Here is a 144179-nt window from a genome sequence, read left to right as displayed (position 1 = left end):
GTGAATACAACCCTGTGCGGAGATTAAATGCCGAGTGAAATTTTTTTCATCAACATGAAAGCCATCTCAGCACTTCATGTGAATTATTCAAAAAGTGCAAAAAAATTCAGAACAATTAATAGGTTACAGTATTTGAAACAAATGGAAAGTCATTTGAGTTTATAATGCATTTATAGACTTTTTTTAGCCCTGAAAGGAGTTTAACGCCCAAAATGAGGGAATTAGTTGTGATAAAAAGTAAAAAAGTCATAACTTTTATTTAAAACTGAGCAATATCTCGAGTCTCCATTTATAAACACTAAAATATATACTTAGGTAGAGTTTCAATATCTAATTATAAACTTTGAGAAATCAACATCGAATAATACATGACATATAATTAGCCCTAGCTTTATGCACATACATTGCGAAGTAACGAGGATCAATAAATATTTTAACTAAGCCTAAAGGCACCTTTTTTTGGACAGGTTTCAAGAGATTATTAGCAGATTCTGGCATAAAATTAAATTGTATTGTACATTGTGGAGAGAACACTAATTACTTAACTTCCAGCGTTAACAATACTGTATTTACGCCATGATTTTAGTATTTCTGGTGGGTTGTTTAAGTACATGAACAGAATTTTTCCTACCTTCTTCCATTTTTATCCTCTCATTTTTAGCTCAAGAAAAATTATGTGAACAGCTGAGCTGTGGAAATCCTCATTTGCCGTACTAAGAGAAGAAAATTTTCATTTCTGCTCAAAATGATTTGCACCGTGTTCGCACAATGTCCTCAGTCATGACTGTGGGAATTAATTTTGGCGTCTAAGGATCAAGTTCTCTTCTCTGAAATCGTACGCCTGCTTTCCCTCGCTGTTATTCACACCCTGTTTACGATTTGGGGCCACGGAGCAGACTTTCGTAGTTAAAATATCATAGTGGTCGTGAGGCGTATTTGTTTTAATTAAACGCGCTAAAATGTTCCCACTCAAATAAAAATCTAACGAATAGGCCTCACAATTTCAAAATTATTTGGATCAATCATCGCTTGTCACGAATAGAAACAATTAGCTGCCATAATTTGATGCGGTGTGGCGAATTTGAGCTTTTATAAGAAGTTTCAAAAATTAAGAATTTTACGATTCCGAGTAAGACGAAATCATAAGTCTAACCCATTTGTCATCTAGGAACTCAATTCATATTGTAAAAAAAATGAGAAAATAATTTTCATCAGGGTATCGAAAATGTAAAGTTCATTATAGTGGTTATTGCAACTGCATATTTCTCGAGTCAGAAAACGTTAGCATCAAATAAGCTTTCACAAAAACCTCCCAATGACTTCCTGTTTCTTGTATACGAGTCTATTTTCTTGAGGAGAGTCCAGAAATTAAGGAGACAATTACGTTTTGGGAGACTCATAATATACGGGGAATATTTTACTCATTTTCAAGCAACGAAGTGTTGTTGCCTTGCTAGACCTTCATTATTAAGTTATAATCATGAAATAATACCGAAAGGCAATATATATTTCAACCCTGAATAAAAACGTCATTACGTCTAATGACACTCTTTCATACATGCCATCTTCTCTTCGGTGCATCAAAGAATTATAAAACGGTTTAATATCGCAACAGAGCAAATACTTTGGCAAAGCCATCCATAAAAAACCGACAAAAACTGCTCACAATATTACCTTGCATAAGTATTGCATGTCAAATTTGGGAAAATATAGTTTCTTCAGTGAAATTGGAACTCTGTCTTCACGAATAAAATTTCCATCCATATTGCAAGGACGAAGAGAATAATTTTTTCAGCACTGAAAACTAAACTAAAAGAAGAGAAGTTATATTTTACCGAAAACTTATTTTGAACCATTCATTAATTCGCTCATAAACTCCTATTAGGGATATTTGAAATGTTTGGTTTGATCCATCGACGGGATGTTTTTAACACGGATGCATTGGTAAAGAAATTCATGAAATTAAACTACATTATTTTTTCCGAAGTTTGTTTGCTATATTTCTTATGGATCATTGTTTACAATAGTATTAACTGGTGCTATTACTTCCAGTATCAGTGAGGGTTGACAGGATGGGGTGAAAACGTAAGTTTATTCATGAGAATCAAATAATTAGTTAATAATATCAATCAAATAATTAATTGGCCTTTAATATTAAATTCTAAATATTCCTTGAAAATATGAGAAATTCGAAACTTAAAAAAATTAATTTCATTAATTAAATTGTAAGTTAGTAAATTGCTTACGTATTAATATTAAATTAATAGATCCTTTAGCTTCCCGGTTAATGAGGTTTTTGCCCGAGAGGAATTTCTGAGGTGGCGATGCCCCGCGGCAAATCTGCTGCAGTCTCGTTTGAGCAATTATAATCTTTACTTTTCTCAGAAAGTATTCTCTTGAGTATATACCTCAAGCAAAAGGATTTATCTTCTCTCGTTCAATTTCTATTTACGATTGCTCATACTCAAAGAATGGTTTTCCATGTTCGTACTTCATTTTTTTCCAGCTTTCCGTAATGACAGATTTCTTTTAAGGGCACATTTCTTCCACTGAGAGGAATATTTTCAGGGGGATATTTTTTCAAAATTGGCCTCATGATGATTATATGTGAAATCATTACTCAATTGTATTTTACTGATCGGAACAATTAGTCGTGCCAATAATGGGTAACGTTAAGTATGGCTATTATCAATGCAGTTTTTACTCACTTAAGTTTCCATTGGTTGAAAAATTGGAAGTCTCATATTTGACCGCAGTTAATTATTTCCCGGTGCAAAGGCGTGGGGATTTTTACATGTGCCAAACTGATTCATCTCCGACTTTTCGCCCACAAGAGACACCTGGCACGAATCCGAAGATTTTTCACGCGGCATTGAATACTCGTCGAGTGGATTTGTCTCAGTGGATTCAAATGAATGGCGGATGATATTTATAACCAGACCGGAGCTCATTCTCTATTCGTACGTTTTTTTCCAGTCTCTTTTTTGGTAATCATGATTGTGGATAGTCTTTACAAACAGAATCAAACCTAATTTATCATAACAGTGGATGGAAAATCTTTGCTGTGTTTCCAAATGTATCTCGGATGGTTAAAGGCTTAAATTTAGATGACAGCGATCAAGAAAACAAAATGAAAATATATTAGGAAAATTATGTTTCTCAAAGGCTGCTCGTATTTTGCTTTAGGTAAGGGCTTTTTATACACTCGTGAGAAAAGTTCCGAAAATTCTTTTGAAGCCACTAATTGTGGGTTTGCCATCGATTCTGTTTCACCGGCCGTTGTAGAAAAAAATAATAGTGAAGTTGAATCGAAATTTTCTATCGCTAAATTCCTACTGTAATTCTTCCATAGTCAAATAAGAGTTCAACAATAGAAATGTTCAAGCAGATTTAAATTCATTTTGAACAGTGAAGATATAGCTTTGAGGGTAAACTCGTAGTTGCGACGTCCACACAGAGTCTGCGGAGCTGTTTCTCACCACAATGAATGGAACACAAATTGTAATTCTGACTCAGGATACTCACGTTTGGCCCATGTACGAGCCCATTTCGGAAACAATATACACCAAGTGGTGTATTAGGGGTGGATTTAAGATGACAGAAAGGTTTGGCGGAGTGATTTTTAATAAGAACTTTACAATTATAAATTTTAGAATTATAATAATATGAAATTAAATATGAAGAAAGACAGCTCCAATGATTGAACAGGTAGGACTTCGTTGGCAGGATACAGGTCCGTAGGAAACGTCGGCAGCGAAGGAGATCGAGGAGATTACCCGGATGAAATCCTGAGAAGAATTTACAGCTTAAGATATCCCTTCACATGGTCTCCTCTATACATATATTCTATCCAGTTCGACAATATAGTCAGAAGTTTTTAGTTTTTCCGATATTAGATTGTAACCCGTTGCATTTTTAAGGTATTTTTATTTGAAAACCGCATTTTCATCACTTACAAGATAGACAGCACATGAAAACTATCACAGAGGCTATAAAAGGCGACAGGGGATCCATGAAGGATATTTTAACAAAATTTTATTTTACAGAAAATTACGAATTAAACGACAATAACAATATTACCAGGGATACTAACATGCCCGATGCAACAAGGGAGACTAAAAAATGAAGTTTCATGAAAAATTGCCTCAGGTAAAACAAAATTGGCTCTGGTGAAAATAAAACAATTTAATTTATCGTTTAAATACTATCCATTAAACGGATTTTATTGTCGCTAATTTGTTTATTCGAGAACTTTGTGAAAACTCACAGGCATTTCATAATTATTCATAATACTCACCTGGTTTTACCAATATTGGATTATAGAATTTTCAGTGGAATATTTTTTTAAAGGAAAGTGGAAAAGAAAACGGCTTTTTGCGTTCACATACCGACAAAGTGAATGAAATAAAAGCAATAATACCAGTACATTGTAATATAGTACCCCCATCATTAAGTTCAACTTTTTACAGTTCATATTTTTTATTCATATTCATATTTTTCTTTGCCCACTCTCACACCAGTTTCACCTATAATTTTCTTCGTTTCACTTCCCTACTTTCCATCCCTCTCAACCTATCCTGTTTAAGAAAACATTAAAGGAATTACACTCCCACCAGCCTAAATTTTTATTTCCTCCTCAAAAAAGTACGAAAAAAAGGTGAACGCGGAGCCATATTCATTTTTCCCGTGATGATGGCAAAAAACAGGGACCAAATTCGTATCTAACGAGAACATTTCTTTCCAGCCAAGTCCATGTGGAGGAAGCTGGCGCGCTCTCTGCTGCCGTTTCCTCTTTGGTATCGGGGAAAAAAATGTACCACCGCCATCAAAATAGCCCATTCTTCCCGTTCCACCACTTAGGTGGCATCTATTTATATTGAGTTTTCGCTTTTGGACGCAATCCTCACACCCTTCACACGTTTCATGCGCGAGACGAATTGGTCTGCCTTCCACTATCTGATTCAAGAATACGACTGGAGGTGACCCACAAAAAAGGCATTCTAATCAGATACCCATCTGGTTAAAAGTTCTAATAATATTTAGACGGGATAAAATTGTTTCCAGCTATTATTTATTGAAATAAGGGAGAGTGCCCCTCTAGTTTTAACCCGAGGAAAGTTAATTACACAAAAAAAGGATTGGTTCCGAGCTATAATAGAGTTCTTGTATTTTGAATTTTATGAATCATAAATTATTTCACTAAAATTAATATATCTTTTAGAGTAAATAATGAACAGCTATTGAAATTGCCAGCCACAGTAAAACGATGTTGAAAGGAAATGAGGTGAGGAATTCCGCTTATGGAATGCACGATTTTGGAATTATGGAATGGACAATTTTAAAGCAATTAAAACTTTCTCGGTCAATTAGGAAAAAACACGTCAGAGTAAAGAGTGTATTTGGCAGCGGAAATAAAACTCTGAATGACAGTAGTGGGCTGTAGAATGGCCAAAATTGTCTAAGATAACCAAAAGTCGGAAGAGTAGGTAGAATAGCATAGAACGAAAAAATAAGGATTTTTGCCATGCCATTTTATCCATTGAAGCTTTTTTACATACTTGTAAAATAAAACAGAAAGGTTAATGAAACCAATCAATGTATTTATTATTAACGCTGTTCCCAATGCATTTCCTAGTGGAGCTTAAATTTTTTCAATTATTTAACGTCTATATTATCAGATACATAGTTTTCTTCGTGCGGTACTGAATTTATAACTCTATCAACACTTGTAGGAATCGAATAAAATACAAACAAAAATAATTTTTGGAAAACCTTAAAAATGAAGACATACTTCGCAAAGTTTGTGTGTGACGAGTTTTTAAATCTTCAGTTTTTAATACATTGCCAAATCGTGAATAACATGGGATTTTCTGATTTACACTTTTCCATCATCACAAAAAAGTGGATAATAACATCTTATTCATTAACGTCTGAAGTAATGGTTCCGCTACAAAACTTAAGTTCCCTATCATATTTTTAGGCACGGAATAACTTAAAAGAAAAAGTAAACTCAATTTGCACTTTTGCATACTTCATTCCCGAATACGGCATTTCCTGTATATGAGACTCATTCGGCAGAAATATAAACCCTTGTAAAAAAGCACATTTGATAATATCTTCTCGATGCGCAACTGGTGGCCATACTTTTCCTCTTTGATGGAAAATTTTCTCACTCAATCCTACCAATCGAAGCTTAACAGGCTTCGTGTGCTCATTAGCATAGACCTTCTCGTGAATGATCACGACCGAAGAAATGAAGGAGCGAGATCAAACGGCTCGAGGAAAACTAATGATCGAGAAAATAAGAAAACACTGTCGTATTTACTCTTAGAAACTCCATTTGGGTGTAAAATCATGAGTAGGGATAGTCATTAAGAGGAATTCAATATTAAGGATGTACAATATTAAGGATGGTACTTTTAAAACGTTGAACTTTTAATAACATTCAATATTAAGGAGGTACTCGAGAATGACGCCTCAGCGTCGAAACGTGTCGTACCAATAAATAATTTTCCAGTGAAAAGTTACTAAGGTTGTGTATTTTCATTTCAACATGGATTTTCACAAAGTAAAAGCCGAATCAATTGAATTCAAGGATGTACAATATTAGACAATAAAGAGTAGTAATAAGTTTAGTAACGTTTTGATGCAATAACTCATTCTAATGTGAGTCAATGGAGTGGAGGATGTGAGTTTTTAGAGTCTTTTTCCCCAGCCATTTATCTTCATAGACATTCTGGATGATTAATGAGCACAAGAGAAGATACGGAAAACTAGGCTCCTCCGAAGATACCTTTGTTTCGCGATTAGAAAAAATCGATTCCAATGCACACGAAGGTGTTAGAAAAACTGCTCCTTACTTATTAGGTCAATCAGCTGAGAGAAATCATGATACATTTGTGTGTATAAATACTGAAACACAGATATAGTATTAATGATAACTGCTCACACTTTAATAAGTGTACTTCTATAGAAAGGGTCGATTGTATTGAATATCTGGGAATCTACATCGATCAAAGATTTATCTGGAAACAGCATATTGGTAAAATAAGAGCAGAAGTGGCATCTATAATTAGGAAATTTTACTTATTGAGATATAATTGCCCAGTGTCTGTTCTCAGAAAGGTGTACTATGCATTAGTAAATTCAAGATTACAATACGGAATTGTATGTTGGGGTGGAGCATACTTGACTAATTTGCAACCACTCCTGGTATCTCAGAAAAAGGTGAAAAGGGTAATGCTGAGGGCATTAAACTTAACTCATTACCTTCCCCTATTCAAAAAAATAAACATCTTACCTTTGAGGTATTTATTTGTTTATAAGGTCCTTAGAGTATTTTACATTAGAGGTGGTGAAAAGAACTTACCAATATCACATAATCTCCGTCATTATAATACTTTTCACATACCCAGATCAAGAACAGAATTATTTAAACAAAATTACCTATTCTTGGGACCGAAAATTTACTGTGAGTTACCAAAATACATAACTGACGAAATGAATGTAAACAGATATTGCAAAAGGGTTAAGATGTGGTTGTTTGCTCATAATGATGTTTCACATTTGCTTAGGTGAATGAGGTATTGTTATGAATAAAATGAGATGCTATGATTGTTTTATGTTAGTTAGTGGTTTCATATTCTATATGTTTATTTATATATATTATGTCTACATATTAAATATGTTTCATATGCTAGGGAGGTTATTATTTCTCAATACGAATGATCCAGCTAGGTAACATTTTTTTTGTATTATGTACAAAAGCACTCTGACTGAAGAACGAGTCTGTAACCCCAAAGCGGAGTATTAACTCCAAAGTGGTACCTATGTTCCTGTAGCCATGTAATTTTTAAAATTTATATTTGTGTGGAACAATAAACATTATTTTTATTATTATATTATACATAATTCCCAGAAAAAGGCTTCTAAAATTGATGGATTGAAATTAATTATCAGAAAAAAAACAGCGGGGATCATTTCAAACCATGCAACATAAATTTCATCAGGAGGTAGCCTTCTTCCAACAATTGAAAAGTTTTGGCAATTTTCACGCCAACCATATATATGAACGCATAGCAAAAGGATAAGAGTTCAAAGCTACCATTCCGTTCTCATCCCTTTGTTCTGATTTTTGCTGTAGTATTTAAAGCTAACTTTTCATTAACTAACCATTCATGAGAGACACAATGCCTTATTAAAAAACCTATAAAAACAGGAAAAATCTCCATTCAAAGAAAAATACTTCATTTACAATTTGCCATTCAGAGAAAAAAATCCCACCGCCACTCAGTCTGGGAGTGAATGAGACCGGAATAAAAACGACGCCAAAGAGTCTTGAACTGCGCGGGCAAAAGAGTAATATGCGCCACGATCGGCTTTCCGATGCTCTTACAGCATGATTCCAGGGCCTTTACGATGCACGCACTCCGAAATGAGTGATTCTCGGATTTGATATCCGTGGGTGATCGAGTTATGAGCCAAATAATGGTGTGACGGGTGTGTGAGGATATAATGATACTAGAATGATATCAAGTCCAGATAGGATCAGTCTTAGGAAATAGAGTAAGGAAACATTTAATGTTAAAGCAAGCAAACCATTGATCAAATAAATTAAAATTGAACAGAATTTTTTTAAATAAATAAATATCACTTAATTTTATTATTTAATATATCTCGTAGCACTGGAGAAAAAGTTAAAAATTAAATACTTATTTGGGGGATTATATTGCTATGAAACCATTTAACCAATCACGACCCCACCTGTAAGGCTGAGGACCAATTATAAATTAGTTAACGATAATAGTTTTATTTCTAGGAATTGGACTTATTCTAACATAATATCTGTATACCAGGAAAAATAATCGGGTATTCTTATAAGTATATGTAGAAGAATGAATTAAATAGCCTGAAGGAAAGAGAAAAGAGCCTCTGCACAATGCAAGATAAATAAGAGGAGAATTTTGCACAAACTTCACCGTCAATTTTAATACCCACTTCAGTGCTCCGAGAATAGGAAATTATGAACAGAATTATTAAGTTGAATACAAATATGAATGTCGGAGTTATTGATGCTTTAGCTATGAATGTTGGAGTTATATTTCGTTCATCTGAGAAAAAGGCTTTAGTGCATACCGACCTCTTTTACATTTATGTTGAATTCTTGAAAATAACTCCTACACATTTATTTCCTGTGATCTCCTAAGGAATGCTACTTTCAGCCAAAGAGATATTCAATATTACAGCTTTTATACAGGGAATGAAAATATTTTTCCCACAAGGCCAAATATAAAACCTTTTCCCTCATCTATTTTGCAGATGGAATCTCAGAAAGATATCATTCCATTGAAACGAATCTTAATGCAGAAAGCTATGAAAGGATTTCTAAAGACCGGAGGAGCAGACGGAGGGAATGAAAAACGCTCATTTGTGCATGGCTGAGTAAATGCTGCATTGGAATGTAAGAATTGGGGTAGGTTCTTCAAAGAAAAGATGCTTGGGCCAATAGTGAATTTTTTACTTGAAGAAAATGGTGTATTCATGCAGTTCTTATATGAATGATAATTCGAAAATGTTCATTAATGAATATTATATTTCCTTAAAAGTGCATATCGTAAGTTTCGTATTTGATGATTTTCTGCTGCTTTTTCATTCTGAATTTTACATTTCTGTGTACCTTCATTTTGGGAAAAATATTTTGAAACTGCAACTCCAACGAATAAAATATAAATTATGTTCGTTTGAAGACTATTTATGTAATGCTCAGACAAATATAACAAACGTTCTAAATAAGATGGTCGTAGGCATAGGGCTATATCACACTACTTCAACCAATTACGCATACTTCTAATCATTTCATTATTTAATCTGATGAAATTGCCTCATGGCTTGCGTCGTCTTCGATGCCATTTGAAAAAAAATGTACCATTGGTGTAATATTAAGAGCATTGGAATGAAAATTAATGAAATAAAACCCAATAAATGCAACAATTAGATTATAAAGTAATCAACACTCTTGAGATAGCCCTCAACATGAAGTAAAGCATTGATTAGCTCAGGGAGGTGGCCGGTATAGAAGAAAACTTAAGGGCATAGAGGAAAAAGAGGCAATCCCTCTATTATTCTGCAAATTTAAACGTGAGTTTTTTCTCATAAATGAAAGATATTTTTAAGCTTTGCTGGTTAGGCCATCAATTTTCGCATTACAATTTAGGTTAAATATTGATGCATTAATTTCGTTGCTATATCTCTAAGGACTCCGCTCTTTTCTTTTTAATACAGGTATTCACTCTAAAGCATGTTTTTATTTTAGGTTTTCATCCTCGAATCTACTGCAGTTTTAAAGTTAAGCAAGTGCCCAGCATGCGAGGAAAAAATACAGTTAGTAAAAGGGACACACGAAAGATTTCCCAAAAACTGGATCAATTATTCAATATGTTGCACAAAGTCTGAAAAATATTACTTTATTGATTTTGATTTCACAGAGACTTAGTGCAGATACTAAAAGGCATAATTTAATGAAAAATGCCAGCAATGTAATCGTCACCAACATAAATGAAAGTTTAAAAATAATCAGGAGCAGTAAAAGAGTTACTTTCTACTTATATCAAATAAAAAATAAAAATATTTCTCGCAATGACACATGCACTATTATTAGAACCCATGCATGTTAATTCAAAATATGAATAAATTAAACAGCTGATCATGTGCCTAAATGAATTTGTGAAAAAAAAAAAGTAAAGTGATTGCTAACTTCTCATAAGCACACTGTACTGAATAATCTTTAACGAATTAGAGAAAATTTGTATTTTTGAGGGTTTGCCCTCTATATCCTCGTATGATAGAATATCATTTTATGAAACAGCAAATGGAGGTAAAAAAAAAGTTTCACGACCTTAAACAGGGAAGGTTTTATCACCAGCTTTTTGCTATTTGACAAGTAAAACTGAACCCCATGAAAAGGTGGAAAATAATGCTCTTTTTCATTATCTACGAAAAAGAAACAGAATATACATTTTATCCCCTAATTTTCTGCATCACAAATGATGGATCTATGATGAAAGGACCTCGTTTAGTGTCAAACAAAATCAAAGCGACCGGGGAATCCTTGCCTACCCCCGTGGGGGAGAGACAAAGGCGGTAATCTCTCACGAGACATTAATTCCTGCGGTACACTACTCTTTTGAGTGCAGCGCGCCGCCAATGGACTGGAGCAGAATCAATAAACACGTCAGCCAACTCCTTTGCCGGCTGACCAAAGGCAATTTCTGAGCAGACCGCCGCCGCCGCCTCCGCCTGCTATAACTCGCGAGAGGGGCCTCATAAAACGTGTTCGCAAACCGTTGTGAGCGGGCAGTTGCAAATTGAACAATCTCTCAAAGCACAAGACGCGAAGTGGAGGCGACCCACTCGGGCTGGAGTTGAGATAGGACCCAAGGTCTCGTCACAAGTTCTCAAAGGCACTCGCTTCTTTTCACAAAGTCTGAGTACCCCTTCATTCCAGCGGCGAGGGCAGTCATTATCGTGTTTCAAGTGTGTTCTGCACGAAGCCCTGCTAAACTGACGTCGTAGTCTGCCAAAATCGGTCGGCCTTATGTGAGCCATTACCTATGCCGAGTTTTGAGGAGAATGCTTGCACTATGTTGGAGTAATCAGGGATCGAGAACTTGAGAGTAACCATAAACAGGAGCGATATTCGGCTTCAATGCATGTGACCTAGGTTGAAATAGGCAAATACGAGTAATCATGTATTATGATAAGTCTGATAGCCTAATATCGGCGATAGTGTTTGTATACGTGTTGTCCATTTCGAGTTCGAATTTTATTTTCATTAACTTATCTCTCACAAAGAAGAACATGCACAACGAATTTAATGAAATCTACAGGTTAGTTTATTCTGCCTGCTTTTCCCTATACAAGTGTGCCTGAAAATAACTGCGACCTGCGCTATTTTTTCGGCGGCATTCATTTATAGATTCCTTCAGTTTTGCTATATTTCACTGTACATGATGCAATTGCCCCTGAGCATGTATGCATTAAAATCAGAATAAAATGTCCAGTTTAAAAAACGGCATTTAAAGTCGGTCTCCAAATTACAGAGGTGGTTTTTTATGTGTTTTTGAATAAATCCGCGCGCCAAATGAAAATGGATGTTTTTCTTCTTGATCTAACGAATTCTCTTTTGCCTTTGAATGAATTGTTTTCATATTTATCTTTCATCGTGAATGAACTCTCTTTATATTCCGCGCGACCGATCGGTCTGTCATCGGACAACTCTCGCTTCCTCGACTGAGGAGCATTTCAGCCCAATAATCTGTCACCATCCCGTCACTCGACCCTCGTGTCTTGTAGTTCTAGAGACCAAATGAGACACGAGTGAGGAGAGAACCTGTCCGCCTTGTTCATGTCACGACCGCTGATCCGCGCGGATTCAACGACAATTTGCATTCATATCGCGGATCCCCAAAGACGGGAGGACGAGGTAGACCACTCCTGAGCAAATGGAGCAGCGGATGCGCAGCTGATTTTTTATTATTTCTTTTCTAAACCACTAACGAAGCAATTAAGAGCCAGGGCAAGTGGATGGCTCACTACCAGTAAGATCACCGAAGTGCGCGTGCGTTTTTTTTGTGAGAAAATAATGCAGAAGATGATTAAAAAGATCGCAAAAATTGAAGAAAATGACAATGTGAGTAATGATTGGGCAACAGAAATGTCTATGAAGGTTTATTTACACTCAAGGTATGATAAATGCAAGTGTATCAATTTGGATCAAATGGGTTGTAAAATTTAAATTATTTAAAGCTTTAGGTGATATTACAGCCACCTTTTTTATGTTGTTTTTTAAAATAAATGATGAGTAATCAAATCCATAAAATTCTGATTGTATTCAAGATATCTATAAAACCCTTACAGAAAAGCACCAAGTAGTGAGCTATAAGAAAAAGGATGCCAAGAAAATGCCGCAGGAATAAATTTGGAATGATTCTTCTTTTTGAAACAGAACTCGAAAGTGCGATGGAGATGAGCTGAGTGGATAATTTAAATAATATAATAGTGAATAAAAATAAATGAAATTTTCGCCACAACTTTAAAAACTGTCCCTATTTATTTAACAGCGATTTTTACCCTCTTTTTAAATGCACCTAACTTAACTGAAAGAATAACTTAAAAATGAGTGGTTTATTCAAAATAGGAATTATGATGGATCAAGTGAATATAATCTCATTTAATGAAGATATCTAAAAATATCCCAACGGAAAAGGATCAATTTGTGAGGAATATTTTCACTCCCGCTGAAAGGAATAATGGTTAATTTTATATTCATGTCATGTATCCAATATGAAGTTAGCTCTTACCTAAAACTTATCAACTTAATTAGCGTTTCGTTGATTATAGTGTCGCCAAGAAATCTGAATAAAAAATTTAAATGTAAAATTACACATATAATTCGTAGAGATAAGTTACGGGAATAATGTATTAATTTCCCGATAAAGGGAAGGAGTAACCTGGTAATATTATATACATACGCTTGAATTTTTTTAAATGAGCTGAAGTGTAAATATTTTACTGGCATCGACTTCTATATTGGCATAGGCACTGGATTCCGATGAAATGACTACGGAGATACCCACGTTCTCTCTGTTTTTAAGGACCATAGAATCCTGTTTCCACTAAATACAGTTATTTTAGGATTAACAAATACTCTCGTACATTACCAACGTAATTGTTCGGATGATCCGAATGCCAATAAGGGGTAACTATAACAAGTACAATTCGAGAGAAACAATACCGCCGCTTCCTATCAAAGAGATAGGTCACATAACGCTGCTATGCATCCAAATTAGAGCCACCATTCTCGTTCCATTCACGATATTCCAGCCACATTTCCTTGCAATTAAAATCGAGAAAACAAAACACGTTCCATGTGCGGTTTAATCATCGGATTTTCAGTCCACATCTCCGACCGCCTTTTGATGAACACTTTTTGGATTCAATTTGGGATTCCACCCTCTCACCACTCACCTCATTGTTGACCTTTCGAAACATATTATTGTCTGTGGGGATGTAACCAATACTCCATCATCATTTATTCATCCACCACGCTTAAATTCTCGTTTTTATCTCCTTTTGGAAACCAGACACCACACCGCGTCAATTTTAATTTCAACCAATTTAACACCGAGGGATTGTTCGCACAAAAATGTTCTACATGCATGTTTTACGTCAGACAACAGCTGTTTATCGGCGCGTTAAATGAGCACTATATGGTTGGAAATGAGAATGGCGGTTCTACCTGAATGCATTTAGAAAATCCATCATTTTACACGAGTGGTTTATTCAAAATAGGGAAAATGAAAAAAACTCTACTCCAGCCACGCATAATCCTTGTTGAAAAGAGATGAATAAATAATATAATTTAATGAAAAGTTATGTCAGGATATAAAATAACTGTGCGTGTCTTACTAAGTATTTATAATTTAAACCGCATTTTGAATAACAAATGGCGGAATTCAGAAGTTAAAAATGAAATTTAAATGTGTTAGGAATGAAAATATTTAATTAACCTAAAAACAATTTATTTCAGTTATTAAACTTCCCAAGATCAAAATAAAACTTTATCAATGCATTATTTATTCAATTAATTTCAAATGGAAAGTTTTAAATCCTCAAGTAAATAATTTTTATTAGAATCATTAATGTCCTAGTTATAACTTGTCATGCTAATCCAGGCAAAACACCGTGTCGACAGCTATGCCGCCTAACGCAGTAGAGAGCCCAGATGCAGTGCAATAACAGCAGTATTACGATGGAGGTTGAGATGAGAGTGAATCTAAAGGAACAAATTTCTATGGAAATTCTGATTTTCTATTTGGCGATGATGCAAAGTAGGAACTTGCTGGAACGATGAGGATGGCAAATGGCAGGCCGACCCATGGTTTTATTTATGCATTTTATATGCTGCTCGTTATAAGGCATATTTTAACGAATAATTGGAATGTAACAAGTTGAAAACAGTGATGTGATATCAATTTAACCGTTATTTAATAGCAAGGGATGAAAAATGATACTATTAATGCAAAAAAGGAAAAATAATCACATACTACTGCTACAAGTTTATATTAATTGGTGGCATTAGAACGCTTAACTTAAGATGCCATATGTAATCAAAATATTTGTGCCTCTGTGACGCTAACATTGATATGACATGACTATTTAAAAAAAAATGAACAGATCATTAAAGAGAAGTCGAGCCAATTGAATCAATACCGAGCATACTGGAAAATACTTTTCCACTTAATCATTTTGTTGAAAGGTGGCTAATTGTAAAAAAAAAAATTGCATGGTAGTGCCAGGTCCCATCCATGATTTAAGAAGTGATATAATATTCAGAAAAAATCTCTGCCAGAATTTCTTTTTGGGAGAGTTCAAATTCTCCCTAAAGATTTAAACCCGGTTCCAGGAGTCAAATGTATCAAAGAGTTCGGTAAGACGGCTATAAAGTCTTTGTGGGTTAATTCCATTCCGTAAATATCTATGCTTCTCACAAGATAATAACTCTGGCGTGACAGGCAGATGGAACCAACTCCTTTCACCGAAATGTACTGACTTAAAAAAAATGATTGCCTAAACTGATCGTAAAAAATTGCCACATCGTTACCTCTCACTCAGTGATTTAATCCGAGGGTTGGTGTGAATTTATGAGGGTAGAGCTCACCCCAGACTCAGCCACAGACATGAATTTCGCACTTTTAGGGTCAATTTATTTCCATAGGCCACCTCGAACTTCGACGATTTCTTTTTGGGTGTTTTGAAGGCTTCACCCGGATATGTACCAAGGACCACGAGTCCAACGATCCCACCCACGGGGCTACAACGCTCCATATTTTTATTCTTACTTACTTACTCCCGACATCATTTATACACTAAGAATTTCTCTCGCCAATTGTCTACCTCCGATTTTTCCGATCCTCTGCATCCTCCTCGCTGACTCTTATTCTCCTCATGTTATCACCAAATCCTTCCATCTCTTTTTTTGGCCGTCCAGGAGGTCTTTTTCTATCAGATTTTTCTGCCCAGACTTGTTTTGATATGGCCTCTTTTTCTCGTCTGATAATGTGCCTTGGCCATCGAAATCTCTGGCTCCTGACTTCAGCTACAACCTCTGGTGAGATAAAATGGCCCCTGATTTCCCTAATATGTTTTATTCTCCAAGTTCCCTTTTCTCTTGTGAGTCCAAAAACTTTCCTTGACACTGTTACGATGGAAATTTAAATAATAACCTATTTTTGATCTCTAAGGCTATCGTATGTTAAAGAATAAAAAAAATTGTGGAGCAACCATGTTGAAACTCTTGGTACGAATTGAGTGAGTAAGAATATGACCGGGTATTAATGAACTTAAAAAATGGTCAAGTAAGAATCTGGTACACTTGGTATAAATTTGTCCTTCATATGAATTGACTTGAGTGAAAGTTGGGGTTTGGTCAATTTCCGGGAGTGAAGAGTAGACCCGGGGTAATTGAAGGAAAGAAACAATCTTGCGAAGGTTAAGGGTACTCCGAGCACACTCAAGCGTGGAGGGGCCGGGGTGTAGAGGGTTTCGAAGGGAAAATGTAATGGCAGGGAGCCAATGGTGAAGGGCTTGGACGTGAAAGGTTTAAGGCATGGAGTGTCTGATGGTGTAGGAAGTGGGGCTCTGAGATTAATTTGGGCGATGAAGCGGGAGAAAGGTCCGTTTAACTCCTCATAACGGTCGAGCGCTTCGTATCCGCTCGACTGCCGTCGATGGTGATGAAAATTATTCGGAAAATGCTCGCAGAAAATGTCGAGCATATTAAAGATGAGAAAGGCGTCCATTTAGAACTAATGGGGCCGGAATGGGTTGGTGTTCACACCCAATGTAGATTCGTCCATAAATATTGCATGGCTGAAAATGATTGCAGTACTTCAACCTTCTGGGAAGAACATTTGAAAATGTAATCGTGCGGAGTAAGAGACCAAACCATACGGCTGGTGAAAATTATATATTGGTGGAAGGGTAAAAAAAGTACTGCCGCTATTTTATCTGTATTTTTTTCAAAGGCACTCTGAATTACAGGGCTGAGTGGTTGTGCCCAAGTACAAGGAATTTGAGTATCGATGTCACAGATAAAGGATGTCGTTTATGGTATAAAATATCGTAACGAATAGATCGAAGTAAATTCTAATCAACTCGTCTCTATGCTGAGGAAATATATAAAGGCCAAAACGGAAGAGAAGAGGAACATGTCACGTACGGGGCCTCATATCTGGAGAGGAATAAACAGTATCGCGCAGTGTATTTAGCAACATCTTCAAATTGAAAAGGCATTGACTCTCATGAATCCGCAAACGAGAAATGCGACAGCTGGCTATGAAAGCAGAATACCGCTCTAATGAACATGAAAGCTCTCCCGCCAAGCTGGAAAAATGTGAACTCCACACGTAGCTCCCATCGCGGTAATTAAACAAAAGAGCGCGTATCGTCGTCTCCTTCGGAGGCCCCACCTGCGATTCCACAAGCGTCGGTTCTGGAAACGCAGTCAAACAACTCGACTGTGACTCAACAGGAAAGGAAACGGAAAGCCTTAAGGGAAGGAGATCAGAAAGAAAGTATAGGAAGACGAAGCAGAAGAAGGGAAGAAACGGAGGAGAAGAAGGAAGAAAGCGAAGAAGGAAATTGGGGCAGTGGTGTACAACAAATTCCATGCAGTTTCACTTCATGTTAGTGGCCATTAAAGCATAATTTCTCAAAATAATAATTAAAAAAACTGGTCCAAGTCTGGCAGATTTCTGAGAAAAGTGCATGTAATATTCAAACGCAAAGCAATTAAAAATAATTAATTTGAACATGCTTTTGCCTTTTTGCTTGTTCCATGTCAAGGGCATTGTCATTTCTTATTTACAATGTCATTTCTAATTGACAGTGTTTTTCGACAGGTTTGTTGTATATTTGGTGTGCTCAAAATGATGCCCTTACTTAGAAGAATCTGGTGGCTCGTTTTTCATCCTTTTTATTTTCAATATTCAATTTTCAAGCGATGAATTACTTGGCATTAAAACTACGATACCGATTTTTATAGGTTCGTGTGGAATCAGGATTCCGATAATTGTGATTCCACATTTCTGTTTCATTCACATACCACTCATCTCCTGCCACCCCTCCCATATTCCACCACTAGGTAACTACCACACCTGCACACTATTATTTCATCCCCCTATAATTTATGAAATAGATGAGTTGCTTGAATATTCCAGGCGATAGCGATATATGAAAACTTGTAAGTGGAGTGTAAGCAGCTTAGTAGGAGCTTATACGAAAGGAAGCATTGATGAGTACTGTCGAAGTGATAGCTTAATTAATGATGCACAAGAAATAAAAAGCCGGTATAGTACCGTGATTCTAAACAGGATGATTTATGAGCTGACCGAGTGGAATACACCGGACTAGAGACATTCCTTAAAGAAATCGATGTCGACGTTGTTCTATAATATTTGCACGATAAGGTCTTGAAGCTCTGATGATGTGTTGGCTACTTTAATATAACGGAGTAGTCTGGGCAAACAATCTGGCCTAGTTATCGACCATAGGCATAGCTGAAGCGTGGCTTGAGGGTTTCACGCTGGGTACTGAGGAGGCGGATAATGCGATAAAATTATAAGGGTACAAATCGGTTTAACAGATTCATCTTCCGTTGAAAAAATACTCGGTGTTTGCATAAAAGGATTTTTTTGCAAAAATCAGGATGAATGAGTTTTTATCGAATTATTACTATATAATTAAGTCGTTTAAATTACTTGAGATTGATAGTGTGACTTTGCGTCAATGTTTTAAAGACCAGAGACCATATAGTGATGAATGATTGGTAAATATACAAAATATTCGTCCAATATTCATAACTCAATGGGCTTGACGCCAAGAGAGTCCTTTTTAAACGATTGCAACTGCAGCGGACAGCACTGAAAGCAAAAGTGCATAATCTCTCCGTATCTACGCCTAACTGCATATGTATACTGATAACTCAGAGATTGTAATACAAAGAAATTAACGATATAGTCTTCGTAATATCCTTAAATATAACCATTAACAGAACCAAACGGAGAATTTTTAAATCTACAATCTAGACGATAAGATCATTCAAGATTTGCAATTTAAAATATCTTGGAAAAAACCAAAGGTTAAATTGTTATAATTTGCACGACACATATCGAAAGAGCTTGTATAACATAAGGTGAAGACTTTCGGCGATAATTGTCTTAATTATCCGCAGTGATTATTCAGGTCTTCAATGAAGTAAGGTCCTATAGCGGTCCAGAATTTTTATCATAATTTAATGCATATGACTATGGTGTGACGTGAAAAATTTCAATTGTACGAAGAAAATATTCCACTTTGCCGTTAATAAAACATAATATGAGCGTCGGAATGGATTTGAAGTACCAGATAATTATCAGCCGTGAATATAGAATCTGTTAGATGAAGATAGAAGGCGTGAGTTGCAAAGCGGCATAGACCTACTTGATTAAGTGTTGAGACTGACAGCTAATTCTGTACTCCTCCAAAACTACAAAAGCCATTTCTCAATGTTTTTACTTTGTTACTGTATGCAATTTCAACTAAATGAAAAAAATACCAAAGAAGCAACTACATTTGCCCCGAAGATACTCAGAAAGCTGGTCATTATTTGACCCCAAAAAGTTGACTTGGTTATAGAAGATGCTGTTTTTCCAGGTCTCCCTCCACCTCCATTCATATCTCTATTCTATGATACGATGGACAGACACGGAGGAGTACCAGGAAATTGTCTCTTTTATTACGATATTGCATGGAAGCCTTCCCCTATGAAAAAATTGTATAAACCTGTTTCAAAATTTTATACAATCTTATACATTGCCATGGCAATTGTATAAATTGTATAAAATTTTGAAACAGGTTTATACAAATTTTTCATAGGGGTTCATTCGAGCTTGAGATTGGTTGTTTTAAATTATCTACTTCAATTGTGGTGTACTCGATTGGTAAATAAACATTTCATCGCAATTTTCCATGGATACTTTATACTGCACGATCGGTTTCCATATATTATATATTATATTCAGGTAGATCTTTGCCCTTAAAATAAAGCAATTTTTATTTTATTCAGGAAAACCTTCGACCTGAAAATTATACATTTTTATTACCTACATACAGGTAGATATTTGACCTGAAAATAACAAAATGTATTGAAAGCAGTCATCCGGTCATGCTATGCAAGTATGCGTGGAAATTTGCCATAAACTTTTAATTTGTTAACATCTTGAAATTCCAGGAGATAATGAGACTAAAACAACTCAATACACTCCATCGGCCCCAAAAGTAACCCTAGTATTCCCTCCAAGAGCGAAGCATTCTCCCTCGACTGTAATACGTGATCCACTCTATTCTTCAATTCGTAAAAAGGTTTCTGGAAAGGTGATCGGGGGTTCTTGCTCCTAGAGCATGTATTTCCGAGGCAGAGCACAGACCGAGAGGGCAATAGGCAGTCATGGCGTGCGGGAGCCGACTCGTCGTCATCATCATCATCGTAGTCTCGCAAACATGAAGAGCCCCACACCAAAGCTTTTCACGCCACGCACATCCGAGAGCGAGGGATGGAAAAAAACATCTTTTCTACCTCTCCTTTCATCCCTGTCCTCCCATGTATGTACTCCTTCTTTTTCATTCCGTCCCCTTCGCTCACCTCCACTTTTCTTCTATACATTTCTCGCCATCAGCCGTTGGAACCCTTTTTTATCCTCCTCGCAGAAAAAAGCAGGTCGCTTTCCCACCATGCGACTCTTCCCGTGGGTGGAGATAACAATATACACATGTTCCGAACATGCAGCCGAATTATTCATCGAATGTAGAATGGTGGATGTTTTATCCCAAGCGAGGAGAAAGGGATTACCTCTCTGAAAAAAATGAACCTTGGAAAAACTGAATATTTCATGCTGTACTAACAAATATATAACCCTCAGCTATATGGATATGAAAATGAAAAAAGTGTAACTGCTGTAAATAAACGGTAAGTTTGGTAGAATTAGTTCACTTTTACTGCCATATTACCTCACGTTTTTTTGCAAGAGAACGTACAGAAATTATTTAAATCCATCTTTACATATTCTAGCAAATAGAACCTTCAATCTAATTAAAATTAATGGCAATCGCAGAAATCATTTGAAATTGATAAATACTGAATATCGGTAGCCTTATTTCATGATAATGCTAAGTACAATAAGTAACGATACATGATTATTCATTGAAAGCATAGGAATTTTAAAATTGCGATGCTAAATACATTATGGCTATCGATTGCCCTCAAATATGTATGGAAATCATTAAGTGCAAATTTTATTAATAAACGATGATATAACTATCTCATATTACTGCCACTGGTTTGCATATAAATTCACCGAAAGCTTCGAATAATCAACTTTTATGAAAAGATATATCGAACCATCAATTATAAACCAATGATTAGGAGGAAAAATAACAAAAATATTATTCACAAAGAGTGGATGTTAACAGTAAGATTTCATACTGCACTTACATTTACAATATGTTTTTAATGATTGCAATAGTTATTGATTATATGCATCGCGTCAATAATTATTGTTTAATTGGAATGGTGGAGAGTAAACGGTAACAAGACGTCGCGATCCTCTCTCCTAAAACTGATGACTGGGTCCATGCTTTTTTATCTTCTCTTTCATTTACTCACACACCACCGCGATTTTGGCCTTTACATAAGGGCTTTTCACAAAATTAAACAATCAAATGTGCACGAGCATCCATTCCCTGGATAGGGGCAACCAACCCGCAAGTCGAACCCGTGACCTTCGGATTGGCAGGCGCGGAATTAACCCCGCCGCCACCGAGACAGTCTCTTGCTCTCTCTCTCTCTCTCTCTCTTAGGAAATAAAAACGATGGAAGCTGGAGCTGGAATCGGAAGCGATAAGAAAATATCGATGAGAGTGTGGTAGGGAGGGGAAATGAAAAAGAGGGAGATGTTCGCCCTGAATTCTTCGCGTTACCCCTGTCCACCCGCAGGGCTGCGAAATTCCACGGTGTTGAGATTCTACGAGCGCTGGCGTCGCTTTGCCGAGAACAAAAAGCATCATAAGCCCCGCGACAACGCGGCGGTACCGGAGCCATTCCCACCAATATGCCGCGCGTCCTAAGTTGGTGATCCGGAGTTTGAACACGGCAGATGAGTTCCCGGAAAGCGTCTCGAAAATATTTGTTGAAAGTTTGGGAAGAGCCATGAGAGTAACATGAGCATTGAATTTGGTCTTGATATGTTCCAGTAGAAGTCACGTGTATAACGCGTCAGTTCGATAATTTAATTTGATTTGGTATAATATTTTAAGTTGTAATATAATATTGAAAGTATGCCGTAGGACGCAAGATCAACCTTCACAGGGGGAGTGAAATGAAATTGGAGAGAGTGATAGAAAATTTGGGAATGATGTTGTTTGTTGATTTATATGGTTGCAAATAGCAAATATTAGAGCGAGAAAATATAGGCAATTAGTTGTTATTTATCAAATTAAGTTCTAACACATCATAACAGATAAAGAAAACAAAGTGGTTTTAGACTAGAGTTTAATATTAGCCGAATGTGTTGCTTGAATTTCCAGCGTATGTAATAAGACTGCAAAACGACGATGAAGAAATTACCTCATTAATGACATAGAAAAAGTCCTGAAATTAATGTATTTATTTCCATTTGACCTTCCAAAGAGTTAAACGTACTTTTAACACATTATAAAAACCGATGTTTTAGTCGTTTACCATGTGCTGCAAATTTTACTGACATTTTTATGTCATACTGATTATAAATTCAGTTCATCAGGAAGTTTTTAGTTGTCCCGCAGTTTATAAAAAATTAATAATATGATAGGCAACGCAAATACTCAAAAATTAAAATCTCTGCTTCCTAAGTCTTCGTAAAAAGCATTACACCAACATAACCGCCTTTCATAATGCCATCAACAGTCAATGTTTAGGATAGGGATAGCATTCACGAACTAGGGTTTCTTAGAAAAAATTCTTAAGTTAAGTGGAAAGTACGCGTATCTAATGACTGTTAACGCAATAAAATATTTCGATTCGTCTGAATAAAATTCCAGACTTAGGTACATAAAAATAGGAATAGAGCCGCACTAGGAAGGAAGGTAAAAAATACTCGGCATCAATTTCGCGTCTCTCTCATTAAATTGCTGCCCGCGGACACCGCATATGGAACCGGGCTGGCTCGATCCACTTGACCTTCACGTCGCGCGGCCTCGAAAATAGGAGAGAAAGACGGCATTAAAGTAGTCCTAATCCACAGACGAGGATCGCTCAAGGGATCGTGTCGTGTTGGGGATAAAACCGTCAAAGAAACGATGCCGGCTCGAAACAAAAAGACGATATGAGGGCGAGCAGATCTAGAACTACTCCTTTCGAAATTGATCGCGGGAGCTAACAATACTCTCCGCTGACTCCAGGGGTGAAGGGCAGAGGAAAAGTTACGGTTATATTCGATTCTCGCGTATTTGGAAGAGGGAGCAAAGGGTAAAGAGAACGGAAACTTTATGCGAAGGGTTCCAGCTTCCCATTTCTTACGGGAAAGAAAACTCACCCTGACCTGGAATCGTCGTCTCCCCGGCAGTGCAGAGGCGGATGAAAATTACGAGGTTTGTATGTTTCTTCATGGAAACTTTCATGGCCCACGGTCAGGCCCTCCCAGGGAGTGATGGGAATGGGGGTCCGGAGGCCAAAACCCGAGTGTACCCACCAGATTCAGGTCGAAGTCTTATGCGTATAGTTTTTGCTCTAACTAAGGTACACAATAAAAAGGATCAGCTGAGTTAGGGTTCGTATTTTGGAAACTTATTTCAACTCAACTCACTTGAGCTAGATTGATTTTCAACGAGTTCACTTTGTGACAATTCATCGATGGTAATATTACAAACAGCTGTTGTAATTGTCCACAGTTTTTAATTTGCTCAACTGGTTTCAATGTTTTCACATCATTATCAAGAGGTCTCAAGAGAAACATTGAAACAGGTTGAGGAAATTAAAAAGTATGGACCATTACTACAGATGTTTGTATTATTACTATCACTAGAGCAATAATAATGGTGGTAAAATTTACAAAATATTAATTTACTAAAAAAGTTTTCATTCACCGTCTCCTCGACATCAAAAACTATAATAATAAAACTATAATAACAATATTACTCGTGGAAGTATTTTAACGAGAGACATTTCATTTTAAAAACGTGAGGCGATTGTGGCGACACCTTGGAACTTGCCGATTTGAGTTGGGACTTGGGTAAGGTAACCTGATACCAACATGGCAACCGAGTTTGAGTCGGGATCCAGACTTCAATTAAGTTCTGGAATACGGCCCATAGTTGTTACTAATAGTTGACTATAAAGATAATACCAGATGTACAAAAATGTATAGCGGCATTTATACGCTTTATAATATTTAATGCACTTAATTTGTAGCTATAAATGATACATCAAATGAAAGAGAAACTCAAATAGTTTAGTTTCCCTGCAATAATGCACATGTCCACCCAATATTTCCGCCGCCGTCCGTCAGAGAGCGCTAGTAGCAAATACTCGAGAAACACTTACCAACGCAAATAACTCGCATATCGTCTTGGCGTATGCCGTGTGACGAATAGTGCTCACATTAGACTCTTGTAGGCTTTTCTATTTTATAAAATCTAATAAATAACTTAATTTCACTTTTTCATCCGAAATCTTCTCGCAGCATCCTTGACTAATCTTAGCTTCATCAAAGCTCTGCCAAAAATATTACGTGTGTGTGTGCGTTACATGTTATAGGTTTCATTTGTCGCAATTCCCAGAAGTTGACTACCTAAAATTTGCATGTCGCTATGCCAAAACTGCGGTAGCAGCATCGCGTGGCGACATACTTATTTCAATAGCTAAATATGGTCTCCAAACTTCCGGGATAATAAAACAAGGTGGCTTGTCGCCTGACAGATTCTCTGTTCGAGATCAAAAATGGGTCGAGATTGGAAGGGATAGAAAAAATCGAAATGGAGCGAAGTTAAAATCAAAAGAGTGAGAATCGGATCAATTTCCGAGGATGAAACGGGCAGATATACGCGAAATGGGTAAACAAGGAAGAAACAGCATTGATGGTGAAGATGAGAAAGACCGAGGTCAAAAGGGGAACTGGTATGTAAACGAGTTCTTTTTTTGGACTTTCCCTTGCCATCAAAGATTCCTTTTTGGCACTCCACCCTCCGGGCATGAGATGGGTTGGCAGGGCTCAAAAAAACTTGGGTAGGTGCCGTTTAATCTTGTGTTGAGACTAGGTCGGTGAGGGAGGGAAGGTATTCAGATTAACAACGGGAGCTTGGGAGGAGGGTTTTACTCAGGGGATGAGTTTGTCGGTGGGTGGCTTTGGGAGTGCTATTCTGAGGGATCTGGGGTTTTGAGGGAACGCACATGAAAATATATGTGGTGGTCAAATTTGAGATTGTGGTCGAAATTTAAGAAGCTGGTACCCGTTAAACTTATAAAAACTAATTTTCATGATAAAAATAAGATAATCTTACTGAATTACAATCGACTTGGGATTTTCTCCCACATGCCTTCATATTGAAAAAAATGTATTGCGAACACGAAGTATTAATGCAATTAAAAATAAGAGCATGACTGATTTACCCATTGTCTTATAGGTAAACAAATAATACAGGGAACCGGCTTCAAAATATATTACATTAAAGAAAAACATATTGTCAGCCTAAAAAAAGTTCACATATACTTATTGTTATTGATTTCCTGATTAAATTGAACCATAATTTTGCAGTTTTTATGAAAATCAACAACATAGTCTGATTGAATTACTGCCGACTTGGGATTTTCACCCATATGCCTTAATAGCAAAAAAATCAGCACTCTCTTATATGGCAACTCTCGCATACACGAAATATTAATGAAATTAAAAAATAGGAACATAACTGATTTCGTTTGTGTTACAGGAAAAAAATAATCTATGAAACCGGCATCAAAATATGCTATACAAAAGAAAACGGTGTTGTGAGCCAGTTAAAATTGTTCACTGCTATTGACTTTCCTGATTACATTAAACCAAAATTTTGCTTTCTGCCATCAAAGGCTCTAATCAACAAAATTATAAAGAACTAAAATCAGCAGGTCATATCCACCTGTTTAAAATTTCGATGGGCGTTAGCTCCTTTAAAGTTTCTCGTGATGATAGCGATGAAGTATTTAAACGCATCTAAATTAAAAACTAGTGAGACAGTCCCTTAATTTAGTCTGTCACATGAGACGTTGTTCCATTCCATTTCTTTCATTTTAGGTAAATTTTTTATGGTATGATAGTTTTCATTTTTGATAAGGTAGGAAAAATTGTATTATAGAATACTAAAACTTGCATAAAATCTTCATGGTGAAGCAAAAACCCAGTACTTTTCCACAAAATATTTGTCTAGATAATGACGCAGTAGTCGTCGATACTAGCCGGCAGCAAATAAAACTTTGTGGAACAGGACTGGGTGTTTGCTTCACCATGAATATCTCATCGTTCCACCAAGTCACGCCAAGAAAAGCTGATTTCATATGTATAAAATCGTTTCAGGCTTGATTTGGTGGAAGTTCGATACCATTTGTACCATGAAAATACCGTTTACAGCTTTTACCATGGAATTTAAAGCATGTTTTGGATACCTCAGTCGCGGTGTAGCTACCATGGTAACAGAGGCTGTGGAGAAGATTTTTTTTTCAGGGGATGAGTTTTTGTGCGGTTACAGTTGTGTGGCTTAGAAGTTCGCAGTGAACTACTACTACTACTAGTAAGGGTATTGGGGGTATAGCGAATACATGGAGTTGAAAATAAATGCGTTGGCTGAAACGGAGAATGCAAACAGCAGTTAACGGAATCGGGGCCGAATATGTGAAGGCCAAATAGGACAGGGGTAGCCGGGCGAAGGTATTTGACTGGGCAGCGCGAGAAAAAGGGTTGCTGGAGGTGGAAAACTTGGTAGATGGCGTAATCAAGGAGGCGGAACGGGAAAACTCTTTAGAGCTGGGCTTCGGAGGGAAACGAGGGGGTCGCTGGGATTTGGTTTGAGGCTAGTTGGTGTGTGGGATGCGTTATAAGGGTCAAGTGTAACGAAGGGGGATCCAAGACCAGTTTTCTGCTCAAGCGGCTAAATAGGTTTTTGCCCCGCAGCATTTATCTTAGCCTACTGGCGGGTAAGCGTGTTTTATTGTTTTTTTTCCGCCTAAATAATTATATTAAGCCCGCAATGTCCTAATAAAATCAATGGCTGGTAAGATAATTTCGCGGTATTTTGACGTATTCCTAAAAACATGCATTGGGTCGGTATTATTTCGTCTGTTGAGCGTTAACCTTGATTTGATCACCTTGCATTTAAAATTGCTGAATGCTGCACTAAAAAAAGTTAAAATTCATTTTCTGCTAGTTAATTTAGTGGCCTAAAATGAAAGAATATGTAAACTTCGATTTTCACACCCAAATTTTTTAAACTAGGTATTACATAACCTGTTCTTACAGTGAGTAGTACTTCATACATACATATATATAAAAGATGCGGCCTGGAAGGAGGGAATTATGTAAGACTGTTTTAAAGAAGGGTTAGTCGGCAAGCAAACGCTGAGAAATAATAAGCAAAAAGTATGAAAAGTTGGCGGGGAGAAATGGACAAAGAATTTTATTTTTCTGCGGAACGGAATAAAAGTTTCAAAATACCCACTCCCACCGGGTCTAACCTAAAAAAAAAACGGTTGCGGGGGAACCCACAAGCCTCCATTGCCGTCGGAAGATAACATCGGAGGAGAGGAGAGAGTAGCCCTTGACTCACCGGGACTACATTATGTAAGGCGGTGGTCTGGCTCCCATATTGATGTGGGGCACTTAAACAAAGCGGAGTCCTACCTCACGAGGGCACCCGGTGTCTGCGGAAGGCCGTAACGGATTGGAAAATTCATGTTTTGTGCAGATCTGTAATAGCTCCGTAATCTTTGTGGATTCCACAGTTTGGGTGGCCAAATTAACGATCCGAAAGGTATTCTCTATTGAACACTTTCAAATAAAGAGACATTGAAACTAAGCTAAAAACAATGGTGATACGATTTAATGGTTCGCCATAATTCGAAAATTAGGATGTTATCATGCGAAAAAATAGTAACTTCATAGGAGTTTTGACAGAAAAAATAAATTATTTCGTTTCTAAAAGTAAAAAAAAAATATAGAGCAATAGCGGCAAATTTTGGGCCTTCATCATTCAATTACATGTATGCAAAACTCTAATTATGACTAGAATGCTACTTTATTGTAAACGCCTACGGATATTTCGAGATTTTCCTCTTTTGTTATCACGGTGTAGCTGAGACAACTGAAAAATTAGCATTTATATATTTTTTACTGCTATATTTATAAAAATCATACGTGATGTGGAGCTGGTGCGAGCTGCGAGTGGTAGCTAACATGAGGTGCACGTTTACATTTGCCGTCCCGTTCACATGTAATGAACATATTAAAATTAAGTTCTCGAGAATTTTCCAAAGAAACATTTTATTTATATTGAGGGGCGTAGGGTGGGCATTAAGATGTTTTTAAACGTGAATTCTAAACGCATTTAATATTTCCAATCCAATCAAGACATGGTTTCTTTGATTTCTTTTAGTGACTAGATATTTTGATTCTAGGTACGTTATTTCTGTCAATTTTATTTATTATTTTTTAAACATTTTTTTATTACTGTACCACCAACATAGCACCATTGGCCTTAATCACTGGGGTTTTTAACCTAATTATCAAACTTAAACAAACATTCATGGCCTCAATAGGGGAAACCTACCCATGCGGGACACGAACTCGCGACCTCTTGTGCGGAAGACTAGGACTTAACCCCGCAGCCACGGAGGCCCACAAAGTTTTTGTCCACCGCACCACAATGATTTCAACGAATTAAGGAATAAGAACAGCCCAACACAGAATTAGGGATCATCATTTGTAACAGTATGCGTTACATTCATCACGATTGCGGTGCGTTTCATGTGAAAAATTCATCACCACCCATCCATTTCCCACCACATTTTTATATCGCACTCATTCCAACCACCTCCACCACCCCCGTCCGCCTTTCTCCTCATCAAACATTCATGACTCATCTCCTCGTTTCTACTTAATCACTTCTCTCCCTTGCCGCACGCACCTCCACCACTTGCGCGTCTCCAGGGGAGGTGGGTTAAAAGGAAGGTGAGCGAAAGGATGCGCTCCCCTCTCTTATATGGTGTTTTCTCCCAGCCACCACTCCCGTGGATTCCCACCCGTTTGTCTGTCACTTTCCCCACTACCTCACTCACCCCTTTATCTCTCACACAGTCTTCTTACGTTAATCCATCAACTCCCTCGCACACTTTCGCCGGAGGGAAGCAGCATAATACTCACACAAACACACGAGAGGTTCCTTCCTGAATCATCCCCATTGCAGCCCTTCCTCTCTTGCTCCCCAAATATTTACCCTCGCCCTTCCCGCTATACCTTAGCCTCTCTATTCCATCCCTGCCTCCGGCTTCAATAACCACCACTTCCTCTACCTTCAAAATATCTCTCCTCCTCGGTCAGAAGCGGATGCTGCGCCATCCAAAGCGAACCTGATTGCTCTCCAAAACACGATAAATCTCATAAATTACTCATTTCCTCTCAACATATATGTTTTACCTTTATTTGTTTTCCGTCGTCATTTCGGTCTATTGATTTATGCAATAATAATTGTTTCCCCCTCCAATTGTGTAGGACGGTAAGGTAAAAGTTTTTGAAGGAGCTTTTCAGAGCTTTCTGTCATTTGCGTACAACTAAAACAACGTAGTACAATGTTTATATAGCCTCTTCATCTCCCTCAAATTATGTAGGACGCTAAGATAATTTTTTGCAGAGATTTAGAGGACTTTTTTAATTTACGAATAAATTAAGCAACGTAAAAAAAACGATTTTCTCACTTATGCAACACTTATTAATTCATTTTCCGAATTCATCCAACTACTTTTGATTTCGGGTGGCAGTAAAAAACCTTGAAAGGATGCATCAATTCATATAGATAGGTCAATTTTCGTGATGAATAAGTCATTTTAAATTTCGGCTATTAATTATTAACTTTCTGGTTATCGATTTTAGATCCGCGCTAATTTTTTGCCAACTAAAATTTAAAATTCTATCTCATTATTTTTCAGGCGTAAAATTTTTTCACTTGATATATAAACAAATATGAAAAAAAGTTCTTCCGTTTACATCCTGAAAAATTTAAGACGATAACCTAAGATAACCTACCGAGTAATTTGTCCCAAAAAAGACCAAATACAACCAATCGAGAAGAAGTGATGCCTTTTCATCATGTAATTATCCAAATTATTTTCACTAGATAGAAAGGTAATTTTGTTCGGACCCGCAATACTACTTGGAGGTTACCTCCTAATTAGACCCCCCTTGTTCCTATCTTGGATCCACCACTGCTCATAAGTGTTTATATAAGTTTAAAATCGCCTACAGCATTCATATCTAGGTCTTTTCATTCCTTTGTATTTCATCGTGGTCATTAATAAATTTTTCTAATACAATAAAATATCTATTTGGCACTAATTTGTCAAGGTTAAATCAACTGTATTAGTCTAAAATTACTGTGGAAAAACTGAATCAGTAAATATTAGGTATAGCAAATAGAGTGTGACCAACCAGATTTCATAATCTTAAATGAAGAGTATCTTTTCCCTCAATCTTTGAACTCTCTGAGAGCTTAATTTTCCCACAAAATGTTTGCCAACCCCTCAGTTTGGTACATTCCCCACTCTTTCCGCCCTCCTTAAAAAGATACTCCCTTCCGTTTAATCTGCTTAACTAGCTTTCTCTGACACAGAGAGGAAAAAATGCTCAGAGTGGTGACATTTAGTTGGAATTATTCTCAACTCAAGTAAGAATGAACTGTTCGAAATGTTTCCCTTAAACCAATATTTGAGTATTGGCAAAATCTAAAGCAAAGAACTAGAAAAAGCATCTAAAGGTCTCCATCTACGTCAAAATGGCAGCTGGAATAAATTCCCAAGTTATTACTGGCCTTATTCTACATGTTGCCTAATTATACATGCTTGTTTTTTTTTATCACTCAGATCATCGACAATAACTTCTTTTAGTACTTATTCCTTCGAATAAAAATAAACAAAATGGTAAAACTCAGGATTTACTGTTTGGGAGTTTCATCTATTTTTCCGGCTGTTTACCCCGAAAAATCGGAAGACTGGCAGCCAAAATTTAAAATAAAATGGTGACTGTAGTAGCTTTAAAATTTGTTCTACCGCTTCGTTTCAGTCTTACGAAAGTTTCCCAATTTCCTTAGGCACTTAACCTTCTCCACTAGGACCATTGCGTTCCATTTCTTCGTCTTGAGCATTTCATTTCGAGTGAGTGTCTCCATGCCTTACGATATCAATACTCGGCCCTCCGAACCAACCAAATTTTCTTTCTTCTCTTCCTGTCTCTCTCTCTCCTTCTGCCCCTCTTCTTTATCGACCTGTTCCTCCAACTTCCTCACTCACTCTCTCTCTCTCTCTCGCCATGTTCGAAACGAATTTCACGTGTACGGAGAGCTGAAGCAATCTGTCAGATCAGTTTTGCTATGAAACGGTGTAAATGAAATTGTTATTACTATTAAAGTATTCTACCAACTAAGGTAGGTTTCCAAGGAATACTTCAGAAGCATTCTGGGATCCTCCCCTTCCTTCAAGCACTTCCGTATTCAAGTCACGATAACGCCTAATCGCCTTTCATTCTATCAAAAAATCCTATTCTCTTCCTTCCTCTTCCTCGTCTACCTAACATTATACCATCTAACACCGTCTTCAAGATCCCCTTCCCGCTAAATACTCCCTCCATCCATACCTTCAGTCTCCTCCGTATCTCATCTAAAAGGTGCCTAGCTCGTCAAAACTATTTCTCTATACACAGCTTAAGAGATCTACACATTTTTAGTCAGTTTTATGTTTTCTTGTTATCTATGGACAAGATCAAATATATAAAAGATCAACAAACTAGGTTGAGTACAATTGCTATATTCCTACCAGAGAACATTTTACATTGATATTCATCGCTGTTACTTTTTTCTGAGTATTGCTTGTTACAAATTACATTTCTTACAATTTTTTACTGTTTTATCTTATTTGAAAAATAATTGTTTTTGCTGAGGAATAGTTGAAGTGATAGTTTTTATCATTTTATTTTCTTCCACAGGTGTGCTCCTACAGGAGTGTTCTCAAGGTTGGCATCTTCTAAACTACAGTGCGGTAGAAATGAATCATTAAATAGTTTGCTTCCATAACAACGTATTTTGAATATTTCACTAACAAATAACAATTGTGTGGTTTTATTACTAACGTAAAATAAGAATGGTTGTACCTTATTTTTCATATTTTATTTGCCCATATAATCATTCTATGAAAGGTTTCTATGAACTTATTTGTCCTAATAAAGCTGCCATTCCTACGCCATTGGATCGAAGTTATATTGTGTCTGCGAGACTCAAGTTTTTATCATTATCATATATTCATTTCTTTTTTTTCAAATAGCCTCCATATTAATTTGAGATATAAAGTATATTAACAAATAGAACGCTATCAATTCATTAAATGCGTTTATGAAAATATGAGGCATTAAGGTACCGCGTTAGTGATAGGTTAGACGCCAGGGTTAAAAAGTTGTTATATCGACTTGGTTAACCTCTTCTGAGTAATGTATTCATCAAGGAGGCGGTAATAATTTTATTCCTTTTCTTCATAGTTTTCGAAAGATTTATTTGCATTAAGGGGATTATCTGTGATTTAATAAGTTCCATGCAGAGTTTTTACGATTCGAATTTATTCCATACTCATTTTTTAGCTGCCAAAACTTTGAATTGTGAAATATGTATTGGAACATTTTTTGAGCACTCTTGCCCCCATTTTGAGTTTCATTTGAGTTCTCGATAAAGAGAATGCAATCAGTTAGATTTCATGTCCTAAAAAAATCAAAAGGGAAAATATCATTTTGCAAAATAGGCTATGATTCAATTCTTGCATTCATCTGATTTGATGGAACTGATAAATGAAAAAATAACTCTTTAAGGAGTTAAAAGTTTCCATTTAATCGAAAAACGATAGTCTCGATTATTCATTATCAATGTTATTTTACGATTCTCAATGAAACATGGTATACATGGAACGTGTTGCGAGAAAATTCCAAAAGATACCGTTTTGAATGATCAAATGACCTGTGCGTATGTGTGTGTGCGATGTATGATGACACTTTGGTTGAACTCTGGAGGCTTTTTCATTCCTTTTTATATGGCATATAATTTATAATATTTCACTCAGAAGAACTACAACTCAAAATCGAGGTTTTTCCCTCAGTACGTGAATTTTAGCCATTTCATGAATTGTTGAATTCTCTTGTGGATTAAATCAACATAGAAATATGTATTATAGCAAAGAAACATTTTTCGGCGGGAACTTCAATATGCGCTGTAATACAGAATCTCAACAATAATATTTAATTAAGAAGAAAACTGGCGATAAACAGTAATCAAAAAGTAAAATTCAGTGAAATACAAATAAAATGGGCTGAAAGTGGCAATTATTAGAATTCTTTAAATAATTATGATCTACCACTCCATACTACTTCATTCACTACTTCTCCTGGCCCACACGCCGATTTTCGACGGCCGGTAAAATACCGGCCGATATTTTACGATACGTTGCTATGTTGTTGAGCCAGCGCCGCTGATCCACAGTGGCCATGGACGGCAGCTAACCGGAATTTTACCGGTGTTGGTGCGTTGTCGGTATGCTTGCAAGCTCCCATACCCTCCCATTGTTCACCGGGATTGGAATGTGGTCGGCCGATTTTTTACCGGCCGTCCAAAATCGGCGTGTGGACGAGGGGCCTAAGAACTTACGAAGCTAAGCTGAAATTTATCAAGGTTTCCTATATAAATCAATGTTTATGGAATTTAATTTATTTTAAAAGCTCGAAGAGCTCCATTAATTATCAGATTTAAACGGAAATATATGCAATAAATATTGTTGGGAACTACTGCACCTCTTATATAATTATAATCACAAGTTTAAGTTCAATGGTTCGTTTCATTATTATTCTCTATTAGGGAATTCATTAACTTTCAGCCCCTAATTACATTTTAGAAATATAGTTTGTTCCTCGCATCCATCTTGCTATTTTATATCATGAGTTATTCTTAATGTATTTCTTAGCATTACTACTATATACAAATTATTGCGGTGATAACATTGAGCTCACGAAATGATATCTTACAAGTAGGAAACTAAAAATATAGAGCATATTTTACATAGCATTGCAGAATAAATATCTTTTTCTGTGGATTTCAGTTTGTCTCTCTGTAAGCAATGCCTCATTACCGACTTATCTCTGTCCAATGATGTGACTCCCCCGTGATAGTGAAATTGCATCGAACGGCAGAATAGTAATAATACCATCAGAACATACCACAATCAGATGTAAAGTTACATTCAACCCTTCAACCGTTGCCAACCTATTTATGCCCTCTTTCTTTCATTCAAAATGCCTCATTATAATCCTTTTCCGGGTGGCGTACGAATCTAAACAAGTATGACGCAAGGGTGCCGCCACCGCCTTTCACTTTTACTTCCCAATGAAATATTTTTTCCCCACCTTGGAGTGCCGTTTTCTTTCCTTGGAGGAGATACCGTTCCTTAGCCCATAGCTTTCTGCGGGGTTACCTCATCCGCGTGAACGTTGGAGGGTCTCGTGGTCGTGGATTCGAACCCTAATGCCATATTGTACGAACTTTATACCGCTCCCGCCACACCGACTTGGATTAGATTTTGCAGTCGAAATGGTAGTTGTCACCTGCAGTAGTAAGAATTGCAATATAGGCTTCTACGTTCAAGAAAATAGCAATATGGGCTTATGGAAGCAATGAAAGCTTTTATTAATCTCCCGATTTCACTCTAATCAAGTAGAATACGCGTAGAAGACGGTCTTAATTTACGGTACTAGACCATGACAATCAGCGTTGGCCGAAGAGATTAATGCAATTACCGGGAAATATGAATGAAAAAAGTCTAACATTTTAGAGATCATAAGGAGATACTATGACCAAAATTTCATTTCGTTGGTGAAAAAACTGCTATTTTCCATTCACTTGAGATTCATAAATACCTTTTTCAGTAATAGCTGATTTTCACAGAAGCCTCGATCATTTACTCGTTATGAGCCTATGGGTTTCTTGGCGCTCGGTAATCTCTGTCGAGGTCCCGGGTCGCATAATGGCCCTGGACCAATGAATGTATTATGCTTTCTATAGGCCATGAAAATTTCAAGACGATTGCATAAATTAAAAGCAATGCAAATGCCGCAAAAATTACCGATCAAGCGAAAGTGATGCATCATTTTGATGTACCAATTGAAAACTGAATTGGTAACTCATTTTCCGGACCGGATTTCAAATGTAAAAAAGACTACATGAGTGCAGAGCAATACGAAATTATCTATTCTCACCAATGATGTTACTCAGTTTCCAATAAAATACCGTCTTTTCTTCGGAATCAAAATAAAAACTATGCCAAACAATACTAGATGTATAAGAGACCATTGCCTTCGTCCCTTCCCTTCACAGTTTTTAATTCCCACAATTCGCGCCAAAAATTCACTCTGGGCCTCCTCCATGGATTCCTTCGTCATCTTACAGGTCATAAAGTGAAGAAAAATTTCCAGCCGGTTGTTAGAAAACCGTACCCATGAAAGAAGTTGACTATTTTACGCGGCAATCAAATACTGAGTGTAAACCTTTAAGCACTTAATCACTATATGATCTACTGTTATTTTATGTTGATGTCTACTGACGCTCTTTTGTTGCAACACTATCCCATATCGCAACAATGAAAACCACGGTCGTTTATTGAAAATTTTTGTTGGCATATTATAATTTTTATCTTTTCTTTATATTACCATGAATGGGTGACATCATCAGGGTGCTGTTTTTCTAAACGGTCTCACTTTATCGCATTTGATAACCCCGATAACGAGTTTCCAATCGATTTTAACATGAAATTTGCTACAGCACGTCATTTCTTTACTCTCTCTCCACGTTGTGTCGCCGTCAAATTTACCAACTAGGGCGCAAAAAAATCTAGTCTCCCCCGTTCTCCGCACATATTAGCAGAAACAGATCAAACGGAATTAAAAAATCGATAGAGGCTAAACGATGAATAATTTAGTGCTGGAAATGATGTTTTCCTCATTGCAATGTGATTTCGGGGAAGAGAGTTTCCATTTTTGTATCCCTTTTCGATACGCCTCGGATTCATAACATACTACATACTACCACCACCCTTTGATATGGTTATGAACACAATTTTTTTCAGGAATTTGGTACAGCCTCGAGTAGAGCCTTAAAAATATTTTCACAAAATACTCGGCATATAAGTAAATGATAGATATTTCGAAAATAAAAATTAATTCCTTTTCACCTTTTCCACCAAAAAAAAGGCTCATAATTTCACTAGCAATATTTCAATCTCATTAACAATTCTGAAACTTTTTAAAATGCGTCGAAAAATGGAAAATTTGACGTCAGCAAAGCATGAAGTGCTTGAGCTAAGATTGTGGTGTAATGATCATTTTAAGGTCCAAAAATCTCAAAACTTAAGAATAAACCCTCAATCTCGATTAAATAAATTCTCTAGAAATTTCAACTGGTTCAGGGTATCATCAATATCAACCACCAGAGAAGAACCAGATTCCAACACGAGAGCTGTATTTGCTGAATAGTCTCTTTGAAGTTCCTTCACTCAAATTTCACCATCCATCAGAGCTTCATAAAAAACTATCTTATATACCAAAAAAATTATCTCATCATGCTAATTGCAACCCCACAGGCAAACTAACTCTAGTTATTAAACTGAAGTAGTTTTTTGTGCTCCGCATGGCGATTTATCTCCCCATAACTCTCAAAGGTTTTGGCTCACACGTTTACGAATCACAAAATCTGACTCGTAAAATTTTGGTAAATCCCTCACGGAAGTTAGTCTTTGACGGGGGCTTTAAAGCAATTCACATTATGGATAAGGAGCCGAATTTCTCGTCATTTCCGTGCGCAATACATTTCCCAAACGTGAAAAGAACAAAGTTGCACACCGTTGCGGCCTTGAATCGAAAGAAATTCTAAGCCACCCTCCCATCACGTTAAAAAGGAGCACCTCAAAGCCCGCGGTGGCATGATTAAAGCCACCGCATCCCGACGGCCCTTTTGGCTGCGCGGTAGCGTAGTGACTAGAGAGCTGATGACGTAGGCAAGACCCCTCGCTCGATGCTGGAGAGTGGCTTATGACCCACAGACTGCTTGCTCTCCGGAAAAAAAGGCTGAGGGAGGAAAGGGTGAGAGAGGGAAGACGTGTCTGGGGTCTGCCGTACCCAGATCTCTGCGCATCTAATAACCCTCCAGTCGCCTAGAGGTGGGTGGCAGAAGGTGCTTGTGACACCTGTCCTACGAAAGGAAGGGTTTAAAGTTGGGATGGAAAAGCTAGGACTCATGAGCTGCGATGTTAGAATTGTATCGTGGACTCACTATATTATAAAGTATTCTACCGATGAAGGTAAATTTCCATGGAGAACATAAGAAGCTATCTGTTAGCTTCACCTTTCTTCATGTACTTCCATCTCTTCAATTCATAAAACGGCCCACTCCTTTTAATTCTATTTCAGATTTGGTGGTAAAACACAAAGAATTATATGATTGAAGGGACTTTTTATCGGAAAATGCAAAAAAAATCATAATAAGCATAAAACGCTCATTTTATTGACGTAGAACGGTATCGGGGGATTAAGTTTGAGGTAGTTGTACACGTATAGAGAAATTTTCATCAAACTCTGAAGCCCTCAGGGACAAATATTTGTTAAATAGAGGTGGAAAAACGAGATATTTTCTTGCCCGGAATCTTTGGTGCAACATTTTTCCCTATTTATCAATTCACCATGTAGTTCAAATTTCATTGTCTGTTTGGTTTCTCCAAAAAACAATCATTTATTAAAACTTAAGTAATCATGCAAACACCTCTAGTCTCATCGTGCTTGACATCACAGCAATCGCATTGCTCTAGTTCTGCAAGTGAAGATGGCAATGCGAGATCTCTAAGGTGAAAGACCTGAACAACCCGTCGTCTTCCATGTACCAAAGTAAATTTTTTTAATTTGAGTTACAGGCAAATGCGGTCTAGGGTTTACTTTATCGTCACGAAATTGATTAATGATCAACAAGATTGATTTGACGCATATCTGCACTAAATTTTCCTGACCTCTAATATTTTTACTTATACGCAATTCTTCTCTTTCACATCTTTCTCTGCCTCCTCCACACATTTAATTCGAGGCGTTCCTTTTTCTGTTTTGTTGTCGATTATTTTTTCCACTACGACAGTCTTCATCAGGCCATTATGCCTCGGGATGTGGCCAATACGGTTGCCCTTTCCAAAGTTTCACGAGGCCTCACTTCTCTCCTCTTCTCCTCACGACTTTCTTATTACTTAGTTTTATCCTCATCATTCTTCTGTAGCACCACATTACGAAAGTCTCATTCCTTTACTTATCCACTGTTATCATAATCCACGCTTTTTTTCCGTAGAAAGTATATTCGAAATATATGTAAGTTCTATAACTGTTCTCCAAGTTCTATAACTGTTTAGCTTTGAAGCATTCATCGCCTGATGATGCGTCCTGCAACGGTCGCGAAAGCTTGCACGACAAAGCGCAACACGCAGCTGCACCCGGAAGCAGTTAGCAACGATCTATAACTGTTCCCTTAATTCTATACTTAATTATCTTGTTGTAAGTAGGGCCTTATTTTCATGGAGTACACTGTTTTCCTTGACTATTACAACGCTCATGTTTTGCTTCTAGAATCTCAAATTGTTCTTCTTCCCAATTAATAGAATTAATTAACCTCTTCTAGTTTTTGATTTCCTATTTTTAATTAACTCTCGACATCCCCTCGTCCGTTGCATACTACTAGTGCCTTAGTTTTCCTAATACTGACCAAATATCGGCTCATTGACTTTCCTATATTTATCAGAATTTCTTCAAAACCTTTTCCGTCTCTGCTTTGACAGCTATAAAATCGGCATCAGACTTAAACGTTGAAAATGACGGGTTAAAGGCACCGCTTTATCCAACACGTTTCCTTGTTCTTGCTTCCTCTAACTTTGGTCCTTATTTAATAATCGCTTTTTGGTTTTTATATATAACTTTTGTAAAGATTCCCTTGTTACTATAAAGAACTCCAATATCTTTCAGGATTCTATGAATTCAGTTCAAATCCACGTTGTCAAAAGATCTTCTCCAAGTTCTACAAACGCAGCTAACGTGGGCTTGATCTTTTCCATTCCCTTCTCTATGAGAATTCTATGGGCCAATATTGCTTCTCTTTTGCCTTCGTTTTTCCTGAATCCGAATTCGTCCTCATCCAGGTACTCTTCTGCTCTTCCTTCAATTCTTATGTGGACAACGCGACCCTCGTCAGTATCTTCGACGCATGTGTTGTCAGGCTTATAGCGCTAAAATACCCGCGGTTATTTGGTCTTTTTCTCTTGGGATTCGAGATTATAGATGCCCTTTGGCATTATACCTTTCGATACATTTCACAGTTAGATTTTTTCAGCTAGTTTAGTTTACTTAATATAATTAGAATAGTTCAAGATCAAGAAACTAAAAAGAAACAGCTCAGCAAGAATGAATGATACGACCTCTTAATTGAACTAGATAAAAATAGCTTCCGGAAAACCTCTGCCCCAGTCTCCTATAAGTGTCGCATTCCATGCTATCTCTGCCCCCTTCATCCTTCACTAGCGTCTTATACCATCTGAATATGAAATATCTCCCGAACGATACTTTAAAAAAGCATATCCCCTATCCAAAAATGTATATTGAATGATGTAAGCCATTTATTAAAGTTTTTTACCCATTTCATTTTTCGAAACAATGCCAAATTACTTAAAATAAATGATGATTCTACGTTTTATAAATATTTCAAATTTTTATGCGTCGTATTTGGATAACACAATATGCGTCATACTAGTAAAGATCGACTTATAGGCATTTTATTTTATTGAATCCTTGTTACAAGTTCTTTCGCTATCTTTCAATGTGCTAAGCAATTCTAATATATATTATTTCACAAAAGAACATTGCAAATCATGATTTCTAGATGCTAGAGAAGTCTGAGAGACCCCTCGTATCCAATTGCGCTAGACAGTCGCTTTGCTTAAGTACTGCAAGTGAAGGTGGCAGTGCGCGACCTCTAAGGTATATCCCGTCCTCTCCCATATCTTTTCCTCGCCACCGCAGTTCCTATCTCTCGACAGGGACACCTTCGCCGTCGGCAATCAACTGTCTCCACTCATTTGCCGTCGCACACAAGTTCAATCTAAACCATCTCCTCAAGGCATTCCAAGTTCCTCTTCTCACTCGCTCTCTACTCCCAGCGTGCAATAACTATCGCAAATTTCGTTTACCATTTATTCATGCGGTAAACAATGAGGTGAAACAAATAAGATTGTATCCGACGTAACTTATTGGAATCTATAATTCATGCTGAACCAACAAGAGAAACACTCCGCAAACTTCCACAGGATGATTTATTACACGACCATAATTTATTCGAACAGTCGATAACAGCAGGAGTTGACTGTTCGATAATAATAAATCATGTGATAAACCATACTCTGGAAGTTTTTTTTGGTTCGATATGAATCTGGTGAAGCATCGCTTACGATTTGATTCCCATATTGACAGTAAAAAGATAATGTAGAATATAATCCCTCCGCCATTGCAAAATAAATCAGAGTATTTCCAACAAGCTAAACTTCATAAAAAAATTAGAAGCATTAGACTTTAAAGGTTGAGTTATTTCAGCGCTCTCGATTTTAGCGCATTGTCTTCCTGATATCAGTTCTGGTTCATTAATGTCTCAGATATAATATATACTGAATACAACGTAACTTTTATATTCTTCAGCCCAAGTGGTATTATACACGAAATCATAAAGTATGCGGGTGAAAATTAATGCAAAATATGTTTGATTGGGCATGTTAAATGAAAAAACCTAAATTGCAACTAATGACTATATTTCATCAGAGCGGCTATTACCAATGAGCTCTAGTAGCAACTTATTTCGCACAAGATGCTCCCATTTTGGCCGATTTTTATCGTATGAATGAATAATAATAACATTGTATTTTGGTAAACGATGGCTTTGAAGAGGGACTGAATTAAATTTTTGAGGTGCTTTCTAGTTCACCCAATTTCTCATAATTTAACGTCTATATCTCCCGACTTGCGAGGAAAGAAATTAGGCACTTCAAGTTCATCTATTCTTGGGCGCGCTTAGCTTATGCGTCCAAGGTCATAATACTTTAGCTCACCGCAAAAAAGAAAAATTGTATAGATACACTAAACATTTATCATTTTTTTAAGGACTCTATGATAATAAAATTTTTACGCAGCATCTTCCAGCCATATTTCCAACATAAACAATCATTAGCTATCGGAGTGATAAAAAACAGAAGAAAGCTGAGCAAATTGGAGCGTTTCTTTAAAGCAAGCCACCACGCGATACGAGGAGAAACGCTCTTTCGATCGAGTTACGATCAATATCACCATGTGTGCCTTTCGAGGTTGGCAGCGTGTATGGACCATTAAGTGGCCCAGCCATTCTCCACTACGGATATCAAGAGGTGGGTAATTGCAGATGCTCACTCCACCGTCTTACTGCACACACTCTTCTAGCCGCCATTCTCCTTACTCCAATCGGCCGTTATCCCAAGCGGATTCCGCTAAAAGAAAATTTAAAACTGTAGCAAACTGCTACGGGCGCAGCCGCGCAAAAAATCGACCGAAGTAGTAGCAATCCAATCGCCACAAAATAACGTCGATCAAGGAGACCACAACGATCGATGGCTTAAAAAAATCACTGTTCAAGCATAAAGCGTCGGTCACGACCACAAGGCGTCCAGCGGGTGGCCACCGTTTTATCGCATCGGAGTGGCGGGAGTTGTATTGATGATTGGCCGGCCCTTGGGGGGAAGCTTTTAAGCCGTGAGTGGCTGCGTCGATGGCTGTAAACTATGTTTAAGTGGGCGATGGCATCGGTGGAAAGGGTTGCGAGGCTGAGGGAATGGCCAACGATTTGGGAGAGTGTCTTCGCATCGGATACAGCAAAGGCGATATGTTGCTCGCACCTAAGTGAGAATTGAAGTACCCCATGATAACAGATATACAGAGTACCTTAGCCTTCATTTTATTTGCGATTGTATTCAAATGGCTCACGGAATATGCCCCTCTTTATTCGTTTCTACACCTGCAATTTAAGCTTAAAATAAATATTTTACACCTCATATCGGCATACATACCTCTAAAAATTTAGAGTTTCTGAACTCTGATTAATAAGAAATATCATTTATTCTAAAAACTTTATGTCGATTCCTATTATATATCCGGAACGGATTACAAAAGCAATGCTAACATCCATTAGATTTGGGTATGGATATGGGTATCAGAATTTTTATTTCCCCCTCGTAAAATCAAAAATGGTTACCAAATAATTGCTATCTGTTGTGGCGACAACATTTAAAATTCATAGATTATGCTTTATTTAAATCGTAATGAGGTCGAGAAGTTAAGAATTCTTGTCATAGCATCATAATTTAAGCAATGAATTTTAATATGGCCTAAGTCCAATGGGGAGGGCATGAGGATGATTATTTGTGTACAACATTGAGGTTACTATAGCGGTTGTCTCGATTGTTACGTACGAAAGTATAGTAGACACTAGACATAGTAACATATCTATTCACGAATAAAATTCGTTAGGTTCTTGAAAGACTTTAATAGATTTGAAGATGTAAATAGAATAGTTCGGCGAAATTATATAATATTTAATTTCCCAAGTGTATTTAGACCTCCATAGCATAACGTGCTATCTGCTGGAATTTCGACGCCTGTTGACATATTGAAGGGATTTCTATCACTCTTTTTCCTTGCATGCCTAAATCATGATAAAATAAGTCTGATTTCTATGAATATATTCTTGAAAAACATCAGAAAGAAATATTGCTTAACTTTCTGTAACAAGGTTTCATTAAATATTTTTTCTCCAGGCCAACGGAAAGTTTCGACTGAATGAATACGTGTCTCCAGTCTTGTGAATTACATATACCGACTTCATTAATAAATTTCATCATCATACTCATTTCATAATTGAAGGGATATCAATCACTATTTTTCCACGTAAATGCGATTTCTATGAATCCATTCTTGAAAAACATTGTTAGGATACTTGCCGTAGAAAGGGTTCGTTATTTCTCCGCGTCAACGGAAATTTTCCACTGAATGAATACGTGTTTCCAGTTTTGTGAATTACTGATACCTATTTCACTCGTACACCTACCTATACTGCGAATATTTACTCCTCGAGGATGACGCGTGGCATTCAGCCATTGTCCTCATTTGGAATCCATCCAGCAGTGGGCAAGTCCTCTCATTCCCATTCCTCGAATTCCCATTGTGAAGTCTCGCTATGCAAACTTTGCGGCTCTCTCGACAATTTCCTCTGGATGACAATTCACTGTTTAACTCCATTTGGAAGTCGGGCGGCTTAATTTTCGGACTTGGGAAGAATGCGAGGTACTTAATGAAGTAGGCGTCTCGGACAAAACCAACAGTGTTAGCGGGGATGCATTAACTAAAGTAGACCACGTCGCATGTTAATGTGACGAATTATTGTACTCAAGGCAAGAATGCGGTCTGTAAGAATACCGTATGATTCATATTACTTGTTTTAGTTCATTCATTTGCAATATTTTTATTCATTATTTCATTCATTATTTTTTATTTATTATATTATTCATTCATAAATATATTTTAACGCAAGATAAGATTTATGTAGTATATTACCGCGAAATAGGGAGTTGAATGCCTTATTGACTGTTTATTATTATTATTAGAGTATTGGATTTCACAGTCATACATTTATTTGGAATATACTGTAATTTTTATATTTATTTTTCTAAGTGACAGAAAGTGGCGCCAATATTTCAAAAATTTATCTATACGTATGAAAACTTTACGATGAGACTTGATTTAACAGTGATACTGAACTCTCATTAATGCACTATAACTGTAACTTTAAATTACGATGGATTTGACAGTTTTATCCTATTTGGCAAGCCAATAGAAATCATCATGAATGGACTTGTGAGAATGTGGCACTTTCCTAACGACTATCGTCTAGGTAATCAAGTGATCCCGTTCCAGTGGATAGGCGCGGACTAATTAAAAAGGACAGGTAATTTCAGCGAGAGGAAAAAGATCCCTATTCCCACCAAGGTAAGAATCCGAGGGCGAACCCAATAACGAATCCAGCGGAATTGTCTTGCTTAATCACACCGTGGAAGCGGATGCCGCATCCGCCAGTAGACCAATCCCATGTAGGCATCCTCTCCAATCAAATGCACCCTTTTCTCTCTTTTCCTCTATCTCTCTCCATGTTTGAGCCCCTGCACTTTATTGTGTTTTCCCTGGTATTCCCCGTGCAAGGGCCAAGACTTGTTTCGATATTGCTTTTTCCTTTGCTGCCACTCATGCATGCTACTGCTCAAAATTAACTATCCAGACAAGCTCTTTGTATTTAATTTACATACAACGGTGCCCCAACATAAAAAATTGTATTAATTTGCCATCGAGATTTGTATTTACAACAATAACAGATCAAAATTTCAAATTTATTCAAATTATATTAAATTTCTGATCTGAAAAAAATGTTTTAATCAGCCAGCCACAGCCAATTGGAAATTCAGCAAAGTTGAGAGATAAGAGAGCAATGGGTAATGTGGGTAATATGACTGAAACGACTAATTCGGATTTAATGATGGAATGAATATTTGATAAAAGAATCATCGAATCCTAAGCAGATGGTATCGGAATCCCAAATTTGGTTTTTAAATGACTGAAATAAGTCGGAAAAAGGCATATTTCAAATATAAAAGAAGGAAGTGCCGTAGAATCATGGTATTGTTGCGCATGGCATCAAAATGGATGAAGGGCTCAAAAATGATGGCATTGATCAGAAAAAAAATAGTTAGGTTCAGAGAAATAAGCGTTTTTAAAAGATTTATTTGAACCATATACCAACTCTTCAATAAGTACTATCTTTTAAGGATACGTACTTCAGGATTTTGAGGGTTCATTTTTGAGTTCCAGATGGCATAATAATGCATGTTTTATGATACAATGAAAAACGCATGCTATTCGTACCACGCGAAATCAAGATGCTTTTTACCTATATGAAGAGTATCAGGTGAAAAATAACTGCAGATCCCTTTGAAAGAATGAAATTAAAGACGTAATAAAATGAATTTATAGAAGTATTATGATTAGATATTTAGCAATGGAAGTATATGAGGAATTTTTTTTGCTAACCGTATTGTGAATCAAGTGCTAGTTCCATGTTCAACCGCCCTATTTAATCGTACATAAATACCACTTAGGAGTAGAAGATATATATGTTATTCTAACACAAAAAATTGAAAGGAGACTTTGGATACGTTAAACTTATACAAATAATTGTCCGAATAACAGAGATTTTAACAGATATAATCGGATTTTTTAATTCTTTAATTGACATTTAACCATTGACTGTTGAATGCTATAGACTGAATCATTGCGCGTTTGAATTATTTTACTATAACAATTTGTAAATGCTGTAAAAATTCTGAATTAAAGAGCCTTCAGAAATAAAGGTGGAAACCATGACGCAACGGATGCTTCTATTTTTCCCTTGGAGTTGCCATTTTTGTCTTGGTTGGAAAAAAGATTTCTCGAATAAGGAAAATATTTTGATGTGACATTTTCCACTTGCATGACGAAACACCGGATTCCCTAGACGTAATGCAAGAATACTAAAACGTCGTACTTACCAGGATGCAATTAATTTGGGCACAAACATAGTCACGTTTCTATCTATTTTTACCTCTCAAAAGAGGAACACTAGGTAGTGGTCAAAACTTTTCTAGCTTCCCTATTAAAAAAATGGTTTCTTTTCTCACCTTCTTTTGCGCTTGTGTAAAAATAGCACCGTGTAAAAGTCATAGATGGCTGAATGTTCTACCCAAGGATTACATTATTATGACATTCTGCTTGTTATTCTGATTCTTTCATTCAGAATGCGGAAGTTTTCGAATGCGGAGATATTCCAGAGTTGTGTACAAATGCTGGGCAAATTATGGATCCCTTTCAAATACAGCGGCAGCATACGCTGACCTACTTAAAATGATACAGACGTCATAGTATTACCATGCCATAGAATATTCAACAGGAAGTAAGTGAAGGTTAATTATATTCTATTCACTGGCAGGGATTTTAGTAGCAACATCCTCTAAGGGTCCTAACAGAATTTAGAGAAGTTTTGCGTTGACAAAGCATGTTCATTTATCAATAAAGCTTCCTTATTCCAGTAAACCCAAGTACTACCATGCTTATGTTAATTTAAAAGAAACAGGAAAGACAACATGCTGGATAACAAACAACATGTGCTTGTATTTTTTTAGCGCGCGGAGCATTTTGTGAAACAGATTTGGATTATTTTCGCACTAATTAAGCGTCAATTTTCCTTTAATCTGCAATTTTCATGCAAAATAATACATCTGCAAAATCACGAGGATTCAGTATGGAACATCAATACCATGAAAATGCCGTTAATATCAGTTAATTTGATTATAATTCTATTCATTATTTCTCGTGAGTAATATCTTGTGATGCATGGTTGCTGACCAACGCGAAAAATTAAAATCGGTTTCAGTGCAGCAAAATAATTTTTAGAAACGAAAAATAATATTAACACCTAAGAACTCAGTGTAAATTTGTTCATTTAACTATCTGCTTGGCGGTTTTGGGTTCAGGGATTTCTTACTTATTAAGACATTCATTTTAAAAAGCTTCTGAACATAAGACAGAAAAAAGGGTCGGCATTGATATGGATATAGGAACTCAGTTAAAAGATTGGCCAGACATCCAGGATTAGAACTTGGTGGAATAGCCTCCAATCTTCAAAAATGATCGCTTGATTCGCCTATCACGTTTAAATCGCGGTGTAAATCATTCCTCAGTCCTACTTAAAATTACACAGACGTGATAGTATTTCCATGCCATGGAATATTCTACAATAAGTAAGTTATGGCTTAATAATGCTCTAATTATTGGCAGGGATTTTTGTAGCACCTTGTGTTCATGTAGAATTTAAAGAAGTTTTCCGTCGACAATGCATATGCCTGGTGGGAAATTAAGGTATCTCTTTTAAATTCACCCGAAAGGGATACATTGATTTCCCATCTGGGGCTTAGCAGCAGGATTTCGTGCCATTATTTTACAATTTTTCAAAACGTCATTGATTGATTCTTTGTTTTTGATATTATGACGATGAAAATTCCAATTCCAATATCTGTCTCGTTGCTCCAACGCTTTCATAATCATACATTCCTACTGTATCGGTCTAAGGTGTTCTTTTACGTACCAGTTGGTTTCAAGAAATGAATCACTCTTCTCCCTGAAAACAATTCGTACGGAGAAGAACAGCTTGAACCGATACACTAACAATGTACGTGGTACTCGATCTTTAGAACCCAATTAAAACATACACGCATGAATAAACAACCAACCCACCGCCGCACAGTATAAGGAACCAAAGTGAGAATCCTTTTCACCTAAAATGCTGCGTTCAGTGATAAGGATTATTTAAATATTATATTATTAACGCCGACGCCGACTTTTATTTAAAATTGCCGATTGCAAAGAAGCGGCGAAATTCTATTACTATCACACCAGTACTTCACGATGCAACGCCTAGAGTTGCGAGGTACTTCTATAGAATATTTAGATGACCAGTGCCACAAAATTATATGGAAACTAATGTTGCATGCCAAGAAGACGTTAACTGTAGGCCAATACGTGTTGTAAATATTCTGAATAGAATCTTTGTGTCTGACATCAATTACATCTATCTTCATTTTAAGGGGCCTAGATTTCGGTTATTGACGTTATATTGACGTCACTCTCATAATGGGAAAATCCTGCTATCGACTGATATATGCAGTCGGAGCATAAAAGATAGCGCAGGAAATTATAAATTTCCCCCAGAATTATCTAATTTCGTGATTACAGTGGAGTATGAAGTTTCCAGTAAATTGTTTAGAAAATAACTGATATGATTGTTTTTCCTCTTTACCTTGGGTAGCAAAACCCCGTCCTTCAGAATCAAGCAAACAATGTCTCCGACATATTCCCGTCAAAGCATTAATGGTCTTTCCAGCATAACCCGGCTGCAGGCTTTTATCCTCCAATTTTCAGCACTCTTTCCACTCTTTCCTCATTTTCAGCACTCTTTCAGCAAATTTCCACTCTTTAGCTCCAGAGATTTGAGGGTAAAATCTAATAGAGAAGACTATTCCAACCATTCTCATACCTGAAGTAAGAGATCCTGTGCATAGAAAAGAAAAGAAAAGCGGTAGAAAAACATAAATGATCGCTTGCCTCTAGGACCATAAGAGATTAAGACGTACACAATTACTTAAAACTAAGTAGAAATAAAATACGCGGTCAAAAATAAAAACATGGTGTGATATATGGCAGCTGATAATTGTAATTTGTGTTCCTTTTTTTGTTTTTTTATTCAAATATGGTTATTATGGCTTATGTACTCAATCGGTGAAGATAGGTGTATTTTTAGGAACTCTTTTCAAACATTGCCATAGCCTGTATCTTCTTATGGACTTCCCTCTTCAATTAACAGTAAGACCTACTATTTTTATTCTATCAAATTAAATATTCACAAAAAATACGGTGAGCTAGAATAGATAAATATATGGAGTATACTTTAATTAATCTATGAATGTTGCATATTATATGCACATGCGTTTGATTGATAACCTTTGGCAATCAACGGTTTGCGACCATTGAAATTTTACGGTTAAAATATGGACATATCTCGGTGGCATATCGGTACAAGCATCAGTCCATCACTCCGTGTTCCGCCTTTATAAGGCAGGTTTCAACCAATTTTAACTTGAGCTTCAGCATTGTCCACTTACTCATTGTGCATCACTTATCTATCCTTCATCCAACGGCAATAACTCAATGAACGCGTTTAACAATGCCGATCCTCCCAGCGCCACCTACCTCTATGGTGAATTTTCACAGCGCTTTGACATGGTAAAAATATTAGCGATGCATGCATTCTTCTTGATGCGATAAACAGTTTTGCATGCACTGCTCTCGAGCGGCAGCATGCAGCTGAGCATATTACACGTCATAGCAATATGATACAAGAGGTAACATCAAAAGAAATCGAGTACACGAGGAAGCATGAGTATAGCTCCAATACAAGATTCTTGCTTAGGGCATTACTTTTTGTGCGAAAAAATTTACATGATAGAGTTCTATGATCAAAAAATTATAACATGTTTTGAAAAATAAGATCAATTCTAATGAATTATTTTAATTTTTTCCTCACCCACCATGTCCAACACTTCGACGTTCCTCCTTCTCTCTATCAATTTCACCTTCTCCATACCCACATCCCGAATGGCTCCAATCTTCTCTTGTCCTCCTTCCGTAGTGTCTACGTTTCCGCACCGTAGAGAACTACACTCCAGATCAAACTCTTCACTAACCTTTTCTTTTAAGTCTTTAAGTCTTACATAACGATCCTCTCAGAAGCTCCTTCCTATTCATTAAGGCCTCCTTCGCTAACGCGATTCTCTTCCCGATGTAACATAAATCCAGTCCAAAATTCACGTCAGTATCCTACATTTTAATTGTATAAATATGTGAACGAAGAAGCAATTGATAGACTATATATTTCCCAAAATTATACTGGTTTATTAATTTTATCAACACTGATATTTTGGAAATACCATGACCGGTAATTTTTGCCGTACTTACGATTATTCACAAATGTATTAGCAGTTATCGCACTCGCGCCTTCTCAATTCAAGTTTAAACATTGAAACTGAAGAAAGTGAGAAATAAGTCACCCTCATTTGTAAAATTCCTGTTTGCGATGCATTCACTTTCCTAATCTAAACCCGTTTATGTCTCCTCCGATACAATTTACACCGGTGGAGGTAATATCTAAAGTTGATTCATTAATTGGGTTGTTCATTTCAAAATTGAGTTTGAAGTGTAGAAGCATTAACTTTTTATCCCTGTTGTTTAGAAACTATTCAAAATATCATAACAAATCATTTTTTAAATCATTTTTATCCATAACACATCTTTTGAAGTCAAATGCAACGTTAGGTAACAGGTACACGACAGGTTTTTTTTTAATATATCCAGCCAATTTACCCCCTCGAGGTTAAGCAAATTACCGTATGGGAAAGTATGACAGCACTAACCTTTGAAAGAGAAAATTGGTCAATTGCTTAACTGTGTCCCTTTGATTCTTTTCACAACTCCAATTTATCGCTCTTAGAATATGCTGGAATGGCTCGATAAATATCTGACGTAGTTTTACACCACTCTTGTGTTCAGTGATAAAAATTATTCCTGACGTATAGCAAAACGGTGCCTTTCTTTGAACATATCCTGTAATCTAACCAATGTGTAAGCTCAAAATCACCGTCTGCTGGAATTCATGCACAGAAAAGGTCGGAAAATCACCCATCGAAACCAAGGTCATTCCGATACCTAACCGACAGGGATGAAACAAAAACTGCTGTGTAATTTACAGATTGTCTCTCCATTTCAATTTTGTTCAGTGATGTGCTTTCACAATCGTGTCCTTTGGAAGGTTGGCTGGGGGGACACGGGTGGAACTCGATGGTAGCCTCTTCCTCGTGGTGAGTTCTGGGTAGTTTCTTCACGAAACTAGCAGAGAGCTACTTAGTGAAATGCTTGGTGTTCAGGTTCTGTTTTTTCTCAGCCTTGGCTGAATTTCTTGTTGAAAATAGCTCCACAGGTACGTTATTCGTCATTATGATTGATGCAAATTTCAGATAATTTACCTTATTATTACTTTTTTGTGGGACTATTTACTATCGTATGATGATTTATTTGATGAAAAATTAAATTCAATCGAAATAAATATTATTTTACTTGCAATTTAGCCCCCAAAATGGAATTTTAGAAACGTAGGCAAAAATGAGTTGTGTTGTGTGGGTGGTCTATACTCTAATTTTGTTGTTAATTCATAGACATTGTTTGAACCATAGATTTTGTCAAATAAACTTCAAATTTCATTTTCATAAACTATAAACATGTATCAATTCTTTGGTATTATCCATTACCCCATATTTTTATAAAATTCGTCTTCATAGCCGTTTGATTCTGAAATCAGCTTGATTTTTCGCAAAATTTTAAACTTTAGAGCTCGGGCGGCAGTGGTTAATATTATCCGATTTGAAAAAAATTTTGTGCGCGAGATCCTTATATCATTTCGCAACTTTCCCGCATAGGGCAAATTTGATCAGGAAAAAAAAACCTTTTTTCGGCCCACCCTAATGCTCACGCCTTGCGGACCTTGTGCCTTGTGGAATGGAATTCAGGAAACGTTAGCGAACAATGCACAATGAAGTAAAAATAGCACGAGCTATGACTCAGCTATCTTAATTTTAAAGAACACGTTTTCATGAAGGAAAACCTGACCAAGCGACCATAAACGTCGTTAAACTGAGCGATATTACCTTTTAGCAAGCAAAAACATTGTCAGGACATGTCACGACGACGCCTTTCCCTGGCACGACACAGGCATAACACTCAATGTGATGACTTTTGCCAGAGCGTTTGCAAGCGGTGCGAAGGGCTTTTTCTCGAAACTACACCATTATTTTTCGGTCGTCATGCGATACGCCACGGCATGAGTGGACACTTTTACGAGCTGCGAGGGCGGCGGAAAGTTCACAGAGAGGCCATGTTTGCTTCACTTTCTCCATGTGCCACTCTCCTTCTTCCTCACCTACTATTACGATATTTCTCTTCCCACGTAGTTTCCCTCCTACATTTTCACAAATTGAATCGCAGTGTTAGCAAAAATGATTCCTCACTCCGTTACGAGGAAAGGCACTTCACGTTGGAAAAACAGCAGACGAAAAAGCATCCGGTATGCAAATAGCATTCATCGAAAACTAAGAAAAACACAAAGCTGACGGAGAGGGAAACGGGAAATGAAATTGTGAACTGAATAAATGAACACGATGTTTACTTGAATTAATATTTAGCTAAGACTGCCATTTTCATCTCCATCTCTCTCCTCGAATTCAGCTTGCAATCTTCGCGGGATATCTTCGTGAAATTTCACATTTAAGTTTGAATTTATTCCATAGCATATCAGGAAAGGTGATGTATCCGTACAATATTTACTTGACCTACGGGTAGATGAGATACAATTCCAACAGTACCTAACATTTACAAGTAAGACTATTAAATTTGGAAGTAAAATTTAAAAATGAACCAAGACAAATCACCTAAAAAAATGGATAATTTCAAACGAGAAAAAAGCAACTTGTAATTATTTTAATCCTCCCTAATCTCATTTTGTGTAATTATTGATAAATAGCGATCATATCCAACGTGATGAATTAGAGTTACCTCACATAGATTGACGGCCACGCTGCGCCACTTTAGGAAAGGTTGACCAATCAAAATGTAAACATTTCTGTGGGGTATATTACGATACACTGAAAAAGCATGCAGGGTGTAATGAAGAGAGTATTTTAAACGAAATGAACGAAGGAAATTTTATTTTTTGCAGCATTGAAGAAATTGGTACTACGAAGAAAATAAATAAGTGAGATGGGTGGAGATTCAGATTACAAAAGACGGGAAGGAAAATACATTTTATGGCCACGTATCGCATATTACTACAAATTTCATTGTACGATTACCATATTTTAGACAAATTTATCAAAAAATATATATATATTTTTGTGCCATAAATTGAAATAATTATAAATAAAAACGTCCACCATGAGCGTATGCATTGAGTAGCATTGTTTTTACTGGACTGCGAACCTAATAAATTATAAGGACAAAATGAGAAGGATTATCGATTTAAAAAATAAATCTTCACGTAAGAACCACGCCGGTAATTGTTTTTATTATGTTGATTCACCATTATGAGTATTTTTTGTTGCTGTTTGTTTTGTGATTTTTATGTTTCATTATACTTTTATACATCATCTACGTAAAACTTTGGATGAGTGTGATATTATCTGTGGTTTTGTCCTTTCTTATTAGCTGTGATGATGATGAATAGTTACGTGGAAACACCAGCGATATTCTGTAGTAAAGGCGGGCCAACAACAAAATGTTTTTTTAAAAAGATCTTTTATTTTAACGGACCAACACTCCAGAGAGAAAATACAACTATATTAAAAATTCATATGTCCCGCGTCTCCTGAAGCATACGTTGCTGGAGCCGTCCTTCCTTTTCCATTAGTGGCGTAGCCTGCAGACGGATCCGTGTTCCCGCCCCAATCTCCACCTATTTCCACCCACGTTAGACCTCCCTCCATCTCCCACCCCCAGCAGAGAGCCATTAGGCCTTTTTCTCTCCGGTTAGAGCTCGACCGTTTATCAAAACGGCCAGCAATAATACATCTCCCCCGTCATTCCGTGAGCTGCTCGGATTTTGTTGTTGGCCCGCCTCCTTCCACAGTGGCGGCTGCCGCGTGCTGCACGCCCGTGTTTACGTTGCGTGGGCGCTCGCTCCGCGGATAAAAAGGCACGTTTTCGTAATCGCCGTCGGGATGGAGGCGAGAGAGTGCGCGAAGGTTTTATCTAGGCACTAGCGGGATTCCCGAAAACGGTGCAGCGGAAAAGGAAAAAAAAGTGAAGCGAGGCAGAAAAAAAGACACCGAAAAGAATGTGAAGGCTAAGCGCCGTTCGCATCAACTTAGCTCGGCGTAACTTGTCTTGCTTCAATTTTGGCAGAATATCTCGGGCGAAACGAAAGAAAATTTTATGCAATTTTGGGGAAGGAAAATTCTTTGCTATACCAATGTTTAAGATTAGGTCAGAAATCTCTCAGAGGAGATCTCGCACGAAGTTCTTTGCACTTTTCTCGCACAACTGCCAACCAAAAATCATGTCTTATTCCGACGCATAATTTCTAGAACTGAAGGCCTACATCCGGAGGGATCCATTCGTGTATTTTAAAATGAATTATACATGGCTCCACTCAATGGAGAGCTAAATTAAAATTACTGAGCTATAAATAATATATTTCCAAAAGCCTATGGTATATATCGGAAAGTAATCGCGTCCTCTAAGTCTATCACTCCAATCCAAGATAACGGTTTCCAGCAGCCTAACTTGAAGATCGACTGCACTCTATTGTGTCAGCTTCCCTATTCTACAATAACTATATCCCGATATTTATTATTTAGGAAATGAGAAGCATTTTCATGATTAAATACTTTATGTTAAATTTTTTTTTCTATATATATTGTGAGAATCACCCGAGAGATGGGAAAGAAACAAAGTTGGAAAAACAGAGGAACTTCCGAGGAAGCATTTGAATGATTAGAAAGGATTGAACTGAGATGAAATGGTGGAGGAAGAACAAGCAAGAGAAGGACGCTCTCCAATGTTTATGAATAGCGTATAACAGAGCTGTTTAGTATTTAAATCCATATTTAACATTGGAGGGGAATTGCCAGGGAGATTTTGGAAACGCTTTTAGTAAAAGAAAACTTCAATCAATGACACATATTCCTTCAAACTCCATAAAAGTGTAACAATCTTGAAATTGAAAGAAGGTAAGGTAATTTGTATGCGATTACCATCGAAAATTTTGAACTTTCCTCAAGTAAAGACTGCCTTAGTCGAGTTCCTTCACCTACGGCCGCTTCTAATTGTGAGCTAAAGAGAGAATACAAAATATAAATAAAAATATTTTTGATCTTGTAAGCGTCGTACCCCTTACACACGCAACGAGTCAGCGTCGGTTAAAACCGGATATACCTGAAAGGGTGTGTGTGAGGCACGTATTGCGCATTGCGCATTTTTCTCATTGCAATTGAGCATCTGCGATCTTTAAGCAAGGAATGAATGAGGCTATGTGGTCTTAATTAGATTATAAATATCATGACCATGCAATATATTCTGCAACAACGGATTTCGGTGCACAAGGCTAGCAAAAGATGGCTCTAGTTTCCTTAAATCCGGACAAAAATGTCGTATCACTAGTTCGCCGAGTAATTTGCTATTGGTTTCAGCCAGTGAATTTTCTAAGGCCGTACTCTTCACTGGGCGAAAAAGGGGGAGGCAGGAAGGGAATGAGAGGGCGTTGGGAAGTTATTGAGCACTCAATGGGTCAAATTAATGCGAATTTTAATTGAAAACACAATAAGTTTACTCTAATTTACCCTATTGAGTGCTTACTAACTTTCCAACGCCTTATCCTTCCCTTACTATCCCTCCACCTTCATTCGCCCAGTAAAGAGTACGGCTTTGGGGTATTTATTTTCTTTCAATGATTTTTATGTTTGTCACGACATTCTGAGCACTCAGTGGCATTGTAATGTTTTAAAAGAAAATTGTGTACTGGCAGGAACCAAAGAAAAGGACATTATATATTTCTCCTCCGAATAAAACATTGGAGAAGAATATATTTCAAACCTCACTTACTTCGGAATCAAAGGAATCAAATCGAATAAAAAAAATTTTGCGGAATGAAACCACGAGGTTCGTTTCAATTCATTAGCATATGCATTTTACACCTCTACCCTCAATATCGGTTCCATACGTATTAATGAAGGATCAAAGATTATCACAACCAGTTGACCCGTCGGGAAAGATGTAATCTGATCATTGATATATTAGTCATTTTCCGCTTTAGGACCCATTAATAATAACTCTTGTGATCGGTGCAGGGCTTAAATTATTGATTAAGAGCACTGCTTTATTGAATCACTCCAACAAATCAATCAGGGTTGAGTGGTAATTAACCAATTTTGAAATTTACATTTAATTTCGGTGATCACAATTGCGAAAGAGATTGATAAGAAAGTACTGTGCGAGCTTTTATTCTAAATCATGAGATATTTTTGATGAAAGTTTTTGGCGAGACAATAAATTAGTTTTTATTTTTCTCACACGTTTTGTCCAACCTGGGAATTATACTAAAAATGGTGTGAAGAAAATTCCTGCAAAAATGACTTTAAGTTTCTCGTAGTGTAGAAAATATACTTTCCAAGAATAGTTTTATCTCTCAAAGGAATTTCGTCCCCCCTCAAGAAATACCACGTCAAACATATTTCACTGGCTACGACCGAAGACATTATCTTAGGATTAGGTTTGATTAGAATCTGACGTCTTCCTAAGGTTTTTTCATCGCAAAAAGTTTTTTTGATGTAGCTAGTTTTCTATTCTCTATGACCATTGTTTATTTTTCCAGTGTTATTTATATATGATATTTTATTGATTTATATATTTTATATAGTTATTTATATATTATTATTTATATTATATTATATTTCAAATTTGCATATATGCGTATGGCTTGTTTCTCTGTGCTGAATATTTTTGAACTTCCCAATACTTGATATCTCTTTCTGTCATGTCTTATCGTTTGTTGGAGGAAATGTTCCCGGTACTGATGAAAGGATCAAAAGATATTCAAATTGAACCAAGTAAACTTTTATTAAATTAAAATTAATAACTCAAGATAAATCTATAAATTTTAGTAAATGGCACAAAAATTTATCAATCGATGTGGGATTACGTGCGTGAAAATCAATAAACAGGAGTTGTAATGGAGAGTGCAGGACGAAGGAAGAAAGGATAAAAGTTTTGGTTGATGTATACATTAAATAAAATTTGAAAATTTTAAAATAAAATGTTAAAATTTTGTTTTCAAATGTAATGAAGTATATATTTAAGATATTATAAATTATAAATTCTCTGTCTTTCATGACTTATTTCCGACAAGATCTTTTGCATTTTCCAATAATTGTGTTCAACAATTTAACCTAGATTTCTGCGATACCTTTCTGAAAACACAAATTCTACTGATGGCTGAAATGGAAACTTACTATAAATACATACAAGAAAATCATACAAATCCATAGGAAGGAGACGGTTTCCTCTCGTGCTAGTATTGCAATACCATTCTCAGCCATTTACCAATTAGCCTATAACAATTCTTACCTTCCAACACCATTAGGTACTCTGAAACGAAGATCCACAGCCTTAGTAAATTTTCACAGATAATTTTATTTGGTTCAACGCGTTTCGATGACTAGACGTGATTCTCAAGTATAAACATTTTTAACCGGACAATACCCAGTATACATATTTGCTACTGGATATTTCCCGATTAAAATCTATGCACTCGAGAATGACGCTCTAGCGTCAGAAGGTTTCGTACCAAATAAACATTTTCGTGAAAATTTACAAAGATTATGTATCTTCATTCAGCATGAATTTTCATCCAGAGAAAGCCAAATTGATCGATTTTACCATCACTCTTACTTTCGATCCTTAACTCCCAAATGAAGTGTTACAGACACCTTTATTCAAATTACGAACTTACTTTTAAATATGCGCGTGTACTGCGTTATCTGAAAAATTTCCCCTATCATATAAACATCTCGACTTTTAAGTCCTGTCAGAACCTGTGAACGTCAAATATAAACTCCATTTGTTTCCTAACACTTTTTACCCCAACTTGAATCGCCATCACAACAGTAAAAGTTTTCATGACCTTTGCAGAGCTCGGAGAAAAGTTTTACCAAGAACCCCGACATCTCCTCCCGAAGAAGATGTGAGGGTGACTGCTGAAGCATTTTCTCTCGTGAAATATCGGCGCGCGCTTAACTTCCTGGAGAAATTTGAGGCAGCAGCTTCCTTGAAAACAATTGGCTGGCCTTTTTATGCTGTCGTTACGACGTGGGGGCTTGTGGAGCGTTATTAACGCAGGATAGGGAGTGAAAACACTGGGGAGGGGTGGAAACCTTCGGGGATAAGCGAACGAACATGCTGGGCTGAAAATAATTTCCCCCAAGCCAGAGAGGGTTTTACGATCTAAAGTTACGACACCTTGATAGAAGGAATGTGACCGGGAGGCGTAAAATCTACTGTTCCTCATGATAAGGCAGTGTCTGAGAATTGAATTAAAGGGAGAGATTCATATTACGACTTGAATTCAAGAAAGCGAAGCGGATTCACTCTCAACAAGTATCTTGCGATTGCCTTCCCTATGCTATATTAACTTTCACTTTTCTTGTCGCTATGAAATGTTTGCTACTCACATTTAGATATGTTAGATTAAGTATACTATAAACAGCCGAACAGAGTATAATACACAATTTTACTGATTATAAAATTTATATCCATTGTTTAAAATTATTTTTTGTTCACATTTAGAGAATATTGCTTCTTCAACTCCAAAAAATTGAAGTTATCTAGAGTTGTAAGGGGGGAAATCATAAAATAATTTCAATTAAGTTGGAGTAAAAATGTAAACATTTCATTAGCCCTCAAAATCAATTTGTAGTCAAACATTAAATGATTTACTATTTAGACTGAAAGGTATCCAAATTAAGCACCCATAAGGCTGTAAAGGCAGGTTTCTATGCCATTTAATACGATTTTTAATCAGCTGCTAACCGTTTCCTCAACCCATAATATCAGTCCTCAAATCGACAACCACACTACCTACTACATTCATACCATTCAAAAAATTTATTATCTATTGAAACCGTCTTTGAAGCTCCTCAGTTGTTGAGGTCATCCATTTCTCGCTCCTCGGTATCTTACCTAGCCACGTGCTCTTTATCTTCCTCATCCCTTCCAGATTATATCTATCCTGATCGACTTCTGAGAAGTAATCTGTTGGTTCTCTCGCTCATTTCTTCATCTTGAAAACATAAATCTAGTGCTTTAACCCATTCTCATCCTCCTACTATAGAGTTCACGTGACATAACTTTGAATACGGCTACGCTACGCTTCTCTTTGCCATTTTCCTCGAAACTTTAGGAATGCAAAAGACCCCATGTCCTCTTTTTGCAACATACTTATTTTATAGCTAAATTTACTTCTTCGTTTATTCATCACTGCGATATTTTTCCTCTAAATATAGCCTCAAGTGATAAAATTGGTCTACACGCTCAAGCGTATTCTATGGAAAGAGTTTTCATCATTACCGATTTTTCGTACTTTGACATGACTTATTTCACAAGTTCGTATACAATTATTGTGCATATTGATCAGACTTATAAGATTTTTCATGCCTCATGCATCACGAAAGAACGTGTAAAACAGAAATATTGATTAGTATAATTCAGCCCTTATTTATGGGACTTACCTATGGGACCTCATTTATTTTGTGAAACTATTGAAAGCCCTACTTCATTGCTACATTTACAGAGACTTTAAAGTGCTTAAAATGCAAGAAAATCCATCATTGCCACGCCCACAAAGCCCATCGTTATAAAATCTTATGAATTTTCATGTTTGACAATGAATGGATTAGTAATTAGTGAGTACCTACTTCAAATTGCAGTGTATTCAGAAAATGCTCGTATGTTTACACCAAAAATATGAGAAAGGTAATATTTAAAAGTTACCTAATTTCTGATTTACTTAAAAGCGTTTGAGGTATTTAATACCCACATATTTAGCATAGAGCGGATACCGCACTTCATCACCCATCAAGAGTCAACAGCGGAATGCCAGTTATATTGAGAAACCACATCGCAAGATTGGAGGACCGTTTTCCTTGAGCTTCGTGAAACGGTTTCCGATGCTCGGTTATCCGATCCGTTATAACCCTATCGGTTATCGCGAGCGAGGCAGCCCTGACTCCTGCAGGCATCTATCCTCGTCCGTTGTTTCTCCGCGAAAGAACAACAACGGAAGGATAAAATCCTTCAAGTGTGTCAAGTGGATGCACACGTGTACGAGGAATGGAGAGACACGGCGCCCACGACGTGGAGAAGCAGCTTGAAGACGGAGAGAAGGTCGAATGGCGTCGGCTTCAGGATGGAGCGAGTCTAATGGGACGTCTCTCATTTGTCGTGGATCCATTATCATAGAGTCCGGCAGTGGCGTAAATGGAATCGGAAAAAGGGGGTCGAGTAATCCTAAATGCTCGACACGAATAAATATACTGAAGTTCAACATGCACGTTGCCGTTCGCTGGAGAGGTTTGGGTGACTCAGTCGGTTTCAGTGATTGGGTAAGGTTTAGATTCGGGTTGTATTCATCAGTGCCAACGAATTCACGAGTGAAAATCTATTGCAGAATCTGTACGGACCAAACAGATTTCTGGGAATATTTTCGTAGAAATGAATTGGACGAACACTTTACTTTATCAAATTTGCAAAAAGCATATGAAATTTACATGTTATCCTACAAAATGGTGGAAAAGTTTACTTCAGGCAGAGTTTACACATACCTACAGACCGAAAAGTAGATTTATTTTGCTAGAGAAAATACTGCTGCATAGTAATTTATACAATTTTTACGTCATTAGGAGAAACTGCTCTCAATTTTTCTCATTTGTAGGTCCATCCGTTGGGTTTTAACGACTATGTTTAATTGTTTCAGCTTAACTAGCTCTATGAACAGGAATTTGCATGTAACCTTCATTCCGAGAAACATGATTTCAACGAACCGAGGACCTTCATCGCATAAAAATATTTCTTCTAGCTCTCTCACATTTTAATTCTTAAAAAAATAGTTTACTTACTAAATTTAGATACCTATAAAACTCGAACTTCATTGCCTCGAACATTTTACCTTGAAATCAAGCACCAAAATGCTTTTTGAATAATTATACAATATTTTATATACCCAAGACTGATCGGGTCATTCACTGGGTCTGAGAGTGCGTTGCTTCCGATATTCAGGAGATGCTGACACAATGTCCTCAATTTTGACCATGCGAATGATAAAGATGTTAATTATTCCAGGTCACAAGCAGAAGGACAACTCGACCTTGCAAACGTGAAAGAGCGTTGACTGAGAACTATTTACAATTTACAAAAACAATACACACGCAAAAATGGTGCCTCTATTGCTGAATCCGAATATTTAAATAAAGAGATAAATTTGTGACCAGTACAAAAGAGCATAGGTTGAAGTTAAGTTTCATGAAGAATGTCCGATAGATCATACCCAATCTTGTTCGTAAAATTCGGAAGTCTAAAATTTCAAACATTTTTTTAACGTCGAGAAGTTAACCTATGTATACTTTTCATAGAGAAGATAAGAACATTTTTGGGTAAATCAGTATATTACTTGGACAAAGTCCCGTGATTTTAATCCATTTGAAGCCTATGAATACGTCCAATAAATTAACTTCGTATAAAATTGGAAGCGGTGCATGGAAAGCCCTTAAAAAAGGGATCGGGTTGGTGTGGTGGCTAGAGTGTTGGCTTCACACCCGGCGCAATCGGGTTAAAATCCCGGCGCTGGCAGAGAATTTTCAGAGACTGGCCGATCCCTGGTTGAAAGTTGTGTGGAAAACATTTTAAGCGCAACAGTACGTCCGTCGGATGGGACGGTAAGCCGTGGTACCCTTGGCGCCTTTCGTTAATAGCAGACTAATGCCGACTATGGGTTTCTCTCCACCCTTCCTTCCTTACCCTTTCCTCATGGTGCAAATGACCTCAGCTCTTGGTCGCCTCCTCCAAATACCCATACCATGCCCTTAATAAATATGGAGAGTTGAGGTCTACCAACATGTTTAAAACAGTATTCTGGTTTCTGCGACAAATAATTACAATACAGATATTATTTAGCGTTCATTTAGTGCAATATATACCAAGGAATCGGAAAAGCGATTTGTACTCATCGTATTTATTGAGAATCGACGATAAATAACAAAATCTGTGTAATCTAGAGTAATTACCATAAGTTACGGAATAACTTTGTTTTTGGAGCAGCCGTCAACGTAGCCATTCATAAGGTTAGAGATAAGGGATATATCGACAAGGAAGGGCGAGTGACGGGAAGAGTATAACTATAAAATGCTGTTTACAGAAAGAATGAATAGACGAGAAAGTTAGTACCGGTCACTAAATGCTCTCCACTTGGAATTCAATAAAATATTCGAATAAAAAATTTCTTCCACCTCCATGATTACGATCGTTGCAATGGGATACGAGGGCAAAACCAAATTTTAAAGGGAAAAATGAACCATCATTGTTAGAATGAAGATATCCCCTCCCTCCACTCTCATAAGCCGGCTTTGATAAAGGTGGTGTAGTCTACCTCGGTCTAGTCATGTCGATTTCTTGTTAGATTGTCTACTAAGGTATATTTCAAACTTTTAAAGGCTCAAGAAGGTGGAAATAAAGGTAAATAAGCCTTTTTGTGAAGAATAAACCTTTTTTAACAATAAATTCTACAAGGTGCCCTGATGACGATGGACAACTCGTTCATCGAAACGTCGCGTCGGCCGAGATGGAGTTGGAGAACTTGACCCTGTGGAATTCCCGAATAACCTTCCACGATATGAATTCTACACTTCAAGATTTAAAAGGTGCTTGGAAATTTTGTTTCCATTTCGTTTGATTGGAAGAGATTGGATCGGAAGCTGAGAGAGAGAGAGATCGGAGGCTGTTTATATTCTGAATGGACCTCATACTCTGATGGCTGATCCAAACTGCATCCTGATATCTATCGCTATTTTCATCCATGGATCTAGTTCGAATTGGACGAGGAAATCCGTGCTTATTTCACGGGGAAGAATTCTGGGATTGGCTATTGTGCATTAAAAGACAGCGCCCGCCTCAGCAGAGGAGGTTCATTAGCTATTGGTAAGCTCGCGATTGGAGGATCAACTGACGAGTAAATAGAGGGAGCGAAATAGACCGTGGACCTCGTGGAAGGGATTAGGGACTCTCTCTATCAAACGCAGATTATGGGTCCATTCATTATTGGGTAGCGAAATCCTCTGAGAAAGTTTTGGAGGCAACGGTTACCTGCTCGTCCTAGATTTGCGAATAATCCCTGCTATCGGCGAGGAGCATTTTGAAACAGTGCTTTCCTCGGAGGGCGGTTTGGCCGGATTATGCTCACTGCATATCGCATTGAGCGCTCCAGAAATTGCGTCGGTAGAGCCACTCTTCCTTCCCAGGTATGGAATTTTCTCCGCGATTTCAAGGAGATTAGAAGGATGTGGTGAGAAAGTCTCGGCTGCAAGGCGAAATTAAAAAGACTTTGATTTTTAAGAAGATATTTAAAGGTGTAGCAGTACGATCTGGTTCGGAATCATCGATGCAGCTCATCTCATGGCGAAAAATTAGTTCAAAATTAGGTATTCATGTATCAATTTCCAACATAATTATTGTTAATTAATGGTCACCTACGGTTGGTTTGCAATAACCCCTGCAGTACCCCTTTTCCAGTTCCTCTTAAGCCGACTGGTTTGGCTGAAACAGATTAAATAGGAATCAAGAGAGATTCTAATAAGATTTTTTTGGCCATCTGATTCCTCCAAACTGATCTCGGGCATAGTTCATGGGCGATGAATAAATTAGTTACATAGTACAGATGACAGAAATAGTATAGTGTTATATATCAAGGGCGTACCCAGGATCAAAACTTGAGGGGGGCAAGCCTTGGTCGTTCAAGTTGAAAAGGTTATGAAACCAATGTTTCAAGAAAATTATAACAGCGCTTTATTAGTTTTTAAAATTATTTGCTCCGAAACAAATATTTTAATTTTTGTTTTATTCTAGTATTTCTTTTCTTGGATTAAAACAATTTTTTTTGAAAATTTTCGTTTTTAACTAAATTTACTTTGGCTTCTAAGGTGGGGGGCAGCTTTCCCCTCCTGCCCCCCTCTAGGCACGCCCATGTAATCTATATTTTGGAGCAACTTAAATCGAAGACACGGGTACAATGCATTCACATTTCATCCAGCCTATTGAAGGATCAAATATCCTACTTTAAATTGACAGTAAAAGTATTTCAATTTGGTGATCAATACTAGCTAATACTAATCTTGTGATTCTGTTAAGGAATTGGAGTAATAAAATGGTGAGTTATTGGAACATTATAATTGCAGTCGAACAGGTACCTCGCCCGCAAACATTTTAAATTGCTTCCACAGCAGTGCCAAATCCAAATAATATCTAATTCGTAGAACGTCAGTGAAAGAGATTTGCGAGACAAATTACACAAATTTCGTGGCAATCCATTGTCGAGCCAAGTCGAAGAGATGAATGAATACTTAGAATTATTTATGCCATTATAGGTTGAGAAATCTAAGGAAACGCGAAAAAAGTGAGAATTGGCAAGGTTAGCTGCGGTTTATTCAGAAAATTATCATCTCTTTGAACTATGCAAACAACGTGTTGCCATGACTTCTACAGTATTCACTGAAGAAAATGCGTACATACGGTATTTTAAAGAACAAATAGTGAACAAAATGGAAGTGTGTTTTATGGATTTTCCAAGACATCCTATGCTAACTTAAGGCTATGAAAAACTGAAAAAGATCAATAACTCCTTAGAAATTGTAAATTGAAGTTTTGTTTTCAATGTTATATAAATTTTCAATAAAATAAATTCGCCTTTTTTCAAATTTTGGTCACTTAAAATGGAAAAATTGAGAAAAAACTCTTCTTGCCGAAATTAAATTAAATTTCGACTGCTAGCGTACAAAATTCTCACGCATGATACTAAACGGTTGGAAAACAATTGCATCTACTTCATCGGTACGGATTAAAAATTCTTCCGCATTCGGCATTGAGAGTATATTGAAAACGAAAAAAAAAATTCTCGTTGGAAGAGTTATGCTCTATAAAAAAATAGTCTGATTTAGGGCAAAACATGAAAAAAAATGTAGCGGCGGGGTTAAATCCTCGCCTGCTAAACAAGAGGTCGCGGGTTCGATTCCCGCCTGGGTAGGTTGTCCCTATCCAGGGCATCTACGTTCGTGCACATGTAACTGTTAACTTGTTGAAAACCCCCGGTGTAAAAAGCCAATATGTGCTATTCGATTGGAAGGGAAAATGACAAAAATATAAAAAAAGGCAAAGGCGATACTGAGTTTAATACTAAAAAGGGCGACGGAAAGGGTGGCATATCGATCCTTTTTCCCTCTGGCTCATGGAACAGAAGTCGAGCACTCAAAAATCCCTCTCTTGCGGAAAATAAATCACCACCATTTATTCTTCGCCGGCCTCTTCACGCGGGAGAGAGATGGGACGAAGAAAAAGCCGAGATCAAACTCGCAGGGATCAAAATTCCGTCTCCAAAGAGAGAGAGAGAGAGAGAGAGAGAGAGAGAGAGGCTCCCACCACAATGGGCGCTAAACTCGCGCCCTCCCATTTTCCTCCGCCCTTTCTGGTGTTCGTCGAGGCGACATCATTATCCGGTTAGAAAGATGTCGTGCACGGCTCCACGCCGAAAATTTGAGTGGGAAAAAAATTAATGGGAGACGTCTCGAGTTGAACATTCTCTCTCTATCTCTCTTTCTCCTTCATTCCTATCTTTTTCTCCCACCCACTTCCATTTTGAGTAGATTAGAAGGGCCACCGCTCTGTGAGAAGGGTGGCGTTGGCGTCAATTGAACTCGAGACCGAAGCCATTATCGTCAGAGTCGCACCGCTGCGGCCTCATCCTCCTCTCGCCTCGAATGCCGTCCAGACTACCGGCGCTAAGACGACCCACTTCCCCCGGAACCATAGACTCCACCCCCATACACTCAGAGAGGACAATCTCCAACCTGCCTGACCTAATACGCTGTCTGTGGTGGACCGGAATTCTATTGAACTGTCCGACGGAATTAAGGAACGAATTCTCCAGCGGTAACTGAAAAAAATGAATTGCTTGTGAAAGTTATTGAGACGGTTTCGCGGAAGGAACACGTTTATGCCAATGTTATAGTATAAAATAAAATAAATGCAATGAATAAAAAACGAACAAACTTTGTATTAATCCGCCAATTTATTTACGCGGTACGACTAGTTTCGAAGCAGCGGCGTCATCCTCAGGTACCTCAGGTCGAAACTAGTCGGACTGCGTAAATGAATTGGTGGATTAATACAAAGTTTGTTCGTTTTTTCATTCATTGAAATGAACTTCCACAAAATTGAGCCTGTGACTGTAGAGATTAAAATAAATGCATTTATTGTTCTAGTTGTCTCAACTACTTTGGAACATGGTATTAATTTACAAGGTGGGCGTTGACAGTAGACATAAGACTAACAAAGGAATCGTTCAACAATATGAAAAAAGAAATTGTCTCGGGTTTCACACCGGGTAAGAGTTTACATTTCTCCTTCCAACGTATCGATGAGCAGCTCTACAAGTATATAAACCCGATGTACGAACAGAATGGCATTGAATTCCTACATCTCTGAGGTCGATGTGCGAGTCGCCCATCGATGCGCTTTAAGAAGATATTATCCGGTGTAAAAGCTTAGAAATCCTCACTGCCATTGTTCGCCGGGAATGCAGATATTATATATACCACTTTATTTGGGCTTAGCATAACCATGAAAGTTGCGGCTTTTAATAATTTTTGTGACCAAAGACGTTACAATGAAGACTCACCTCACAAACGAGCATTACCTTTTTTTGCAAAAATTTTAATTTGTGATTGAAATCGAGTCAAATGTGAGAGTGGTTTTATTACTTTGTACAATGCGGCGCATGCTTCTAAAATAAACACAATTTCAATGACACTCTGTCAATAAAAAGCTGTTATCAGGAACCTATGCATAAAAAACATTTGTGAAGCCGTTTTCACATTCAGTCAAACTTAATTCATGAATGAGGTGGTAATGCTTGCGAATTGTTCGGATGGGTTGATTCGCAGAAATTATAATAAATGCATTTTCAGAACCAAATGTAGCACTTAACTTTGCAATAAAACCAGCTTCATACAGCATCAAATCTAGTTCAATTTTTACAAATGTGCATGGGAGGAGTTTTTTCGAAGAATTTAATATAACACACCGAATATGGGCCACATTCCATTATGATTGCCCCAAGCTCGATTGAACACTTACTGTTTTTGTTGCTATTAATAGAGATTAGGTGGAATGTATCCACCGTAGTGAACCCAAGTATCAACCTAAGTAATAGTGTTTGCAAAGCGGATTTCCGAAGAGTACCTTCTGTAAGAAAAATTACACGACCCCATTCTGGTGTTTTTTCATGCACACTCTAAGAAAAAATGGCGCAATCGATAAAATCACCGATGGGTCAAGGGCATTCCCATTTGACTCTACCCTTTAATATGATCATTTTGAATGTCTATCGGTACACCAGAATTGATGACCAGGATTGCATATGTCATGCAATTAAAAGAAAAATACGAATCTTCAAAAGCCCTCTTCATATATGGTGAAAAGGTCGTGTGAACCAAATTTTCGACAGCGCATGAGAGGCATATTCTTTAGGGGTATCCATCCGAAAATGCTTGTAAAATCCTTCACCGCGGAGAAATTTTCCAAGAGTACCTTTTTTCAGCCCGTTTTCCGATTCAGGATTTACGAAGTCTACGCAAGGCTGCTGGCAATGGCCCCCGAAAATTACTAGACTTGCACTTCGATCGCTGTATATCTGCCATCTTTTTGACGGAGATATTTTTTTCTGGTGTGTTTCGGACTGATTGTCAGTTTCCTATTTTAATTCATATTTCAGGGAATTATCGAAGCCGAAAAGATTTAGGTCAACGCCAACCCAAGAGAGACGTTGGAAATAAGTGCGATCAATCAATATTAACACTCACAGAAATAAAACTTAATCGATTTAAATGCTTAAATCATGGAGAATACCAAATATTTTAATTGCCTTAATAGCTTCTCTGAAGTCTTTATTTATTTTGAGCGGTCCAATTTGGAAGGTAATTACTGGTATGCCATACTAAACGCCATTTTCTCTGCCGACAAATGTCCATATGAAATACCAATTACTTTATCCTTTATGATTTAATCTCATATATATTCAGACGCTTTATTATATTGCAATTAATCTTTTCAATCCAAATACACTGGTAGTAAGTGAAATGCTGCAATCTAGAATGGCGCAACTGATATGCTATAAAATGAAATCAGAAGAGATTCTGAATAAATACTAGTAAGGGATTCAAATTTAAGGTCAAAGAAGATACTATTAAGACCGAGGAATGTAACCATAGACCAAAGGCTTTGATAGGCCCATGAGCATCTGTAAAATTTACATAATAGTTAAATGACCAGGGGCAAAATGATGCACGAAGAGTCCGGGTAAGACAATAGGTACTCGTTATGATTGAAAATCGGGTAAAAATTATTACTTGACTACTTAAGTGAGTTATTTACTATTTTAAATGAAAATTGAAAAATAATGCAGGGAATAGGGAGCGATTTCCGAATGTTTTCGGAAAATGGGACGGAAGAGATGAGCTACGTAGGGCATGAGATTTTGCATTCCCTTATTATTACTCACTGACAATGATTTAGGAATCAATGTACTGAGAAGGATAATATGTAACAGGTCATATCGTTAAGTTAACGATATTTCCAATATTGTGTAGATAAATAAGCGCTTGATTCGTTACTTAAAAACCACTTGATGAGACAGGTAGCTAAAGAAACGTACATTATGTATTCTGCCGGTTTTTATAATACAAAATTTCCATATTCAAATGAACTCCTAAATTTGGCACTTCAGAATAATTTCATAAAGACGCCACGGAATAATTTCAAAATATTCCCTTCCTTCAAAAGTAACTCTTGTATTCCCAACAAATTTTCATTTTTTAAAGGTATTTTCACCGTCTAAAAAACAACGATTTTAAGGCCTATTCAGCGGGGACTCCTACAAACACCAACGAAGACGTTAAAAATACCCATGCCCTGTATAGAGAAAAACTACCCAGGCGGGACTTGAACCTGTGACCTTCGGTTTGAAGGCAAGGAATTTACCCTGCTACCACCCAGACCGGTGAAATGAAGATTATATTCAAATGAAAAATATTATTTTCACGAATATTGCTCATTGTGTTGTAAATAAGAGACAGCAGTAAAAAAGTTGGAGAAAATTGGAGACCAAGTTATAAAAGTGTAAGCAAACTATGGCATAGATACGTCGGAAACTAGGCAAAGGGAACATTTATGATAGAATTTGGTGAAATAAGGTCGGCTGATCACATTTTTCTATTCAATTTTGCGAGCATAAAAATGTTCACATCGCTGACTCAGTAAATGAGGATCATTTACTAAGGAAACCTATCCGCTAAAAATGTCACTTACTCCAATGGATGTTTGGCGCGGAAAGTTATGACTCCCGTGGGATGAAGGAAGAGAAGAAACTTAGGAACGTCTTAGTGAGACATTTTAATTTATTGTTTCGGTTCGCGCGAAAACTTGACGGAGATTCATCTAACGAGGGCCTCGCCATTGATTTTCTTCCTACGAGCGAACGTGAGCCTCATCGAGACCACGAGAAATGACACATCATACGTCACCGTTCCAAAGAGCGAATGAAGCAAAGGTGATGGAACGCTCCACGCTCAGGCATTGAACAATGTATCAGCGTTTTTGACGTAAAACACAAGTGTTTGCGGAATAAATTTCATAAATAGATCGTGTGAGGAAATTCTGGTTACTAGTAGAATCGCATATAATCTTATTTGATTTGGAAATAACGACAATGCAAGGTGATCAGAATCCTTTACGAGGCTGTAAAGAAGACCATGTAAAAGATTCCAGGATGTCATCAAGTTTATCTATCAAGGATATCGAGTTTATCAAATTTATTTTACTTTAAAGACTATTCAGCTATTTATTCTATTTAAACATGTTAGATTTACTATGGGAGAATAAAATAAACTACAGGGTATACAAATTTCAAGGACGGTAGGTACCAAAACTCAGTAGACCTGAGTATTCAACGTGATGATTTCTTTGCTGCCTATTTTCTCATTGGGTGCCATACTAACGCTCATGTGGCAATTATTAATCGCTTTTATAGCTAAAAAAGAAACTGGAAGTCCCATATATTGTATAAATACTTTGATGATTAGTTAAAAAAGTTTAAAATATATTCCAATACCATTATTGCTCAGTTTAATTCCCTTTGCAAGCAAAAGCCAGCGCAATTCATTGATTGATTATTTCATGATATTGTTTTTTTTTTCATTTTATGATGAAATTAGTACAATGTGCAATACAGTTTTTGCAAATAGAAAGTAAAGATAGCAGAGCTTGAATTTATTTACTACGAATCTTCAAATTGTCTTATTCCACCAAAATTTCGATTATATATATAGTTGGTATTAACGTACTGCCTGACATTTCAATTTTAACACAAATTTAGCACCTTATGCCATATGAATCGCATATATTAATCCTGCATATTAACATTCTGCCGGCCTAATGAAAACCTTTTTAGGGAAATGCCTTTTTTCCCTGATAATGCCATTGAAATACCACATATATTGTATTTGGTTTCAAATGTATCACTCACAATCACATTGTAAGTAAGAATTTATAAATTGTATGACTGAATATAGCAAAATTATTACTAGTTTTGTGAATGTGAAATGAATTTTGTGATTACCTGAATCGATAGATTACTTTTTGATTATCAGCAACAAAAAATCAATATTTTACTGCAGAATATTTCGAAGTTATTAAAAACAAAAATTGACCTTGAACATAATGTAAATTTCATCGTAAAATAAATATTTACCTAACAGTGTTTTTCTTCGATAAATAAATTTTCGACAAAAAATGTTCCATGCACAGATTGCAACAGCTATCTCCATAATAATTCTAATCCCATATCAAAACTAATTTTATGGCTTAAACGTACTATTTTTAATTGAATGACAAAAGAAATAGCACTTATCAAACATATTATACTATACGTAATTAACAATAGTAAAATTGATGTTTTTGTTTTCGGATTTCGGCTGATTTATATTTCATTACTTACTAATGCTGCATCGAATATTTACAATTCAATATCAATTAAACTGGTTTTTACTGGTTACATTCATAATACAAAAATTAGTTCGTTTCACAGTATTAAACTTTCAGTTTTTTACTATCCAACTTGAATCGTCTCCCACCCTCTGAGATGGAATTACACAGGCTCTTTGCATTTCAAATGGGTGATTGACATTTTTTTTTCGTATAGGTCGTCATTAGCAAATTTAAGGTGAAAGGTAGAAAGTTCTCAAAGTGAGAGACTGCTTCACATAAGCGGGAGCGAGTGAATAAATGTCATTTAAAAAAAGGGACTCTTTTTTACCAAAGACGCAATTAACGAACTGCGGTGCCGTTCGCTTGAATGGTGATAAAATGAGTTTAAAAGGAGACTCCTCGAGTTTTTTCATATTTGCCCAAATTAATGGTCTAAGAAATTCAATTTATCTAAGGGTTAATGTAAAGAATCGTACTCTTGAGAGAAACCGCAAAAGAATCATACAATTCTTCAATCAAGGTGAAGCACCAATGAGAGGAAAAGTACTTTTCATATAAAATCATGATATATCTCCGTAAAATCTTTAACTAAAAGTTTAATATAATATATACAATAAATCCCCATTTTTTCGGGATATATTTTCGTAAATGAAAGGTTACAACATAAGAAGGGATATAAATAGGCACATAATCATTCGTTTTATTTCATTAAGTCAATTAGCAAATCACTTTCAGCATCAACCTTTTGCTACCAACCCTGATACACACAATACCCTGATACATTGACTGTAATAAACGTTTGGATGAAAAAATATGGAAAACTTAATAAATTACTCTAATGTTAATAGAATTGAAAGAGAAGGAAATAAATATATTCGGTACGGTGATTTTCATAAAGTTTCAGTTTACAGGCTTAAATAACTGGGTAGTGTAATTAAGAATCTTGCCCTTAAAAATTAAAGTGGAAGCTAAAAATTATTATACATTTCCTCAAATATCTATTTACTTTGTGCTTTGCCTATTTACTAAAAATTCTTCTTCTTTCATATCGTTCTATTAGAATAAACACTGGAAACTCTCCAGGAGCGTCTCCATTTGAGAACCAATATGTGTACTTTTTTATCTTCCTCATTCTTTTATTTTTTCCTTTTTCTCTATTATCATTCTGAAACGCGACATTCAAAACGTTACATTGCCAGACTAAAAATTTCTATTTGTATCATTTTGTCATATTTTAAACGTAAATGTTCAAATCAAAATAACACGATGAAAAAAATAATAAATGACCAATAGCCTTAAACAATAGCTTATGAATTCAAGAATTGAACTGTATATTTTCAGTTAATCATTAATCAGATAGCATTTAACGTATCATTTAAGGAAAGAGGCGTTGATCAAACCCGTGCTGCCATCAGTGTTTGAAGGAAACCTTCGGTGAACCTACAAATTCGAGAAGTCTAAAAAAGTTCACAAATACGAGACTATTAATAGAGTATAAATTGATTTATATAGAGTAAATTTGTGTTGAAAGTTGCAAATGATACATCTTTCCTATTTACCCGATAACAAGTCTACATTTACATCAATCTAGAGGATGTCAGATTGTGCGTCCGCTATGCATTTTCATACGGCTGCACGGATTGCAAGCAAACTTAGTTCGTAGGCGCATTTCATACTCCCAAATTTGTAGTGCTACTTCTAATTGCATCCAACGTGTCCTTTGCGTCGTTTTCTCACTACCATTCGTTGTGTCACGTCATACAACTTCTAACCGGTAGGATGTCCAGTGGACATTGTCCACGGTTGGACATCCTACCGGTTAGGCTCACCTCTTGACACGCTCAAAGGGGAAAAACACAAGGATTCTACACTTCACTATTAATCCTATTGGTGCAAATCATTTATCTAGGGTATACGTTCGCATGACGTTTTTGGTCTATGCACGGACAGACACACATAATGATCAATGTCGTGGAGTGGGGTATAAACTGATCTCGTGCGCGGTATATGATATTCGTTTTTTCCACTGTATACTGTTACATATGTATGCCATCATCATGCCCACTTTGTTAATTAACCTAAAAATCCTGCCATGCATTCCAAGTTTCCTACTTCTCTGAGTACTATCGTCCCCGAGCAACGTCGTGTAGCCTGCTAGTTTAACGTAAAACGATAAAATCCTTAAAGACTATGATTTTTTTCAAATCGTTCGTGAAAGTTAAGAGGTAGAGGAGGCGTGGATGTAAGTAAATACACCGTGGAGGAAATAATAGGACGCTTGTTCACGCCTGTGCCTCGCAAGTTTCCAACTCATCCCATTTTTGCTTCTCGTTATCCTCGAAACTCGTATTCTCCTCTCTCCGACCACTCTTAACCCTCAATTGTAACACGCAACGCGCCTCTCCCTGCAACTCTGATGGGATTTTTTTCCGCCAAATTAACCCAATTTTCCCCGAGACTTCACTCCCGGTTATTTTGGCCTCGAAAGCTGACGCGGCAGCCCTGAACTAATTAACGTCAATTTGTGAGAGAAGTAATCCGAGCATGTATAAAAGATATCTTAATGCAACGCTTTTATCTTAAAAATGGTACCATTACCAACAACGCCATGATTATAAGGCCAAGTTTATAATTATGACTTTCCTGCTTTCCGATTAATTAAATTCCGTGATACCAAATTGTAAATGCAAATTTTTCGTTGAAAAGGGAATGAAATTGTAATTCTTCTCGTAATATTTCATTTTCAAATACTATAAACAAGGAACGGATTATTAGCACAATGCATGCAACATTGACGTGAGAAACACTTGAATATTTGAATACTCTCAAATACTATTTTCATTTACTAAAATTGTGAAAATTAGAATATAGTGATGTAATACTTAAATGAATTAGAATTTTTCAGCATATGTTGTGTGATTCCCTATCAACTTTTCCTAATGGTTATATCTCACATAACTTTTAGCAACAGTAATAGCGGCCATTCACACTACGATAATGATTGAAACATTGGGTTTGATACATGTATTTTGTTTATTTTTTAATTGGTTATCTCCAAAACAAACGGAACTAATCTACGGATTGAGGCAGTGAGGTTTAAGTTCAGGTCACGGAAAGAAGGATTAAAAATGTGCAGAAGATAGGAATACTATTTCATCAAAATTTCAACTGAATACCCACTACGCGACATTATTTAAGGCGAGCTGGCAAATTTGCAGCTTTGCAAACACTTCTCCGGTGAGAAATAGCAGACGAATATGGAATTTTAATACCGAAAAATTGTATGAAAACGCGAAGTAATAAAAACCGCAAGGTTTCTGACATTCAGTCAACAAAAAAGAATCGCATAAATTTCATCCTCTCTTGAATAAGAAGTGTCGAGATACTTTAAGAGTTAAATAGAAATTTTTATCCATAGCGTCTACTATACTTTTATAATATTAATAATCTATAACCGTTGAGCAACTGCAAAAACCCATTTGAATTGCTGTGACTCATGCCATTTTTAGTGCTTCTGCGCATTTGCCTAAATATGTGAGGCATTGCGAGAAGGTTAACATGATCCTATTATTTCCTCCGACACGCAGCTTTACGGCTGCTTAGCCCGACAGAATACTTTGCCCCAGCGTGTCCAAGCTTCTACGCTGTTTTTTAGTTTGAAGGAAGCGCAGAGGAGATCTGCATTGTAAACGGAGGCCGCGTCAGTCATTATAACTACTATTATGTTAGAAATACGGCGGTGGCGGAGCGGTCTAGGCCGCCTACCGTGTGCGTCATGAGTTTGAGTCCCGGTATCAGCAAATTTTTGCCGGCCTCAGTGGCGCCGGGTTAAAGTCTTCGCCTGCCAAACAAGAAGTCACGGCTTCGAGTCCCGCTTGGGTATGTTTCCCCTATTCAGGGAATGGTTGTTCATTACGGGCAATTGTTGACTTTGTTAATAACCCCGATATAATATGGCCCGTAAAAGCAGTATTCGGTGGTTTGTGGATAAAATAACGAAAGTAATATTTAAGTATTCAACCGGTGAGGGTAAATTTACATGCTGCATTTTTTTAATTGCCACGGACCGGTTCTCATCTCAATTAGAACTACCTTTTTCGTAATAAGGCCTATCGGCTTTAATGATATACACGTTTCCATTCCCACGGCCAGAACTAGGAGTTTGGAAGAGGGGCAAATATCAGTTTGACGCCACGCCCCTAATCAACCAACACTAAAAATAATGCATCCGTGAACTATTTTTTTGAGATGCGGTAGTTGAAATTGCGCACCGTATGTTGGCTATTCAGAATTTTTATTGACATTATTGTTTAATAATTTATAAATTTATAATTATTGTTAAATAATTTAATAAGAAAAATTTAATAACTTTTTAAAATAAACATTTCAAATTGTGCCACCCCTTAGAATCTGCCACCCAGGGCACGTGCCCCGTCTGCCCCGCCCCAGTTCCGGATCTGCCTATTCTCCTCCGTTCTATTCCTGAGAGTTACGATAATTTCGAACCTCTCATTGGGGATGCATATGACGAATATTTGCCGCTTAGCCCCACAGAAGTTAGAATTCGACAAGTGTGGGAAGATTTTCGGATGAGAAAGTAAATGAAAGGTGCTATTTCGCACTCGTCCGACGACACCTTGAATATATAGGGAGCATACTGGATCTGGTGCAGAAAGACTCAATCCGTAAACTGAATAAAATTCAAAGGAAAGCAGCGCGATTCGTCAAAAACTGCTACGGGCGTACGGGAAACGTTTCCCAGGTGTTAAAGGAATTAGGCTGGGAGCCGCTGGAGACTCGGGGGCTGCGCGCTAGTCTTAGACTGCTTGAACAATTGAGAACAGATATCTTTAAGAGCGACACAGAGAGCATCATCATATAGCCCCCATTTATTTCAAGGTCCGATAAAAGCGATAAATTTAGAGAGATATTAAATAAAAGAGACACGTTAAAGAACGGCGTACTTTGACTCATTACTTATGGTATACTCTTTTGTTTTGGCCGCACCAGCCAGCTGTCATCTTGTTAATTTAAGAGGTGGCAACCCCAACACTGGTCCTTACCACAGTGATGCCTATATTCCACCTTGTAAAAACTCATGCTTAAGTAAGCTGTTATAATTTCATGTACCATAATGTGGAATAAATATATTATTATTATTATTATTCCGAACGGATAGATATGAGAATTCGTTTTTCTCCCGAAACACAAAGGACTCTAATAAATGCTAGTCGTAATTTTGTTTGAGCATTTACTTGTTACATGTGGACGGCTGATGTCCTAACACCCCCTCCCACCCGCCTTATTAGGCGGCTTGAGGAGTAGTATGCGAATGTAGCTATCCACATTTAAGTTAAATATTACCTCCCATTATCACATTACATATCCCGGGCTCAGTGGCAGCGGGGTTTAAATGTTCACATGCTAATGATACATTTTATGTAGTAGGGTTTTGGCATTCTATAGCTTAGTTTCACTAAGGTTTTTTGCCCAAATCTATATAATTTTTCGTATAATTTATTTTTTATGGCTCAGGTGGTGTTGCAATGGTTTATATTATCCGATTTTGAAAAAAAATTGAATCTGAGACCCTTATATCAGTCCACAACATGTTCACCTGGGGCTGACTTTCCGGTAGACTTTGGGGCTCACATACTCCCCTCGTTCAAGCGCCGATACTCTTCGTTAATTTTACACGACTGTTTATACGTAGACGGCTGGTGTCCTGCAACACGCCTTTTTAGGTGGCCTGCGGGGTCCTAGATATAAATGAATTCCTCGACCACCGAAAATCTTTCTGTTTAACATGGTTCTAAGCATCCCCTCCCTTGAAGCATACACTCGGTCCATGCAAACCCTCCTCCCCCAGTCTTCATCCAAAACTCGCTGTGCTGTGTGCCATTTTATAGTCCGTATGGAAATAGGCCGGTCCATTCTGCCACTGCGCGTCGTCCGGCCATAATCCTTGTCTGTCCTCCGTCACATCGTAAGAGACACGTTAAAGCAGGGTGGTCGCGGGGAGGGATTGACCAGATATCAAAACGAACCGCCGCCGCGTGCTATCTGTGGGACTGTTGCCGCGCCGGCTGTCGTCGTCCGCAGGGTGCAAAATTAATGCAACCGAGCGGGACGCTGGGATTCCCGGATGACTTGGCGTGCTCTGCGGTGAGTCCGTTTTATCATTTTGCGTGTCAAAAGCGGAGGCATCTCTCGGATGTTTGTTGCCGAGGTATCGAAAAGGAATGAGATGGTCCTAATTAGCGACTCAAATACAAGGTGTACACACTTCACTCGACGGAGTGTGAATCGATCCGAGGACCGCATTTATGATTCTGCTGGAATGAATCGAGTCATGGTGTGACATCCAACACGGTGAGGAACGTGATTAACATCCCCATGATTGAGTTTTCATAGAAGCATCAGGTTTCAGAATGGTTTTTCAACTTCGACTCAGTCCCTTCCGTCATGTTCAATAGGGTTTCCGTGATAGAAGTAAAATGTTGTTCTAATAAATATTTACTTTTCTATTCGAATAGAGGTGATATAAGATGTTAAGGTCCACAGTTATGTTTTTCAATATGTTTCCGTAAAAGGTCCCATATGGAATGCAGCACTTTACGGTTCGAAAAAATGGACCCTGGGGAGAACTGGCAGTGCTCTGGAAGTAGGTGTGGAGGAAAACGGAGTCATTGTAATGGACGGAGAAGATACTGGGCGTATTGGATGCGGAGATAAAAATTCTAAAGAAGTTGGGATGTGTTTGTTTAGGACGTTTCGAAAAGGAATAACAAGGTGAATCACATCCTAAAGAGTGGAACAGCTGGAATACAACGTGTTCATTTCATAAAATGAGGCATGGATCGATGAAAGCGGCCACATTGGTCGCTCGACTGCTGGAATGTAGAGAGTTGACGTGTGGCATCGAACAAGGCTAGAAGCGCGTTTGATATTCCCCTTATTGCCTTTCCATTCAAGGAAGTAAGATTATTGAGGATTTTCGCCATTGACACAGTCACTGGCATCACTGTCTCCGTCTCAGATACAAAATAATTTTCTTCCATTTTACCACATTTTTATCTATGCAATGCATAAAACCTTTTTGCAGTCCATGTGCAATAATGATGATACTCAATGAATTATAGAGGACTACTCAGTGGCGTACTTTTGCGAAGCCACCCGCAATCGCATACACTTTGTCAACGCTCCGTAGAGAGAAAAACATTTGCCTTGACACGCAAAAGCATGCGGCCTGCCATTGATTCTGTGACCTTTCCCGATGACGACCGGAGTCTTCAATTAATGATAAAAATGCAGAGGAAGGAGTGAAAGACTGTGGAATAAAAATATATGCTGCGAACAGGGGCGCAGCTAAGAATTAAGGCTGGGGGGGCTTAGGTGCAACTAATACCGGAGTGTGTGGGGGTATGGAATACCCACCAGGACAAGCGTAAGATGCGAGATTAATAAATTGCTGAATTTTAAGATAAATGGTTCAAAATGGTGCGTTTTACGGCTTTATGAGGGATATTTTATTAATAATTACACTATTCTATTAGTAATATCAATTCAATTAACTAAAATATATGAAACTTAAAAATTTCTCTGAGCTTTGGGGTGGGTTTTATCCCCCAAACCCCTCGCTGCGCCACTGGCTGCGAAAACTGAAAACTGTAGGTATGAGAGTCAGCGATGGGGGATCGAAGAGGGAAGAATAGGGCATGCTAGAAAGCATTGATATTGAGAAAGCATGCTGATTCGATCTTGGAGGAATGAAATAGAGACCAATTCAGGAATATATATGGGAAAAGAAGCATTTGATTGGAAGGGAAAGGCATATTTGCAGCATAATGGACTAAGAACTGAGGAATAGACTGGTGAAATGTTGTGTGCTTAGTTCTATGCTGAGTAGATGCGATAGGTGAACCTTGGGAAGAGGAAACAAGAGAATCATCAGCGCTTTTAAGATATGGGGTGGTGAAAGTTAGAGGTATTGAAAGGGAGGACGGATAGATAAAGTGAGAAATGGATATTACTGAAAACCATAAGAAAACGGAGAGGTGAAGTGGATCGGGCATATTTTAGGAGGGACGGAATATATTGAATACAGCAGTCGAGGGTTCAGTGAAAAGAAAAAAGAGGAGACGAAGGAGGTGGCTGAAAATGACAGACAAGGTGAGGATACACAGAAGTAAAAGATAAACCAAGAAGGAGACCCAGGACAGGAGGAGGAGGAGATAGCTTTGTTCTTCGTAACCTGCCGCAGGATAGATTTTTTCAATCAGTTGATTATGATGACGAAATCACTATAACACGAGGATTATTTATTGTTGTAAGCCTCATGTATTTACTTTCCTAGAATACGAATAGATCATGGTTTTTCTAGATATTTCATCGGGGAACCAATGTAAAGAAGTATGGCAACACATATCACATTTCCATGCATGCATCATATTTCAATGCTTCACGAGCTACGCCTATAGTATCACTATATTTAAGAAATGGTTGTGCTAGGTTATCAAAACGCTGGAATATTATGTAATATTTAATTGATATTATGCTTCATTGATATAAACGAGGGTGATATTTCGCATTAATAAAGTCACTCGATTGTCTTATATATTATATTATTATTGTTAATATTTAATAAATTGAATTGTATATGAGCGTTTTGATTACAGTTAGTTTATTTTCCATCGCTAATTAGGCAACGTGCTTATTTGAAATTTATGAGTCTAAAAGCTAATAAGGAGACTGGCTTGTGCATTTCGAATTGCAATTCACCGTTCTAATTTGATGATGAATTTAATCAAGCTGATGCTATTCATGAATGTTGCAATTATTTCCTCTGCATTATTACATTATAATTACAGGCAAGTATTGTTTTATCCACAAGAACAGTAATGCATGCCAGCATTGGTATGGATTATATTTTTTATCTATATACTATAAAGCCCCATAACGATCATTCACTCACTCACAACACCATGTGAAGAACTCCATGGAATTCGTCAAAACCCTACAAGACATCCACGTACAGTCGACGGATATCATGGTGAGCCTAGACGTGGTGTCATTATTCACAAGAGTGCCAATTATTGACACCCTGGCCTTGCTGGGAAGAATATTGGACCGCAAAACAGTGGAACTCTTCCACCACGTTCTAACTTCCAGCTACTTCCTATACAACGGAGACTTCTACGAGCAAACAGATGGAGTGGCTATGGGTTCGCCTCTATCGACTGTCATCGCTAATTTCTTTATGGAAGACTTCGAAGAACACGCCCTCAACTCGGCTCCACTGCGCCCTAAGTGCTTCTTCAGGTATGTCGACGATACATTCATCATTTGGCCCCACGGAATGGATACCCTGCACTCATTCGTCGACCACATGAATAGCCGTCACCCCAACATACGTTTCACCATGGAGACTGAAACGAACGGAGAGTTACCCTTCCTGGACATCCTCATCCGCCGCAGGGGAGATGGTACCCTGGGGCACAAGGTATATCGGAAGCCCACTCATACCGATCTATACCTAAATGGGCAAAGTCACCATCATCCATCACAGAAGAACGCGGTCCTATCCTCATTAATTCATAGGGCCAAAAAGATCTCTGACGAGGATAATTTGCAAGGAGAATTGAAACATCTGAAGAAGACCTTCATAGACAACGGATACAGCCACTTCCAAGTCCATAAGGCCCTTAAAAGGGCCTTTAGACAAGACAAAGGAGACAAACCAAACGAAGAACGGTCTCCAGTATCAAAAGCCATCCTGCCATACGTCTCCACGGTCTCGGGGAAGATAGCAAGGATTCTTGCTAAACACAATATTCGTAGCATTCACCTTCCTCCTGGCAAACTCCGGGATCAGTTAGTCCGAGCCAAGGACCCTATTGGTCTCAAGACAGCCGGCATTTACTGAATTCCATGCGAATGTGGTAAAGTGTATATTGGAGAGACGGAGAGGACCATTGAGACGAGGGTGAAGGAGCATCGACGCCACCTCCGACTCGGACAACTTGAAAAATCGGCCATTGCTGAACACTGTGTCCAGGAAAATCATAATATCCACTGGGAAGAAACTGCCCAACTTGGAAGAACAAGAAGCTATTGGGACCGTATAACTAAAGAAGCCGTGGAGATCCGTCTTCACCCCAACAATATCAATAGAGATCGAGGACTGCAGCTAAGTAGCGCTTGGAACCTGGCATTAAATAGGACGAGGAAGGAGGAAAAATCCCGGACCAATCAGAGACCACCTAGGTGAAGGAGGAGGGTATAAATATCGAAACACCGCGACATCGGCATCATCAGCCCTGGGGATGTTGGGAAAGTCCCCCAACGAAACGTCGGCCTACACCATGCAGACCCTGACCCGGTTGGAAACCCGAGAAGCTTTCATCTACAATAAAAACCTTTGTTTATGCAAGCAAGAGAAGCAAAATTTGAAACGAAGATAAAGGAATTAAAACGAAAACCTGATGAAGATAAGGTAGGAAATTTAGAAAGTAATTTTTGAAAAGTCGATTTATTTACGTCTTCTTTCTACATGAACAAACAGTTGTTTACATCAAAGCGTATTCAAATGAAAAGCGGAAGAATGTAGGGTAGGAAATTACTTATTGTTTTTGGTATATTACATCGAAAGTGTGGTTGTTATCAATTTCATTGTTAACAAGTGTACCTAATGCCACTTCTAAAAGATGATTCGTGCTGTTGACTGTAGTTCGTGTCTTGTTGGTGATTCACGATTGTAGTGGAAAGACTTTTAAACAAGACTTCCATAAAATGTAGGTAGGTGAAAATGATTTTATTTTCATCGTTTGTGATGGCGATAACGTTTTATTTTTGTTTACGTTCTTATTTCCGTTAGTGCCCTTTTTAATGTGCAATGTTATCCGTTTACAGCTAAATAACTCAACGAAACGTGATTTTCACATAAACACGCAAACATTATCGAAATCTTCACATAGGCAATGTCTTGTTCACCAAAGGCTGTCATCTGCTACTAACCAGATGATTTTATTGCGCATTGCGTTATATATTAAAGCTGTTAGGAGATATTTGTATATGCCGATTCATTAAAACTCTAAATATAGGTATTTCTGAAGTGGTATCATTCGCGATCATGGTAAATAATATTTCGATAAAATACGTCATACTAACCCCAATTCATGTGATGGATCTCCAGCTAGCGCATTTGCAGTAGATATTGATATTCAGTTCCTACCTAAATCTATTGTGTGTAGCATTCTCTCTAAAGCTTACGAAGGGAAACAGTTGTCACATCTTATTCATATACCAAGAATTTGGTTGAGTTATGTGAAAAATAATTAATAAACGTGTTTTTCATTGTAATACGTAAAGTCATTATGTTATTATATTACGTATGAATTGGGTGTTACAGTGGAACTTGGTCTCAACGTTTTTTTTATTTGTATTGAATAATTGAGAGACTATGTCAGACTCGTAGAAATTTATTTTATCTTTTTAGTCCCTCAGAAAAACGTCAGCTTCTATACATTTAATTTCATATTGTAGCCTACGTACCATGCGCTTGTTTTACTTGAAAGTCGAAATACTGCTTATATCTAATCGAGCCAACTTAAACGCAAACGATGCTTGAGTAACAAATGGCAAATAAAAAGTGTAAGACATTTTACAGTGACCATAACAGGCCGCAGGCCTTTTTCGGGGGGTCTGGAAGGGCAGAGCCCCCGCAGCGAGCAAAAGCGAGTCAATTAGTAAAACGCGATGAGTAGTAAACAATACACTTGAAAACAAATACCTCGGAAATTTAGGTGAATGAAAAAATGAGAATTTTGAATAAGCAGCTGACCATGATATCAAAATTTAAGTACGAAAATAAAAACTTATGTTTCACACTTCTCAGATATAAATATGATAGCCTTGAAGGACTTCAACCGAATAGTTGAATTGCAAGTAGGGTATTCTTGGTAAACAACAAATGTCTTTTTTTACTTGGGTGGGATCATGTTATGGCCAAGAAGAAGGAATGAGGGATGGATGTATTTTCATTATCGACTTGCTTTTGGGACAGACAGTCCATAAAGTTGCCCTAAAGGTTAACGTTCTTTCCAGTGGAGTTTTATGTCTCCCTTACCACTCATAAAAACTCTTAGTTTGGAAACTATAAAAATCAGGCCTTAATTTTGCTATAAGGGCTGCTGGAAAAAGCTTGGATCAAAATCAGATGAAAATATTCTTTACCAGATTCACACTTGGCATTCATTGAATTTTTTTATTTCACTTCACGACCTTATTTTTGCGAGTAAATCGTCAATTATATAATTCATAAGAGGTAATCGGTAATCCTCGTTTTACATATTTAGCGAAGGAGATTTTTTTACTAAAAGGCGATTCATTGATTACATGAACTTATTACATAGCCTTAAATTACAGCTACTCAAGCAGATAATACAAAATGGCTAAAGGAAAAAACGAGTAGGGTATGTGTCTCAGAAGATATGGTGCTTCGTACGGGTAAGCACAATATCAATGACCCTAAGGCTGTAAAGATAGAGATATCAATAAAGACGAGGGGAATGTGACCACAACTCCACTCACGAAAAATAACCGCTAGTTACGGTAATCATGGGTCTCTTTCCTGCGGCTAAAATTCGATAAGGACTAAATAGCAGTTTTTTTGCACGCGGACATGTATTGTCCTACGGATTCAACACCTAAACACTCCCTTGGGAGATGACCTAAATGGAAGGAGACCAATATTGACTTGTTCAGTAAAGGGTAGTCAATTCAGGTCATACGATATCATTCATACATACAGCTTCGCCAGCAAAATAGGTTTTTCGAGTGCATTGCACATCCTACGAGCTGCAATGTGGTACCGTATGCTTTAAATTATGTATTCATTTCATATTTATTTGATTAGATTATCTGCTAGGAAATATCCCTAAAATGATAAACATTTACCAATTACAGAAATTTAGTAACATGCAGCCTATTTTCCTTCATCTTCCGCGGAAGAAATGTCTCACCAGAGATTTAATTCAATAAATTTTGATTAGATTAATCAAAGTGCAGTAGATACTAAAAATGTAAAACATGGTTGATAAGATTTGTTCAACTTTTAAATGGATAATTTAACTATTTGTGGTATTTATTAAGCATTAAAATTTTCAATTCTTGTCATTGCTACAGTGCAGAATATTAGCATAAAAATTTATTCTGGAGTAATGCCAAATTGGTGCCATTGTATAAAATCGATATCCTAATAACTCTCAGTCAACTCATTGAAAAAATATATGTTGAAGATGCTTACCAATTAATTTAAGAAATAAAATCCTGACTGTTATCAACAGGCAATGTGTAATTGGATTAAAGGTTGCTTATCACTTTTACACCAATTCACAAAATAATTTTGGATTCAAGTAGCATGTTTTCAAATAAGAAAATGGCCCAATACACCTGATTACTTTCTTGGTGTAGCTTGGATCCAAATTAAAAGCTTTTATTAGATATTGTATTGTATTCCCTTATCTATTTTTTATTGTTTGTTCCCACCATAGCACAAGAGAATTCTTGCTGCAGGAAACGCTTCCTTTTGGACGAAACACAAGACACATATCTTGCAATTAATTTAAGAATACCAAATAAATTTTCAAAAACAAGAATTCCCAAAGAAAACAAGAGCATGAAGCGATAAATAGTGCCAATACTCATGCCACGTGATGGATTTCTATTGAAAGCTGTTTTAATCGCTCTCGGTTTTTGTAATTTCCAAGGTAATAATTTCAAACATTTACTTATCATATCCTTAAAACGATCATACGACAAAACGCGCAGCAAGAGCTGTAGAAAAATGCACTTTGGCCCACTGATATGATAAAAAATTCAACAGCCGAAGCGTTACAATAAGGATTTAACTTTGAAAAAAGTAAAAAAAATTGTCTTTCCATAATGAAAGCGTAATTTATGATGGAATATATTTGAAAAATCTTGATCTCAATGATAATCTAGTAAACCCCTTGTTATCAATGATGTTCAAGTATTTCATTTATTGCTAGTGCCTTATTCACGGGGAACTTCTCTACGCTATCACCCTTCATGCCTCGATTGTTTTTTTCATTCTGTTCCTTCCAGTTGGTCCACAATCAAATTCATTCGGATCACTTCGGGGAGCAATTCAATCGATATTGAGTCAATGCCGAATGCAAGAGAGTTAACGAATGCATTTCATCAATACATTCATTCAATCAGACAGTCGGACAGACGTCCATTCCATGTACTTGTAGCAGACAGAGACAGTAAATTTGAATGACACTGCTCACAGGTTATATCTTTCCGCAACGATTCTAATTGGAGAAAAAGTATATTTATTCAACACATGTTACACCTCATCGATTTCCAGTGAATTACCTTCCCCGATCGTTGATACATCATTTTAAAAAATCCAATCATCTCACTATTTCTAACAACTTCATTATTAGACATAATGAGACAAAATTCCACTTTCGGTAATTACAGCCTTACATTAGGTGTTTTAAAGAGCCAATGTTGAATCCCGAGATGAATCAGACTTTAAAGATCTGGATAGTTTTTCTCAAATGTGATTTCATTTGTTTTAAATTTTTATCTTGTTATATGAGCTGCAAAATTAAGAGAGTAAAATAAAAACAATTTATTCATGAACGCATCACCAACAGCCATAATAAAGTCAATAATCAGGACGAATTTTGAACCTAGTCCCTTTAAGTTCTACATATTAATGATGATAAACCAAGTTTACTCCTTTTTTTAGCTAGATTTTCCATTTCTGGGATTTTTGACGATTTACTTTTAAATAGTTAACATACAAGTGCAAATACGAAAAAATCGAAAATGATTTCCATATACTCACAATTGCGTAGTGATACAATACCGCCTTGTATCCTAGCAACTCACTTGACGGTACACGTGATTTATCATGGCGGGGTATCCGGCTACGTTGGAATATATTACGGTTTCAATTTCCGGTCGAGCAGTGCGCAACATCCCCAAAAGCAATCAAATAAAGCTACCTTCACGAAGTTCGATCCAGCTTTCTTTAAGGATAATTGCGCTGAATGTCTCAACATTATAAAAACGAATCCACTACTTTCAAGATAAATGATTACCAATTTGACTCCTTTAATTTTGATGAATTTTTAAATAAAAATAATATTTATAATCTTGCTATCACAGCTATAGTCGCAGCATAGTCACTATCATGGACATTAACTACTGCAAAGAAATAAATCGTAACATGCATATTCTAGAGGATTACACTTGTCGATAGGTGAAAAAAATTAGTTGGATCCAAAAGAGAAGATTGCGAAAGCTCTTTGTTTATTAATTCGAAGGTCATTTGTTCGAGACATATGTGGATAGTTAGGAGTGCTGTTATGCAGGTGATAAGGATGACTATTGCCATTAAACGCAAACCCCTCGATGAGACCATGAGACTATTCATGAGACAATAAAAAAATTAATGTAGTTTGCATGTTAAACATTAACCAACAGGAGATTCTGGGAAAATGGGTATAATTTTACGGTCACCGGGCTCAAGAAACAAAAAAAAATACAAGCAAGTAATGAAGATAATGAACTAGAATACGCAAGATACATGGTATAGAAAGGTTACAGAGACAGAAGAAATGACAGTTGAATACTTTGGTGGTAGTAGCTTGGGCGATTATTCATGCGTTTTCTTTGATACTGATCGCAATATTGCATCAGATGGAATTGAACATCGAGACGTCATTCGATGGTACACCATTGGTTGTAGCGTAATACTGATGACGAATTCCGTTGTTGTTGATGTGCCTGACTGAATATGAGTCTCGTATAGGCTAGACGAAGTGGACGGAAATATCTACACATATTTGAGAAAGAAAGTTTCAGTTTTGAATTTGTGTAATAAAATCGTAATGATGAACTAAAGTACGATTGGAAAGATATCATATCATTAACTGAAGGTAGTCAATCGGTATTGGGCCAATTTTGAACTCTTGAGCATGGGCTGGAAGTAGTTTTTATGTGAGAGCAGTCGCGATTTTCATGGATGAATGCACTGACAAAAAATTGAATTAATCCTCTTGACACGGCTCATCGACATAATTTCATAAATTCACTATTTGATAAATTTACAGCAGTAGCGGGTACACTTTTTTTGTTAAAATAGGCTGAATGGCTCTCATTTTAGTGCTCATTTTGAAAACAATATATATTACAAACAATGAATATAATATTGAAAACAATGTATACAATGCGGCACTCCTATGTGAAGTACTTCTTCGAAGAAATAATTCATTGTTAGCACTTAAGTATCATGAATGCAGCGCTTGCATCGTCATCATTTACTTTCACTAATTTGATGCAATTGAAATAAGGTTTAAAATAGGTATCTGACGTAATTACAAAAATATAGCTTTAAAGAACAAGTATGCACTATACGTAAAAAGAACTTAGTGGAATAGGTCAACGAAAAGGGTCATCCATTCATGAAAAAAATATTTGATTGGATATTTTTTTAAATGCTTAACGCTATAGGTTGGCTTTTATTTATGTACGCTTATCACAAAAAATACGATCCCATACAATAAGTTGCATGAGGAAAAATATGTCAAATTTTCAAAGGACTTGTTCTTGTACGTAAAAATATAATTTAACGCAAAAAATTAAGAGGGAAGTTTTGATCATAAAAGTACTCACAACAGAAATCAATGACTTAATGTTATTTGGAAATATTAGAGAAGTATTTTTCATTAATTTTGAAAAAAATTGAGAATATGCCTTTTTGTGATGATCGATTGTTTCATTGAGATGAAAGGTAATTTCACTTTTCCGCAAGACCTGTACCATATGATGTCTCCGTGAGCTGATAAGCGTCGTTCGAATTAAATTATTGTGAAAAAGTGCAACAACCTGTCATTTCAATGTGTCGAACTTCCATGTAACACGCCTGAATCAGTTGAACTTATTTGAATATGTTCAAAATTGTCACATGGCTATTTTCGTGGATATTCAAGAGAAAATCAGAGATCAAAGAGAAAATACTAGGATAGGAATCATACTTTACTGACGTTCTCTAAAAAACTGGAATGATTCAATAATAATTCACTGACCGTATTTGATCATGGGCTATTTGAATAGACAATCAGCACCCTATTAATGTTAACGTTCTAATCTACTCACTACTCTACGATAATTCATTTTATTTCCCTTATGTAGATGTATTTTCTCCCATATGTTTATCGTACAATCAATGGTAATTATTTATGAATAAAAATTTAGTTCTGTCCCCAAAGTTCTTTATTCAAGGTTTGGAAAATTTCAAAAACCATTACACGATACAAAATAGAGCATCTAAAGTTGATTTGTCGTCGACGACTTCAGTGAATTTGATAAATTGGCTTAGAAATCGTTCTACCTTTATCAAATAAATAATTTTTATAAAATTTTGAACAAATTCAATTTCATATTTCACCTAAATAAAGTAAAATACCTGAATAATACGAACTTGTTCGATAGTCAATCAACACCTTGAGGGAGCATATGAACACATATTCGCATATGCGAGTATCACCCCTTACAACTGATGACAAAAATAACGAAGACAAAAGAATACGGTTGTCTGACCTTTGACATTTTAGGCTAAAAGCTTTATTGTGATTTTGAACTCTCCAAAGCAATTTGAATGCATAGAAAGCAGTCGGCACTCTAAACAAAAAATAGGCATTCGTTACATAATTTTGAAGGGAAAAAAGATAGTGGATACTGGTAGTAAATTTTGAATGCAAAGGCTCAGTCATCTGGGACACTATTAGGAACTTTTGTTGGTTTGGGTCATATGATATAGATTTTGCATAGCGTGACCGTTGAAACATCCCATCTTTGCAGCTCTTAATGACCTGAATATTTATGTCACGGGAATTTGAGCCTACTCCATGCCTCTGAAATATACCATTTGTAGAATTTTATTGAGCTTTTGCACAATTTACTCGCCCAATTTTATATAATTTCACGTACAATCAACATTGGAGAACGCCATATGAATCATGACCTACTTTTCATTTATTCTCAAAACTATTTCGCGATTCTCGTGACATAAATGCAATTGTTTCGCTATTTTTCGAAAGAACTGGTTCATTGGGACCCTAAATAATTGAATCCTGTATGAGATATTTTGGACGATGTTTCCGAAGTCAACTCAAATGTCTAAATTAGTGTGCAGCTTTAACAATATCAGTAACTAACTACTCCTATCGTCTGCGTCAACCCAGGTTGCACAACACTTTTCCAATGAAATTTCCTACCAACATCTCCCGATTAAAGAATACAAATTGAAATCTATCACAAACATTTCACTGGGAGAAAATTTAATGTCTCTTTACTAGTGAAAGTAAACTATGGAAATTTCTTTAATGGAAATAAATTCTGATTGAATATTTCAGCAGATGAAAATAAACTTGATTTAGGTAGCACAAAGGATTTTTTTTGAACTTCATATGCATGGCTGGCTGAGTTTTTGAATGCAATATTGAAATTTTATGATCTCAGAATTGACTCAGGGTATGGAGCAAACAGACGGGCAGTACCTAAAATCGATTTCCATCAAAAAATTTCAATCGAAAAAGAAAATAATCGATAAAATTTAATATCAACGTATTGCTAGGTCAAGTCTGATAAGAGAGGACTGAGACATTGTTTTGAATATCATACGGCTTGCATGTAAGGTCAAGGGAAAGAACGTGACATGCAATATTCAGATGGGTGCCGAAGGCAAAACACGGAATTAGTGTTGGAATAAACATTTTTCATAGATAAAACATCAAGCCTTGAATAATAGACACCAAGTTGTGGCCAGTAATGGGCAAGGAGGTTAAATGTATGGTGGCGACATATCCAATTATTCTTGTGCCAAAAATCTTCCTTCTTGGTACATTGTTTAGGTTATGCTTTGCACTTAAGTGGACTGTATGGAAATAGAATCAACAGAAAAATCTGTGGAATATTTTTGGTTTAAAAAATATTCTTCCATATCTGTAGGAACAGCAAATCGTGTTTTCGTTAATAGTAGCCCACGCCGCCGGCGTTGGGATTTCCCTCTTCCATTCCTTCCTTCCCTATCCCTATCCATGGGGGCATCGTCGGGCTCTCATCGCGGCGGCGCCTCCTATCCTTTGTTCCTTCCTCTGCTTTCCCCTCCTGAGGTGAGGGAGAAAAGTCTCGGACTTGCAGACAGGGCCCCCAGGTTGTAAGCCCAGCGAGCCCGCCCTGGGTACTCGTTTCCGCTGTGCGGAAACATAGTAAGATTAGAAACAGCTGACATGATAGACCATGCAACGTTTTTCGCCGAGTGGATATGGCGATTAATTTCCCATTGTAACGTTTGATATTTATTTTTATAATCAATGAGTACAGTTATTGATTTTATGTTTATGTTCTGTTATGTTATGACGGATGAAACGTTGCCAAGAAGTTGTTGGGAGGTTAGATGGAGATTGTTGAGGGGAAAGTCAGTAAAAAAAAAGATTTTGACGAAAGAAGACGATAAAAGAAAATAGAATTTTTAAAGGAAAAAGAGGTTTTCGAAGACAAAAATTGCCTGATGTTACACCATCTATCGCCATCCCTGATAAACATCAGTCCATGCGATTTAAGGGCAATTCCCATTACCCTTCAACCTCCTTGGTGCTATGTTTACACATTCATTTCCTCTCGTCGCCGTTCAACACATGAACGTCGATGCAGCGCAACTTGCTCGAAGCAAGCGACGTCACTCATTCCGGTCACGTGCAACGCATACACTTAGACGACCTATAAATCACGACTTCATCCGGGGAGCGTGCATCGCCCTTCGACATACCCTTTCCATCGACCAACCCTCGTCCGCTTGTTTCTCCATCGCACGGGGCACCGCATGTTCCAGTATAGATCCCCTCTGCATGGCTACGAGGGCAGGGGAGGACTAAATGGCCATCCAATGGCCATCCAATGCCCAACAATTCATGAAGGATAATGAATTGATCGGTCCCCAACTAGTTTGCATTCCCCGAAAATCTTCCCAAAAGGAGTGGCCCTCCGATCCAAAATTTTAATAAGCAAGAGCATCCAGAACTATGTGGATCTAAACCTTCAATTCACTATAGTTTTTCTAGGGCAAGATATGTCACAATTTGAACTTGAACATTGGTACCTGTTACCCCGACTTGCAGACCTTTATAAAGAGATAGACAGTTGTCTTAAACGTACTTTGGCCGGGAACTTAAGAATACTTTACCATTTCGCCAATTACGGCAGATAAGGAATGAAACGTCATTTTATTCATAAATGTCCATGAGGTTCCACTAAAATCGATATTTGGGCTGAGTAGGCTATCGATATCAAAAATACGTGCATAAGTTGACTGGCTAACCCGCGAAGAGTGCAAAAGTTATAAAGATTTTTTGTTCGATTGTTAATTCTTCCGTTAAAATCTAACGTATGACCCATGCTATTAAATACCATCTGAATTTTCAAGCCTCGAGTTAGTGAAAATGACTATTTAGTACTCACACAATTCGATAGACATGATATTGATTCTAGTCGAATGTTCACAATTTTTGACGATGTCAGCCTCTCTAACCCAAACATTACGCTCTTAACGAGCGAAAATTATTTAATGATAAACTATCTCACTAAAATCAGAGACGAGATAGATATCAATAACCAATGCTACATTATATCTCAATTATTACGCGGAAAAATAAAATGTTCTCAGGTACTGACGGAGTTCGAAACAGTAACGGAGTGTTGGAATCGAATAATTTTTTAGATCACCCCATCTCTATTTATGGTCCAATTTGATGTGACTAAGAACCAATTTTAACCGCCATTCGTACGAAACCAAAAGAGGAATAATCCGACAAAATCATCGCTAGGATTAAAACTCGGGTCTCAGACGTGTGACCCCAATACTCTCGTGAAAATAATTCCCTGAGGGAACGTTCCAGTATTACGTAAGCACTGCTGGAGGAGGGGAAGTTTTCTTATTTTTGAGGAGTTCGGATAATGCTTATTTATGCTTACATCATGGGGTCAGGGTAGAAATGCAAAAAAAGTGTACGTATGAAATATGTAAACTCTCCGTCTTTTTTTCTGATCAATAATCGTAACATGTAAAAGATTTAACGTGGAAAAAAGATAATGTGGACCCAAATTTTGCTTCTTACTTCATCCTCAGTTGCTTCTGCTTTCTAAAGCCATAAGTAGCTTCAAAATGTCAATCTGATAGGCCCAGCTACTGTTTTTTTCAGGCCAAGCGTGTCGAGTAAAATTGGAGGAAGATTATCAGAAGGGGATATCCTATTCTCTCGAGTTAAAAAATTCAAGGTATGCACGCGGAGCTTCGCGTGCCGACGACTCTATCGTAGGGGTCCGTCAGCAGGTAATTTCATGAATATTAGATGGACCATTGGGAGTCACATCGCCAGGTAGGATGACAGCGTAACGCTACTGCAAAAGTCTCTTGAATTATCACGAAAACCCTGAGAATGCATACTGTAAAAGCCGTTCGCTTTTTAAACTCATAGCTATCAAATGTCTAGTACATATCCACCGCTTGAACTAATACTCGTTTAAATGTTGGTTGTAAAAACATGGGTAGCAATATCTCAGAAAATTCCGTGGTAGCTCTCCATTCAAATACACAAAAAATATCCATACATCGCCAGATAATATCAATTTTGACACTAAGGACTGGATTAAAAGCTGTATATATGTTCAATATTTGTCATTAGTTAAAAAAATAAATATCACTCCTTAATATTTACTACCTGTTATGAATTTTTAAAGTTTCATGCAGAATAAAAAAAGGTGCACACTTGAGAAATAACTTCTCTCTCTAAAATAAGAAATAATCTCTTCAAAATGAACTGTATTCCTATGGATTATTTTCCAAATTACTTTTGGTATGGGTGCTAAATACGTTATTTTTTAACTGGAAAATATTAGTGATTAAACTCGTAAATCGTGGAAAATAATTTATGAATATTTGAAGTAAGAAAATATGCATAGTTCATTGGACGGAGAACATATCACGTTTGAAAGTTCCAGTATAAAAATATATGCATTACCAGTAGAAATATTTTTAATAATACGACAATTTTAAGGTTTTTTAGGAATTCAAATTTTACGATTGACTACACAAATCTGTCCCTAATAATGTTTCTTCATTGTGCACAGATTTGCAATGCATGCACTTCTGTTCATTTATGTTATTATAGTTGAAGCTGAGATATCAAAATAAAAATTTTTGCACCGCAGTTTCTTTTGAAATAAGCTACTTATAATTAGTTAGTAATAAATTAAAACCTACATTAAAAAATTCTGTCATGCACCAACACTGCCATAAAAAGTTAACTCTATTTGATTAACTAAATTTGATTGACTTATTATAAAAAGTTTTTTTGTCTAGATGCTTCATCAATAAAAGGTTCTGAAAGACATCATCGAATATTTAAGATTCAATTCTACAATCGCATAGAGATTTAACACTAAAATCGCAGAATTTGAGGCTTCCTTCGTGAAAAATATTATGCTAATATTCACTTACTTCCATTGTTTACGGTTTATCTGAGTACTTGGCAACATTGCTTCCTCGTCATCATTTCTTACCCCACTCTGATTATTTTCTTCTTCATCAAGGAATGACTTATGATAATTAAATTATATTGCGATTACGATTATTCGTTTATAGCAGCCGAGACATCTAATAATTACATTATACTGACGCCTCACTAGGCCATTACTAAGAATTCATTTCTTATGTCTCAGCAGTCATATATTTTGGGCGATCTAAATCATTTGAGTGGAAAGTATGGATGAAATAAAATATGGGGCATGTGTGAATGACGCCAAAGCTCAAAGTTTCCTCTTTAAAGACGGCCGGAGATTTATGTGGTTTGAGACGGCACCCCGGTATTTGACTAGATTCAGAACGAGGTTGCTTACTTCCACGCCTGTTATACCATATATCCCCGCTACTTATTTTTCCAGGTTGATTATTTACCTACTTTTGGGTTCACCACCCATTATTTTCTCATCCCCGCTACGACCTACTTCTTTGGGAAAAGGTTACTGCACTATTTCTCTACCCGGTTTAAGTTTACCGTGGAGAGAGCCCAACAGGATACAATCGGCTAACCATTCCATTCTGAGCAGATTAGTTCAATTTATGGGAGAATTTTGGCTGAGGAAAATACATAACGTGTCATATTATGAACTGGGTCTTCAAAAAATAGAAAAATCCAAGTCCCGCTATTTTTGACCCACGGATTCACTCAATCCTAAAGGATTTGAAATTTTAAGGGCGGAGAAGTTGGTCCTTAGCACATTGAACATGAATCGATCCATGCTCCATTATTCTTTGGCATTAGAGCAAAGCGTTCATTAGCATCAATCATGTTTCGAATAATCTTCAGCTCCTGCGTTAATGTTAAAGAAAAACCTACAACTAAATGAATTGTTTCAGTGGCGTTGCAGGTTTTTTTTGGCAATGACCTAAAAACGTCCATCGTCTCGAATGTTCTGAGGTCTTATTGAATAGGGCCAAGAGTTACTTCAAAAATGGCCACCAATCTCGTCATGCTGCCTAGGCGCCTTTCCTTTTATTCTACTCGGCTCGGGGCACGGCGAAGAGACTCATTCTTTCCCATCCGGTCGACTGCTTGACAGATTCTAATAATATTCTTGCGCTTCAATTTTGCGGAGTTCGCGACGCGTCACGTCCACGGAGGGACCCTCGCCATCCAATTCCTCATTCGCCGGCCACTTGTCCCTCCACTTTTCCAACTCGGCGATGGCTAACTCTCGCATTCGCAGCCTCTACCACTGTCATTCCTCGCTCATCTTTTCACCATTTTGAACAGGTGTTACACACTCATTTCTTATTTCATCTATTCATGAGTATTTACCTTAAAACCAATGCATGCAATGTTAAACAAATACCTAATTCAAGATCCCTTTGCTTCAAAATGATTCTTTCACGAATACATGATTCATAAAATTTTGAGATGGACGGAAAATGTATTTGACCAGGAATTTCGAGCGAAAGAAAGCACTTAAAATTCTACAAAGCGTTTGAGTTCTGGAATTTCATTAGAAGCACATAAGAATCACTTTATTTTTTACACTTATCCGTCATGGCATCTAATCAAATGCCGGATTCAAAATATAAAAAGATAATTTACCGAATCAGACTTGATTACATATTCAGACGAATACGTGTAAAAATTAAGGTTATTCTTATCTTTTCTTCCTTCTCCACGAGTGGTCGTCATATGCATTAGTACGGATTGAAATAGTATTGAATGTTAACATGTTGCGTGAGGCAGTGCTTAAATTACTCGTACTTACCCCTCTATTCCGGCAGGTATTTAAACCTGAAGTCTAATATGCATTACGCACTCTTCTCTTTAGAGAACCATTGTTTATAATGAATAAAAAATTTATGGAAATTTTTTGTACTGACTGAGGTATGATGTTAGCAATCCTTTTCGGTGTAATACAAATGCATGAAAGTAGCAACTTCGAAAACATGACTTACATTTATCACATAAACATATATGCAGACATTCTAGAAGTATGCAAATTATGCAAAGTACATAATTACTTATAGTTCCCCGTCACATATGAACAAAATTTAAGCAATTTAATTAAATTGGGAAAAGAACAGGAATCAACAGTAAAAACGGGAATGTTGTGTCCTTAACGCATGGCTTACTGCCCACTAAGCCCACTCTGCCCGCTCTTCTCTTTTATTATCTTTTTTCTCGTATCCACCATCAGAATATATTCAGAACGCTATAGAGACATTTGATTTTCATTTGTATTTATCCATTTTCAAGATAAACACTGTATTATATAAGTTTTTTTCGTAATTGATGTAACCTGAATGATGCTTCGAGGAAATGCAACATAGATAGTTAAACTCTGAATTCTCCAACTTTTGTACTTTAATGACCTAACCAAGATATAATTTCTACCTAACTTATCACCTCACGGTAACTCGGAAGGTATTGTTAAATTCTTAAATTCAAGGTACTTTAAAGGTCTAAGATTAAAGTAGAGTCGGAAAAACTGATTTAAAAGAGAATTTTATTACTGAAAATATTATAATTCTTTAATAATTTCAGTCTTCTCCACCAGTGGTCGTGATGTATCTCAGTACGAATTGGAATTGCTTAGAATGTAAACATTTAAATTCCTCATACTCCTCGGTTCCGGCAGGTATTTAAACATGAACACTTTAATGCTAACAAGTGCCATTTTTTACAATAATTTTTAATAGTTGTAATGGAACTTTGTTGTCTACTCAGACATGATATTAGCAATCTTTTTGGTGTGATGCGATTTTTAATTAATGCTGAATTTCGGGTCAGGAGATTCCTAAGACCAAAATTCAGTGGAAAACATATTAAAAAATACAGATAAATAAATTTATTGGACCATGCACGAATATCACTCTTCATTTCTCCGCAATTTTCCCCCAATTGTTCTCCCGCTCCTCGAATCCTTAGACCTCTCCACCCGTTCCATCCATCTCACTACACTCAACGACCTCTCTCCATCCCTCCCTTTTCCTGCACCCTCAACCACGGAAGCCTTTCTCTCCCTCACTCGTACATTTCATTCTCTTTCAAGTGTGACCCTTAAAGTTTTCTCCCGACATTACACCCTCAACGAGTAAATCTTCACCATCCACCATACTTACACTTCAAACCTCCTCAATTCATTCCTACAAATTCCATTCTTCCTCTAGTTCTAGAGCTTAGTACCTTTGAAATTTACCTGCCACATCGTCTTTCCAAACTTTGTAAAACTTAAAAGTAGTTCACTGGTAAGACTAACTTTATTAGCGAAGGTTAATTAAAGTAAAATACCAAGTATTACAACTTAATTTATGATTGGAGGAATATATTTAGGTCTCCCTTACTGTAACATGATCGGGATTCGATTTGAAAATTGAAATTCCCTCATATTCAACAAATTTATTTTTTTAATTCAGAGAGATTTTGAGCAAATACACACGAAGTCATGAATTTAATAAATTTATAATTTCTCAGATGCATATTAATAACCTCAGAATTAATTCATTTCATAATTTTAGCGAGGAATTTTTCGATACCCATCCGGGTATGATATACTGGCTACACCATCAAGCCTTATATCCTGAAGAAAATTATAGAAGTGTATGGAAGAACTCCATTTTATACTCCATGTTTTCAGGGAAGAGATAGTTGGTAGGGTTTTCCACTTCCATTCCAACAGTGTTTTTCACGTGACACCATCACGTGGACTACCTTTCGTCTGGCTTCTACCCTTCGACCTATCTGGCATGGGTGGCCCTACCGGGAATAATTTAGAATTAATCCCGCCAGTGCAGCTCTAGGGGTCATAGGAACGCGCAAGCCTTTCCACCGCGACAAGGTTTGAAATATTCAAACCTTGTCGCGGAACCTTGTGGACCTTGTGGAAAACCTTGTGGAAAGAGTTTACTAAGAAGGTAAAACAAAAAAACTTTTCTCTTCTTACAATTAGTAAAAAGGTTTACTAAGAAGAGAAAAGGTTACTAAGAGTTTGATCTGGAGTGTAGCTCTCTACGGTGCGGAAACGTGGACACTGAGGAAAGACGACGAGAGAAGATTGGAGGCATTCGAGATGTGGGTATGGAGAAGAATGGAGAGGGTGAAATGGACGGAGAGGAAAAGGAACGACGAAGTGCTGGATATGGTTGGCGAGGAGAGGCAGCTTTTAAGATAGATTGAAAGAGAGTAGGCCTTACTGTGAGTTAAAGAGGGCAGTGCTGTAAGGAAAGGGAGGCTCCCAGATCACTTCTTGCGTACTCCATGGAAACCTACCTGAATCGGTAGAATACTATAATGAGATGGAAGAACTAACAAAAATGTCCACATTGTTGAAAAGCAATGCACATTGTTTATACTCAGATAACTTTCATGAAACCAAAGCATGTGTTTAAGGTTTAAGAATCATGGAAGTTAAAAAGATAAGCTGACTGGTGAGGTGAGCGGTGAACTGTATCAAACCATCCCAAATTGACGCCTCTTGATAATTCGCTTAAGCACTACTCACAAACTGAATTTCTCTTGCTCGCTTGTAGCGTTTTTCCTAACCCTACCGCAACACTCCTATTATAGCGATTTACAGATTGGTACGTAAAGTACATGTAGACGTACCACCAGCTTCCATCTTAGCCCATTCAAAGGCTCTTTTCCGAGCATACTTCCCTCACTCAACCCTTCACACACACACACCCTGGTTATCCTATACTACCCCTCGAGAACTATGTTAGGGTCATAAAAACCTTGTCGAGGAAACTCTTAACCTCTCTCTCTTATCCCTCTAATGTTCTCTCGTTGAAACGCCTTTAGGAGTTGATGGCCGGCCGTGAACAACCGCCGACGGTAACGCTTTGGCGAGTGATGGAGAGAACGCAAAGGCAAAAACAAGCATGTAAACCCAAGCGTGCGTCATGTTGCGACATATTTCATTTTCCTCGACGTGTACTCGATTAATTTAATGTTCCTCAAAACTTTACAGCCCTCAGGTATGAGGAAATAACTTCAAACTTCGTGATTAAAACCCTATTGTGATTTCATAATGCATTCATGAGACAAAGGATTAATATGACTTAGTTGTGTAAATTTCATTTTTCTCTTGAAAGTGATATCACCGCATTAGCACGTCAGTGGTCACACAGAACTTAGAAAAAAATTTCTTTTTGTTTTTCACAGTGATCAAAAAATATTAAGAAAATGAGAAATGAGACTCACCATGCTCGTATAGCCTTCAACAGGTGTATAAATGCCACATAAAAGTGTATAATAAAGTGTATATAATTAATATAGGTAATGAAAGATAAACAATTATTGTTATATGTTGACTCCTACGGATTGCAGAGACTCTTTGTTCCACCTCTAAGAATTGATCCTAGTTTGAGAAAGATTCCGTCATTTAATATGATAATTCCTTTATTCCGGTATACCTTTTGTATGAGGGCCTATGCAACTCTTATTTTTATATAAATAATGTAGTTGATATAATTCGCGAAAGTGTTCATGAATAGTAAAATCTATTATTATAAACATTCCTATATTTCAAATAAAAAATTGTAAACTTTCCGAATTGAAGACATCCATTATTTAAAAAGGAATTTAAGAAATACAATAGTTACCTGTTCTATTCGATTACTAAATGCTCGATGTTGTCCGACTAAGTTTGTCTAATCCCCTATTACGTGAATATTCTGCCTACTGAGATGTCATTAGCAGGGGTAGAATACAGTACCCCAGCACACATCAACGACGCGACACCTGAGCTTACGAACTGCTAGCACTTCCTCGGATATCATTAATCCTTGTCTCACTCTGAACCCCCATGAGGGATTTCCCCCTAGATGATACATTCACGCTTATGTTGAAGCAAAACACTGGGATGTTTGTGGAGTTCTTCGGAGCAGGATATATCACCTTGGAGTCAAATGGAAGTTTTCCTTTTACTAGGGACTACTTTCCTGCGAAGTTTTACTTTTACTAGGGACCATAATATGCATCATTTCTCTTCACAACGTTTTCTTTCACCCATTTTTCTCATCAGGCATACAAGGATAGGGAAATGAAATATTAATCGTATCCAAAATAAACTTCCATTTAGTGATCTTGAATATTCAAAAATTCAACTGCTTTGAAATATACCGTAATTTTCATAAAAGTATTTCGAAATGATATTGCTGCTCCTATTGGCTTGGAAAATAAATTCCTCGAAAAGGATTATGTCAGTTAAAGTTACACTTACTGGTAAAAAAAGTAAAATATTAAAACCAAGTAAAAATTAATGAAATTTTTAGTGGCGTTGATAATTAATTGTTAGACCTTTCCTGTTTAGAGAGACCTACAAAATATTTTGAAACGAGAAGATTTATTTCACTTGCCAGCCACGGCTTTACTGGACTTCAATGAAAAAACTATCTTCGCTTCTCATTCATATACGAGTGGGCGGATAATAATTGTGAGAATGGAAAGCCTGAAGAGAAGTATACACTCAACCTCTCAAAGTTGGAACTGGTACAGAGAAAGATTAATCGAATTTTCTACACTTTAATGCAATAATCAAAGATAAAATAAAAGTTTGGGTTGAGAGCTCAGCAAATCCAATCAAAAAGTTGGCCACGTCCTTTCACTGCCGTTTACGAATTTCCTAAAAAATAGCGGCAAAACGCCATAAATTTTATTGGGTCTACCCGTGACTAAATAGTGCGCAATAGAGAACGTTGACTCAAACATTTAATCACCAAAATTATGTGCCTTATAAGTCGTTTTACATATCTCTTTTCTTAGTAGCTAATTTCAGTATTCAGCTTCATAATTCAATTAAAAAATATTTAAATTTTTATCATTGATTGATAAAGTAAATAATGAGCTTGAATATTATTTGCAAATTACGAAGGCTACTTTCTTAGGCACCATCCATGAATGAGCGATTTATGCAGTTTGCTGTTCAAAAAATTGGTGAGCATCAAAGAGGAGCATGGTTTGAATTAAAACACTATCCATTTTTTATCGGCATTCCATTCTCTCTGACAAGATATGCTCTATATAAGTAAAAAAACAATATTTTGATCGAATCGATAGGCCTATTTTGGAATAATTTATGCATTCTGTGATTGTAGAGACAGGCATTTGTAGACGTAATGACAGTTGAACCAGGTAAGCTTTTACCTCTAACCGATTTTCCGTATAGAGCACGTTAAAGAAGATACGTCATTCCGTTCTCCACCTGATAGGTCTACGATGCCTTAAAAACTCATCGTTCAAGGCATTATGACCTCTGCATCACTAAAAAAAAAATTTGAAGGTTAGTCAAGGGCATCGAACTTAATTATAAAGCTGGAGTTAGACCTATTAGTGTTAACGCAATTTTTGATTGAGATTAAATAATCCTCCATCACAATATAATTACCCTATTTCTAGCTAAATGCATTCCATGTGGATTTTTGACTGTTTAGATGGCTAAAAAACTAGAATCTAAGGGAATAAAATCAGAATGCGCTCAGACTTTACGGGCATCTTTTATTTTTTTATAGTAGTTATGTATTACCCATAATTTTCATCCCTTTCCCGCTATGCTCTTTACTTTCGTTTGCCAGACGAAAAACGGAATTCATTTAAGTATTTACTGAAGAAAACAATTCGCCCCTCTACGATTCATTAGCACGCCCTCTGACCCAAATACATGGGACTAACGCAGCTGCCGTTTTGCTAGCTTGATGGATTTCCCAGGGTGACAAATTAAGTACGGCTCCTCGAAAGATCAGGGTGTACCCGGGGGAAATCAAATTTAAGACTTAATAAAATTTTGATTTATGGTTCAAATAATGGCGGTAGTGAAAAATTAGCTGATGCTTGTGAATAAGACGTCTATGGTTACAGACCCTTTTTTCACGAATGGCCGGTTACCACGGTAAAAAATTCGTAACAAATTCAGTATAAAGCGCATTATATAAAGTTCCCTTGTAATTTCCCCTTATTATCGATGAAATTTCATGTAAAGTTTTCTTGATTTAGATTTATCAAAGCGTACCTATAACTTAGATAGCAGTTAAATTATAAATTGGACATATGAAGAAGTTCTTCCTAAGTAAAAGCATTTTAAAGTAATCTCAAATTGACCTTAATAATCAACTTATTTTTAGCTCCGATTCATACGGCTCGTGGCTATTTAGAAATAAAAGGAATAAATCATTCCATTCATAACGGTCTAATTTCTTACATAACTCTTTCCTTCAATACTTCAAGAAATATTCTTTTCTGCTACCGAGATTGAAAAATCAATCGCATGGTATCTATGGATTACTAAGTCTTTTTCAGGGTCCAATCTAGCATAGAATTCCGGGATTTACTCTTAATAAGAAAGATGATGCGAGATATGTCTTACGACTTGCTATTATGCTTCATCTTTAAATTACCAAGCAGTCACATTTATGGCGCTTTCCGATGCATCAATTCTAACTATCGAGTTTGATGCAAGTTCAATGTAGAGCTCGATGTAGTATGACGGGATGACAACAAATGCCGATGTTGAACACCATCTAAGTACCCATATTGGAGTTATGCTGAGATTACTACTTAACCTCTACTCGTGGCCTAAGTAATGTCAAATATGAGGGCATTTAAAGCTACATGAACTTAAACAATGAGAAGTATATTTAAATGCTCAGCCTACAAAGGGGGAGGAGGTTATAAAAACCGTGTAATGGTGGAAAATGCGTGTATGAGGTGAAGTGATAAGTATAGAAAAACAATGCAAGTAATATGCAAGGAAATAGGTCTCATTGGGAATGGATGAGGAAAGTTCATCGAGGGAGAAGGGGCAATTCGGGAATTTCGCAATAAACGATAAGTAAATCTACCCTAACTGGGTGTTGTAAATCTACATCTTCTTAAAATTAATATCTCTTATGAGCATTATTTTGGGTCTTTTTTTAAAAGGTCTCTGAGTTAAGAATATCCGGCAAATTAATTAATCCGGCAAAAGTAGTTCACTTTCATATAGGTCAGTCGAGGTAGTGATAAAGGTAGAAGTGGTGATTAATTTACCCATGTAAAATCTTTGTGGAAAACGAAGGCTGATGCAATGCAATCTCAGCTCACTGAGCAATGCATTAGTGATGCATGGATCCCTGCTGGAGAAAATAAGGGAGATGATTACGGAGAAGCCAATGAAAAATTAGAATGGAGAGGGAAAAGTCAAGTATAATTAACTAACCCAAACTTGAAATAAGCATGTAGTGACCTAGATATCTCCTCTTCAGCAACTCTTCCAGCCATTGTTGTAATCCAGTAAAAAAAACAAAGAACGTGACGGTTTTACCTTGTGCGAATGCAAATTGAACTAGGCATGCGTATATAACAAAAACATCCGAAGCCAGTACTTCTTCTGGTGTCCTGTAAGGAAACTTGTATTCGAGACATTATAGTTGTAGCTTTTTATATTTTATTTTATTTGAAGTTAGTTAACATTATGACTTATCATTTTCCGGGTGAAAATTAAATTATGACGGAAAGTGGCCAGATCATGGTTAAAACCCAGGCCCGTAAATGTAATGTTAATCAGCTATTCACAAGCATTTTCACAATTTTCTCTCAAGTAATAATCCGATGAAAACCGGTTATTTTTCGTCTAATTACTTACTCGATTGAAATCAACCGATACTTTATTGAAGATTAACATGCTAAGAAATTTTTTTAATATAGCGTTGTCTTCAAAATATTTGTCCATCCAGGCCCGCAAAATTACATGTAAGCGACTTGATTTGATTTAAATACAATATTTGGAGATATTTATCAGAAAATTTCAAGCGACTAATTTCTTATTGTGCTACTTTCATGTGAGTTAATATGCAAAGAGAATGAAAGTAGCAAACAGTATGAGGTCTATATTGAAATAGATTCGCTCAGAGAACGAAAAGGAAAATGACTTTTTAAGAACTACAGTGACTAGAATTTTTGTCGGGGTGCAATGAAGCAATGGATATTTTTTATTAAATACAATCAAAACATACAGCTTAGGGATAGTATCTCAAATAAAAACGTGGTTCACCAGAGCAGGTGACTGCCAAGGATTTAAATTTACTGTCAGCATTGCTTAAAGGCTTACACTTGAGACGTTATTCTCAAGCATTCATTAACACCACCTTTGTATTCGTTTGGCTGAAAAGTCTTTTGGCTTTAAGAATGAGAGTTGCTTGATCGTTAAGGCTTTTTTTTAATTTTAATGATTCCATTCATCCGGAGTCTGTGGCACAATGCCAAGATGAGACCCCCAGTTGGCCGCCAAAATCGCGCTCTCGTGAGGATTATGTACAGGGAAACTTTCCCTCTTTTGATCTCCGTCACGAAATGTTCGTCCCTCAAAAATTATACGCCCGAAAACTTTTCCATTTTGATGTCTGTGAATGAAAATTGAAGGGCGATGAATATTTTGAAAAATATCACTAACTTTTCCTCACAATTGAACAACAGGTTTTTCAAAAATATGATGATTTCGAGGGATTTGATATTGAATTTCTAGCTTGCGTCATGCATAGATGTAGCATTGTCCAAAAGTATTTGGTTATTTATTTTCGGGGGAAAACAATTCCAATTCGGAGAGAGTTTTCAATCGTTTTTATATCAATGACCCACTTCGCTACCAAACAGTATCCCTCGTTAAATTGTATTTCTATCACTGTAATATCAGAATAAATTCAGGCTATGCCTTATAATTAAAACCTCTAGCTCCAGATAGCTTCCATTTGTGAATGATGGAATGAATTACTTTTTTAAGTAATGCGTAACTGAATTATAAACTCATGTTCGTAGGGTATGGTTCGTATGGTATTTGGAGGAGACGACCGACAGCTGAGGTCAATAGGGTAGTTTCCTTCATCAAAGAAAACGAAAGGCATTGATTGCGATTCGTTACCCACCATTAGTGTACTCATAATACACAAATTATTTGGTTTTTGAAATACCGGTTTAGACGAATGACAAGGGTCAAATTTGATCCTCATTTGAAAAAGGCCAGATTGGCGCCCATGCGATTCCACTTCACGTGACGTCACAGGGACCTAGTTTCTACACGAGAGGATAGGAGTTATACATCGTCTGAGGTTACCAATGCATGCATGAGGCACAGAGCTCAGGGAAACATGTCTTAATAATCACCTATTAAAACTGGCTAAGGTCGGAAAGTTTTCTTCGTTTGATAAGGTATTAATAAACCTTTTTTAAGCCAAGCGCTACCAGCCAGCAAGGTACTCAGCTACCCGCTAGCATCCTGCGTCCTATCAGCGCTCAGAGCCTCGATCAAGGTCACCTCACAAGGTGGGAGGGGGAACCAGAAATAAGTCTCACGGAGAGATTTCCCGCACGGACTTTTTCCCATCATTCCTATTTACGCGTCGCGTTTTCGCGCGCTTGAAATTTTTCACTTTTCATTTAATCGCGAAAAATAGGTATCGTCATTTAAAAATCTAAAAGCGTGAAATACGTACTCCAGGAGTAATAATCTTTCGATTTAGGCAATAAAAAAATAATAGGAAACCACCCTATTGCGTCATGTAGGAAGGGTATGGAACGAAGGGTGGAAAGAAACGCTGCGTCAACATTAGCCTGTTCTCAACGTAAGGCGCCAAGGGGACCACAGCTTAACGCTCCATCCGACGGACAAAGTATTGCGTTTGAAATGCCCTCCACACAACATTCAATCAGGCATTGGGTATTCCCTGAAAATCTTCTGCTACTGCCGGGATTTGGACCCGAGTCCACCGGGTGGGAAATAACACTAGCCACCACACCAACCCGATCCCTCTCATGCTCGTGATAGGGGAAAGAATTATTTTTATCTGAGAGGGAGAGATTATGTGATTTGCTTAAATAGTTTTTTTCCTGTTGAAAGCTATAAAAATAGGAGGCAATACTTCATTTGTAAAGGAAAGTTTGTGGTATTACGGAGCTTACCGTATTAGTGTGAAATCTCTTATCCTTGTAATTGCATCAGTAGTTTACATTGCTTTTCTTCAACACGTATTTCTGGCCATGGAATTAAATATACCACTCGTACTGATTTAAATACGGAGTATAAACTTTCTCAGGAAATTTGCTCTCCTGCGTAATTTCCTCTCGGGAAATAGGCTTGAGCACATTTCACCATTTGATTTGGGTGAAACGTGCAGTTTTTGTAGACTTCCGGGGTTTCGTGTAGGGCGGTAATGAGATTAATCTCGCTGAGCTCGTTAATGAGCCCCTGATTACTCTAGTCAAAGACAGCAGCACTATTCTTGAGGATCGTAATGCCTCGGCTTGGTTCTTGAATTGAAATTTGCAAGCAAAGGAATATAGACTACCATTAAGTGACACATGATTCTGATGGTGTTAACAAGTAATCCTAGAACGATTAATACTGTTTTATATAAAGGAACTTCGAATCAGAGAAATTAAGTGCTTATTTTCGAGTATGAGGCCAATAAATAGGTCTAGTAATCCATGTGCATATTTACTTGGCTATAAATAGAAAATAAAGTGATGGAAGGAAGATAATTCACATAATTTACTAAAAGTAATTACATTTTAGATATGATGCCTTAAGAATTAGTTATAGGTTTTATTTACCATTTGTGTTGGCAAAATTAATAATTTTCAGTTCAAGAATGAAAAATGGTCCTGGAAGTTTATTGTACGCAATGAATCATGAGAATTTCTCTTCCTATGTATCTATCAAAATACCACATGAATCTAGAATAAGAAGGCATGAAGTCACTAGTAACAGAACTGAAAAAATCAGATGAATATTGAGCATTCAACAAAGGTAATCAAATTTTAAGATATATTTTCTGCAAAAATGTCGACAAATAGCATGAAATGGAATTAATACCTTTATAATTGTAATAATCAAACTTTCGAGGCCATCGCAAAGTCCTCTGGCTTGCATGCATGCATGACTTTTCTAAACTATATAAAATAATAAACGTTTAATATTTCCGAGATAAACATACTCGGATATACCACTAAACATTCTTCACTACATGACCTTATCAAAATAAAAATGACTCAAATTAGTATCTCTATGAGACAATATATAAGAGAACGATTTAGATATTATAAGTAAACTGATAGACGATAACGCACATATTTTTACAGTCTATGATTACTTATTGTCTTTAATAAAGAATAAACAAGTTTTGAAAGAAAACACAATCATTTGTGAATTTAATACGTAAATGAACTTATAAAACTTAATTAACTATATAAAAGTTAGGAGTCTTGATTATAGGTATAATCTTGCCGCCATGCCAGGAAAATGAGCATCGAAAAGCATTGTCAATATTCAAATTGCAATACAACACAAAAAATAGCGGCAGCACCAAATAATTTGAGCAAAAAGGTCATCAGAAAACCTTTTTACTAGTTTATTTCATAGCATTCCAAGCTTTGATAGTGCAAATATTAATTCCTAAGCTAATCCATCGTCGGAAATATCCTAGTAACACTCATATCAGCGGTAATAGCGACGATGTATGTAGGAAGCACATGTGTCCCCATTCGAAATGATGAAATGATACCAACGACCATGAGCGTTAAACTGTAACGACCACGTTATTTCTCAGAATGCACATAAGTTTTCTTTCGATAAGGATTAATGGAATGTAATCATCGCTCTGTGATCGCAATTTGTTAGGACGTAAATAATGTCGTATTTTGCCCCATTGTCATGGCTTCGGACGCGTGGACGCCGGCTTGCGGAGGACTTCCTCATAACAGAAATCTATTTTTGCCACACTTTATGGTTCTTTTCTGCGCGCTCCACATCGCAGACCTACTCACAAAACGTGCGCCGTGCTGCCCACGGGCATTCTTTCCGCCTTAAAATCCGAAGCGGCTCACAGGCCGACAGATGGCGCCAGGTCGGCCCGCGTTTCCGAGGAAATATGAGCGAAGGGTGTCTCTCTCGACATGAGGTAGGGTTGTAAACAGTTTTGAGCGACGTGGCTCGTCAAAAGCGATTCACTAAACCGATACAACGGCGCTCTCAAGCGTAAAAGCGTTGTTAACTCGTGTGAAGGAGGATTACGAATTGAATGAAGAGTTTATTCATGCGGTTTCATCATGGTCAAGATTATAGGGTTATCGCTAAAAAGTGAAGTCCATCAATTTATACTTCCTTCAATTCTTAAAATATTCATTACCAAATAGATGCTGTGGGTGAATATCGTAACTTTATGCAAAGGAAGATTAGGCAATGTAAATAATTTAATTAAATATTTATTTGCCACCAATTCCGAGGGACGATCATGTAATATGTAATCAAATCCGAATTTTATTGCTGCTATAGACTGATTGAGATATTTTTCTCGTTGTATATCGTTTTTATTATCGTTCACATTGCAGATTATTGATTTTTTCTGGACTATCGTCAAGTATTTTGCATTTCCTTAACAAAAGCTTAAGATTTATTGTAGAATTTGTCTTTGGACCAAATCAAGCCACTACTTCTGACGAGAATGGGCTTGAGGAATCGAAATGACCGTGAAGCCTATCTTTGGTTGGGCATTGCCAAGCTCATGAAAATTTTAATTGCATATTGACTATCTGATAAAACATGGAAAAAGGTGGAGAAGGGTGTAATAATTTCAAATAGAATCAAAGATAAGACATATCATTTTCATAGAACATTTGGTCCTCGTTTACAAGATGGATTTAGTTTCCCATCTATACGATACTAATGGTGGTGTTTATGGATTTAATGCGATTTTTTGTGTGATTTATGAAAAGTGGGAAATTTGGATATTTGATAAAATTAAATATCATTGACTTTGATTGGATTTGACTGGATTTGATGAGAAATATTCGTTGTCAGGATGGATTTATCAATATTATAAGGAATCCTATACAACATATGATCATCATTAAATGGATCTTTTCGGCACATATTTGAAAGACAATACCGGCATCCAAGCCTTTTCATTAAAATTTGAGTAATTATAGGTTTTCCTGTCTTGGGTTATTTCAAGTACAAAATTTTAAATGCTTACAGCGAGTCGAGTTATTTCATACGCTCAATGTAACAGGAATAATCACAGCCGTTTTCATTATACAACAAGGATAATCTAAAAGATAGAATCTGATGGTTTTTCTCTTGCTGATGCATTTAAAGTATTGAGCATTTTCCTAGATGTGCCCTACTGCCCCACTGTAATGCTCACTGACCTTGGCTATTTTTAAAAATCCATACGACCTACCTCTAATGCCTGACCTGAAAAATCCTGCCAAATTAAAAAATGGATATTGTCTCGCAATTTGATATCGTGCACAACCAGGTATTATTCCACCGTGTATGTAAATGAGTGCACAATAATCGATAGCAGAGCTCGGTCCACGGCACCAACCTCCAAGTGTTGGACTCCTCCGTTCTGCGTGTTCTAGGGGGTGTCCAGAGTGATACGGGTCTCCCTTGAAAAAAATATTCATTTTAGATGCGTTGGAGAGACAAAACCAGCTACGTATTCTATACCCACATACGCGTTTGAAATACCAATATCTTGCAAAAAAATACAGATAACACTCTTTGACGAGGATAATTGTCTACTGCTGAATGAGATGCAGTGTTCCAGTGTGAATTTATGATATTAGGTGCGCAACTAAATTCCTGCTGTTTGTTAAAAGATTGGCTCTAGCAGTAATCACTGCTAGAGCCATATGTTAACAAACGGCATTAGAAACGTCACAAATCGAGGTTAGACATTTGGTTAACAAACCGCTTGACAACAATGGCGAGTTTTTTTTAGCGTCATATCCTCATTGTTGCGTGAAAATGTCCGAGTTTTGTGCCAGGTAACCGTCATTTGCGGGAAATGTTTATTTTCTTCTTTCATTCGAAGAAAACAGAGGCTGAAGTGCATCGAGAGCTCCAAAAAGTTTATGGAGATACTTCTCTAAGTGAAACAACGTGCCGTGACTGCTTCTATCGCTTCAAAGACGGTCATTCCAATGATGACGTGAAGGAAGACCAAAAACCTTCGAAGACGCTGAATTGCTCGATGAAGATCAGTAGCAAACTCAAGAAGAGCTTGCTTATGCGTCAGGAGGTACCCACCAATTCATGTCCAAGCGATTGGATGCGTAAGGATTTATGCAAAAGCGAGGAACTTGGATTCCTTAATGATTGTAAGTGATTCTACAGCATGACAACGCTCGACCCCACTTTGCAAAACCCGTTAAAACCTCCCTGTAAACGCTCAATTGGGAAGTCCTGACCCCCCGCTGTATTCCCCAGATATTACGCCGCCTGATTATTACGTTTTATTCTACATGGCACATGGTCTGGCTGATATGTAGTTGCGCTCATGCGAAGACACCAAAAAATGACATGATTCGTGGGTAGCCTCAAAAAATGAACACTTTTACCGTTACGGTATTGGCCTCTGCCACGTTAATGGGGAAACGTTGTAGCTAGCGATGGACAATACTTTTGAATGATTCCTTTATAACCATTTTTTCACGATGAAGTTCTTTTTTCGTTGAAAAAAACAGCGGGAACTTAGTTGCGCACCTAATAATTATATACTATTGAGACGACCAGGTTTTGACCACTCCGTATTATCCTCCATTCACCAGTATATAATGGAACAGTTCCATCTCAGTTTCATGAGTACTTAAACATAAGAGTAGAATTTTTAACACTGTTAATAGAGAAAATCCTACAATTCACCATAAATATCGAGTTTCTAAAAAGACGCCATGGGTATGATGTAGCCAAAACCTCCTAATCCCCAGTGATTGGAGGTGACCAGAAATTAAAACTATAGTTATATCTAATCTTATATTTTATTAAAAACAGTTATTCGTGAAATGGGTTGAAATAAAAATTAAAACGATCATACGACTCCTTTGCATGAAATTTCTTACATCTAAAAAAAGGTTTTAGATAATTTATACAATTTAAATAATTACTTTTTTTACACGAATTAAACTATTTTTGGTAATTTGAAATTTGCATACTTTTGATTCAGTGTCAGAAAAAAGTTTTAATAGCAAAATAAACTAGTATTTCCAAAAACCTACGCCATGTACTGCAACAAAGTAATACTAACAAGGTTATTGATACAAATCGGCAGTAACTGAATCGTTTACGAGTCAGAATATACTGTAAAGATATCTCTCTAGATAACTCGGTCATTTTTAACCTTTACTGAAAACTCTAACAGAGATTGATGAGTTAGTATCGGCAAAGGAATGTAGGCGGCATGATGATCGTTTAGTTTAACTATCACCTCTTCGTACCTTAGGAGGAAAATTGTCGCCGAGCGTACACAGATATATTTCCTCGGAATGAGAGACGAGAATTGACTATCAACTAGCTCCAAATTACTCACCCTCCTTGGCTGGCTGTTAATGGGGGCGAGGGAAGAAAGCCGTCGCGGAGCCGCATTCTCTCGGAATTCGGAAAATCCTCGGCTGCGCGCACGGGCCTGATAATGCCAGAGGGGATTGTGTCAAAAACGTTGTCACTCACAGAGACTAAAATTCCCCCGGAATCTCATTTAAAGAGCTTTCTTTACATTAAATGCAAAGGAAATTAATGAATAAGCTTAATGGAAAAGGTATTATTAAAAGGTCTTTTTCTGGCATTTTACGAAAAATTGTAATATATTTAGAAAATGCGTTGAGATACCCTCAAAAATTTATTTTTATTTAAAAACATTCGTGATTCCAGATTCAGAATAAAAGTTTTGGCATAGTTTTCCTGTAATAAATATTAGCCACTCTATTGTGTCCATTCTTTTTTTGTGAGGAATATTTTAAAGCTATTTTTTCATAACCATTCACATACTTCTCATATTCATCAATAAAACTGTTCTGACGATGAATAATAGTTATGAATATTAAGAGTGTGATCTTTATTTTTTCACCGTTTGAATATGCATGTATGCTACATCGTATTTCCTTACTAACGCCAGATACATTCAGCGGCAAGCTTTCTGACTCGATAGTTTCGAAGAATTCTAATTTTATTGATAATAGCACTATATGAACAGTTATTTTAAAGAATAAACCATAAATATTGCTCACGAAAAGAATGGACACAATAGAGTGGCCAATATTCAATACAGAAAAATTATACTCAACTTTGATTTTGAATTTCCAAATTACTAATTTTTTAAAACGAATAAATATTTGTGGAAATGACTGATTGTAAGAATATCTTTTAATTTTTACTAGCATAACCAATGGGACCTCCTGTTAGCTAAATATTCTTTAGAACGTGGCTATTGTATCCGAAAACATTATCGATGAAAATACACAATTAACTTACAACGTACAACTTGCATTATTTCCGCAAGGGAGATTGGGATTTTACGCAAGTTTTCTTAACTACAGTTTTACGTTTGGACGTAATTTTTTATTATACCCTGCACTAAGGCCTATGAGAAAAGTAGATATTTTTAAAAGTACTGATGAACTTTGTAGCATAAAATTATGACTCCACTTTTACCTCGAGCCACTTCATGAGAATTTTTATGATAAAAATAAAAACTACCTTACAAATAATGAAATATTTGGGACTTGATGAGAAACTTTGTAAGTTCTGCCCTAAGGTTGCATCAGAAATCAATGTATAATTCAAAATATATTGTCAAATTTTTATTTTGCCGGAGGATTAGCAGGCATTAAAGATCTCTAGAGTGAGCTTCCACTTTTGAAGAAAATTCCATTGAAAATGAGAGAAAGGGTGAACTCCAAAAGCTACACTGACGCTATGAATAAAGGGCGAAAAAATGTACACGAAGAAAACAAAATCTTTCATTTTGAAAACCTATAGAAAAAATATAGGTATGCTCTTAAATTAAGAAGTAGATGGCAGGGAATTCGAGAGAGTATTTGAAATTCAAGTCGTGGCCTTAATTAAGTGATGGAGAACTTAAGAAAAACATATTACATGTACGACAGACCGCGCAGAACGAAACTATTCCCATTATAGACCGAAGAATTTGCTGGCTTTTGTGCTGCATATTCGGCTTAACTTAATCCTAAGCGCAGTAAAACATCAAAACAAAACAAAATGTCGTTACAAATCTATTTACGCTTTAAACTAAAGTTTGATGAATAGGTATCTTCCAGTATATTTGAAGGAGATATGCAAGGTAGGTATACATGAACGTAGGTGTGTAACGACGTATTTCCCGAGGGGCATTTGCCTCGTTATTTTGGGAGTTTTTGTATACAATAGCTCCATTGATGTTAATTTAATAGATAATAAGGAAGGTGATAAACCTAGGAAGGAATAAATAAGGTGATAAATAGTAAGGAATAGTGATAAACCTTGTCCTCTATCATTTAGCAAAGGGATTAACGTTGAGAATTCCACGCAGCGGGTGACATTCTCCATTTTAAATGCCTCCTTTAAAATTCACTGTTGGAATCAGAAATCTAAAAAAAAGTACCTATCCATTAAGTTGTTACAATATCTCACGGGGTGCAAAATCAGTGCTGCAGGTAAAACGCCAGTTTGATTCGTGGGATCGCAGTGGGGATGAATATTAAATTCGATATGCGTAAAAAAAACCTACACAGTCACAAGTACAACTGCATTAATTTTCAAAATCTGTACCTATTTACACTTGTCATTTATCAGTAACAAAGATGAAAAGGCAGATGCTCCATAAGTATAGAATATTGCGAGGTAAACATAAATTGCTACTGCCTAACAAATATAAACGTGAAAAGAATTTTAACGCTTATATAATGCGAGTACTTAGAAATTAATGTGTTTTTAAAACGAATTAATAATCATAAAAATATCTCAATAAAATGTCAATATTTGCGTTCGTATTTGTATTTGTTTAAATCATATTTGGAAGAAGGAGTTTGGTCTCCAAAAATAAATTGGGGTAAAGCTGTGAAATTCTCAACGAAGTAATATTCGGGATGGTTTTTTACGGGGGTGAAGAAGCTAAACTGCGAGGGCCCTAAGCATCACACAGAGAAAATTATATTCTCTACAAGGAAATAGTTTTCACCGTAGGAATTTAAATGAGATATTTTGGGAAAATGAGGAACGTTATAAGACTAACGATATGTGTAGCTGATACATGGTAAGGTGTGTCAGAGCCACTGAGAAACAGTACATTGATTTGAATGAAGTGAAAGTGATCCAATAGTTGACTAGTTAACCTGATTAATATTTCTCCCTGCAATTTCTACATCAAAGACAATATAAGGGGCAAGAGTTCATGTAATAAATGTTCAAGTTTTAACCAGAGCAGGCTGGGTGAAATAAAGAGTAAGAATGGAAGGAATAAAGAATGTCGTCAAGGAAGCGAAGAGAAAAACATCACAAAGATAAAAGAGAGCGTGTGGATAAGAAAGAGGATTACAAAAGATGAGATTGGAGGAAAATGTGAGGACAAAAAATAAAAAAAACTGAAAGACCGAGGCTGCAGGAAATTGACTGTGGAAAACAGTCGCAAGATTAAGGAATTCCGGTGCTTCTCCGAAAAAAAGGTTTTCCCTAAAAGCCGATTATGTGAAAAAAAACGGCTAAAATAACGAAAATCGGCGACCTATAGCAATTTTGTGCGTTATGTGCTGCTATTTTATCTGAACACGTCAAAATATCTCCACTATAAATACCGTAGCCATTCAATTCTCCACAAAAAATACTCAATCTTTGTATTAGGTTTTCAAATTATTGTAGAATGCTCAATGTTAAACCACCTTAACCGGTAGAGTACTTCAAAATACTAAAATAATGGTTAAAAACAAACGTTTAAAATTCAAAACACTTAATTACTGCTCTTGTCGTCACCATTTCATACCCTTCCCACCGGGGACACGTTGACACAATGGGGAGACTGCAGCACCCCACTCCAACGAAATGTTTTTTTCCCTTTTGGTGACTTCCCGCGATACATCCGACGAGGACACCACTAGACCATGGACAGCCATTTTCTGACACACTGTTATTCAGTAAAATAGGGTGGTTTCCCATTATTTTTTTGTCGTCTAAATCGAAATATTATTGCTCCTGGAGTACGTATTTCACGCTTTTAGATTTTTATCTCACGATATCTATTTTTCGCGATTTAATGAAAAGTGAAAATTTTCAAGCGCGCGAAAACGCAACGACTAAGTATGAATGCTGGGAAAAGCCCGTGTGACGTCATTCTGGTTCCGGCTGCTGTTGTATGAGGCCACCTTGGTGCGAGGTTATGAGCGCCGCTACGATACAGGCTGCTAGCAGGTAGCAGAGTACCCTGCTACCAGGTAGCGCTTGGCTTGAATGAGGATTATTATTACCCTATCAAACGAAGGAAACTTTCCGAACTTGGGCAATTTTAATAGGTGATTATTAAGAGATGTTTCCTTGAGCTCTTGCCTCATGCATTCATTGGTAATCTCAGACTATGTAAAACTCCTGACTACTCGTATAGCATCTAGGCCCCTGTGACGTCACGTGGAGTGGCATCGCATGTGCGCCAATCTGGCCTTTTTCAAATGAGGTTAAAATTGACCATTAACATTCGTCTAAACTGGGATTTCTAAAACCAAATAATTTGTATATTAAGAATACACTAAAGGTAGGTTACGAATTACAATCTATGCCTTTCGATTTCTTTGATGAAGGAAGCTACCCTATTACAGTTCATTACGTCTGCCACCTTTGAATAAGCAAATTGCTAGTTCAATCTCCTTTGCATTAGGACAACGTTTAGCGATAAATGCACGTAAATATTCTCTTGCATGAAACTGAGGAATGAAAACCACAGAGAGTATCATTACCATTATTTCTGTGGAAAATAAATTAGTCAGGTGCATAATGAGACTGAATCAATGGACTGCGGGCAGGTAATACCGTGGCTACATAAAATTAATTCAGGCTCCATCGGCGTTTGGACTCGGGGAGCATGACATCAACCGGAAAATTTCAGCCCCAATTGAAAACGTTGTGGACTGATATTACGGTCTGAGATCTAATTTATTGCTCGAATTCGGATAATATTACCCACTGCCATACCACTAAACCCATTCAAAATAAAATTATACAAAAGATTACGCGAATATTGTGAACAAACGACAGAAGAGATTAAGCCATGTAATTCTAAAAACCTACGACAAAAAATGTATCATTAGCATGTAAAAACTTGAACCCGGTGCCGCATAACCCGGAAAATGTAATGCGATAATGTAATTTTAGAGTAAAATTAAATGTAAATGGTGTTCTTGAAAAAAAATAAACGAAAATTTTATTTTGAGATGTGTAAGCAATGTTTAATGTGGAAAACTAGGTTTTCGTTTTTGTTTTGCGAAAGGCACCGAGTTTTGCCTGATACAGTCGACGTGAACGACGAGAATGGACCTCAATTTTGACCGCACGATGAACGTCCTATTTATCCATATCGCTTCACTGATGGAGTGCTTAAAGATGTGGAACCACAGGAGGAATGTGCTCGTGCGGTGGAAGTGGTTATGACCGAGGAAGAGGAACACACCGCAACCCCCTCCCCCGTCCCGTCCATATTTTAGGCCACCCTTAGTTTGCGTGGCCGGCGCGTCCTCGGCGACCCCTTTCCTTCCTTCCCACCCTCCCCACCTCATCCTCACTCTCGTGTAGACGTCACCCACGACGTCATCCTCTGTAAATATTACATCGCGCTCACCCAAACACACACTTGAGCAAGTATCTCTCCCACTTCCAAGCGCCGTGAGATTCTCGCACCACCAAAGGCGATGGATGATAATAAAAGGCTCTCCTCTCGAGTCGCTGTCTTCACCCCCGCACTATGAGGCCTCAATCATTTTTTCGAGCTCGAGTCAGGGGATCGTTTAACCGACGATTTTCAAAGTTGAGGAAAATAACAGTTCAAGAGGACGCATCTTTCCCGCTCAACTGTTGATTTTTCGTGGTGCACGACTCGTCCAAATCCTATTAAAATTATAGTTGGTAAAATACATGTAGATCTTAGATTTTCCCGGCCTATCAGGTGGATCTCATGATTATCCCTGAGAATGAAGAAAAAGCCGTTCTTCGAAACGTCGGAAGAAATGCAGCCAATTAGCGGTGGAGAACCTGAGAATCCTTTATTCACTCATAAAATGTTTCGTGATCAAAATTTACCTGCATTACAAATTCAAAATTTTGCATCGGTATTTCCTGTATGAAGTATTCACACTTTATTACAGAAAAAGTAAGACAATGGACCTAAACTATAGAAATGTAGCAATGGTGGCAATGCGATTGTAAAAGTAAATTATCATTCCAATTAACGAAAAAGAACCAATACTAAATGCCCTGAAAATTTCAAACTAAAGTTAATGTGTGTTTTAAATTAGAAATACATCACAAAAAAGACCGGTCGAGATGGAGTGATATGTTCTCCAAACAAATTTCATGTAAGAAGTTTTATTAGGCTAACGTTTCAAATTGGATACCCTTTAAATAAAGGGAGGAAAGCAGGATTAAAAACTTGATGGAATAAGAAATAAGAAGGAACTAAGAAGTGAGGAGGGATGAGAAATACTTAGACTATTTCCTATTTAACGCAGTCATCTCTACCTATTTTTGTTTTGATATTATAGAACCCGCGATCTTTAGAGCACACAATTTTAATTAATACACGACCATACAATATTCAGCCGTGAGATCTCTAATTGACAGCAAGAATTTTACGCACGTGCTCAGGAACAAGAAACGCTACGGTCGCAAATGATAAGAAAATGACAGTGATCTCTACAATCGCCGCTAAAACTATAAATTATGGTTCCCAAAGGCATCAGTGAGACCGTAATTTCCGCAATTCCTCGGCTTTGTTCGTGAAAATAATCGGGTGTTTAAAGCGATCTCGTCTCCTCCCTCCTCTTGAACCACGAGATCCCTTTCGGCCGATGAGATTTCCGTCTGTCTCCTGTGTTAGAGACTCTCCTCGCAAGCCATTCGGGTTATCCCAGCCACTACTGGAGAGGGTGTCCCAAAACTATCCCCCTCGGATCGATTCCGCGTTTAAAGCCGAGGATGCCGGCTTCCGGACGCTCGCTCTCCGCCAAGGAATGCTAATAAAGGGCACGTGTTATCCACGGACCAATAAGATAAGCCATCCCACCTGATGACATGAACAACTTTTTCATAAAGAATATACAGAAAATGAAGCACACATTGACTTTGCATTAAAATTCATATTTGAAGATCAATTTGGTAATTGAATGGCCAATTGTAATTCTCAATAGCTTTAGCTTCAATCTAGTTGAGTGGAACTCAGTATTTTCTAGTGGTAATAGCATTTCCAGTAAAAATTTATTTTTATTTCACCGAATAGAGGTGGTTTCTGTTTTTTTTATTTAAAAAATCTTCATCAGAGAATGAATACAAGAATCTCATCCACAGAAAAAAGGAAACCCAACCCACTAGATTCCATGAATATTTTTTTCACAAAGTATCTTCAAAAAATTGGTAAGATATGGAATTTTCATTGAAATTCATTTTAAGTTCAACCGATTCAAGCATGATGTAAGGAGTGGAAGTTCGACATACTGAAATAAAAGGTAGTTGCACTTTTCCACAAGTATTTAATGCGAACGATGCGCTTAGTCACACAAAGCCATCATCTGGTTCAAGACAACTTGGGGAACTAGTTATTGACAAATACTTAAGGAAAAGAGCCACTGTCTTTTATTTCAAAATTAAATAAATTTTAGGAGAAAAATTCTGTACTTTAATGGCTTAAAGGACTTTTCAACAGTGTTAGCTGTAACCAAATGAAGTTTACTCAATGTTTTCCGGTGATAACAACATTTTCAAAAAAAATGTATTTTTATTTCATCAAATGGAAGTGTTTTAGTTTTTTTTTGTTTAAAATTTTCAAATGTATCATGATCCGAAAATGAATCCAGTCCATTTCCATACCAATGAAGTATTTATGCAACAAGAAGCAACATTTTGGAAATTAAAAGTCATTCCAATAATCGAAAAATTACAACTTCTACATATAACTGAATGTTATTTATAGCAAAACCGCTATCAATAAAATTAGTTCCGTTTCTATAATGAAAATCAACTATTTTTTAACGAGTATTAACCTTAATTGACTTTCGCTGCTCCAAAAATGAAATCTCATGAATTATTCTCCCATTAAATTGAAATGTTGAAAACGTAAATGTTGAATTCCATTTCAACAAAAATTAAGCCCTCCATAGTTAGAAATTTTGCATAAAATACTTCTTCAAATTTAAATACATGATGGTTGATGAGGAGACCGATGAAAAATCAAAATGTGTAAAGACAGTGTGTTCATTAAGGGGACACATAGAAGTATAATTCGAAACAAAGGTCGTTATAAAGACAAAATATTTTGAGTTATGGAAAAAGGACAGAAACTAGGCTATCAATTATAACTTAGCAAAATTTCTCATGCCACACCCCTAACAATCGATTTTAAAATACACCAAATTTCAATTCTATTGAGTACCATCTGGATGCATTTGAACTTTGATATTATTCATTCACGCTGATATGAGTTTGGGCAATTGAAATAGTAATAAATGCATAATTTATTGATTTATTTTCTGAGGATTGCAAATATCACAGATTTCCGGGCTTAAGAATCGTTTCCATCTGGTTCTTTATTATTCTTGCATAAAGTAGGACAAAGTAGGCAGCCAACGTCGCTTTTCCGTATAAATCAATGGAAATGGCCTCACATGCACCATATTTTACATTAAACCAACATGTCGCCACGCTTTTAAGGGGACCAACAAAGCAGGAATGTTCACGCACACAAAGAGCCTCCTTTCACCAGCTCCTTCCATGTGGTCCTCTATCCCACTATAGGGTAATCTCTCATCGGGCTCTGGATCTTCTCCGGCGTCGAAAGCCGCTTAATTTGACAAGCGTTCGTCACTCATTAGCGCTGTTTCTGCACGGGTGCGTTTACGATAGACCATCCTATCTAAACGGAGCGTACTCATGCCCACAATAACTTCCAAAACTTTTCCGTTTCTCGTAAATGTAAGGGACTTCCGTCGTGAGTTGAACCTGCTCATTGCTTTAAGGAGGCACAACCCTACACCGGCGTAACGAAAACAAACCAGTAATGTCCAACCCATCAACTGTTCATCCCCTGGAGGCCACCGCATGCGCCGACATTCGCAAACACAGTAGTCCCTCGCGGTCCTTGCCTATTTGCTCCGCGCTCTGAAACCCTCATCATACATCGTCCTGAGTATCGTCATAGTGCCTAAGAATGATTCGACTACAGTTAACGAGTCCTCGACCAGCTTGACAACTAGGGAAAATCGAGGGTAGGAAATAATATATCCCTAATACCTACATAGTCAAAATAGTGAATATCGATGGCTTCTAACAACACGTATCTCAAAATTTGACCGATCTGAGTCAATAATGCTAATACTGTCTACGAACAAAAATATTCAAGCAAAAAAACAACCCTTTGTTTGCCAATGTATGCTTCTCTTTAAAAAAATAAAAATATTTTTTATTGTTAGCTTGAAAAGTTGCTATTTTCGAGACACGTGTTGTTAGAACTTAGCCATCGATATGCATTCTTGTTAAAAAATAACTTCCCTCTAGAGCACATAAAATGTATCGCAAAGTCCCATGTTTCAGCAAGCAGGACACATTATCAAGTACTATTATCAAAGGATCTTGATGACAGCTCTTTGGTTAACCCGATTAAGCTTCATAAACACGTATGCAAATAAAGCAACAGTTTATTGTTAACTTTTACATCAGCCTTTCCAGAGTTAAATAAAAAAATACATAAAATTTTTTACACATTTTTAAATGCTATTCTGACTGATTCATGATTTCTAAAGTATTGTAAAACAATAGTTTTATTTGGATTAACTTGAAATATTCTATAATTTTATAAATATTTTGCTATTTTCAATTGTGAAGTTTTAATACGATGACATGTGTACTGGTGGTAATTTATTAAATTAAGTTTTACCTGTGTTTTAAATATAGGACAACAACAATAATATTTTATTGAATTGCTAATTATTTAATATTAATTGATTATTGTATACAATAATACAAAATGGGGAATAAATGAGGAAGAGAACCTTCTGATGAGCTAAATAAGGCTCAGAAGGACTCATAATGTAAAAAAATTAACCTACATACATATTTTATGTGTGCGTAATTGAATCCGTTTTTCAAATACAGTAATTATTTTTTTTTTTATACATCAGTTTCGATCATCAAAACCGAAATAAAGCATATGCAAGTCTGAATACTCATCCTAACAGAAAAATTAAAGTATTCCATTTCGTGGCGAAAGTAAATCGAAACTTGAAGCACATGCGTAGTGGATGGGCTCCATATTAATAATTAATGAAAGACATTTTGTACCTTCTACAAGTTTATACAAATTTCTTTTTATGACCGGTTTCGGATATTGTACCATTATCAATTACGAATTTGATAATGGTGTAATATCCGAAACTGGTCATAAAATATAAATTTTTATAAACTTGTGGAAGAAACAAAGTGTCTTTCATTATTAATTGTGACGAAAGCTAAATTAACGGATCAAATATCAATAGTGTCCAACAAGTATGAATGGGTAAATTTTTCTTGAGATGCTACATTAGATCATTTCATTTCAAATTTGTCTTTTTTGGACTTTTAATGCTTTGATTTTAATAATAGAAATTTTATAAAATGTATATTGAGCTTACACTTAATAATAGAACCATAAGTATCAAACTTAGATGATTTTAGGTTGCCATCGGTAGAGGTGGGTTGAGAGAATACTTGGAAGGTTCAGAGATGCAAGGATCCTCGGAAAATCTCTCAGGGGAACATTGCCTTTACAATACACCTTAATCCCAGACTTTAAGCAATGATGGCAGGGTACCAATTTGTATCAGCTTTGATTTCACAAATAGTGGTTTATTTTGCGCAAAGTTTAATATAAAGTGCTTTAATATTGAATCAATAATGTAATGAATAAGTTGCTAAATTACAATATAGCTATTCCATGCATATAACTAAGCATCAATGGAGCAGAGCTCTCTTCAAATATTTTTTTTTCTGAAGTGAAAAGCATTCCCATAAGTAGTGAAGAAGATGGCCTGAACGTGACGAATGGGGAGCCATATGGAATGCTTTAAAACAGAAGGAAAAATAAGTCAGTGAAATTTAAGCACCTTCTTTAAATCTAATTTGCGGTAAAATTTTAAGTGGCGTTCGTGCTTCAAAATCAACCTGGTATTTATCATTCCATGAAAGATTTTTTATTATGATTAAAATTAAGCATATTCGTCACCATTGAGTTTATAAAATCGAATACAGAATAGAAAATATAATCTTGGAGGGTGATCAAAATCATTAACTCTCGATGTTATCCGGTCAAATCGGCACAAATTAAGAACGCATTGCATTTATAAATTAGAAGTAGTAGTTAATCTGGGGATATACATTTCATGAGATAGTTTTAGATTAGAGATAGTTTAGTTTAGAGAGTTTAGAGATTAGTTTAGAGCTAGTTAGTTTAGATATTTTGGAATGAGCGGATTAAACATATTCATATTTAATAACAAATATTCACAACAGGAAAAACATATGAATTTTGATTTTCGGACAGATTTACTTGAACATTATTCATTTGTGCAAGTGAAATGAAGCAATGAAAGATACATAAGTACACTTCGAATGGCGCTTTCCTATAAACCTGATATAATCTGCCCTAATGAACGAAAACTTCTCAAACAAAATTTCATTTAGAGGCGTAATACCGCATGACCAGACAAAGATGACGCCATTCATTTTCTTACGGCCTCTGAAATAAAATCAATGAAATGAACTAGGTTATAAATAAGATTTGTCGAGCGAGTTCCCTCTTCTCTAAACAAGGATTCGTTAAAATGGGGCGTGTTACGAAGGGTTTATTGATGGCGGAAGGCGTATACTTAATGGACGAAATGCAAACAGTGCGAGTCGGGAAAATGGCTGCTAAGCGAAGCATCTACGCTGCGAGTATAAATATGAGATCAAGGGGGCCGAAGGCCACAGTTGGCCATGGGGTAGGTTGGGATTTTATTTCTCGTGGGGTGGGATGGGAAAGAGAGAGAGAGGGGTTGGGTGTGGAGCTGTACGTGGGCGGATATCCACGTGTAGCATGCGGGTGAAAGACCGATCCGCGGAGATTAAAAAGGGTCCACTTGTTGGATATGCCATCGATTCCTTAACCCTACCCGCGCCAGCCATCGGAGCGGAATCGCCCGATGCACTTTTTCCAGCCCTCTGAGCGCGTTCGAAATCGCTCTTCCACGTGCGAGTAATCACTTTATGCACGAATCGACGCAAGTGAGGGAGCTGGATATCAAAACTGAGTGCATCTGCTATTACGATGAGTGACGAGTTAAAAAAAAAAAGGCGTGCTATTTTTTTCCTACGCATTAAGTGAATCAATGAGGCATGATGGCTTGATGAACGTAATCGTAAAAAGTCAAATGGAAGGAAATAAAGGCAAATTATGGTCTTGCATTAAATGGAAAGGAGCATTTATATATTAGGTACCTAATAAGTGGAGGGACGTATAGAAACAAAAAATGTTAATATAGTGAAGAGCCGCGTGAAGGCAATTAGACCTTTTGACCACCTTAGACGATGCAGTGAGCAACTGGAGTGCCTGATCTGAAGACGAAAGCAACAAAATAAGATTATTCGTATTAAAATGGGACATTATTAGAATAGTAGTATTTTTTATGTCTAATTGAAGGACACTTGGTAGTATCCATTGCATTATTGCCACCGTCGGTTGAAGTCAAAGCTTGCCTTGTTGTTCACCAAGTTCCAGTTCTAACCCAGAAAATATAAAAGCCAAGGTGACGAAAACTTATCATCTTACATTATGAATTTTTCTTTTCAGGATAAAAAATCTTGCTATTGCTCACTCTCAATTAGTTATTTGTAAAAATACAACATCTATATGTCAGTGGATTAGTTTCACATCTTTCTCGAAACTAGCATGCTTTATTAATGAATCAACTTCGTTGAAAGGTCGACTACTTTTTGTGAAAGTTCGATCCGGATGTGGATCCAAAAAAAATCCTTGATCCGTCCATCCCTACCAAAAACTCAAGAAACTCTTATGCTCAACATTAAAATTGAGCAAATGACCATGGTTTTAGCATGCCGAAAACAGTGTCCTATCAAGATGGGTGGCGAAACCATGCTCGGTAAAGCTCTAAAATATCAAGTTTATAAGATCCCCTGAGAACGAACAGCAAGTCGCTGCTCGAAACTTCGGGAGACATGGAGAACATAAACCGGTGGAAAACCCGAGAAACTTTTCTGAACCTGATACGCCGGGAAAACTTAAGATCATATATCACTCTAAAAATATCGTTTGAGGGAAATATATCAGTGGTTTAAATTTTTATATAAACATCATAAATTAGCCAAGCTGACCCTGATACGCTTATATAGAAGTTTTGTAGGGAGAATATTAGCCGCTTCAGATGAGTCTCATTAGCACTCACCTTATTCAACCTGGCGTCTACATACTCTCTTGGGAGAGCATCCCAAGCATGCAGTGCATATCCTCCATTCTAATAAGCTCCCTCAAAATACCTCGTCCTTCCCTGAAACGATATTTCGCGCAGAAAGGAGGCACGTGATGAGTAATACATCCCTCAGACTCACCTGGAATGCATCCAGGTTGCAGCACGCTCGCTGAGCTCGGAAGCTGCATAACTGAACCTAACGTGGCCGTGAAATTGACGCACATGCACCACCTCTCGCACCAAGGACGCAGACCGGCGGTAACTAGCCCCCACAACCGAGATTTAATGGCCTCGATCCATCATGGCAAATTAATTAACGGAAGAACCCCAAACTCGGCTGTCCTCCTTTAATCACTGGGGGTTCGAAATTGACCACCCCTAATTGGAATGTAAAACCAGAGATACGCAAGCTTATTCAAACAATTGCTCTCTTGATTCAATACACAAATCACCTTAGTCCCACATCTTAAGCCCCAAAATCATATGAATGTAACTGACTAGAATGAGACTAGAAAGTCCCTTCTTCCTTCAACCCATGGACGAATAAAATGAACTTGAATGAATGAATAACCAGTAAAAAATAATTTTAGAAGTTATGAAAATTAAAGAAAAAGTAACCTACAGATTTCGATTGCTAACGCCAATGATCTGTATCATATTTCATATTAGAACAAGATTTCGTCATTATACTTGAAAGTTTGGGTTCAATACGCTGATGAATTTTTCATCAAAACAATGCTTGTCGTTCAGCTTTATTAGGACATAGGTGAAAGATCATTAGATCAAGATCGAGGAATGCTGAATCCGACTGAAAATATTTTTTTCCTTCTTAGAACTAGATAAGAAACTTTTCTTATTACACGAAACACATAAGGAGAACAATCTACTACGTAGATAATACCTGCTTCCATTCTGCTTAAAAAATTCTCACATCATGCTCTCTGCTAGTAAAAGGAAAAAATATCGAAATATTATATTTTCAATCTATCCGAAAATTAACTTGCACCATAAATTCATTAAAGAGTTAAGGAAGAATTTTTATCTTGGCATGATATTTTTTCTTTCTTTTTTCCTTAAAATCCAGGAAATTCTTATTCCGTGAAATTTGGAAAACGAACTTAACCATCGTATCTTATTTAGACCTTCAAGCGACCAACTCCCATATTTAGTAATGAAAAAGGCTACTTACCCCGCCCTTTTTCTTCGGAAGCCAGGCTCACTTCCTGGAACCGAGGCATGCGTAAGTTTCGAGTGAGTCTGTGCCTGCGCCTGTGCGCCAATGCGCCTGTTCATCCAATCCACAAATATTTACTTAAGAGTAAACATTGGCTACACCAAGCTCATACCAGCAAACTCTTTCTCAAAATTAAGGAAGTGACAGAATGAATTTTGTTTCATTTTTTGAGATACTCTCTGATAAACTTTACGATCAACCATAAGGTTTAGTGAACCTGTAGCTCCGGGGATAGCCGTTATCACATTTCCGCTCGAGTTATTTGGCACCTTTAAACTTCATTGCTGAACCAAGTATTTGTGACTAATTAATGACTACTATTATTGATGAGTTTCTAATGGCGTTGAATAACGTAAACACGCCTGCATAGAAGGTCAGCCGTTTGACCTTTGGGCCAACATTGTGTCCCAGTGAAACTTTGGATCAATATAAGGACGCATATTCTATCTAATGTGTTGTTTAATACATTGTCAGAATATTTTTTCAAATTAAAAGTAAAGATTTGAGTCATAAAATGATATAAAATTATCCCATTCTTGGGAAACAATAGTTCGTCTATGAAAATTTTAGGTTGATTCAAAATTGTAGTAGTTTTTATAAATACCAGTAATACATGCCTGGCCATTAGATGCAATAGTTTTTGATACATGGAATGCTGTGATTTCGCACACTATTTTACAACCATCCACGATAGTAAATAAAAGTGCTTCACGAAGTGCACATTTAAAATAACACGAAGAGGTTATTACAATGTAATTAGTGAAACTACAATTCAGTGATTATATAATATTCAATAGTCTTCAAATGATAATAGGTAAAAATATATGCAATTGCCTCTTTGAGTTCTACATAAAAAAGTTTGCATTGAAACAGTGGCGTAACTATGGGGGGAGGGGATGCGGGGATAGATCCACCCCTCCCCCAAAGCTTCAGAGAAAAAAAACGTATAATAATTGTATCTGCTTAAAGAGAAAAATTATGTAAAATGGATTTCCAGGCATGAAATTTTTCAAGCAGTTTCCCCCGTTGGGAGGGAGGTCCGTCTTCCCGGCCCCCTACCCGCCCCAAAAACACGTTCCTTACGTTACGCCACTGCATTGAAACAGTATTAGTCTGAGAAACAAACCGAGGAATTGGAATCATTACCGTGGAAATATTTTTTAATCATATTTAAAATTTCACAATAAATCTCAATGTTGATTACTGGTCAATATGTCCTTATGTACAATATGGAAATCACAAAATTCTATCGTGGTTTACTTTTAGTGCAATTGTGTCACACAGCTTATGGCGCAAAAAATTATCTCCCGTAACTCATGTTTCTTGATTTCTAAAAGAAAAGATAAATTATTGCGGCACAAAATATTGTCCCATACGTCAAGTCGCAGGCTATAGTGGAACAACCACATGCTCAGCAAAACGATACCGGGAGCAGCTGCGACAGGCCTCTTTTGTGATGATGCAAGCAATGGACTAATAGATTGTTTGAAAACCCCCTTCTTGAGAACTTCGACGGCGGTTTCGCGTCAAATATGCTGGCGCGCCACAAGAAATGGATTAAAGTGAGACGGAGTCAACAGACGCTAAAAAAATGTGTAAAAATGTCAAGATTAAGTGATTTTAATTATTCTCATTTTGCCTCAAAGTAGCTTTGCATCTTCTTCACTATACAAGCTCTTTTATCTTTTATAGGTACGGTAGTTTAACTTTTATATCAATCCAGGTCATGGAAAATTGTTCTCCTTTTTTAAAATGATCGATATAAATTCTCTTTCCAATACAAGATTAAATCATCTGAAAGATATCAAGATTATATTACATATACATGTTATTGCCTTTCAGAGAGGGAAATTGTTTCAATTCAGTTTAGCTTCCGTTATTTTCGACATTGAAAAATGGTAGTAGAAGTTGTTAATACATAATGTTAGTTCACACTTTTACTGATTCTACATTCAGTTTTCAATGAAATTCAGAGCATACATAAGTAGACTAAGGTTAAATCGTATAGCATCTTCAAAATCTAAAACTGTCCTAAAGGAACTATTTTGGTAGATATCACTTAAATAGGAGAAATAGTAAGTAATCCAGTACGAACTGAAGCATTTTCATGTAACATAATGACAGAAAAATTTTTCTATCGCTCATAGAATTTTATTAGTAAATGACCTAGGCTTAAACAAATTACGTCATTTTCACGGCTCAAAACACACCAATCTTTTTCTGCCATTGTATTGTCTTCTGCCATGTACACCTGTTAGACAGTTAAACAAAATATCGCCATTTGCTCTTAAGTTCGTATGTATTTAAAATGCCATTCTTAGATATTTTGATCTAATGAGCTCGTGTATATGGTCAACTCATATTTTCTTAAGCTGATCACAGATCCAATCCTATGCAGCATTATCCTTAGATAACACTCCATTCGAATTGTGTAAAGAGTAAAAGGATGTGGCCTTTACCTTAGTGCAATATCAAAATACTGATGTTGGTACGTTTCGAATAAAACTAAAGATAGACAGAAGAAATGGCTGTTATAATAAATTGAATTTCCTCCTTCCTAGAAATATTTAACCAGATTCTCTATCGCTAAACGAGGACTTACGCACAGTTCAGTCAGAAAACGTGCGTTCATTATAACAAGGAATTCATATTTTCTTAGTTCGGACCACAGACTTAGATTTTAAGACCCTCCCCCATTTTACCAATTGGCATATTTCCCACAAAGTTACATAGTCAAGCATTTATATGTGTATCCTGTATTTAACTTCAAAAGAATTGCCGTTAGAAGGCACTCAATTTTTCCAGTGCCTCAAATTTTATCCTCTGATATGAATAGTACACTTCACAGAATAGGAAAAAAACAAGTAAAAGTTATTATTTCTACCTCCCTTTGAACTTTGAAAGAAGAAAAGACACGGTCCGCTGGAAGCCTTTGCGAGCTTTCAAAAGATTTTGGTAATATCATCAAGGCTGCTACTTTCAGCGCGTAATGTATTTTCATACAACTCTTGAGAAATTGGCCGAAGGGTATGTGTATGTGCCCTTAAAATGAATCATCTTCATCCTGAAGATTGAATGATAGATATTTTAGGTGAATTTTCATAAAAGAGGAATTACGTATAGAGCATTCCTCTATTGCTCTGAAAATTCTTTGGTAGATGTCTTCCTCATTTTTTTCATTGTTTCGACTGTTTTTCATTTCTCGTCCCCTCATTTAAGTTTTGACCTCACTGATCCTCTAAATTTACGTTCTTTTATCCAACATACCTCACAATAGTTTTGCTCCCTGTGCCACCGATTCACTATACAGTATTCATTGCAACTTTGTTTTGGGTTTCAAACTATAAAGCCTGAGCGACATCTTGTTACAAAGACTCTCAATCACTTCTACCATAAATACAATGATCATTACCTCCAACACACTTGAATACCCTTTCATTTCAATCTCTTATCTATGTGCAGGCTACTTTTCACATTCCATAGATGAAAAAAATGCATGAGTTAAAGAATCGGAGTGTAAAAATGACTCGCTATAGTTAAATCACGCAATGTTTGTTGAATACTACCATGAATATACGTACTTAGTAACGTGCAATTCTGTCATTATAAATATCTTAATTTCCATGCTTTCTTGGCCAATTTGAATATAAGTAGATGATTAGAGGTCTCAATGAAATAATATGAGGAAAATTATGCACACGTTGCTGCACATTCATACATATTGAGGAAGGAATTGACGTATTTTTAGTGGAGGTAACCAAAGTAATAGACCGTGCTTCAAACAGCAGCAATTTATCCTTTATATTGATCTCAAGTACAAATATATGCAATCTGGATGCCTTAAAATTGTAAACAAAGTTATGGTTTAAAATAATTCGGTCATAGAAAGAGATGGAAAATTGCTATATGTCCATTAGCTGTGTATTAGCCATTAGCATAAAAATTATAACAATTATTTATAAGCGTAAGCAACGATGACCTGTTTACCAATTATTTATTTAACTCGAAATATGCTACAAAAGTTTGAAAGCTTTTGTCATTTAGCCAAGGGAACATAATTTACAAGGACGCTTTTCCATGTTTTAATACGAAAATTAATCGGAGCAAGCCTGCGTACTTTAATCTAGTCAAGAGAGTGCCTGCATTACAACAGACCTCTATAGTGGATCTCGACCCATTTAAAGCGTTTAAGTGGTAGCGTTACAAGTGGTGGAATGAATTAATAACGTCCTCCGTGACCAGTTATTTTCGGGCGATTCATTGCAGAGATTAAACAAAAGCACTTGCTATACGTTAAATATCAAATGAATGGAGGGTGCGCCTTCATTAAGGCGAAGCGAAAGCACTTATGCACTTGGAGTATAACAAGCAAAATTTATTTGGTAAACGACGGTTTTTCGAGGTAAGAGGGTAAATTTCATTTGAGGCCATATCTGAACAACATCGGCGTTAAAACAATTTTCAGCATTAGATTCATAATATGCTTTCCGTCATGCTACTGTTACTTCTCGAGTGTCTTGAAAAATGACATTGTCTACATTATTTAATCGAATCAATAGGCAAAAGTATGTATAAGAAAGTTAAGTTGAGAAATTATTATCTTCAACGACGCTTAACTTAATTAAAATATTAACTTCAAGGAAAAAAGAATAGTAACATTTCTAATTGCAAAAAAAAAATAAGAAAAACTTTTCTGCAATGGAATGCTTGTTGATTTCGCCGAATAATTGCGCATGATTATTGCAGAACTTTACTCTCCATTACCGATTATGATTTACATTGTAGTGTGCTAATGAATGATAAAAAATACGGGAGCGTGGTCACCCTTAGAGTAGATCATAGGGAAAATGATGGAAGGGTTCTGGATTCATACCCATCGTGAAGCCCTCATTTACCTCAAACTAACATGTAAGAATTTTGAGGTATCCAATGAAAATATACCTGAATATGCCTGTGGTTTCTTGCAGGGTGAGCTCAACTCTCGCCCATTAAACTAACCTCCGCGTTGAATCACTGAATGAGGAAGTAAAGAAATGAAGACAAAAATAACAGTCCACCCTCAGTTGAGTGAATTTATAGGTACCGAAAGCCTAATATCAGTAGCGGATACAGAAAAACTCAGGGGGGGGGGGGCGCAAAAGATATATTGAGCTACCTTTACTTTTTTAGTAATGACAAATAATCAAGTCACATGCAAAGTATAAAAAAGTTTTATTTACACTGATAATGGGCATATACAAGACAATGCCGTCTTATGATAAGTATAAAAAAGTTACAATTGTGGTTTTGCAGTGTTAGGCAATGCAGGTGTCCCTGCAACGGGGTAGGCGCACCCTAAATATGTATCCGCCACTGCCTAGTTAGCATAGTCCATGGTATAATTTGCCAATCGATGGGATTTACTTATTTCACATGAATTATTTGTCAGCAAAATAATTGATGAATCGCATCTCAAAACTCATTCTGGGTGAAGAAAATCTCGATGTCTGAAACACATGAAGGTACTCAAAATGGACCTTATTATCACATTTATTCTTCACACATTTTATACGCTATTTATGAAGCGAACATCTTGTTAACTTCCTCATCCGCCTCGAGAGAATCGCTTGCATGGATGATAATACCGTGCATGCGGCGGTGAAGTGCACTGATGCCATTCATAAATCGATACTTTCCTCTATTTGATATCAATGTCATCGAGCACTTCGTGGCAAAAAAAAACTTTATCGGCCATCCCAGTATTTGGTCCCCGCGATTTATTTTTTCCGCCATTTTTAAAGCCGAGAGACTTCCGTCACCAACACTTTCGCCGGCACGGCTGTTGGACCATTTCGATGGGACCCCCGCGAACCCCCACCCCAGTATTCCCTGGTCTCCCATTCCCCTTTAACGAGCCACCATTCATCCCCAGGGGATTGTATCGGATGGAGGTCGGGCTGCGAGCATTGGGAAAGCCGGGGGGAGGTTACTGGAAGAGGAGGAAAGGGTAGGAGACGGTATGGGCTTTCACTATCCTCTTGCAGTTTCCACTCTCTCCCGTCAGATGCGGGGAGAAGAGGATGGAAGGCAAGGAATAAGGGGATAGGGTTTGACAAGACGAATTTGGAGGCAGGTGCGTCGTTTGGCTGCTTGGATGGAACGAAAAGGATGAGTAATCGAGACCCTTCACCTCCATCGGCCCCTCCACAACGAGAAATCTCGTCCCCATCCCGCATGGCAACGGCCCAAACGGTGTCCATGGCGACGGGCCTAGCGCAGCCAATCTCCACCAACTTGCGTCCTCGATGATTTCCCATTCTTCATCTAGGGAAAATACTTTATTTCAACGGGTACATTTCTCAAGGACGCAGATTTTAAGGAATTGAACAAATCAAGCAAGTATTTCTGATAACTTCCTTCGCATTCGATTTAAAATTAGGAATACCTAAGTCATTAGTGCGGAAAACTTAGTGCGGCATGCCATTAATATGCGTCGAGGGCGACATTTACGGATAAAATGGGCGCGATTTCAATTGAATGCTGATGTGCCGATTTTGAATTTACGTCAAAATTAACGTTAAACTTTGGAACGTGCAGTGTCATAATCAATTTTTCCTGCACTTTGCAACCGTCTTCTGTTATTTATAACAGTGAATCGTGGAAGAAGTTACGTCGGAATGAAAAATAACGTTGGCATAGTAAAAAACTGAGAATAAAACTCCGGAAAATAATTTGAGACCGCTGAACTGAATTTCAATACCTCATTTTCAGAAGTTTGCAGTTGTAGTTCCGAAGAAGAATGATAGATGGCGTTCATCAGGTCTAGTTTTTTTCTGTGTACGCCTAGAAGCAGTGCAGCTAATTTATTAAAATCCAAATTTATGTTCATATGATAAAATACGGCCTTTACATCTTCAGGTTTCGTAGCATAGTTTTACTGCACCATTTACACGTAAATTTCTTGGTTTGACTTCAATTCCTCCGGAATTTTTTCAAAAATGCAATTCATCAGATGCTACATATGGAGTATGTTTCTCTAAGGAAGCGAGGCTTGGACGTTAACAGGAGCAGAGAAGTCGAGAGTGGAAGCATTCGAAATGTGGTGCTACCGAAGAATGATGAAGATAAAATGGATTGACCGTGAGAGTAACGAGGAAGTGCTAAGAAGAGTGGGAGAAAAGAGAAACCTTATGCAGGAGAAGGGACAACTTAGTTGGCCACATTTTGAGGCACGATGGTCTGATGAAGACAATCGTTGAAGGACTAGTGGAAGGGAAAAAGGGTAAGGGACGGCCCCGAATAAGTTATATCGGACAGGTTATAAAAGATGTAAAAGAGAAGAAATATGTAGCTATGAAAAGATTAGCGGATGGGAGAGGGAAATGGAGAGCTGCGTCAAACCAATCTTAGGATTGCTGACTAATGATGATGATGACTTCAATTAAATTGGGTTCTTATATGCACTCGGCTTTAGCATTGACGGAAAGAAAATTATTGATAATAGCACAATAATCAGACACAAATATATTTCGTAATGAAGTCCATGATGACTTAGGTATATGATGACATTGACGAAGTTGAGCACAGCATATATTTTTTTGTAATGAAGTAAGCGGTATCATATATATAATTTGATCGCAATAGCTGTAGATTTATGAGTGACATCTGCAAACTTCCGATTTTTCCTTACCTAACAATAAAATTCGCGTCACATTTTACAATAATAATAGTTATTTTTATAATGAAGAACTGAATACCAGTTCTTTTGTAAAAAATAGACACTTATTTTTACAGTTGTAATCAATATTTTTCTGATGTTTACGCCGAAAAATTCAAATACATATTTCTGATTTTCAATTTAAATTCGTAGAAAGTGCAGAATGGAGCCCAATTTTCTCATCGTAAGGGGATTAAATACGATTTAAATTTTTTAGGATGCATTTTTTAGGGTTATTGATGAAAATGAAAAATACTTCATTTATTGGCCACATCTCCTGTAGTCATTATGCTTTTCGACGTTTTCGCAGGTCCATCAGTATTGATTCAGTAGAAAAGAAACAGGTTTCTAATCTCACATTTAGAACATTTAAAGACACATTTAGAAACTACTTTGTCGCTGCATTCGTATTTAACTGGATACAATGAGTAAACTTTTGCTAAATCACACAAAAATATTGTATCCAATATATTACAGTAATTGGTATTGATTTAGGAATGTACGATTTAAATTCAAACCTTAATACCTTAACCGTGGCCAGTATTTTATGTTGGACTCAACAGAATTTGGCGAGAATACCATTATATTTTTATTTCAACGGACATACACCGCTCTGTGGTAAACTGCCAAGCTTAGGGAGAATCTGCCACATTTCGGATCTGATAACCTAATTTAAGCGCCAATTACTGACCGTAACATAATTTAGCTAGCGGTCAAGAGGTAATTTTGAAGCTGGATGCAGAATTTACTGATTCTGATGGTCGTTGATAATGCCTCAGGCGTCACGTGGTAGAAAATTTTGTCAAACCTGACTAATAAATGACGTGATTACACTCCACCCTTCATTTCCATGTCAGTCAATAACTGTTGATGCAGAGCGCGCCGATAACACGGTATTTATCTCGCTGATAATAACTACAAATGCCCGCAATGGTAATCCCAGGCACTAGCTGAGGGTTATAACACCCTTTCTGGAGTATTCATGATTTATTTTATCATATATTTAATTTAAATCACAGTTAAGTCGTTTAATATTAAATTAATTACTTCAGATTTCAAACCTGTCAAATTTTTGGTAACAAATTGACAAGCTTGCATTACAACGTGAAAATATGTCATTTAGGCCCGTAACATTCAATTAAAATTTGTGGACGCAGGGCAAATTGCAGATCACCATACTCTTCATTTTATTAATTGGTAAAAGATTCACGGGAATTCTTAGTTAAGCATTGAATAGGTCTCTCGTGCTAGCGGTCCGAGATGTAATACCAGCAGAGAGAACAATCACCGTCATAAATCATGTAATACTATAGTGCTTTTCGGCCAGTTCATTGAACATTTTCAATAAGCTGTAAATTGATATGCTATGACTTATAATATCTAGGTATTATGGGGCATTTTATTTATAAAAGTAATGACTACAAATGGCCACAAATTAGGCTGCTCCAAAGGTTTACTGAGGATTATAATAAATCAGACTATTTTCGGCGCATTCACGTTTTATTATTTAGCATATATTTAATTTTCATATTGCTGAAAAAGTAGTTGAATATTGAATTTATCACTAAAAACTTTATTTGAAGCATATTAAGATTTTTTTTTTAATTGGTATCTATAAAACTCTGGCAATAAATTTAAATTGAGGTGAATGCTCAATATAGGACTTGAAACCTCATTTATTCTTCCTTTTCATCCGTGGTACAGGGTTTGTCCGGAAAGTAATAGGACTGAGTCGATTAAAAAAAAATTATTGAGCCAATCGTTACAATTCTTTAAAAATTTTCAAAATAGGCTCCTTCTGCGTCGATGCAGCGCTGCCAGCGCGATTTCCAAGCATTGAAGGCGTCACAGAAGACATTCTCCGAAATAGCCTTGAGAGCCGAGGGGCATGCTGCTTGGATCCCCAATGTCGCCTCAAAATGCTTGCTTTTCATCGGCCATTTCACACAAGGAAACAAAAAAAAAAGTCTGGGGGGCCAAATCTGGGCTGTAGGGCGGCTGCGGAAGCGTTGGGATGCCGGCATTGGTTAATTAGCTGTTCACATGAAAGGCGATGTGAGCCGCAATTTCTAGTCGTCAGTGAGCACTTTTGGGACCATGTTCGCGCACACATCTTGCGCATGTTCAAATGCTCCGTCACAATGTCATGAACCACAGATTTTGATAAATGTAACATCTGGGCAATTAAACGAATGCTCAGTCGACGGTCTGAGTTCAAAACTTTGTGCACACGAGTCAAAACGTCGGTGTTTGCCGAAGTCACAGGTCTTCCAGCACCGTCTTCATCAGCGACCTCTTCCCGGCCCTCCAAAAAGGCCTAGTGCCACCGAAACGCACCACTTCTTGCTAAAGCAACATCTGGGTAAGCCTACTTGATCATAACAAACGTCTCTGTCGCATATTTACCGAGTTTCACTCAGAATTCAATCGCGTACCTCTACTGTAACGAACGCTGCATTTTCGGCTTGCACCACTCACAGAAACACGTCGCGCAAAAAAGTCTGTCCTGACTCTCCAGGTGCTCGCAGACAACTGACCAGCCGCTCGTTCGTTAGTTAGAAACACCCTCTACCAAATTCAGTCGGTGCAAACACGCTCCGAAGTACAGTCGCGGTGGAAGAAAATCAGTCCTATTACTTTCCGGACAAACCCTGTATGGTTAGGATTGATTGCTTGGATTTCGGAAAAGAATCTCAGACAAGTTTCACTTATGCATTTAGGGCGTTTGAACAGGTTTTCGAAAAAAATTGTACAACTCTTATGATGGAAGGATTGAAGACGGAAATTTAAAAAATAATCTTTTTCATAAGCAAACTGACATCTGAATTAAATACGCCGATTTTATGAGTCGGAAGTGGATTATAAATGTTCTAGTTCATGTCTATAAACAACAAACTTAGGTACTTTCAGCACAATTTATCGTAGCTTAAATTTTGCTCACTCTTGTTGTACATATTGCACGGAAATTGTTGACGAATCAATAATACCGCTGCTGAGAATCAGGATGAAAAGATATCAACTTCGCCAAATTCTGTGAAAAAAATGCTAAAATGCATTTCCTAATTCCCTTAAGCACCAAGAAATGCATGCAATGCAACTGTACGTCCTTAAGAAACAAGTGAAGTGCATACATAGATGATTATGCGTAAAAGTATTGAGTAAACCATTAACAAGGTCTATAGAATTTAATAAAATGATGAAAATATGAATAAATGTAGTCGATGCCCAAAGTAAACACTACCTAACTCTTGGATATAATATCGATTTAGATATCTTTTGGAACTGCAGTCTTTGAGTATTTGACGAAATACAGACTAGAAAAACACAGCAAAGGCTTAGTGAATAAACAACTACTTAGAAAAGGCTCATGTTCCTTGAAAAATCTGGAAATAAAGTTGGAGAATACGACCCCTAATTAGGATTACTCATGTTACTGCCACGATTTTTTTGTGTTCCCCTTTGGAAAATATTTTCATACTCTATGCATAATAGTCTCACTCGGAGCAGATTCTTTAACACCCTGCTACTTTTCATGATAACTCAATTTTCAATGTAAGATCATGCTTACATGTAGGTCAAGGACATTGTGCTCAGGCTATTGTCAAGTGTAGAAACAGTGAATACGCAATTGGGTCCTTTATGCACCTGCATGGATAATATTACCTCATCATATCCTTTAAAAAGGAACTTCGCAGTTACGCATAACTCCCACGAGTAAAATAGGAATCCGGTAACAAATTAATTCAGTACACTGACACATTATGGTCTACGCCTAATGAATCGATAAGGAGATAACCAGTACTATATGTGAAGCACGTTAGATTACGCGCCCGACGACTATAAGGTGAGTTAACGACATAACCGCAAAGTTAATGCGATATTAACAAATATACATAGAAAATGAATGAAATAGATTCCCTTAAAGCAAAATATAGCATGCATACAAGAAAGAAACTTTGAAAAGTTATTAATTACCGCGGGGTAGAAAGATGGAGGGAATGGCTATGAATAAATTTCCCCCGTCGTTGAGTATGTATTGACCCAAACGCCATTGATTTTCATCATCATCAGCATCAAACTTCTTGGAAGAATTTCAAGATACAATGAGAAAATTATATACTTTTACGACCAGAATTTTCTGTCTTCACTTCCCCAACCTTATCTTGGTTATGGTTTACCCAACCTTGAGTGTAAATAGATCAGAAAACCCTGACCACTAAATTAATCATGAATCATCCGCCTAGATTTCAAGTTAGCTATATCCCTTGTCTAAATTGAGACCTCCGGGTATCTCCGCAGATTCATGCGATAAAAGGATACAGGCCTTTGCCTGCTTCGGAAAGTAGGCCATGCAACAACGAGAGACCACGTTCCTAAACGATTTCTTCCGACAATCGATTGCATTAATACGATTCCGTTGGTCTGAAGGACGAGTGAACCCATGAGACAATACACCTGTTCAGTCTGTGAGGAATCCCCACTATCGGTTTTGACTGGATTGCTTCCGTCCTTTTTATACGTTCACTATGTAGCAACGCTTTGTCGAGCATTTTATGATAGGAAAAACAAAACAATAATGGCGCATAAGATTATGCTCCTTGTTTATCCGATCAACCCGACACTGAAGATCAACTTGTGTATTAACCAGATTGGTAAACTTAACTGGTGCCTACCGCACGGCAGCCGTAAGTCGGAAGGAAACGATATGTGAGAGATATTTTTCCGAGCGGATAGGTAAAGAGATCCCTTTCTCCATAAAGCATCAAAGAACATCAATGAATTTTAGCCAGTAGTCACATCACACCAGTTTTGGGGAATAAAACCCCCCCAGAGCTCATACAAATTTTTAAATTTAATCCATTTCACTTAATTGGGTGAATACTACTTATAAAAGAGTGTAAATATTAATAAAATATCCCTCAGAAGGCCGTAAAACTCACTATTTTGAATCATTTATATGAAATTTTTTTTATGGGAGGGCCCACGCACCCCCCACTTACCCTGGCGGGTAATCCACACCCTCAGACACCCTAGTGTTTTGCGCCTGAAATCCCCCCTAGCCTTAATTCCTAGCTGCGCCCCTGCATCACACCACCACCTTAATAAAAATTCATTCAACGAAAAGCATATGAAAAAGTTTACGTATACCCTAGGTCTTTGAGTCACGAGTCTTAGATTTTTTTGCAGAAAATACTTGGCGGAAATGGATACTTCATCAGGTTGATACTTTGGTTAAAATTCTAAACAGCCTTGAATGGCAATCGAATTTAAACATTATGTTGCAAGTTACACACAGTTAATAACCCACTACATCTTTCTTCGATTCCTTTTAAATTGGCTCAGGATCTTATGGCATAAATAGATGGAAAACCATCTTCAATATAATGTTGGTCTTAAACTTCGTTTAAAATCACTTTTGACCAAAGTTATAATCGTTTCGACCAATATACCGAGAGAATTTTAATGCATAACTTGTTTTGTAATTATGTTGTAATTTTATATTCGCTCATTAGCTTGATTGATTGATCAGGAGTCACACATAGAATAGCATCTTAGAACTTCACTACATTTCCAGATCTTAATGAAACGACAAAGCATGAGATATTTTTTGCAGAGCGGGGAGGTACGTATAGGAATCCGTTTGAGCTTCCAAAACTTAAGGTCTTTAATAAATATTTTCCCGTAGTAAAATCTCATGTTAATATACTAATATCGAGCATCGGGCATATAAACATGGGCATGTTAATATATTGTATAGATTCACTGGTAAATGGCTGGTCTAATACATGCCGCCACTCGCTTATTGAGGCGGGTTGTGGGTGGGTATGTAGATAAGATATTGAACAAATTTTCCCTGCTGACTCCTGTCCTATTGTATTTTGCAGGGAAGGCGGGGAGCGCCGGAAGATGGTGCTGTTGATCAGCGTGTTCGCCGCCGGCATTTTCATCACTGCCGTCCTGCTCATCGCCATCACACTGCGACTGTCTCCGGCCATCGACGAAAAGAGTGAGTGCCAATATTGACTTTCAGGCTCATATACGGTCATCATACCTACACAGTTGTTTTCAGGACATCATTACAAATGAGAGGGTGAGAAGCCAAGGGGTAGAATTGTTTTTTTTTTCTTAACAGAGTTACTTACAGAGATTAGATAAAGAAAACCATCGAGATACACTATATATTTTGAAGTGCATTTAAGCAAATGAGACCAACCACAGATATTTATTAGTGCATTTGTTTTTCCACTCGATGTCTGCACTGACCAATGACTCACTCGTACCCCTTGGCAACCAAGTTTTGGTATATTTCTTCTATCATTTTCTGTACATAACTCTGCTTCGAAAAAAAATCGCTTGTATCTCATGGCTACCTCCTCTCTTACCCCCTCAAATGAAAAAGAACGCGGTCGACCAACTCAAAATTATCTTCCGATTATTTCGTCAAAACATTTTTCATCGAGTAATTTTATTACTCACAGCTGAATAAGGACTAAATATTAAAATGCTAATTTTTCAACGTGAATAACATTAATGTATATTTTTTCAAATACAGACTAATAATTCGAGTTATACACCTAGTAATTCAGTCATATTTAATTTAAAATATCTTCATTTCAACGGTATTAATGTAAATTAGCTCAGTAGAAAAATTTATCACTTTAGACTCTTCACTTAAGTGCACCCAGCGGAATTATGGAAGTTGCAGGATAAAATACTATGTGCCCCATTTAAATATCTCATGCCTATTAAAGTAGGCAATTTGATTCCGACAGAATTCTATAACGTACGTATTAGGGAAAGTTTTAAGTATCTCCTACAGAGCATTTCCTGGGAGCAAAGTTGATCTCAGTGTCGTAAGAAGGTAAGTATTCTTGAAGTAGGTTTGATACATTCGCTTTAAAATCGATCGCCAGGCCGTATCAATTTATCATACGAGGGAATTCCACAATTTCCTTTCTTTACATAAGGGTAAATATCTAATTTTGCTATTACAAATAAAAAAGAAGCTAACGATGTAACCTTTACATAATTTTATGCGTTCATACATGAATCGCTAACTACAAAAAGGCAGCATGTCCAAGTTGGACGATTTATATTTTTTTCATTTAAGTCGTTGCTAGATGCAAGACTAAATGTTTTCTACTGTTATACTGTTAACGTCTAAAATTAATCCATATAATTATCCGCCACGCTACCTTACTTCTCATTCACGTCACCGTTCTAAATGAGAAATATTTCCATTTCCATCTATTCAATTCACGTCTCTTTACAACCAACAATCACACAAATTCAATAACAAAAAACACTTGTCCCTTTTATGGAATAGAGGATGTTGGAAACACTTTCTTTGCCATTTATTCAACATAAAAGCCACTATGGTGAAGAAATTAGAACAAAAACGTTAAGGTTACTCAATTCTTTCTCAAGAAAACAAATTTGTCAAGGGAGGAATGTATTAACTTTATGCTTGTCTATTTGTTTTTCAAACTGCTATGTTATTTTGTTTCTTTTTGTACCCGGAATTTAATTTCGCAAAATCAATATTTGCATTGTTGGGTGCTCGCGATGAATTAAAATACAGCGTGAAGTGGAATATTTTGAGCAGTCTTTCGTCATTTCAGTTGGTTCAATTTGAATCTAAAAATACGAATTTGAAATGGAAATTCGTTTGGAAAGGGAGGAAAATTATTTGAATAGTGACGTTCCGCCATGTTTGAGGAAGTATACCTACCAATAAAAAGACAAACACACGCAATTAATTTATAAGTTTTTACGGTCGATTCTGAAATGAGTCCTTGACTCTCTTCTACTTCACTTTTGTTCTTAAAACAGGATTTTCAATACTTTTCTTATTTGAAGTTGTTATGATATATTCTTGTTAGCAGAAAATTCTCTACTTGTAAATAAAGTGACCAATATAAATAGCCAGAGTATAAATTAAAATCAGAGAATATTTAACCAAATCTAAAAGAAATCCACGTTTTTTTTGTAAGGAACCAAAGAATTTACTTTATATATTTAGAAGTAATATGGTAGTATGACTGAGGAAAAACTTTGATAAACTTGTTCATTGTGAATAAAAATTCATTAAAGGTTCATTCAAAACAAAGGCTAGGAGGTGGTTGACTTTTTCAAGCGACTTGCAAGTTATTACTCTTGCTCCATGACAATGCAAATGTGACGTGCGATCACAATTTAAGGCACACTTCACGTTTTATAGACGACTATTCCACGAACCACGTCCGATGTTTACGTGGATTTCAACCCAGGGATCTCAAAATGCGGCTGAGTAGGGAAGAGAAGGATGTGATGAGATTGGAAATAGAATGCGCGAATCGATATGTACCAGAGTTTGTGTGTTCTCACTCGTAACTACAGTCACCCGCGGCACTTTTGGATAACCTATTCGTGAGTTGTCGCCAGCAGGCAGCTGGATATAGAGGTAGGGATACAATCACGAGCAAATAAATCCATGTAGGAGTTTCAGATACAATCGCTGTACTGTTTACACAATCAAATTTAGTCAGCTGTTGAAAGGGATAAAACTAAAGCCAGAAGGTATGGGATGATAAAATACCCACAGAATGTCAAAAATGGCACTGAGTAGGTGACGCTTTAGAACTTTGACTTTGGAATACTATGGAGTTATGAACTTCAATATTACTGTAAGGTTAACGGTATAATACAGGGTGATTCAAAAAGAATACCACAACTTTAGGAATTTAAAACTCTGCAACGACAAAAGGCAGAGCTAAGCACTATCAGTCGGCGCATTAAGGGAGCTATAAAGTTTCATTTAGTTGTACATTTGTTCGCTTGAGGCGCTGTTGACTAGGCGTCAGCGTCAGTTGATGCTAAGATGGCGACCGCTCAACAGAAAGCTTTTTGTGTTATTGAGTACGGCAGAAGTGAATCGACGACAGTTGTTCAGCGTGCATTTCGAACGAAGTATGGTGTTAAACCTCCTGATAAGAATACTCTTTGTAATGATGTATAACAGAAGGTTATATTATGTTTCTTTCATTAAATACACATTTTTAAAGTTGTGGTATTCTTTTTTGTGGTATTCTTTTTGAATCACCTTGTATATCGCAGGTTCTTCGTAGACAGGTTATTAAATATACATACCAGAGGATTTGTACAACTTTATCCATGCAGAAACGTAATTATGGGCCATACGCATGTAGAAAGCCTAAATATAATTCACAATGGCAAGTAATTAATAATAAATAATAATTTATTACTCCTACATTTTGTTTTTACATCTGAATACAAAAAAAACTAGAGGAGGAGCATTAGGTGGTCTTCAAGGTCATAGGACCAGACTTGAGCCACCATCAAATAACAATATGTATGCCAATAAAGACAAATGCCTTTTAATGGAATAAAGTGATATCGAATCACTCAATTCCATAAAAACCGAATAAAGGATTTGATATCTCATTCTCCAGCATTTATGATGCCACAAAATAAAGCAAAGGACTCCACAAGTTAGGAATTATTTTTAAAAATATCTCTTTATATAATCCCCACAAGTAGATAACTGATTATACTTGTAATTTAAGGCGAATTTCGACCAAAATGCACAACTTAAAAGGACCCAAGATACGGAATAAATACAATACCTACCATTTGAAAACCCTCCAAAACTTAAATATATATGTATAGGTTTTCTGCTCAACAATGTATTCCATTGAAATAAAAAAAAGTGCCGGCCTAACTTCTCACGTGCCCAATGCGAATCAATAGAAATAAAAATACCGCTGCGTTGAGTGCAGTCTTGATTCCGTCGTGATTTGTTAGGCCGGAGAACTGCTCACCGCTGACGTTGGCGAGATAAACCATCCGCTCAGTCACCAGATCCTCGCACGCGATTTAAAAAAAATCGAAAAACTTCCTGGATAGATGGCAGTTGACGCTTAGGGGTCAAATTCCGCTCATGAATAAGGGACGGTGACGTGCGTGTGTGTGGTTAGCATGCGAGTTCGACGTGACGAAACAGTTCAAATATCTCACATAACTTTAGCTCAAGTCTCCTCCACGCCTTCAGGTTGATAGAATTGAAGTGGGAAGATTTTAAGTAACGAGAAGAATTCATTTACTCGCTCGTTTTATGCGGAAAGGTGATATGGTCGAAAAACTATTTAACCCCTTCCGCTGAAATAACGAGTCAAGATCATGTTGAACTTCCGATGCCAAATCGCGGAATGACGAGTGTAACTCGTAATCAGATATTCATAAGTTTAGCAGTATTTAGGGAAAAATATAGATATTTTGAAATCTTGTAAGTTCTTTCGGGAAATTCTGCGTTGAAAATATTTTTCGCTTGAAGTTTCTCTCCTCCTACTGCGAGCATTTTCAAGAGAATAAGAGGAACGTTCTCGTCTCGATCTTTCATAGGATACGTTATGCCATTGCTGACCCGAGTTGAATTTCCCACGAAAGGCGTATAGCCTTTGAGCATTAGATTGGGTCAGGAACCCTTTCCATACCTCGCTTTGGTTAAAGTCATCATCCTATTGAAATTAATTGGCCTTTTCGCTATTGAGGATGATTTTAAATAAATCGAAACGTTGGCTATAACTTGGTTTATATTGACCTAAACTCCAAGAAATATCATAAAAAGTTATTAAACAAGGTCAAGAATAGAAGAGGAAAATTAATAATGATATAATTAATGGAAGTCCATTTTTTCACTTGAAGGAAACAGAAAAGTTCAATTCCTGTGATTGTTCTCGATTATTTAACTTCAAAAATCAACGAAGTATTACCGAAACAATTAGTACTTTGGCCTAACTTCTACTCCACATCCACACCACAATTATCAATTATCCGGCATACCTTCGTTTGCTGACTCATCCTGGCCAATTTGCTGTAGATTTCAGGTTGTTTGAATATGGGGAAGTGGGAAGATTCTAAGAAGCTGCATCCGTATTGCCCATCGGCAAAATCCGAGTACAATTCGGCTAATCAGCACCAACGATGGAGAAGGAGCCGGACCAAGAGGTAAAATGACGTTGGGTGTCCGCGTGTGGGAGGAATTTTTACTTCAT

At 37.0% G+C, this 144179-nt stretch overlaps 1 protein-coding gene across 1 annotated transcript; it reads left to right on the top strand.

The window, feature by feature from the left end:
* Window positions 1-80115: 80115 nt before the first annotated feature.
* Window positions 80116-139136, top strand: LOC124155816. Its single transcript, XM_046529984.1, has 2 exons — window positions 80116-80850; window positions 139011-139136. Exons 1-2 carry the CDS (start codon window positions 80116-80118, stop codon window positions 139134-139136), a joined length of 861 nt encoding a protein of 286 aa, XP_046385940.1.
* Window positions 139137-144179: the final 5043 nt, after the last annotated feature.

Source organism: Ischnura elegans, chromosome 1 (assembly GCF_921293095.1).
Source record: "Ischnura elegans chromosome 1, ioIscEleg1.1, whole genome shotgun sequence".
Lineage (NCBI taxonomy): Eukaryota > Metazoa > Arthropoda > Insecta > Odonata > Coenagrionidae > Ischnura > Ischnura elegans.
This window is presented reverse-complemented; position numbering and strand designations above follow the sequence as displayed.

Bases quoted from the DNA above. Each gene is read 5' to 3' on its own strand.
- LOC124155816 (XM_046529984.1), top strand. From the start codon at position 80,116: ATGGTGAGCCTAGACGTGGTGTCATTATTCACAAGAGTGCCAATTATT. The intron at 80,851-139,010 runs GTCTCCACGGTC...TGTATTTTGCAG, and splicing joins CAAAAGCCATCCTGCCATAC to GGAAGGCGGGGAGCGCCGGA.